At 39.8% G+C, this 121,342-nt stretch overlaps 4 protein-coding genes across 8 annotated transcripts; 1 reads left to right on the forward strand and 3 right to left on the reverse strand.

The window, feature by feature from the left end:
• Nucleotides 1-6,326: 6,326 nt before the first annotated feature.
• OSBPL7 (oxysterol binding protein like 7) lies at nt 6,327-70,202 on the reverse strand. 2 transcript variants are annotated; one of them, XM_070729283.1, is made up of 24 exons: nt 70,064-70,202; nt 54,872-55,070; nt 53,428-53,550; nt 50,560-50,613; nt 50,280-50,393; nt 48,249-48,374; nt 46,648-46,774; nt 45,423-45,526; nt 45,099-45,191; nt 44,631-44,760; nt 43,196-43,344; nt 41,337-41,444; nt 38,834-38,965; nt 35,699-35,792; nt 32,219-32,532; nt 31,810-31,947; nt 28,194-28,257; nt 27,660-27,738; nt 27,406-27,550; nt 26,154-26,298; nt 21,244-21,370; nt 20,825-20,947; nt 8,072-9,246; nt 6,327-7,758 (listed from the first exon to the last, which is right to left on the reverse strand). In XM_070729283.1, exons 2-23 carry the CDS (start codon nt 54,968-54,970, stop codon nt 9,138-9,140), a joined length of 2,697 nt encoding a protein of 898 aa, XP_070585384.1. In that variant the 5' UTR covers nt 54,971-55,070; nt 70,064-70,202; the 3' UTR covers nt 6,327-7,758; nt 8,072-9,137. The 2 variants fall into 2 exon arrangements, with proteins under 2 accessions (XP_070585384.1, XP_070585383.1); XM_070729282.1 differs by lacking the exon at nt 70,064-70,202 and having other exon boundaries at nt 44,631-44,763; nt 54,872-55,059.
• Nucleotides 70,203-77,296: 7,094 nt separating this feature from the next.
• On the reverse strand, nt 77,297-86,367 carry MRPL10 (mitochondrial ribosomal protein L10). The gene is made up of 5 exons (XM_070729223.1): nt 86,251-86,367; nt 84,213-84,382; nt 82,611-82,775; nt 81,481-81,625; nt 77,297-78,524 (listed from the first exon to the last, which is right to left on the reverse strand). The coding sequence occupies exons 1-5, from the start codon at nt 86,291-86,293 to the stop codon at nt 78,295-78,297; spliced, it is 753 nt and encodes a 250-aa protein (XP_070585324.1). The 5' UTR covers nt 86,294-86,367; the 3' UTR covers nt 77,297-78,294.
• Nucleotides 86,368-86,422: 55 nt separating this feature from the next.
• LRRC46 (leucine rich repeat containing 46) lies at nt 86,423-96,851 on the forward strand. The gene is made up of 8 exons (XM_070729222.1): nt 86,423-87,148; nt 88,685-88,784; nt 88,920-89,028; nt 90,303-90,349; nt 93,041-93,150; nt 93,846-93,915; nt 94,359-94,522; nt 96,416-96,851. The coding sequence occupies exons 1-8, from the start codon at nt 87,139-87,141 to the stop codon at nt 96,784-96,786; spliced, it is 981 nt and encodes a 326-aa protein (XP_070585323.1). The 5' UTR covers nt 86,423-87,138; the 3' UTR covers nt 96,787-96,851.
• On the reverse strand, nt 94,306-115,308 carry SCRN2 (secernin 2). 4 transcript variants are annotated; one of them, XM_070729217.1, is made up of 9 exons: nt 114,659-115,308; nt 113,192-113,380; nt 112,594-112,775; nt 106,831-107,030; nt 104,062-104,277; nt 102,392-102,557; nt 100,315-100,495; nt 99,433-99,609; nt 94,306-94,585 (listed from the first exon to the last, which is right to left on the reverse strand). In XM_070729217.1, exons 2-8 carry the CDS (start codon nt 113,363-113,365, stop codon nt 99,451-99,453), a joined length of 1,278 nt encoding a protein of 425 aa, XP_070585318.1. In that variant the 5' UTR covers nt 113,366-113,380; nt 114,659-115,308; the 3' UTR covers nt 94,306-94,585; nt 99,433-99,450. The 4 variants fall into 4 exon arrangements, with proteins under 4 accessions (XP_070585318.1, XP_070585321.1, XP_070585320.1 ...); XM_070729220.1 differs by having other exon boundaries at nt 114,753-114,853; XM_070729219.1 differs by lacking the exon at nt 114,659-115,308 and adding an exon at nt 114,231-114,379.
• Nucleotides 115,309-121,342: the final 6,034 nt, after the last annotated feature.

Consider the following 121,342-nt stretch of genomic DNA (forward strand, 5'->3'; position numbering starts at 1 on the left):
TTGGTGGCAAAACCAATCAACCAGACAGCCCTGAATCAAGAGTAGCTGAACCTGAGAGATGGGTCTTTGTGCACAAGTTTATTCCACTTAATAATCCAGTGCATTAACTCTTTAGTCATGTAAAAAAAAAAGAAATTGAGCCAGTTCTGGGATTTATAACTCAGCTGTAGGACAAAACCTATACAGGTGTGCAAATATGTAATTTCTGCTATGCATACTTGAGCAGTATGGACAATGCTGAAGTTCTTTGGAACTCTAGGACTGTTTAAAACATTAAGTCAAAGAAGAAGATTCCATACTATGACTCCATTCTAAATATCCTAGCACAGGATCCCCAACACCAACTGCAGCCCATTCGGAACCAGGCTACTCAGGAGGCGGGCAAGGACGCATGTGTGCAGCTCCATTCACACAAGCAGCAGGTGCTTGCACTTGCATGTGAGCAGCAGGTGTATGCGCTCCTCTCTCTTACTACCTGCACTGGGCCACCAAGCCAGAAAGTTTGGGGACCACCATCCTAGGAAGCAAAGTATTTCTGCTAAAAAGTCATGCACCATGAATTCCTTTCCAATGGACAGATGTAACACGCCAGAATTCTAAAGGATTGAATAGGTTGTTTGCCGCCCCGAGTCTTAGGAGAGGGGCAGCATACAAATCTAATAAATTGAATTGAAATTGAATTGTTTGTAGGTCTCCTACATTGCAAATCCTTGCTGCCATTTTTGCTTGCTATCTTATGTCCCAGTCCACAGATTTCAACCACAGAGAAGGGCGAAGGCCAGATGTAATCAGCATTCAGGAATAAGTTTCCCAAGGATCCTCCCTAGTCCTCTCCTCTGAAAATTGGTGGTACAGGCAAAGGGAGGGGAAAAAATTACCTCTTGTTGTATGCAAAGTCAGGATTAACCATATCAAACTTTTTTTTTGGGTGGATCTGTAGCATTTGCCATAAATTTCAGGGATATACAACACACACCTTTCAATTTAGAATATTTTCCAAAGCCAAAAAATGTTGTCAACCCTCATGCCATTGTCCTACACATGGTGTCCCCCTCTACTGAATCCTTTTAAATATTGAAAAATATTCCCAGTGGGTTGGCCCACATAAAATAATTAGCTTTACGGACAATGGGCAGAGGAAGAGATAGGTTGTATTTTTATATTTCAACCTGTTCCTTTAGAAAGATTTCCCCTCCCCAACAAATCTTGCTAGTAATTTATAAGCCCTGATCCTGGAAACACTTGATGGGTCGTTTGGTAATTTAATTATATTAGGCAATCAGAAGTGATGCTCCCCCCTTTAAAGTCTTTTGTTGGCCCAATAACTTCTACTGAATCACCTTGGGATGGTGGTGGCAGTCAGTTTCAGCTGTTTACAGGATAACAAAAAAAGATGTAGATGTAAAAGAGAAAATGATCTTTGTGGTGTTTTGAAGTTCTCTTTTCTAATTTTATTTTTCAGGACAACAAAAAATCTTTTATGTTTGCAAATATTTATTGAAAGTGGTGTACAGCCTCTGTGAGATTTGTTTTTGAGCTTAAGAATTTCTTTAAATAAACTGTCGCACATTGGAGTGTGTACCATGTGAACACGTGTGTAAGATTTTCATTCCTTGGGGGTGCCATCACGACAGCAATTATGTACATATAGTGTGTTGGCCATGTCTTCACTGAGGCAGAAGTGATCACAGCAACCCACTTTGCAGGGAAGTGAGGATCAGCAACTAGTTCTGTAGGGCTCTCTGGTAGAATCCTCCCAAAAATTCACAGGTACAAATTTCAGACACACACGTTTGAAAATTCAAAACAATGTTCTTTATAATGAAAATTCACTTAAACCAAGCCCTCTTTTTGTATAGCAAAGAGCACTTGTCTCCAAACAAACTGGTAATTTGTACAAGTCCCTTATCAGTTCTGTGATACTTAGCTTGCAGCTGTGAGGCAATTCACAGTCCTTTTTATTTATACTTTACACAATATGTTTGTTTACAGTAAATAGGGGAGAGGTCATAGAGAATAATGAAGCCATAAACCAATCAAACATTAAACTAAAATGTGGATGCTTGCTCTCTGTTGTATAACATATAAATGGCCCTCAACGAATTAGGCCAGTAGGGGGAAATCCTAAATCAGAATTCTCCCTCAATTAGCTCTGATTCAACATTGTGCCCTATCACCATCCAGTGTTCTCTGTAGGCAAAAATCATAATGGAACAATAATACAGTGGTACCTCTACTTAAGAATGCCTCTTCTTAAGGTCTTTTCTAGATAAGAACCAGGTGTTCAAGATTTTTTTGCCCCTTCTTAAGAATAATTTTCTACTTAAGAACCCAAGCACAGAAAAATTTCCCGGGAAATTTGAGAGCAGCACGAAGGCCTGGCAAGTTTCCTGCCATTCCCTCTTTAATCCTGGCCATTTTGGGCTTTTTTGGGCTGGCAGAGGAGCCTTTCGGTAACGCTTAAGGAGGCATTGGCAGTCCAGAGCAAACAAAGCATTTCCGTTTTTCTGGGCATTTGGAGAGGGAATAAACCTCTGCCAGCGCCCAGAGAAAGGAAACGCTCCCTTCACTCTGGGCAGCCCAGAGCGAAGGGAGCATTTTCCTTTCTCTGGGCACTTGGAGAGGGAATAAACCACTTTGCTATGGTGACTCCCTCGCGCTGCCTCCTACACACCTGGTGTGAGGTTGCCTCCTGGAGCATCTGGGCACGGAAAGGCAAAAGGGGGCAACTCAGCTTCAGCCAAACCGAGAGAGAAGTCACCACAGTGAAGGAAAGGCACTGACTACAAAGCGAGTGAGAGAGAAGAGGGGAGCCCTTCAGCATGGGGAGGAAGAGAAGCAGGTACAGCAGTAGCAGCTGCCGCCTTTCGGTCAACAGAGCGGGAGGTTCCCCTCTTGCCTGCCTGGGTTTTTCTCTCTGGCGCATTATATGGGAGGCAGCCTTGCACCTGGTGTACAGGAGGCGAGTGCTCCTCCTCCCCACCTAGAGTCCCTCTTTTTTTTTAAAGCCTTAAAGTTTTGGATTTTTTTGATTCTCCTCACCGCACCTTCTTCCTCCGGCAGCGACTCTCCTCCTTCTCTTCTTCCTCCTCCTCCTCCCACCCAAATTCCAAGCTTTTATTTCTTTCCTGATGGGTTTGCATGCATTATTTGCTTTTACATTGATTCCTATGGGAAAAATTGCTTCTATTTACAAACTTTTCTACTTAAGAACCTGGTCATGAAACGAATTAAGTTCTTAAGTAGAGGTACCACTGTAATAATAACAACAGTAACAGCAGAGTTGGAAGGGACCTTGGAGGTCTTCTATTCCAACCCCCTGCTCGGACAGGAGACCCTACACTACTTCAGACACATGATTATCCAACATCTTAAAAATTTCCAGTGTTGGAGCATTCACAACTTTGAAGGCAAGTTGTTCCATGATCAATTGTTCTAATTTTATAAGAAATTTCCCCTTAGTTCTAAGTTGCTTCTCTCCTTGATTAGTTTCCACCTGTTGCTTGACCCATCCTCAGATGCTTTGGAAAATAGCGTGACTTCCTCCTCTTTGTTGCAACCTCTGAGATATTGGAACACTGCTATCATGTCTCCCCTTCTTTTCATTAAACTACACATAGCAAGTTCCTGCAACCGTTCTTCATATGTTTTAGCCTCAAGTCCTCTAATCATCTTTGTTGATCTTCTCCGCACTCTTTCTAGAGTCTCAACATCCTTTTTAAGTAATCCATGAAATTAATGAAGGCAGTGGTCTTGGAGTTATAATGCTGGGATTAAATTTAATAATACTGGACAGGATAAGTGGACAGGCATTCCAGCAAAAGTACTTTTTTTGTTTTGGTTCAAACATGAATTCTGGTGGTAGTTTTGCAGTGGCGTACACCATGATTGGGTTTGCACATTACTATATTAAACTGAGTTGAGTGACTCAATACGTTTGAAGAATCCAGCCATAGTCTCACATTATATGAACCAGGCCACCATATTAAGCTATGCTATAGATTGTTGAGCAGAAGAAGGTACTTTCCTGCACGCCCAACTACAGTGATACCTTGTCTTAAAAAACGCCTCATACAAACTTTTTGAGATACAAACCTGGGGTTTAAGATTTCTTTGCCTCTTCTTACAAACTATTTTCACCTTACAAACCCACCGCTGCCGCTGGGATGCCCCGCCTCTGGACTTCCGTTGCCAGTGAAGCACCCGTTTTTGCGCTGCCGGGGCTCAAAAATGGGTGCTTTGCTGGCAACGGAAGTCCGGAGGCGGGGTTTCCTATGGAGGGGAGCCTCAGTGAAATCGCAGCATTGCAAAAACAGAGGTCCGGAGGTGGGGTTTCGAGGACTTCGGTGTTTTTGCAATGCTGCGATTTCACTGATGCTCCCTTCGCTCGGAAACCCCACCTCCGGACTTCCATTACCAGCGAAGCACTCATTTTTGCGATGCTGGGATTCCCCTGCAGCATCGCAAAAACACAGAAGTCCGGAGGTGGGGTTTCCTATGGAGGGGAACCTCAGGGGACTCCCAGCAGCACAAAAACAGGCGCTTCGGCTGGCAAAAGGGGTGAATTTTGGGCTTGCACGCATTAATCGCTTTTCCATTGATTCCTATGGGAAGCATTGTTTCGTCTTACAAACTTTTCACCTTAAGAACCTCGTCCCAGAACCAATTAAGTTTGTAAGACAAGGTATCACTGTACTTGGTTTTTCTAATCTTTGGTAATATTAGTAAATGAAAAGTTTCATAGCAACTAAGAGACTAGGTCACTGATAAGCAAATGCTGGGTTTCACTACAATAACATTAGGGATTCATCAATTTCCTCATGCAAGTTATTTCCCCAGGCCCAGTACATTTCTTATTTCCTGCAACATGAAGATAAAAATATTTTCCTAAACTACTGGGGTAAAATATACAATTATTTTTTAATCTGTCAAAATACATCTAAAGGATACCAGTTGTAATGCTCTGTGTAGGACTATTCCAGTTTAATAGAGGACTTGCCTCCAAAATAGGATTTGTAGTTAAATAATTTCAAGAGCTGCATAAACATCATGCCTAGATATGACAGCTCTGCTCAGAAAAAAATGATACTGAGCCTAAAAGAATACTAAAACAACATATTAAGCACTTTAGATCATTTCTATTACCCTTCTAATGTTGCTGAATTTTAACATTATCCATCTTTTGTAATTAAGCAGAGTGACCAGAGATAAATTGAATGCTTGGAGCAAACTTCCAGCAGACGTGGTTGGTAAATCCACAGTAACTGAATTTAAACATGCCTGGGATAAACATATATCCATCCTAAGATAAAATACAGGAAATAGTATAAGGGAAGACTAGATGGACCATGAGGTCTTTTTCTGCTGTCAATCTTCTATGTTTCTATGAATAACGGAAATTGGAAGAGTTTCATTGCCTCGTTGTTATAAATACTAGGACTGTGAAAAATATTTAAAAGACAATTATGTCTTTTACAAGGCTGACTTATAGAAACTGCTCCTAACTACAGAAACACATACATGTGCGGCTCAGTCAATTGACAGATCATCCTAGTACACACCCACACACAAAAAAAGGAAATTTCAAAGCAGTCAGGAGTCTTGTAAAACTCACAGCCATTTTAACAATCCTCAAAAAAAAAATGCATAGTTTCCAATGTGTTCTGAATCACCTTCTTCAAATGATTTATATAGATAGTCCTCTACTTACAATTGACCACTTAATGAGTCTTTGAAGTTATGATGGACTTGCCAAGTTCCATTTTCTAAATTATAGAAACATAGAAGACTGACGGCAGAAAAACACCTCATGGTCCATCTAGTCTGCCCTTATACTATTTCCTGTATTTTATCTTACAATGGATATATGTTTATCCCAGGCATGTTTAAATGTTTAAACAGTAGTTGCATACACACATGGCCACGCGATTGCATTTTGGGACCTTGGCAGCCAGATCACCTTTATGGCTCTTTGCAGTATTCTACAGTCATGGAACTATGATATGCAATGGTGGTTTTTTTGCCTTTTTCTGGCATTTGCTTGTGTTTTCTGGTCAAAATTACCCATTGGGAAAAATGAATCCACTTAACGATCTTGGTGCTTCTTTAACAATCATCATAAAAATGGCTGTAACTTTGAATCCAGTCATGTGTGGCCTCAATTTATGACTGTAATTCTGGGCTCAACTATAGTTTTAAGTCAAGTTCTTCTACCTGTAAAAGGATAGTACTTATTGTTTTAAATTGATATTCATGAGAAACACGTATCAGAAAGACTTAGAAAATAAGCTTCTCAGGTTTTAAAAATGACTCCCCCACACTAGAACTTTCCAAATTCTTTTTAATTAGACATGCCATTGATTGTTCAAGCTACAGTACAAGGACATAGGCCAATTAATATGAACATAAAAGATGGAGTAGAAACTTAGGACCGGACCTGCCGGAAGAGGTAAATGATAGCAGGTTGACCTGCACTTGGGAAAGACAAAACATTAAAGACACTCAAGCACACAGAGAGAGACAGACTCACACAGAGGACATCTACTCGACTGTGTATGATTGAATTTTTTAAGTGCAGGTCACAGGGAAAACAACATCCTTCCCTGCATGCAGCAGTCATCACATCATTGTATCAAACAGCAAAATAAATGGATCCAAATTGAACCCTACAAGCTAAAAGAGCTTGGCCCCCACCGGAATCATATGGGAATCATATGGAAATAAATTTTTCCAGGTCTTTTCCTATAATCTCAGTGTAAGACTCGGCACAATTTTACCCAAACACACCAATCCACAATATCTCACAGCAAATTTGGAAGTCAAAGTACTTTCCAGGAATCCAGTGAACGATGCCACCCCTTTCAGAAACACATAAATGTTATGCTGGGTTAATAAACAAGCCAAGAGAGGTGTCCTAGGAGAGTTGTAATAGGGGACACTGATCAGCAGTGTTTGATATTGTACAACCCACTGTGCTAGCAACAAAGACTTCCTTCCTAATGATCTGTGATGAAAGACTCAGTTTAACACCAAAAAAGAAACATAAAGCTGTGTAAACTTTTGGCTGTTCTGCCCTGCCCTGCAATTTTCCACTAATGCTGTAGAGAGCAGTACAATGTTGGAGGTATATTTTTTTAATGCTGAGAAAGCTCTGGTAAATACATATAAAGTATAAGGTCACAGAAGATGGTCCTGGGACCACAGTCTGGCACAGATCAAATATATTAGCATCATAAAGATGTGTGATAATTTCCAGCCAACTTTCCCCCCCTATGTTTGGAGTATTTTGGGATAGGGAATGGGGACATAAAACAAAGAATGCCAAAACTAAAGAAATAATTGTGAGAGCCTGAGTAAACTGAGATAAATCCTAAATCTGAATAGTGTCCCATCCATGCCCAATGAACGGTAGAATGTCAAGTATCCAACAATCTCATGTGTATGGCTGCTGGGCTGTTGTTGTATGATGGCTTGAAGGCTGGGTGGGTACAGGCAGAGATCTTTTCCGTCCTCCTTTGATTTATCCATTAGAAATAAAAGCCAGGTGCCCAGAATTCACACCACCCTATACTCTTGCTATGTTTTGCTTTATTTTGCTTCCACGGGAGAAAACCGAAGCACACCTGTTTCCTCTCTAACCATTCTGACAACCAGCCTATACTTGCTTTCAATTTTCATAATCTGCCATGTCTGTCATGCATGGTCTTTCCACACTTCTTCACTCAATACAATCACACCTCTGGCAGACCCTGCCCTGAGCTATTAGATCAGGGGTAGGGAACGTTGGCTCTTCTATGACTTGTGGACTTCAACTCCCAGGATTCCTGAGCCAATCATTCTAGTTCAGAGAATTCTGGGAGTTGAGCCAATCATTCTAGTTCAGAGAATTGTGGACTTCAACTCCCAGGATTCCTGAGCCAATCATTCTAGTTCAGAGAATTCTGGGAGTTGAGCCAATCATTCTAGTTCAGAGAATTGTGGACTTCAACTCCCAGGATTCCTGAGCCAATCATTCTAGTTCAGAGAATTCTGGGAGAAGTCCACAAGTCATAGAAGAGCCAACGTTCCCTACCCCTGTATTAGATGAATCCACACTCTTTCGCTTGAGATTCTCCTCCACAGATCCCCGTTTTAATTATTGCTTCATATGCTAAGGAAACATAGCAGAGCAGAAAAGAAACATATTTTGTGCTAAGGAAAAAGAAAGGACGATAAGCACAAAAGGAAGGAAGGTAAACCACACAAAACAGTGGGATAGATAAGGGGTTCAGGGAAAGCCCCCAAAATGCTTTCTTAAGGCATTCTGCCTACAAAGACCCGGGTTTTGCCCAGAGAGGTACACAAAGACAGCAAAAATCTGGCATTTGAGGATGGAGGAAACATCACTCCAACTGATGTCAAGTTTCCACCAATGCCTTAAGAAGAGCTCTCTTCAGACAGTTGTTGCAAATCCAGAGGCAGAACTGTTCCAGAGGCAGAACTTTTAGCCCAATTGGGCCATACTTCATCAAAGCTACCCTGCTTGAGACAGCATCTAATTCCTTTCAAAGGAATGTGGTGTTCAATTTTTTTTAAAAAGCATGTGAGAACACAATCACCCTAGAAGATCACTGCTAGTAGCCAGAAGACCCAAATCTTCATGCCCCTAACTCCTTTGTGCAAGCAAACAATTGCTCCAATGCCTCCTATCCCAAGATAGTATCCTCCAGCATACGCTGCTGTTACTTGAACAAAAGGCAAGCTTTGAATATAAAATTTATTTATACATGTTTTGGAGCAATCTAAATTGACTAGCCTTATCGCTTCTGCTCTGCTCTTCAAGATCCAAGTGAGATTAAAGTGCTTCCTATTGCCAACTTCACTCATGACAATCCAAAGGTCCACCAATGTCTGCCTAACCAGCAGGCAGCAGTGCAAGCATGGCAGATGGACATGGTTTGTCTTTCTTAAGAGTGCTGCTTTGGAAGTGAATAGCACAACATCTAGGAGACAGTCCCCCCTTTACTTCATAAACTGCTGGTATTCCGGGGTTACATGCCTTGATCACTTTGTGCTTATCCAGCAAGAGACCCTTGCTTTCTATTCACCCACTTTGGGAGATGGTGGGAAGGCACCGCTGCTCTTGCAAATGGTAGCAGCTACCACAAGACCGCACTGTCCATATTGCCGAATCCTGGCTCTGTCCTCAGCTTCCAGTAAGTATTGTTGCTTACCCAAGACTCCTTGCCATTGGCATCCACTTGCCTTCTGTCAAGAAAAAGAAAGAAAGGAAACCCATCAGCAACTAGGCTTGGCAAAAGGAAAATCTTTAATACCACAGACCTCACCTACAAAAAGATATTGACAAAATTGAACGGGTCCAAAGACGGGCTACAAGAATGGTGGAAGGTCTTAAGCATAAAACGTATCAGGAAAGACTTAATGAACTCAATCTGTATAGTCTGGAGGACAGAAGGAAAAGGGGGGACATGATCGAAACATTTAAATATGTTAAAGGGTTAAATAAGGTTCAGGAGGGAAGTGTTTTTAATAGGAAAGTGAACACAAGAACAAGGGGACACAATCTGAAGTTAGTTGGGGGAAAGATCAAAAGCAACGTGAGAAAATATTATTTCACTGAAAGAGTAATAGATCCTTGGAACAAACTTCCAGCAGACGTGGTTGGTAAATCCACAGTAACTGAATTTAAACATGCCTGGGATAAACATATATCCATCCTAAGATAAAATACAGGAAATAGTATAAGGGCAGACTAGATTTTATTTATTATTTGGATTTGTATGCCGCCCCTCTCTGAAGACTCGGACCATGAGGTCTTTTTCTGCCGTCAGTCTTCTATGTTTCTATGTTTCTAATACAGAAATGGGAAATTTTATAAAACCACATCTGCTGCAGAAACATATTGCTAATCTCCAGACAAGAGGTCCAGAGTGAGGAATGCTGTGAATTACAAACCCAGCTACTTCTAAAGGCCACATAGTCTTCATTCCTATTTCTAATTTCTAAATTTTTTTCCCTATTTTTACATCCCACCAGAACTAGAGAACTAGAATGTTAACAAACTTTAACCCACCGTATACATAGCTGAAACTATAATAAAATATAAAAACAAGATTACAACAGGAACTTCTGCTTAACCACAACTTAACAGTTTTTAAGTGCTGATCACATGTTTTAAAACCAATCTTTGCAGTTTTTTTTTTTAAATTTTTTTTTATTATTTTTCATAAAATAGACATACAGACTTACAAACATTAAACATAAAATGGGGATGTATTTCCCCGCTACTTTTGAAAGTATACATTCAAATAGAAAAAAGAATACATAATCAAACATTTGTTAAATGTTAAAAAGTTCTGATAAAAAATTTTCAAATCTTGAATGCAATGTTAGTACGGTATAAGTAAAAATTCTTAATATATTGTTTATAGGTACTATATTCAACTAATCAAACATTTAAACAAATAAAACAAAATTCTTAATATGTTTTCAAATCTTAAATGCAATGTTAGTACGGTATAAGTAAAGATTCTTAATATATCGTTTATAGGTACTATATTCATCTAATCAAACATTTAAACAAATAAAACAAAATTCTTAATATGTTACTTATAAGTAAACTATTATAACAAAATCCTCTACAAATACATTTGAACTAATGGTAATATTGTTATTACCTAAGTAAAAACAAATCTATCTCTTATTTTTTCTTATCTAACCATCTATATACATTATTCCATGTTTCATAAAATTTAGTATCTTCTTGATCGTTTAATCGTCTTGTCATCATATCCATTTCGGCGCAATCTAATATTTTGGCTATAACTTCTTCTTTCTTGGGGATTTCCTCCCCCTTCCAGTTTTGCGCATATATTATTCTAGCCGCAGTTAATATATGTATGATTAAATAAAGAGTTTCTTTCTTATAAGTCTGATTAGTAATTCCTAATAAGTAAAATTCCGGGGTGTTATCTATATCATGCTTTAATATTTCTTTTAATATCTTCTCAATCATCTTCCAATAAGTTTTAGCTTTACCACATGACCATCATTGATGGTAATAAGTTCCTATATCTTTCTTACATTTCCAACATAGTGGGGATGTTTTTGGAAACATTTTTGCTATCCTGTTTGGTGGGAGGTGCCATCTATAAAACATTTTAATTTGGTTTTCTTTTAATGAAACTGACTTGGTCATTTTCCAATTATTGATCCAAACTTTTTCCCAGGTGTCTATATCTATTTCCTTACCTATATTTCTGCACCATCTTATCATAGTATCTTTTAAAGTCAGCTCTATATTTTTGTAAGCGATAAGAAATTTATATATTTTCCCTATCATTTTTGGTGAGTTGGTAATAATTAAATTACTTAGCAAGTTCTTACTTTTATTAAAAATGTAAAGAGTTTTATCCTTCTGGTATCTGGATCGAATCTGGGCATAATGCCACCAGTCTATTATTATTCCTTCTTCTTGTAGTTTATTCCTAGGTTTTAACTTCATCTGGTCGTTTAATAGTTCTTTATATCTATAAAATATTTTCGTGTCTTTTATGGACTTTGGATGTGTTATTGCTTCTAGGGGGGCTATCCATTCTGGAACATTTAAGAAATGATTTTTCTTTATATCTTTCCAAACCTCTAATAAGTACTTCCTTAATGTGTGTCTTTTAAAGTATGAATGGTTTTTTTCCTTATCGTACCATATAAATGCATGCCAACCCAACATGAGATCATGTCCTTCTAGATTTAATATTCTTTTATTCTCTAAAGTTATCCAATCTTTAATCCATGTTAAGGCGGCGGCCTGGTAATATAATTTCCAATTTGGAAGACCAAATCCTCCTCTTTCTTTAATGTCTTCTAAACAGTTTATTTTTATCCTTGCTTTTTTCCCTTGCCATATAAATTTTTTAACTAAATTTGTCATGGTTCTAAAAAAATTTCCTCCTGGATTTATTGGGATTACCTGGAAGAGAAATAAAACCTTAGGCAAAATATTCATCTTAATTGTAGCAATTCTTCCTAAAAATGATATTTTCAGGTTATTCCACGTTTCTAAATCTTTTTTAATTTCTGCTAATAATTTTATGTAATTATCATTTTTTAATGTTATTGTTTTCGCTGTTAAGTTTATTCCTAAGTATTTTACTTTCTTTACAGTTTTTATTCCAGAAATATTTTCTAATTTAGTTTCTTGTATTTTATTCATATTTTTAGTTAAGAAAGAAGTTTTACTTTTATTTATCTTTAAACCTGCTACATTTCCAAATTGTTCGATAGTTTGTAATAAAAAAGGTACTGTTGTTATCGGTTCTTCAATTATAAACGTTAAGTCATCTGCAAAAGCTTGAAGTTTGTAAGTTTCGTCTCCTATTGTTAAACCTTTTATATCAGAATCCGCTCTTATTTTAATTAATAAAGTTTCAAGTGTCATAATAAATAGCAATGGTGATATAGGACATCCCTGACGAACTCCCTTATTTATATCAAGTGTTTGTAGTTGGTTATTATTTAATATTATCTTAGTCGTTTGTTTTGAATATATAGTATCTATTAAATTAACAAATTTTGGGCCAAACCTCATTTTGTTTAATTGCATTTTTATAAATGTCCAGTTAACGTTGTCAAAGGCCTTTTGAGCATCTAAAAACATTAAAGATGCTGTCTTATCTGAATGTTGTTCATAATATTCTAATGTATTTATTACCGTTCTCAAGTTGTTTTTAATTTGTCGCCCTGGTAGGAATCCATTTTGGTCTTGATGTATTATTCCATTTATAATTCTTTTAAGTCTATCTGCATAAATGGCAATAAATATTTTATAATCTACATTTAATAACGATATGGGTCTATAATTTTTGATTTTTACTGGGTCAGTACCGGGTTTATGTATTAAAGTTGTCAACGATTCTGACCAAGATTTCGGAATTTTACCCTCAAGTCTACATAAATTAAAAGTTTCTAACATATGGTTTCTTACTATTTCGTTTTCTATATTATACCATTCTGCCGGTATAGCATCCGGGCCGGTGGCCTTATTGTTCTTCTGTTTTTTAATTGTAGTTAGGAGTTCTTCCATGGTTATTGGTCCATCCAACATAGTCTGTTGGTCTTCTGTTATTTGTGGTAGTTTTGAAGCCTGTAAGTAATTAAAAACTTCATCTTCGCTAACATTGTCTTTGGCATAGAGATCTTTATAAAAATTATAGACAATATCCGCCTTTCCTTCTGTATCGTATTTTATTGTACCATCCTTATCTTCTAATTTTTTTATCAATTTGGATTGGCTCTGCTTTCTAAGTTTATATGCTAACCATCTTCCCGGTTTATTTGCATGTTCAAAATAATGCTGTTTTGCTCTTTTAATTTTTTCAGTTATTTGATTTTGTTCTATAATTCTAATTTTATGTTTAATTACATTTATTTCTGTTTTAAAATCTCTATTCTTGGTGTGTTGCTGCGATGCAAATTCCAGTTGTTTTAATTCATTTATTAATTGTACATACTTTAGTTTATTTTCCTTATTGTATTTTGCTATATAGGATATTGTTAACCCTCTTATATAAGCTTTGAGTGTATCCCATAAATTCTGTGGAGTAGTGTCTGGGGTTTTATTAATTTCAAGAAATATTTTTAATTCCTTTTCAATCCAATCCTTATATTTCTTATCTTTTAATATATTTCTATTCATCCACCAAGTATTCTGCTTATTATTCGTTCTTATATAAACCACTATTGGGTTGTGGTCGGCCCATGTATTAACATCTATCTCTACTTCCCTTATTTGTTCTGCGGCCATTTTTGATGTCCATACCATGTCTATTCTTGTCCAAATTTTGTGGGGATTAGAATAAAACGTAAATTGTCTTTTATGGGGGTGTCTTTCCCTCCATATATCATTTAACAATAATTCTGTTTTCATTTTTTGGAAAGTACTAGGTAGTAAATTTCTTTTTGTTTTTTTCCTTTTACTATTGCTCCCCCCCCCCTGAATGATCTAGTTGCCTATTCACAATAGCATTAAAATCACCTATTATTAATACGTTCTCAATAGCTAACTCTATTATTATTTGGTGTAAATTTTTATAAAATGACATTTGGTCTTCATTGGGAGCATAAATAGAGACAACCACTATAGGTCTAGGTTCAATATCAACTTGTACAATTAGTATTCTACCATCATTGTCTTTGTATATTTGTTTGGAATTTATAGAATTCTCTACATACATCACCACACCTCTTTTTTTTTGATCTGCTAATGCAGCATACATTTTTCCAATTTTAGGATTCAACAATAATTTTTGGTTATCTTTTTTAATATGTACTTCTTGTAATATTGCAATTTGAGCATTTTGACTTCTGATTTTGGAAAAGATTTGTTTCCTTTTCCTTGGTTCATTTAGTCCATTGACATTTACCGAAAAGATCTTTAGGTCTTTAGTTGTTGTCATTTAGTAGGTTTTTTGGTTTCTCGCTGGGGTTGAACTCTTCTAGCACCTTGGTCCTGCTCTATTGCCAGGGCAGTGGCCCCCAAAAGTTCTTCTTGTTGGATTGCTAGTTTCTCCACTGGTTGCTGTTGTGCTGATTGTTGTTGAGCCTCTTGTTGATTATCTGAAAAATCCATGTGGCTGATGCCACTATTTTCGAAAAAGTACCTAGCTTGTTCTACGTTTTCCAGCTTATATCTTGTAGAGCGCCATGTCAGAGAAAGGCCTTGTGGAATTAACCAACGGTAGGTTATATTTTCTTTGATCAAAATTCTGGTAAGAAAATGGTAATCTCTTCTGCTCTCTCTGACGCTTCTTGGAACTTGTTTTAATATTTTTATTTCCACTCCTTGATGTTGAAGTTTGGAGTTTCTTGCCCAGTGGAGTATGTCATCTCGCAAAGTTTTCCTGGTAAATTTGATGTGAATCTCTCTTGGGAGATTGTGGCGACGGATGTAACTATTCGAAGTTCTGAAAACTTCATCGATTTCTTTCACTAGCGCAGCAGGATCCTCCTGGAGTATTCCTCCAATAGTTTCCGCCATAGTCATTTTTAAATCTTCATCTTTTTCCTCTTTCATGTTCTGAAATCGTAGTCCATACGAAGCACGTTGCATCTCCAGCTGAATGATTGATTCATCATGTCTTCTATGTCTTGCATCAGCTCTCCCTTCAAGATAGTCTATTCTTTTTGCATTTTTGTCGGATTTCTCTTCAACTTTTTTCACGCGATCGTCGCTTTCTTGTAGTGTTTGTTGAATCACCTTTATCTGGTCTTTCACCTCGGCCATATCAACTTTCAATTGGGCCATCTCCTTTTTGAATTCTGTCAAGTCTGCCTTTATAGCTTCTCTTTGTTGTGTTGCATCCTCTTTTATAGCCTCTCTTTGTTGAGTAGCATTTTCTTGAGATTTAAACATAAAGTCCTGCATATTGTTTAAAGTTTCTTGTAGTGTTGCAAAGTTGGACTGCATTGTTTTGTCTTTTTCTTTATCCTTGGAAGACATAGCTGACGCCTGGTGCGTCGGGGAAGGACGCGGCGACACTTGTGGAGAAGAGATTGTTGCAGTAGGTTGTTTTTTGACTGTTTTAACAACGGTTGAAAAAGTTGACATTATCAATTTTGAATCCGCTGTTTGAAATTTGAATTAATTTAAATCAATCTAAATTTATATATAGTGAAAAGGAGAAAATTTCTATAAATTCCAAATCTATTCAATCTGTTTTATTAGCGGTTACGCTTAAATTATAACTATTCAATTATCAAGAAAATTCAAAATTCAAAATCCAATATATATTATTATTAATTATTTTAAAAATTTAAAAATTTAAAGCTATAATAACTCAGAAAACAAATGTAAAACTTTTAGGAATAGAAAACCAGTAAAAGTTAAAAATAAATGGTCTAATACAAAGACAAAATAAATGACAGCAAAGAAAGAATAATAACTATTTTAAAAAGGGAGATTTTAAGGAAGTACAGAGAAAAAAAGGGAGAGAAAAAAGACTTAATAAGGCAGCAAGAAGAGGGAGAGAAAGGGAGAGAGAGAAAAGAAATGGGGAATATTTCAATTCAAATAATTAGAATAGAGCAGGAAACCAAGGTTTGCTAACAATGCATAGTCTTCAATTCAAACTTCTTTTAGAAATAGGAATAAAAAGAAGGAAAATCAGAAGGAGAACAAAAAAAGAGTTAATTAATCAAAAAGAAAACACAGTATATATAGTTATGTTCTTCTTATAAATCAGGAAATTATATTAGATGAATAAAGAGTGTGAATCCAAATGTCAGAAAATACAATTGTACTTAATCCCAATTGCAGGTCTCAAGAAAAGAAAAAAAAGTCAAATTAATAATTTTCTTGTAGTTAAAATGGAGTCTATGTTCTTTTCCAAATTCAAGACAAAGGCAAAAAAAATAGATCCCAAGATGGAGTCAGGTTAGAAGTCAGAAGTTCATATGACCAGGCAGATGTGAAAAGGTTCTCAGAAGAAAAAATAATCCCAAGGAAAAAAGGCAGTCAGCGAGTAATCCAAAGTAATCCAAAGTAATTCAAAGGCAATCAGCAAGTAATCCAAATAGGTTAATCCAAAGGTAAATATTCCAAAGGAAAGGTATCAGTTCCTTCTATTTCCCATTTATTTTCAAGTTGTTATATAATGTTATTATGTTGCAAAGACAACAGGATGAGAAAAAAAAAATAAGGCAACAAAGTTATATTCCTCCGCTGTTAAGATGTCAGCCCGGAACACAATGTTTTAACAGACTATAAAAAAGAAATTTTAGTCATCTTTACTAATTTCTTTTAAGCATTGAAATCTTCTAATTAGTCATTTCCAGTTCAAGTTCTTTTATTGAAGCATAGGGTAAAAAAAATGTTTTATAGATTCCAAAATTCAAATACAAGATGGAAACAATGAAAATGAGAGAATTTAGTCTCGGCTGTTATTTGCGGATGAGACTCAGAAAAAAAAAAAAACTTTCACTTTCGCCTCGTTAAAGAAAGCTTTCCCTTGAGGCTTCCGCACGATCAAATCTTCAGATTTTAGTCTTGAAACAAAGAGGAAATTTTTTACCTTGAGTCCTTTATCGGATGTATTCTTTTTCAGTTAGTTAAATGTAGAACTTTCAATTTAGAGCTTTTTCTCAGCTTCCCGCTGGGTGAGGGGAGAAAGCGCTGGCCGGTCCTCTCAGAGAAAGAGGATCGGTTCTCCCGTCTTCGAAGCTGCGGGGCGAACCGCTGCCTCTGGAGTCTCAGCGATGGCTCCTCGGGCAGAGGGGAGCCCCCTGTTCTGGGATCGGGCCATCCGAGCCCGATCCGATCGCAAATGCGACCTTCGGAGGGGGTAGAAGGGATCGCCTGGCAGAGCCCTGCCAAGGATGTCCCGCCGCGATCACCGCCAAACCGGAAGCCTCCAATCTTTGCAGTTTTAAGGATGGGTTTATTTGCTTCTTTTTCACAACGAAAGTTACGGTTTTCTGGATATTGAACTTTCTCCAGTATTCGACTGTGCAAACAGATATTGAGTATGCAGAAGACAAACAATCTTGTGGGTTTCTTGGAATAAAGGTAGCACAAATTTGCTTTAATATTTGGGGTCTTCAGGCTTCAAATCATACCAAGGCACCGATATACAAGGCCTTGATTTCAGGCTGTCTTTGCTTTGTTTATATAGGATTTGATTCTATCTCTAATGCAATCTATTGTGTTTGCTGTCTTTATTTCTAGACAATCATTCCAGCCACACTTCTCTCCCCTACAAATATAATAATTTTTTTTTGTATGCATCTGATGAAGTGAACTACCTGTCTACATTTTCATGCAATTGTAAACGTATTAGTGTTTTAGGTTTCATATACCTCTAATGTTTGCAGAGGAAATTTGCAAACAAACCTTTTAAAGCATTATGTCATAAATATCCTCTCAAAGATGAAAACATGTGGCTTGCCCCTGTCACTTTGGGGGGGGGGGAAGTGGAATGTAAAGTGCTAAACAGATATCTTAAGCTTGCAGATACCTACAGACATCATTTCGTCTCCTCATTTCAAATCTTTCCAGAAAAAGAATTTGGCCAAACCCTCTATGAAACATAACCTTTGATCTGAAACATATAAAGTGGCCTTTGAGTGGATGGACTAAGGAACTGAGCTTATTCCAGCACTAAAGCAACTACATGTAGCCCTCAATTTATGACTGGACATGATGACCATTTGAAACATAGAAACATAGAAGACTGATGGCAGAAAAAGACCTCATGATCCATCTAGTCTGCCCTTATACTATTTTCTGTATTTTATCTTAGGATGGATATATGTTTATCCCAGGCATGTTTAAATTCAGTTACTATGGATTTACCAACCACGTCTGCTGGAAGTTTGTTCCAAGCATCTACTACTCTTTCAGTAAAATAATATTTTCTCATGTTGCTTTTGATCTTTCCCCCAACTAACTTCAGATTGTGTCCCCTTGTTCTTGTGTTCACTTTCCTATTAAAAACACTTCCCTCCTGGACCTTATTTAACCCTTTAACATATTTAAATGTTTCGATCATGTCCCCCCTTTTCCTTCTATCCTCCAGACTATACAGATTGAGTTCATTAAGTCTTTCCTGATACGTTTTATGCTTAAGACCTTCCACCATTCTTGTAGCCCATCTTTGGACCCGTTCAATTTTGTCAATATCTTTTTGTAGGTGAGGTCTCCAGAACTGAACACAGTATTCCAAATGTGGTCTCACCAGCGCTCTATATAGCAGGATCATAATCTCGCTCTTCCTGCTTGTTATACCTCTAGCTATGCATCCAAGCATCCTACTTGCTTTCCCTACCGCCTGTTCACCCATTTTGAACAGTCTTCAGGCTTCAAATCATACCAAGGTACCGATATACAAGGCCTTGATTTCAGGCTGTCTTTGCTTTGTTTATATAGGACTCTCAGAAATCACTACCCCTAAATCCTTCTCTTCTGAAGTTTTTGCTAGCACAGAACTGCCAATACAATACTCAGATTGAGGATTCCTTTTCCCCAAGTGCATTATTTTACATTTGGAAACATTAAACTGCAGTTCTGATGGACCCACCTGAAGATTACTTATGATCCAGAATCAAAGTTCCAACAGTTGCCACTCCCATCCCCAACCCTGTCTGCTGTCACATAATATACTTTAGGCAACTGGGCTGCGGTTATGGCCATTGGTAACTTCCCAGGGTCGTATCACTGCATTTGCTGACTGGACCATTTCTCAACCCTATTGGAGAATCCCATGTTCAGCAAAACTAAGGCCACAGCAAGCCACTGGTTAGCTTAATGGCTGCAGATTCGCTTAATGACCATAATGATTTCCTTAACAACCACTGCAATAAAAGTTATAAAATCATGACTGGTGTTAGTACAGGATACATGTGTATTAGGGTTTGCCACTGTAAACTTGTACTGTCACTTTAAATCAGTGGTCCCCAAACTACGGCCCACGGGCCGCATGCAGCCCACTGAGGCCATTTATCCGGCCCACGGGTGAGTGACAGGAACACAGGATGCCTCTGCATCTTTTGCTTCTGGCCACTGTTCCCTCTAGTGAATAGGGAAGCTGGGAGTTGGAGTTGGGGCGGGGAGTGGCAAGGAATGTGTGGGGAAGCCTTGCACCAGTTTTCTGAATGGGGATTGAATGGGAGTCTAGGGTTGGAGGGTGGAGGCTTGTCGGGTGAGTCCTCCACGGGGAGAGAAGATGGAGGTTGAAAGAGGGAAAAGAGAGAGAGAGAAGTGGAGAGAAAGAAAGAAAAGGGAAAGAGAAGGGAAAGAGAGGGAGGGAAAGAGAAGTGGAGAGGAAGGAGGGAGGAAGAGAAATAGTAAGAGAGAGAGTGAGAAAGAGAGAGAGAGCAAGAGAGAGAAAGAAAGCAAGAGAGAAAGAGAGAGAGAAAGAAAGCAAGAGAGAGAAGAAAGAGAGAGAGAAAGAGTGAGTGAGAGAGAAAGAAAGCAAGAGAGAGAGAGAACCTTGTATAGCCAATCAGATGTTAACAAAAGAAAATTAAAAAGAAAACATAAACATGTATGAATTTCAGACTTCTCCCCCCCCCCTCTAAATAGTACATTCCCATTTTGTTTTTTACTTTAAAATAAGGTATATGCAGTGTGCATAGGAATTTGTTCATAGTTTTTTTAATAGTGTGGCCCTCCAACAGTCCGAGGGACAGTGAACTGGCCCCCTGTGTAAAAAGTTTGGGGACCCCTGCTTTAAATGTTACAGTTGCTACTGTAAAACTTGTACATAAAGAGTTAAATATTTCTAAGCTGGTAGGTCATTAGAGGGCGCCAGTAATCCATCCCTCAAATGAGGCTGTGACTGCACATTTCTGCTCAGTCATTCTCTTTGCCTGAGAGGGGGAGTTGTGTTTATGCTTCGTGCGTACCTTCTTGTATAAGCTTCATGTGCTTATTATCTATATTGTATTTTGCTTTGTGCTTCTAATCTTGTAATTGCTCAGTGCTTATTATCCTGTATTTGCTTCGTGCTTATTCTGAATTGTTTATATTTTGTTTATATGTAAATAATACTTATTTAACTAAGTCTGTGTCTTGGCTTTATCACACATCCACGCTCTGTTAAAATTCTCTGCTCAGTGATGTCGAAGGTTTCATAGCCGAGTTAAACTGAGACAAGCCAACAACTGGCCCTTTTTACAACCATTACTAGTTTTGGTCTTGATGGACAGGCTCTATTATGGTCAAACTTTAAGACTGCTTCTCATCATATTCGGTTTTTCAGAAGAAGAAGAACAAAAAGTAGGTGCTACGCATATGGCCAAGAAACCCAAAATAAAGCAAAGAAGAAAGCACCTGAAAAAGCGTGCCTGGTGGAAAATATTGTTATCATCCATCACACGGCGCCGATCTCGCTGCAGCTGCTCAATCCGTCGCTTTTGAGACTCTGCAGCCTGAACATTTCCCTCTTCCAGATACCTGGAAGAAGCCACCAAATTCAGAACACTGCTTTTAATTCACACAATATGCAGGAGGTCGGGATTATCACACATTATGATGACTTTAAAGTCAGGCAAAGACAGTTTTAATGCTCATTCTTACTTTGTTTGTATATCTATTTTATAACCAATACTGGCAATTCTGTAACGACCAGAAGGTAAATTATCCTTAATATCTTATTAATGGAAAAGTAGGATGATATTAATACATCTTTTATTTAAAAAAAATAATGGAAAAGTTAAATAAAATTTGAATCTATCTCTTCCTGGTCTTACCGTTGGTCAGGCCTCAACCTTGTGTCTGTAGATGGAAGGAGGCGTTTCAGCTCTGGCGTTAGTTCATTCAGCTCCAGCGCAAACTGAGTGAAACCATAACTCTTCTCTTGGTCTCGAGGCATGAGATCTAGAAGGGAGAGGGAGGTCTGTTAACAAACTATCACTGGGTAGGGAAGGAACGTGTTAGGCCTATTTATTCCTTAGAGCAGTGTTTCCCAACCTTGGCAACTTGAAGATATTTGGACTTCAACTTCCAGAATTCCCCAGCTAGCGAATGCTGGCTGGGGAATTCTGGGAGTTGGTCCAAATATCTTCAAGTTGCCGAGGTTGGAAAACACTGCCTTAGAGACACCCCAAAAATTATGAGCTGTGTTAGAAATACGTAGATCTGAAATGAAAGAGAGATTGGCTGGAGTTCAGAGATGAAGTTCAAAACTCATCACCGACTCAAGGTTGACTCAGCCTTCCATCCTTCCGATGTGGGTAAAAGAGGACCCGGATTGTGGGGGCAATATGCTGGCTCTGCTAGTGCTAACATGTTGTAAGCCGCCCTCAGTCTCAGGAGAAGGGCGGCATAAAAAAAATCAAAGAAAGAAAGAAAGAAAGAAAGAAAGAAAGAAAGAAAGAAAGAAAGAAAGAAAGAATCAATAAAATATGTCTTATGATTACAACAGGATCTGAACACCAAAACTTAATTTGACTGTTCCTTCACTTACTATTTTGCTTCTTGCCTACCTAAGGTGTTCAAAATCTCACGCCTTGCCATTACTTGGTATCTAGGGTCATTTTCATTGTCCTCTAGACTCAAGATACAGTTATGCTTAATTTTGATAGTTTTTTTTCAATGCTAGCCATTGACTTAAAATTATAAGTCTGCATCCATGCTGTAAAGTAATTTCTTCCAGCTATTTGGCAACGCTTGGTTTTTTTACTGGTTTCTATGCTGCAGCAAAGTGTTTCATTGTAAGTATAAATCTTTTGCATCTATTCCTTCATCAAACTTCTTCTACAATAAAAATATCACTTTATCCCAAAAAAAATTCCTATGAAGTCTTATTTGCCAGAATGATCCCCTCTCTTTGAATTGGATATGTGAAGTTGTTTATAATGTTTTGCGCATAAATTATCTTATCGGTGGATGAGCAGAAACATGGTCTAAAATAAGGAGAATCTATTGACGGTTGTCTTGCCAAGGTTGTCCTTTCTTCAGGATCATACCATTTCTATAGGAAGCCAAGAATATGATCTGAAGAAAGAAGATGTTCAACTTCTATAAGCAAATTTAATTACAATAAAAGATTTCTATAAATGTTAAAAATCTAGCTCTCTATATAGATTTGCTCCAAAGTTTAAAATCCTGGACCTTTTTTCTTCATCCTTTGCTTTTTATACTAAAGGCCATTTTTTATGCTGGCTCGATAATTTAAATGGGTTTGCACAATATTTACAAACCAGTCTTGTCTCATTCTAGGAACTTTTTTCTTCTTCATGCTACCTCCAGCCCTCACACTGCTATCTTGTTTTCAGGTAATATTTCTAGTTCTTCAATTGAAACTTGTTTAGCTTGTGGTACAAGTTGATTGAAATACCAGTCATAAAAAAAGTGCTGATATAATACTGATAATAATTCTTTCCCCAACATTTTGCTTCCTGAAAAAATTTGGTGATTATGTCAGCCTACTTCAAACTGAATGTAGTAATTTCTGAATAAAAATCTTGAGAAATACAAAATTAATATTTAATGGTCATAATGTATTTATTTGGATGTTTCTGATATGGTGTGTGAATTCAATTGGAATAAAAAGATTTTGCTGCTGATTTTTAAATAAATATTTACGAGTTCAAATACAAACAATTATGAAAAGGGCCACGTTACCTACTTAAATTTGATTTATTTCATTTCTTAATAAATGTGTATTATTCCTCCTTTCTTGAAAGAACTAGAGACCGGTTTAACTAGAATTCTCTCATTTATTCTACAACAGAGCACCAGGCCCTTTGCTACCATCTGTTTATGAGAGATTTCAATTCTAACAACGACATTCCTTTTTTCTCCCCAATTTAAAGAAACCAAAGGTTTACTTTCTCCAACAACCTAGAAACCCAGAAATTTCTAAACTAAATGTTGTTTTATTTATGTTATCTAGTGTGTCATTTTATCTCAGTCATGGCTAACTGGCGCTCCACTTTTTGAACAGTTTGGAAAATATCAATCTATCCATGATCCGTCTCTTTTGTTTATTTTATTTATTTATTTATTCAATTTTTATGCCGCCCTTCTCTTTAGACTCAGGACGGCTTACAACATGTTAGCAATAGCACTTTTTAACAGAGCCAGCCTATTGCCCCCACAATCCGGGTCCTCATTTTACCCACCTCAGAAGGATGGAAGGCTGAGTCAACCTTGAGCCGGTGATGAGATTTGAACCACTGACCTTCAGATCTACAGTCAGCTTCAGTGGCCTGCAGTACAGCACTCTACCTGCTGTGCCACCCTGGCTCTTTTCTTGCCTTGTGATGTTGTACAAATGTATAGAGGAGGCAGAGCTGGCTTCATAATATGCTTTTGTTGTTTCCATGACATACAAGATTGGAAGATCACTCTGCAGTGTTTGTGTACGTACTTATTTAGCAAGTGTGTGAGTGTGTGTGTATGTGTCTGGGCAGCACAATTAATGTTGTGATTCAGCTTGAGGCTCCTCAGGGACCGTCTGGAGCTCTGCCGGATCCATGTCCAGAGGAGGAGGACAGTGACCAGGAGGGGGAGGACCAGGCAGATGGGGGAGAGGAACATCAGGAGGAGGAGGGAGAGCAGCCTGAGGACCCCGGGGGGGGGGGGCTCTCCCCAGCTAGTAGCCTGGATTCATTGGATGAAGACGCACAGGCTATAATAGACATGAGGCAGAGATGTGCAGCTCAAAGAAGGGGCCAATTAGAAAGATATTTCCATCCCTGAATTGGCAACAGCTGGGTTTGGGTGTGGTTCTCCTCAGCAGGGTTGAAAAGGCAGGTCCGCCCTTACAGTCTTGTGGAGAGTTATCAACTGGGAGTCCTGTGACCTTGCTTCGATTCTTGGCGTCTCTGATCTTGGCTTGTGGCCTAGAAGCCTGGAAGACTTGGGGGAGGCGTGGGTTTTATTATCTCCAGAGTTGTTTTTGCCAGCAAGAATCCTGTTTTATTGCCTGGCCTTCGTGAAACCTCTGTGAAACTGCATCGTGTTCCTGTCTGTAAGAACAGTTTTTGTTACCTGTGTTTGCTTTCCAGTATATAAACTGCCTTTGCTTTTTACCAGTGTGTCTGGCTACTCTTTTTGGTTGGTGTTGGCGTCTGGGGGGACCCAGACAGAACAATTAAAATAGAATAAAAACAGTGAAAAAACAAGTACGTGTCTTTTCTATGCTTTAAACATTGCACTGTTTAAAAGCAATTATCTGAAAGTTGCAATTTGGGAGATCTCAGGTTCTAATTCTGTAATGCCAGAACTTCTGCAAACAAATAGTATTTGATTGCCCATCTTAGCTGTTTTATTCTGTCAAATTAATAATCAGACTTATGCTAACATGTTGGTCGCTAGCAACTATCATACCAACTTCTAAAATGTAATTTCAATTATTTTGAATTAATTACTTCCAATTACGTAGCCGTGAAATCTATTCTCAGTTTTTGGCACATGATATATTACTTATCTCAATGGAAAACCATTTTTCTGGAAAAACTGTAAGTTGAAGATATGCTATGCCCAAAGCAAGCTAGTTTAGTAGGGGCAGATCAACAGTTGACTATTTTTTTTTTGCAATTTAAGGCATTAATATCTCCTGGCAAAAGTTTATATCAGTCCTTATGGATTTAAAGACTGTTTTTGATACCTTCCCAAAGGGAATTTCATGACCTAAATTTAGCACTGTTTCCACTGATACAGAGATTAAGAGATTTAATCTCTCTTCATCTACAGTCTACTTTAGAGTGTGATGTCAAAAAAGAATATAATTTGACTAATCCCATGCTCATCACAGAAGGGTTTGCAGGACTACCTTCTTGCTCCAAATCTGTTTAATTTGTATTTAAATGATTTGTTGGAGATTTGTTCATCCAATTTTCAATTATGCCCCACTGATGACATTGACATGTCAGTGACAGCTATATACAGTTGATGTCACTTTTTAAAAATTACACTGACCAATGAGGGAGTAGAAAAATATCCCACACAGGATGTATTGTATGCTGTGTAAAAGGGTGTGTGTGTGTGTAAGGATGAAACACTCGTAACATGAGTATATCAAATGATATAACACCGGTACTTATCTGAGACATAGGTAGAAAGATGGATAGTAAATACCATTTTAAAATGGACTTTATTTCTCTAACTGATATGTTTAAAACAGGCTTCTTCAAGCTAGTGCACAGCATCCAAACTAGAATAATGGGGTGGGTGTCTCACTCAAAGCATATGCCAAGCAGTACATTAGGGAAAAGAAAACCACAACATATTTAACAAATGCCCACCCCCCTGTTTAGCATTTCCCAACAAAGAAATGCCACACACTTCCAAACAATTGCAAAGGTAAGCACACACAAATGCACCAATGTGAATATTCGATTTTAAGGTTATTTAAAAGATATATATTGTACATCTGATTATATTAAATGTAATTCATGTTTTTGCCATTCCGTTAATTTGATTTATAAGATTACTAACACGTCAAAGATCACCTTCCCTTTGTTCAGAGGGGCTGAAATGGCACATGTCTCAGAAATTGTCACCTATAAAATCTGTGGATTCTGGAAACTGTTGGTGAAACAGATCTAGAGCTTGCTAAGTTAGGTGAAACCCAATCTACAAATACTCAAACAGTCCCATAAAAGCAACTGATTACTTCCCCACAGCTCAGCAAATTCAATTGATTTCTTACTGGACTTCCAGAGGCACTTTCCAACAGGAGGCACACCACGATACAATCCTTCGTGCCACTTCCCGAAAAGCCGATGGATAACCTTGCCATTATGGTTGTGAATGGCACCCTGCACCTCATTGACACCTGAGCCCCAGTAGCGTGCCTGCCAAAAAGAAGTTATGGTAGGTAGGCTTCCCACCAGTTTTTTGTTCATCCGGTGGAAAGCCAAGGAGATGTCTGAGAAAATACAATGACGATGAAAAGAAAGGGACAAACTTGAGGCTCAAAAGGAGAGAAATCAAATACAAAAAGGAAAAGGATGAAGCTTTTGATGAAGAATGACTCCAAAAAAGAACATGACATGAGATGAGTATGGATCCCCTTATATAGAGCGCTGGTGAGACCTCATTTGGAATACTGTGTTCAGTTCTGGAGACCTCACCTACAAAAAGATATTGACAAAATTGAATGGGTCCAAAGACGGGCTACAAGAATGGTGGAAGGTCTTAAGCATAAAACATATCAGGAAAGACTTAATGAACTCATCTGTATAGTCTGGAGGACAGAAGGAAAAGGGGGGACATGATCGAAACATTTAAATATGTTAAAGGGTTAAATAAGGTTCAGGAGGGAAGTGTTTTTAATAGGAAAGTGAACACAAGAACAAGGGGACACAATCTGAAGTTAGTTGGGGGAAAGATCAAAGGCAACATGAGAAAATATTATTTTACTGAAAGAGTAGTAGATCCTTGGAACAAAATTCCAGCAGACGTGGTTGGTAAAGCCACAGTAACTGAATTTAAACATGCCTGGGATAAACATATATCCATTGTAAGATAAAATACAGGAAATAGTATAAGGGCAGACTAGATGGACCATGAGGTCTTTTTCTGCTGTCAGTCTTCTATGTTTCTATGAATGAAAAGCATTATCGTATTGATTAAGAGTACCAGTCAAATTCTACATCAGAAGGAACAGGCCATAGCTCATTGGCAGTGCACCTGTTTTGTATCTAAGGGGGTCCAGGTTTAATTCACTTCCAGATGGATCAATCTGAGGTTCCAGGGAACTAGTACTTCAGTGACGCCGAAGACAATATTCAGCCAGATGGAACAACAATCTACTATAGTTGATATTCAATAACCTCAGGGTTGATATTCCTGAATTTTTAAAAATAAGGATGAAGAACAGGAAAGAGGAAAGAGAAAGAGACTAAAGAAAAACATGACATGACAGGAGTGAGACAGATCAGATCCATATTAGAACTCACTTTGCAGAAAGTAAGCTTGCAGTGGTATCTGCTGTCTTTCGTGTTTCGAATCAACACTTCACCATAATGCTCAATCCAACGCTGGCCACTCAAGATATTGTGAATGCAAGAAGTCACCTTGTTCCATTCATAATGATCCCCAAACCTTTTGAAGGGAGAATAAAAACGATAAAAGGGTGGCAGAAGTGAGAGTATTGGTGGTGGTGGTGGTGGGGTCACTGAAAGGGATGGAACAAATAGACTTTGTGACTCACCTAGGAATCTGGACATTCACTGTACCAACTGGAATTATCTCAAGGGATTTACCCCAGAATTTATTTTTCCACTTCATATCTAAACAAAACAAAAGAAAATTCAAGGAAAAAGAAAGGAAGTGTTAAGTCACTATTACTTTAGGATTTACATCAAATTAAATTGAGGTATTTTGATTATTGCAATTGGACCTACAACTGAAGTTCACTGAACATGCTGGGACTAACAATCCAAAAATTCCCAATCAATTGTGGTTCCAATAAATCAGTTTCATACAGCAGTGTGATCAATGTGACATTATTCTGATATTTTGGGTTACAACTCCCATCATATCTAATTAATCATGGAGATAAACTCTAGGTGGATGTTATTTCTTACAACATTAATCTTTTGGACTTTGTATAGATCTGGTTCTAGGAAAGAACCTGACAAGTAATACTATTCTTCGCTTTTATCAATAGAGCAGTCAATACTGTTTTCATTAGAACATATTCCATTTCCCCCAGTTTCCAATCACAAATAGCATTTTGCCTCACCTTGCCAGAAAATGAAATTTTCAGACTCTGCGTGGCAGGCAGAGATAGGGGGATGATGGCTCACCTACAATTGGGATGGGACAGACAAAAGAGGACAAAAAAGTCTAAATCATTGTGGCTATCTGAACAATTTTGATGTTGATCATAAAGATATTTCAAATTTTGCTTATAATTGAAAATATTGAACAATTCTAAAACGTTGAATTTTTAAAATATCGAATGATTCTAAAATATTGAAATTCACAGAGAATCACCAAGAGTCACAAAATAGGTTGCTTGGAAGGAAGATTCTTGCTTTTTCTCAAAACCACTTCTATACTTCCCATGGATAGACATAAAAGACTAATTTGTTAGAAAGCAAATTGTTCGCCACTTCCCATTTAATTTTTTCTTTCTTTCTAAGATTCTAGAAATAGTAACAGACGTGTCAAGGGACGGAGATGTGAGTTTGTTGGCATACTGGCATACATCCTTGTGCCCTGTTTCTAATCTGCATTCCAAGTTGTCAGGAAAAAATAGACAAGTAGATTTCATGCACTTTTTATCACTGCAGCAGTCTTCAGAAATAACAATGTAACTTCCCTGACAACATGAGGATTTGAAGATAATGGAAGGATTTGTTACAATTGTTTTCTTTTATTGCATTTGTTCCCTCCATTTTCACACGAGGATTCAAGACAGCGTACATATCTATCTATCTATCTATCTATCTATCTATCTATCTATCTATCTATCTATCTATCTATCTATCTATCTATCTAGTCTATCTGTGTATCTGTGTATCTATCTATCTATCTATCATCTATCTATCTATCTATCTATCTATCTATCTATCTATCTATCTAACTTACTATCTACCTAGTCTATGTATGTATCTATGAATGTATCTATGTATGTATCTATGTATGTATGTATGTATGTATCTATCTATCTATCTATCTATCTATCTATCTATCTATCTATCTATCTATCTATCTATCTATCTATCTATCTAGTCCAGTCCATCTATGTATCTGTGTATCTGTGTATCTGTGTGTGTATCTATCTATCTATCTATCTATCTATCTATCTATCTATCTATCTATCTATCTATCTATCTATCTATCTATCTATCTAACTATCTACCTAGTCTATCTATGTATCTATCTATGTATCTATCTATGTATCTATCTATGTATCTATGTATCTATCTGTCTGTCTGTCTGTCTGTCTGTCTATCTATCTATGTATCTATGTATCTATGTATCTATCTATCTATCTATCTATCAACTATCTATCTATCAACTATCTATCTATCATCTATCTATCTATCTATCTATCTATCATCTATCTATCTATCTATCTATCTATCATCTATCTATCTATCTATCTATCTATCTATCTATCTATCTATCTATCTATCATCCATCCACTCACTCATTCACTCTATAACATAATGGCAAATCTATTTCAGCTCGGGTTCCAAACGGATACACGCATGCTCGATAGTACGCATGCACATGCCCATACCCATAATTCAATGCCCGCTCCCATTCATGTGCACAACCACCACACTGCCCCCCACGCATGTGCACAGGCCTCACTGAAGTCTCTGGACTTCTGGTAGGCCCGTTGAACGGTTTTTCGCCATCCCCATGGTTCAGGAAAGCCGCCTGGAGCCTGGAGACAGTGAAAAATGGCCCAATGGGGCATCCAAAGTTCCAGTTGGGCCATTTTTCGGCATCCCAGGCTTTAGGAGACTTTCCTAAAGCCTGGGGAGAGTGAAAATGGCCAAAAAGAAAGTCGAAAATCTATAATATCTATATATGTTCTATAATATCTTCATCAAAGATGACTAGAAAATGCAGAAGCCCATAAAGGTGAGACCTTGAAATATTCCAAAAGTATTACTGTATTCCATTTGAAAACTAAATCACCAAAGATAAAATCTTAAGCATGGTATGTTAAATACCTTCTACATAGAAAAAAGTGATCAGAGAAAGGTAGCAGTGTATTACCACTGAGATTAACCATTCAGGATCACTGTTAGAAAAGATGGCATGATCCAAATTATTATTTCTCATCAAACGATTTCTCATGATGAACAAATGATAAGATTTTCGGAAAAGGCAGAAATCCAAGAGATTGAAGATGGAGCTGTGGATATCTGCTACCGTTCTGGGGGTTCAGACAAACTGATTCATTATGGTTCATTTTCAATGTAATGGCATCTGTTATCTGAGGCAGCAAGCAGGGTAGAAATGATTAATGGCTTGTTAATTTTTGTTCTGGCTCAGTTCAGTTCTCAAAGAGATAGGAGAAGAGCTCAACAGATGTACAATTTTCTCCATAGCCACTTTGCTCCCAGTAAGATACCACAACCTGCAAATTTGTGTCTCTTAGGAAAATATTCCTCTTTGGAAAAGGGGCCTTTCTTTCTCCTGTGAATCAGCCATTCCTTCAGATAATGCCAAGTTCCCGGCTATTCTGACTCAGTGATTGGAAATAAAATGACCTTCAAGTTCACCCGCACTCAACCATATTCCTATTAGTCCTGATTTTAAAAGCTGTAATCTTCCATTGCCATTCTATTCCTCATCCTACTCTACTCTAGAGAGGGAGGAAAACAAGTATCAGCTGGGGTAGATGAGGAATAAGAATCTCTTTGTCCATTTTATACAATACTGTATTTTCCAGATGCTTGAGCTGGTATATCTAATATCAAAAACTGGGACCATAAAGGTAATTATCTCTGACCAAAGATGGTATAAAATAGCAGATCTTCCAACCAAGAGTAGGAAGTTTCTTCTAATGCACTGAGAAATTTCCAAGTGTGGAATATATACTATATCCACCCTCCTGCCTCCAAATTACCCATGACTGCCAAACTCTCACCTTGAGAATTCAGCACAGAGAAGAATTCAGCACAGAGATAATGCCAGATTATCTCAGGGATTGCCTTCTGCTGCACGAATCCCAGCGACCGGGGCCCGTCAACTAAACAATGTCGGTTGGCGGGGCCCAGGGGAAGAGCCTTCTCTGTGGCGGCCCCGGCCCTCTGGAACCAACTCCTCCCCGAGATTAGAATAGCCCCCAGCCTCCTTGCCTTTTGTAAGCTCCTCAAAACCCACCTCTGCCATCAGGCACGGGGGAACTAAGATAATCTTTCCCCCTAGGCTTCTACAATTTATGCATGGTATGTTTGTATGTATGATTGGTTTTATAACAAGGATTTTTAGCTGTTTTAGTATTGGATTTTTACATTCTGTTTTTGTCACTGTTGTTAGCCGCCCCGAGTCCACGGAGAGGGGCGGCATACAAACAAACAAACAAATAAATAAATAAATAAATAAATAAACAAACAAACAAACAAATAAAATTATCAGATAATCATGCATGAAATTTCAACCATCTTTAATTTCAACCAATTATTTTATATTCATTAATGGGAGTCAGAAGTACCATATTACCAATCTTTTGGAAATGTTCAGCTGAATCTGCTTTCCTGTAAATTTCCATCTGTTGGCTGTAAACATTTTCACTGGAAGAAAATCCTGATCCACCTTATACAAACAGTTGTAAAAGTCTTTGGAAAATTTTGAGATCCTGTTTGCGACAACTGCTTAAGGCCAGTTACCTGTTCACTTAGGAAACGAAACCCCTTGTCGGGACGGACACACTCATAGGTTTCTCCCAACACAGGGTTGAATGGCTTGCTGCCAGCACGGTAGTAGGTAGAGGCATAGGCAGATACAGCAAAGGCAGCTATGCAAAGCTGTTAGAAAGAAGCAAGAAGGAGGCGGGGAGAAAGAACCAGAGTCAGCTATGAATGTACTTGGAGGTAAGAGAGAGCCCTAGGAGTTTATTTTTCTGCAGATAACATCACAGAGGTTGATTTTCCAAACATTCTTAAGACACATTCTATATGTCTAAAACTGCCCTTCCAAAGCCCAGATCTGCCCACCTACTGTATGTGACAAACTTAGATGCAGCCCTTGGCTGCCCAAGATGGCCCATCCCTCCTGACAGATGGAGAAGCGTATTACCAATCTTTCACAAGGGTCCAAAGTGCAGCTGGCTGCATCCAGCAGGGCAGTGTACTCCAATTCTTCGCAAAGGCGTTGCAGCATGTTGAGTGGCTCATTCAACTGCACCGGCATGGAGACTTTGGAGAGATCTTTGCCAATGTTGTTACGAAGGATGTTCCAGAGGCTGATGTCATTGGCATGGTTGTGGGAAGCTGGTAGGCAGTTCCTCCGGATTATCCCAGGCCCCGGCCCAGGAAGATACAAAGGAAGAGGCACTGGCATATCTAAGCTCATCTCGGAAGCGTTCCCAATACATTGCATAGGACCTGAACCTAGTGGGGAGGTAGAAAAAGGCAATTGTATGCTGGATCCCTATACAGTGTTTCCTCGATTTTCGCGGGTTCGAACTTCGCGAAAAGTCTATACCATGGTTTTTCAAAAATATTAATTAAAAAATACTTCGCGGTTTCCCCCCTTATACCATGGTTTTTCCCGCCCGATGACGTCATGTGCCATCGCCAAACTTTCGTCCGCCTTTATTTTTTTAAATAAACTTTAATAAATAAAGATGGTGAGTAATAATCTGAATGGTTGCTAAGGGAATGGGAAATGGTAATTTAGGGGTTTAAAGTGTTAAGGGAAGACTTGTGATACTGTTCATAGCCAAAAATAGTGTATTTACTTCCGCATCTCTACTTCGCAGAAATTCGACTTTCGCGGGCGGTCACGGAACGCATCCCCCGCGAAAGTCGAGGGAACACTGTATATCAACTTGGATACCCATTAGATGCCATAACCCACCTAACTTAAAGGAAACATTTCTTTAAATTAAAAAAAACAACAATATCTAAATAAACAGGCGTTTCTCAGTATTAAACCCCAATTTTCCGTGGTGGTACAAATTGTCTCAAACTTTACAAGTATTCTGATTAGCTTTTTGACCATGTGAATTAATTAATTTTCCTTTACCTTTGATTTTTATTACATAGGGTTTTTTTTTTAAGACGGAGGGATTGTTGTATTGTTAGCATTGAGGTGAGCTACTGTATCATGCCTAAAGAAATATGGTAATTTTTAAAAAAGTAATGCTTGTTGATTCCAAAAAGACTTCTGGCATGGTAGTGAGCATTTAGTGAATCTTCAATTCACTTTCTGGTAAATGGGTATTTCAAATCTGACATGAGCAACACAACAGACATTTCTTTAATTGGTCTACCTACCTTGGCAGATAGGAATGTTCCCCAAATTCCATATAGTATATGATATTGGACTAAAATATGCCTTTGATATTTATTCCATTTACATGCTGCTAAAGTACCGTATATTCTTAATACAAGGATAATAATTTGACTAGTATACAATCATAAAGCATAAACTTATTTCACTAACTTAATGGTTGTTTTCCCACATCATGCTCACCTAAAAGCAAATAAATCACCTGATATATGACACCAACCACTAAAGTTTTAAAATATTTAAAGTTTTAAATCTGGCTTTAAGATTCGAGGCCTAAATTCTGTTTTCTTGAACCAGAAACAATAGTCAAAAATCTTGGCCACAAAAACATATTCTGCCAATTTTTATGTTTCCAAATATCCCTGTCAAAAAGCTCCTCAATTAAATCAAAGAATCCTCCTCCTGATCTTATTCCCATTGGTGAAGAAACCATTTTGCTCCAATGTTTATCAGAGCACCTGGTATTCTGCCATTATGGAAGTACCATCACTAATTAACAACAGGGTACCTCAAGGTTTGTTTTGGGCCCAGTGCTCTTCAATATCTCCATAAATGATCTAAATTAGGGGATAAAAAAGGAACTCATCAAATTTGCAGACTTCACCAAACTGGGGGGAATTGCCAACACTTTGGAAGACAGACTCAAGATTCAGAAAGACGTCAAAAGACCTGGAGATTGTGCCCTAACTAACAAAATGCAATTCAGTGGTGAGAAAAGTAGGATACTATAGTTAGGTAGGAAAAACAAAAAATATAGGACAGAATAAGCAGCCCTAGCTTGACAGTGATAACTGTGAGAGGATCTTAAGTGTCCCAATGGACCATTACTTTAAGTATGAGCCAGCAGTGTGCTGCAGCTGCCAAAAAAGCCAATGCCGTCCCAGGTTGCATCAACAGAGGGATAGCATCAAGATCATAAGAAGTGACAGCATCATTCTACATTGCATTCATGAGGCCCGTACTTACAACCACTTAAGGGCGCCACAATACAAAACAACAACACTGAGACTCTAGAAAAAAATGCAGAGAACAGCCACAGTCATGATAAGGGTCCTAAACCATATATAGTTATAGTTAAGGGACTTAACTATATGTCTAGCCCAACAAAGAGAAGGATAGGTGACACGGTAGCTGTTTAGGGGCTGGCACAGGAAGGGAAAAGTCCACTTATTCTCCAAAGCACCTGAAGACAGGAGAAGAAGCAACCAGTAGAAGCTTTTAAAAAGAGATCCAATGAGGAACAAAGGAGAAATTTCCTGACAGTAAGAATAATCAGTGGAACAGCTTGCCTCCTGGAGTTGTGGTGCTCCATTGTTGGAGGTCTTCAAGAAAAATTAGACAGCCATATGTTCAGGATGCAACAAAGTCCCTCGTCTTGAAAAGGAGGATTGAACTAGAAGATCTCCACGGTCCCTTATAATTCTATGAACTTGTGTTATAGTGGATAAATGCATAGACTAAAACTAGTGAACTCTGAATTTTACTCTGCCTAGACATGAACTCGCCTGGGTGTATAGTCACTCTCTCTTAGAACTAGGAAGAAGACAGTGGCAACTATTTCTGAAAATGTTGTCAAGAAAACTATACAGATTCATTCAGGCAATGACCAGAAGTCAAGATTTAGTCAAAGGCGCATGTACATATGTATGTGTACATGTACACACAGACACACAAATTACCACCCTATAGATAGAAATCAATTGTCATCTAAGAATCTGCCCAGTCAAGCCACACTCATATAACATAGCTTCTTCACTATATCTAACCATAGTAAATTCTGCACATCACTAATTATGGCAGGACAGAATATATATGAAGACCCTTTCCATTCTACATTTCTAATTCACCTTCCATACATCTTGACAAATGTATCTTTTTCTTTTATGTACGCTGAGAGCATATGCACGAAGACAAATTCCTTGTGGGTCCAATCACACTTGGCCAATAAAATTCTATTCTATTCTATTCAGTGTTTGTTTTTAACCAACCTGATCTTATTTTTGGAATCAAAATTTCAGCACTTCGTGTGGAGTCAGGTTACAGAAAAATAACCTTTATCCAACCTTCCATAATCTGACATGTTGGAATGACGACTCAAAAAATATCCAGCCAGCATGGCTAATGGACTGTTATTTCTGAAAGCTGAAATCCCAGTATTATTGGAAAGCATGATAATTCCCCTTCTCTTATCTTTCAATCCCGGCTCCCTACGGACGTTTTCCCCCTATAGGCATACACCTGCCCATTCCTTGGATCAAGTACCTTTGTGATAACGGTCAGAACTTCCTGGCATATCCACCATCTCCTCTGAGATACTGTTGGTGACTTCACTGACACTGGATTCATCATCCGTGGCCTGGAGGAGCAACAGGAGATTACACAGACCACAGCAAGTAGCGGGCTACCAGGGAAGAGCAAAAATGGGCAAGAAGAAAGGAAGGAAGGAAGGAAGGAAGGAGCAAGGCGCTATGTCGGGAAACTGAGGCAGGACCATAAAGGGAGAGGATACTAAAGGATGGAACTCCTATGGATCCATTCTTTAATAAGTTTATGATGAGGAAAATATTGCCTAGGTGAGGCAGATACTATCCTGCCTATAGCCTCCAATTACAGTAGGAATCTTATAAACACAAGTTTTAAGCTCTAAAGAATGATACATACAGAGCAGGATATATAAAAAGTGAAAGAGTAGGAGGACTATTCATAACCATAAAATGCTCACCGTAAAAGCTGAAGTCAGTGCTAAGTAAGATTGCTTCTGGTTGATACAAATTTAAATAGAGCATATGTTGAATTTTACCTAGGCATTTGGGTCAGGCAGTTAGATGAGGACTGCTAATGGTTTTTCCTATGCCTGAATTTGCTTATTTATTTATTAATTAAGTTTATTTGGCTCCCTATCCCACAAAAAGTGATTCTGGGCAGCCTACAACAATACAGTAAAAACAGTCAATAAGTAAAACAACTATTACAGTAGTTAACACAATTAAAAAGAATTAAAAATTATAAAAGCAAAGCTAAAACAGGTAAGAATAATGGATGAAGAGATACTAATAAGAGAAATACTTCATCAGTTATTGTTTATCCTCAGAACTGAGGATATTTTGTCAATATTATGTGTTTTTAACCTTGAAAATCATCTAGACTAACTTGTGAGGGATGGGTGACTGTAGGAAAAATCATACAAACAAATAAATAATAAATGGGCAGCTCATAGCCAAAGAACTTTGAAAGAACAAGTCATTGTTTAAAGATAAGGAACTATAAGGGAGAATACGGGCCTTAAAACTGCCAAAATATAAAATTTAAATGGCAAACAGATGATAGTTTCAGTTCTCTCTCTGTTCAATCCAAAGTGGACATGTAGAGTATTTCCATTTAAATTATGATAATTGGTATCAAATTTGGAGCTATAAACATACACTAAAACATTTACAAGTATTTACGTAACCTTATGCTTCTTATATTCTTTTATATGAAATCCTGGCTGTTTTGAGGACTTACAGATTGAAGGGAAGGAAGAGAGCAATAATAACAACAACAACAAAATACTCAGAATCCCCAGCTCCATATTACAGGGACATTAATAGCAATAGCATTTAGACTTATATACCGCTTCATAGTGCTTTACAGCCCTCTCTAAGTGGTTTATAGATAGTAAGTATATTGCCCCCCCAAAATCTGGGTCCTCATTTTACTGACCTTGGAAGGATGGAAGGCTGACTCAACCTTGAGCCTGCTGAGATTTGATCTGCCAAATTGCTGGCAGACAATGATCAGCAGAAGTAGCCTGAAGTACTAAACTCTAACCACTGCACCACCGAGGCTCTTAAAGCAAGCTTAGCAATGTAAAGATATGTGGACCAATTCCTCGAATTCCCCCCAGCTAGCATGGCTAGCTGGAGAATCCTGAGAGTTGGTCCATACATAATAAAATAGCCAAGATTGAGAAACACTACAGTGGAGCTGTCTGAGAGACAGGGCAGTACAGTCAAATTGAGAGGCCTTTGAAAGGGCAAAAAAGGCCCTTTTGTGTGTTTTGGGCAAGCATGTCCCAGAGACATAGGAATTGGTCTTAACTTTATTTTTATTATTATTTTATTTATTTTATTTATTGGATTTGTATGCCGCCCCTCTCCGCAGACTCGGGGTGGCTAACAACAATGATTAAAAAAAACAGCATGTAACAATCCAATTAACAAAACAACTAAAAACCCTTATAGTAAAACCAAACATACACACAAACATACCATGCATAACTTGTAATGGCCTAGGGGGAAAGAATATCTTAACTCCCCCATGCCTGGCGATAAAGGTGGGTCTTGAGTAATTTGCGAAAGACAAGGAGGGTGGGGGCCATTCTAATCTCTGGGGGGAGTGGATTCCAGAGGGCCGGGGCCGCCACAGAGAAGGCTCTTCCCCTGGCGCCCGCCAAACGACATTGTCTACATTTATTTCCAAACGGGAAAAGATGGTAATGGCAGGAAAGTCCAAGCTGAAAAAGCAAAAATATCTGGATTCTGCTAAACTGACATTTTCCAGCCAAAAAAGGGAACCGGGAGAGGCAAGTACTGAAAACAACAGGTAGGGTTTGGGGTATGTGGTGCTAGCTGGAGAATGGAGTGGGAAGGTCAGCTGCTAGGGGGAAGTGGGCAGTGGCTTGGCTCTCGACTAATTGACAAAAGGAAGAAAGAGAAATGAAAAGAAAAATAGAGAGAAGTGATGATCACATTAATCTAAAAAAACAGAATACAATGATATGTTATAAGGAAACATGAAACCATCCCTTTGGCCTTACATTAAAGCTAACTTGACCAATCGATCATTTCTAATGAATAATAAAACAAGCAGGTAAACTATAGCTGAGATGTCCTGCATACGAAATAAACTGTGCGTGTTCAAATTGCTAAGCATAACTGCAATTTGGGTATATCTAATGGTTATTTCTTAGCTGTCAGCAGATGGGGCAAATGATTCACTGAAAACCTGTCCTTGTTATTGCCCTGAGCTGACCCTAAGCTCTTGCAGCTGGGTATATTATAACAAATTCAGCAAGAATTGTGCAAATAATTGCACCTCAATTTTCAACTTTCAGAAATAGAAGTGTACTTAAGATGACAGCTCCCTTACATGGCCTCTGAAAACACAGCTATTGCTGTCCAGCCACTTTCCCACCTGTTGCTAGGACCTCCCATAAAGATTGGGCATCATCTCTTCACTATGAATGTAACCTCATCAAGTTGATTTATATAATGAATTTTCATAGGTCTGTTCAGAGCGGCCCAAAAACAGATGTGCCCCTCCCAACAAGGGAGAGAAGCATGAAAATTCTTAGCAAGGTGTCTCCCAAAAAAAGACTTCCTGAAATGCAAACTTTTCACAGCTACTGTCACTAACCTCATTCTCAGATGAGCTGGCTGATAGAAATACCTCACAGGCATCGAAGAACTCGGTATGTGAATCCGAAAGAGAGACAATGCTGCAATTTGAGAGCTGTTGCTTCTGGCCTTTAACCAACAGAGCGTCTGGCTGAAAGAAGGAATACAAAAAAAAATCTTCTTCTTTCGGTTATTATTACAAAATGTTCGATGTTAATAATAAAGAGGTCAATCCAAATGTTGCCTTCAAATGGGTGGCAAGTTATTATTATTATTATTATTATTATTATTATTATTATTATTATTATTATTATTATTATTATTAATTAGATTTGTATGCCGCCCCTCTCCGTAGACTCGGGGAGGCTTACAGCAACAATAAAAACAATATATAATGACAAATCTAATAGTTAGAATCTAAAATAACAATAATACATTTAAAAACAAGAAACCCCAATATATGAAAACATACTTACAGTCATATCATACACAAAAAACTACATAGGCAGGGGGAGATGTTTCAGTTCCCCCACGCTTGATGACAGAGGTGGGTTTTAAGGAGTTTACAAAAGGCAAGGAGGGTGGGGGCAGTTCTAATCTCTGGAGGGAACTGATTCCAGAGGGTTGGAGCCGCCACAGAGAAGGCTCTTCCCCTGGGTCCCGACAAACGACATTGTTTAGTTGAAGTGTAAACTGAGATATAATCTAAATCGGTGTTTGTCAAACTCAGCAATTTTAAGATGTGTGGGCCTTTAATATGTTGACCCCAACTTCCATAATTTTCCAATCAGCCTGGCAGGCTAGAGAATTATGGGATCTGAAATCCACATATCTTAAAGTTTCCAATGTTGAATAATACTTATCCAACCTTCTTTGCTCTAGCACAGTGTTTCCCAACCTTGGCAACCTGAAGATATCTGGACTTCAACTCCCAGAATTCCCAGCCAGCATTCGCTGGCTGGGGAATTCTGGGAGTTGAAGTCCAAATATCTTCAAGTTGCCAAGGTTGGGAAACACTGCTCTAGGACACAGGTGTCAAACTTGATCATGTCATATGACATATTGTAACATATCACAATTATTTTTGCCTTTATGGAGATGAGGGGAGGCTGGCCTGTATACAACATATCCAGCCCACAGGTTGCCAGTTTGGATTGGTATACATTTCATTTTTCATTTATTTTTAAAATTAATACATTTTCTCCTCCATTTCTAGGAAAACAAATTAAAGCTGCAAAAACAATTTGATTTGGTAGAATCCAACCGTTAGAAACTGTCCTATCAGGAAATAAGTGGAGGAAGAGAGACAGTGGAATTGAATGAAACCCTAACTTGGCAACTTGTGGACTTCAACTTCCAGAATTCTCCAGCCAGCATAGCTGGGCATTCCAAAGATGGCAGTCTCTCTGTCAAGTGGCCAAGGCTCAAAGGGACAAACTTGGGGGAGGAAGGGAACAGCTGCTGTCAGATTATGATGATGCCCAAAGAGGCAACTATGATGAAAGTGTTGCAGCATTTCTCAAAAATTTAAAATAAGGTGTTAAAAACTGTTTCAAAGAAACATCTTTCTGCAGAGCACCAGGGTTTTTTATGTTTCTGAATTTTATCTATTATTATTATTATTATTATTATTATTATTATTATTATTATTATTATTATTTTATCTATTAAGACTTCACATATGCCTTTTCCTGTTCAGCAGTCTCTTTGGAAAAAATGTGCTCTTTTCTTCTATATTTTCACCACCTTCTTTTTATCAAACTTCTCACCTTCCTAAAGATTTGTCACATAATTTAGGCCAAGACAAAAATAATATTTCAAGAACTGTTAACAAAAAAAATCCCATCTGCTCCTGCTTCCTTAATATTATATACATTTCTCCCATATAGTGTTTTTAATCTGATTCCCAGATTGGGTATGCATATCATTCAGAGTCAATTTTAAAACTGGAGTAACACAAAAGACTAATAAACAACAGTAATAATTTATTCAGCCTTTTCAATTGTTCTTTTAAATATTGTTTTTATTTGTTGTAAGCCACTCAGTCCTTGAGGAGCTGGGCAGCATATAAATCAATCAATCAATCAATTAATTAATTATATTTGTATCAATAGTTACAGAGGATGATCCTAACATTAACAAAACAAAACTCCTTCCATAGGATTGCATTTGACAAAATTAAAGCAGAAGATTTCATGGTTTCCTTCACCACTTTTCAGACAAGAAAATACCCAATTCCAACAGCAACAGGGAACATCTATTTATTTTTTAATTTTATTAAAATTATATAGCCACTTATCTCACTGCTGGGCAGTTACAATAATTGTCAGATGCCACAAAACAGAAGAGAAACTGTTTCGCCTTGTGATAATTTTCTTAGCTGTTCACCATACATTTTTCATGCAGCCTAAGGAAGGATTTGTAAGTTAATGCACAACGATTATGCTAGAAATACATTAACTGTCCTGTGATTTCTGGCCATAGATCAGTTCAAGTTACTTTTCATTTAGGGAAAGGTTTACCTCATCAGCACCAAATGAGGCAAAAGAATCCAGAGTGGTATCTGAGGAGATGGAGAGAGAATGAAAGCGGCGTATACATTCAGGATTGTCAAGACTTGGAAGAGAAGCCTGGAAGGGGTAAAAAAAAAAAGATTATTATTTTGGCACAGGGAAAATGAGGAAGTGAGTGTTAAAGATTGTAAATTAAAACTGGACACTATTCATTTCCTAAACTGTGAAGAAACTGAGCTCTGATTTAAAGCACTCAAACACCTGCAGGGGACTAAATACATTTTCCATGATGTAGAGCAGTGGTTCTCAACCTTTCTAATGCTGTGACCGCTTAACTCGGCTGTGGTGAGGAGGGTGTTTGCCCAGGTTCGCCTGGTGCACCAGTTGCAGCCCTATTTGGATAGGGAGTCATTGCTCACGGTCACTCATGCCTTCATCACCTCAAGGTTCGATTACTGCAACGCTCTCTACATGGGGCTACCTTTGAAAAGTGTTCGGAAACTTCAGATCATGCAGAACGCATCCGCGAGAGCTATTGTGGGGCTTCCAAGATTCGCCCATGTTTCCTCAACACTCTGTGGCTTGCATTGGCTGCCGATCAGTTTCCGGTCACAATTCAAAGTGTTGGTCATGACCTTTAAAGACCTACATGGCTTTGGACCAGACTACCTCAGGAACCGCCTGCTACCACATGAATCCCAGCGACCAATAAGGTCCCACAGAGTTGGCCTTCTCCGGGTCCTGTTGACTAAACAATGTCGTTTGGCGGGCCCCAGGGGAAGAGCCTTCTCTGTAGCGGCCCCGGCCCTCTGGAACCAACTCCCCCCGGAGATTAGAATTGCCTCCACCCTCCCTGTCTTTCGTAAACTACTCAAGACTGATTTATACCACCAGGCATGGGGGAGTTGAGATATTCCTTCCCCCTAGGCCATTACAAGTTATGCATGGTATGTCTGTGTGTATGTTTGGTTTTATAATAAGGGGTTTTAGTTGTTTTATTATTGGATTGTCACATGCTGTTTTTATCATTGTTGTTAGCCGCCCCGAGTCTACGGAGAGGGGCGGCATACAAATCCAATAAATAATAATAATAGTAATAGTAATAGTAATAGTAATAATAATAATAATAATAATTATTATTATTATTATTATTATTATTATTATTATTATTATTATTATTAACATAGTTCTTCATGTTGTGGTGACCCCCAACCATAGGTCTAGCACTAATTCCCCCAACAGAGCTTTATGCTGATTGGCAGGAAGGTCAGAGGGACACCCCCACTGTAAACACGTGATTGGTCAGACTGTAAAAATATTTTCCAAGGCGACAGAATAGAAGCTTTAGTTCCTAACACCATGGGGAATTTGTCGTTTCCCATGGTCTTAGGTGACCCCTGTAAAACGGTCATTCGACCCCCAAAGGGGTCCCGACCCCCAGGTTGAGAACCACTGATGTTTACCAGTTTGGTGCCAGTTAACCTCACCCATCCTTAGTTAAGGGGGTGGACTAAAAGAGGCACTGAGTTCTAGTCCCTCTGTAAGCATGAAGGCCAGGGGATGACTGTGGGACAGGTGATTTCTCTCTGACACAGAGTTTTCTTGTGGGAAAAACAGGAGGTAGGAGCGTTAAGTATGCCACCCTGAGTATTACAGAAAAAAAAAAGCTGGAATTTCTTCAGTATTTCTTCTTCATCTTTGCAAGAAATACTTCTTTCAAATACAGAATGTAAGATGGTAGTGATGTGGTGGGAAGATCCTTGCTTGATTTGGGCTTGATTTGGGGTGGCAGGTGGGGATATAGGAATTTCTCAGCAAAGCCTTAAACCAACACTTAACAATTCCTTCAAAGCATCATGACCCCTTACACCAGCCGTAGTAGAGTTGATGCCGTCCCCAAGGTCATCCTGTGCAGAAGACAGTGTGTCACGTTGTAGATCTAGCATCTGCTGCAATTCTTGGAGACGGTCACGCTCAGAGGTCAGCACAGCCAGCACACTGCTGAGAGAACCATGAACTGGCAATGAAAAAGAAAAAAATGCAGACCGCATTATATTCCATTAGTGCAGAGGATTCGGTTGTCAGGAAAAGATTCTGGGATCCTTAGAATGTTAACTTTCTTGAAGAACCTCAAATTTTATAGACAGCAATGATCAAAGTGGGATTAATACGTGCACAAATAGACAAGATGGTGCCTGCAGGCATTATGAACTTCCACATAATAATAATAATAATTCAATATGCGGCCCTCCCGAGCTCCGTTTTCATTGGCCGAGGGTTACAGGAGGCCATCGCGGCCAAAAACAGAGCTTGGCAAAGCACTCAGGCTGTCACAAGCACCCCTGGCATGAATGATATTGAGCTGGCCACACAAACCTCCAGCCACGCCATCCCTCCAAGGTTAAACACAACCCTGATGCACCCCTCAATGAAATCGACTTTGACACCCCTGCCATAAAACAATGGCTTCATTCTTCTCCACAGTCCAAAATGGAAATCAGTGTCTCCCACTACACTGTAGTAAAAATAAGAGAGTTATCCATGAGTAGTGTTGGGTGAACCGAACTTGCAAAGTTCGGGCTTGTACCGAAATTTATTTTTTATTTTTTTATTTATTAGATTTGTATGCCACCCCTCTCCGAAGACTCGGGGCAGCTCACAACAATGCCGAACCCGAACCCGAACCCAAACTTTTTAAAAAGTTTGGGTTCGGATTCGGCGTTCGCTCGAACACCGCGGTGGGTGGGAGGGGGAGTTGGGAGGGCTCTAACTCAGTGAGAAGAGGAGGAGCTGGGTGAGAAGAGGAGGAAGGTGAACGCCGGGGAGCTGTTGGCTGGTCGGGAGGCGCAAAAGGAGGCAGGGAATCCCACGATGGGATTCCAGGGATGGAGCTTTGAGGTCATGGAGACTCCTTCCTGGCTGGCAGAAACGGGGAGTCTCCGTGACGTCAAAACCCCGCCCCCGGAATCCCATCGTGGGATTCCCCGCTTCCTTTTGCTTGCAGCACCATTCCCAAAGCAGGGTAATTATTTATTTATCCTTTTATTTTTATGGAAAAGGATCGGACGCCGCAGCCCCACCTCGGGAATGGCGCTGCAAGCAAAAGGAGGTAGGGAATCCCACGATGGGATTCCGGGGGCGGGGTTTTGACATCACAGAGAAGTGTTCAGTTTCGGGTTCGGCGAACTTACCCGAACTCCGCTGCCAAGTTCCGGTAAGTTTGCCGAACCCGAACTTCGTTGGGTTCGCCCAACACTATCCATGAGCTTTGGATATAACGATTAATACCTGCACTGAGCTCACCTTTCTGAGCTAAGATCCAGAAACTTCTTTGGAGTTGGCTATACTCTGGAGGTACGCTAAACATGGTCTGGTTCTGACAGGAGTCAAAATATCTTGAGAGATTGGGAACGGAGCCGTGCAAGCGTCCCACCTGCTAGAAGAAAAACCAATTGGTTTTAGGCACCCACAAAAAACTTCCCTATCACAAATTCTTTCCTTTAAAATCCCTTGATGATTCTTTTCTCGATCCCAGAAAAGTACCTCATCTCCATAACCAAATGTGGCCCTTCCTAACTTTGGAATGCAGTCAATGGTCCACTATTGATCACACCGATTGGTAGTGACTCTTTGGGCCCTTCATCCAGCCCTCTCTGGAGATCTGAAATTGGGATCTTTTACAGAGCAAAAAAGTCTCTCCATTGCTGATTTCACTCTATATTTCCTACCTTTGTGCCAAACACTATCTACCCCAATCCCAAACCATCTCACCCTGCCTATGGTGTCATCCTTTGCAAAGCTCTGAGTGCACCAGATCCGCGTCGATCTCTTTGCCTTTCTGGGTCTTTCTGTTCCTGTTGAGGTCTGTAAAATCAAGATGCAATCTCAAACCATCAAAGATCAATTCCAAAATCAAAAAATGCTAATTATAATCTAATCTCAGGAGTGCTCCGATTTGTAACTGTTATTACAGCAGTGACTCGTAACTGCCCTGAGTAGTGTGAAAGTAACCTTTGACCAAATATGTTCCCTAATTATTTCTTTTAATGTAAAACTTTGCAGAAAAGGAATGCTACTAACACACCTGTACCTTACCTGACTGCTTGAGATTAGAGGGGCAGAGGGAATACGGTGGAGAGATTCCAAACTTTGTAGCATATGGCTGAGCTCTTGAAGCTTTCCCTGACATTCTGAGAGTTCTGGGAAAAAATAGAAAAAAATAGGAAAAAGTAGAGTAGGATATAGTATGGCAGCACTGCCTGTTCTCTCAGAATATCAAAACACCAGACAATCATCTGTTGGAAAAGAACACCCACTGGGGGAAATTTGCAAAGGAAATAATAAATTGATGACCTACATTGAAAACATATTTCACTGGCTAAATTCCCATGAACTTACAGTATTCAATGACCAAAACCTAAGGAAAATTGATTAAGAAGAACTTGCCCACAAGATCTATCTGTAACAGAAGGTACTATATTAAAAGTAGGTAACTGGTCAATCTCTTCATCAGGTATCTACTTACTGTGATTAGAATCTTGCTGATTCTAATTTTCTTATCTCTGAAGATGAAAGTTGGCTTAGAAATAGCCAAGGCTTAAATATTGTGACTACCAGCTAAGAAAAATCTTATTTATTATTTTATTTATTTTATTTATTGGATTTGTATGCCGCCCCTCTCCGCAGACTCGGGGCGGCTAACAACAGTAATAAAAACAGCATTTAAATCCAATACTAAAACAGCTAAAAGCCCTTATTTGTAAAACCAAACATACATACAAACAAGCATGCGTAAATTGTAAAGGCCTAGGGAGAAAGAATATCTCAGTTCCCCCATGCCTGACGGCAGAGGTGGGTTTTAAGGAGCTTACGAAAGGCGAGGAGGGTGGGGGCAATTCTAATCTCCGGGGGGAGTTGGTTCCAGAGGGCCGGGGCCGCCACAGAGAAGGCTCTTCCCCTGGGCCCCACCAAACGACATTGTTTTGTTGACGGGATCCAGAGAAGGCCCACTCTGTGGGACCTAACCGGTCGCTGGGATTCGTGCGGCAGGAGGCGGTCTCGTAGATACCCTGGTCCGGTGCCATGAAGGGCTTTATAGGTGATGACCAACACTTTGAATTGTGACCGGAAATTGATCGGCAACCAATGCAGACTGCGGAGTGTTGGTGTTACATGGGCATTTTTGGGGAAGCCCATGATTGCTCTCGCAGCTGCATTCTGCATGATCTGAAGTTTCTGAACACTTTTCAAAGGTAGCCCCATGTAGAGAGCATTGCAGTAGTCGAGCCTCGAGGTGATGAGAAGAAGGTTTCATTCTTACCTGCTGAGCACCTGTCCAGTCCCTTGCTGTCACTGAGCCAAGAATTCACCTTTTTGGGGGGACTGTCCAGTGAAGATAAGGCAGGAGCGCTTTCTGATATCAGTAGGTGGCGCCGTGAGCGGTAAGCCTACAAGAATAAAACAAGACAATATAGGAAGAATGGAAACTAGAACCAAAAAGGAGATGGATAATTCACTTCATTTCAGACTTTAGGGTGGATCTTCAGCCTGTGAAATTCTGACCAATCTGTAAAAAAATTATCACAAAATGGATACCATAGAGAACATTCCCAACTACATAAGAAACTTGCCTGAGAAATGGAGTACAAAGGAGAGTTTGAATACTACCCTCAGGCTCATACTGACTTTCATAAAATACAATAGTAGCAACATGCTTAATTCCAACTTGTCTTCCGAGGACTATGTGGAATTTTCCATGTCATTTTCTTAACAATAGTTTGGAAGTGGTTTGCTATGACTTTGCTGGGATTTTTTTTTAACTTGTTGCTTTGATGTTTGATTTCCTGGTGGATGTTGAATTACCACATCTGAAACTGCTTATAATAATAATAATAATAATAATAATAATAATAATAATAATAATAATAATAATAATTTATTATATTTGTATGCCGCCCCTCTCCCAGGGTTTGGAGCGGCTTAGTTTTCATTGTCAACCAAATTTGCCTAGGTCCTGCCACCCAGCTGGCAGAATCATTTAAAAAAATATTCATTTCCAAGATGAATCTTGCTGATGCTCAGAAAAATCCATACGGACACTTAGATCAAAACGCACACCTGGTATTTCACTTTGCCTCTTCTAAATATCACCCAATTTACTCGGCAACAAGATAATTTTTTTCTCCTTCAACTCCTACCGTCAAAACGTCGCTACAGAGCACTGCACACTAAGACAACTAGACACAAGAACAGTTTTTTGCCGAACGCCATCACTCTACTAAACAAATAATTTCCTCAACACTGTCAGACTTTCTACTAAATCTGCACTTCTGTTCTACTAGTTTTTCTCATCATTCCTATCACCCATTTCCTCCCATGTTGACTGCATGACTGTAACTTGTTGCTTATATCCTAAGATTTTTATTAATATTGCTTCTTCACTGCTTATTTGACCCCTATGACAATCATTAAGTGTCGTACCACATGATTCTTGACAAATGTATATTTTATTTTATGTATGCTGAGAGGATATGCACCAAGACAAATTCCTTGTGTGTCCAATCACACTTGGCCAATAAAATTCTATTCTATTCTATGTGCTGGCTTTCTCAGCAAAATAGAAGCAGCAGCTTTCACCCAATTTACTTTTTCATTTTCTAGCTTCTAAGTCCACGAAGAGCTCAAAAGCATTCTAGGGAGAAAACTGGAGCGGCCAGGAAGGAGAGGAGAATTATTCACTGGAATAATCTATACAACTTCAACCCATGTTGCAAAAAGTAATTCTTTGGAAAGATGCTATACAATTTCCCTCTTTGCATACAATCTGCAAAAAACAGTGAAGGAGGCTTAAGATGTTTCATTATCACATTTCAGAAGACATGCTTGCTATCAAGCAAGAAGGATTCATTTTATTGTACTCACTTGTGTGGGATGAGATGCTCTGCCACCACTTGTTATGAACGGTCTTCGGGATACATGTGATTTCTCTGCTTGCCGGTGCAAGCACAGCTTTGCAACCCAATTATTGAATAGCTCTGGGGACTTTATCTAAAATAAGTGAGGCCGAGACAGGACAGCAAAATGTTAAAAGCATTTGTCCAAAACATTGTGATTTTGAGCTGCAGCAGCAAATGACATCTTTTGCTGAAACTAATGTTTATATGGCAGTAAAAAAATCATAAATGTTTCATTTCCCCTCTCTGACAGCAACAATCTGTTCCTTCTTCCGATACCCCAAATTAGTAACAGCAGGTAGCGTCTTCATTCATCTAAAGGTATGGCCAACTCTGCTTAGTGGAAATTGTACCTCGAATCAAATGAGGGTAAAAGATCACGATTGAAATCTGAGGCACAAAACTGATTTCTAGGCCTTTATTTGAGAGTTGGCATGAATTTATGAGCCTTATCTCCGAGAGCGCCTGCTGCCGCACGAATCCCAGTGACCAATTAGATCCCACAGAGTGGGCCTTCTCCGGGTCCCGTCAACTAAACAATGTTGGTTGGCGGGCCCCAGGGGAAGAGCCTTCTCTGTGGTGGCCCCGGCCCTCTGGAACCAACTCCCCCCGGAGATTAGAACTGCCCCTACTCTCCTTGCCTTTCGTAAGCTCCTTAAGACCCACCTGTGTCGTCAGGCATGGGGGAACTGAGACATCTCCCCCGGGCATATACAATTTATGAATGGTATGTGTGTATGTATGTGTGTTTAGAAAATGGGTTTTTTTAAATGTTTTTAGTAGAAATTTAGATTTGTTGTAAATTGTTTTTTCACTTTGTTGTGAGCCGCCCCGAGTCTGCGGAGAGGGGCGGCATACAAATCTAAATAAACTAAACTAGACTAACTAAACTTATCTTAACATGACTCCTTGGCAAGACTTTGTGATTTTTTTTCCTGATTTTTTCTGACTGACAATAACTTGCTATGGCTAGGGTAGAGAAAACAGTTGCCATTAAGTATTTATTTGACTTAGAAGATTTAAAAACTGCCTCATTTCAGAAACTCTGCTAAAGGAAGCTTCAGACACCTAATCATAACAAATAAAAATGTGCAAGCATCGATTCATACAGGATCAACCAGCTACATTATTTGAAAAGTGCAAGAAAATGTAACTTAGAAGCTAAATCCTGCTTTTAGCAATGGATGAATACAACCAGACTTCAAGATGCCATAATTGCATGCATATGCACAAGTGAACGGGCCTTAATTACTCAATTAGGATTTGAATTCTATCTTCACAAAGGAGAACAAGTGGACTCTTTATCCTTTACCAGAGATCCAGACAAAAAAATGGGGAAAAAATGCTCGGTGTGGATACTCGGTGATAATTTTTCTGTGCAGCCAACACAATAACTTTGCAAAAACAAGTTTTCAGGTGTAACTTGTCAGTTTAAGCCAGTGGCTCTCAACCTTTCTAATGCCGCGACCCTATAATTCAGTTCCTCATGTTGTGGTGACCCCCAATCATAAGTCTAGCCCCAATTCTACCAATAGAGCTTTAAGCTGATTGGCAGGAAGGTCAGAGGCAAACCCCCACTGTAAACGCCTGATTGGTCGGATTGTAAAAATATGTTCCAAGGTGCCAGAATAGAAGCTTTCATTCTTAACTCCATGGGAAATTTGTCTTTTCCCATGGTCTTAGGCGACCCCTGGGAAATGGTCGTTCAACCCCCAAAGGGGTCCTGACCCCCAGGTTGAGAACCACTGGTTTAACCCTTCCTCCATCACATATATTCTCAAATATTCAAATACATATATTCTCCGATGTTCTCAGTTCTCAGATTTTGAACAATGCAGAAAGAACAGCTTAGCATTTGTTAACAAAAACAAATTCATTGTGTGTCCAATCACACTTGGCCAATAAATAATTCTTCTAAGCCAAAGCTTAGGGATGAATTGGCATACGATTGCAGAATTCCACTGGTCTTTTCTTTCATCCTGTATCATTCCACGTGTACCTTAAGATGATAAATATTGTCTTCCGTGTCCAAGTCCACACGTTGGGCCTTCTTATTAACTGACATGACTGACAAACAAACATCTATGGAGCCATGTAACTTCCCCTTCAAGACCTAGAGAAAATATCACAAATGTAGAGTTACACAGAGAAATTATATCAGTCCTTTTCTTAAAAACATTTCTCAGTAAATGAACTGCCCCCCTTTGTCCCCATCATGATTCCTGTAAATATTGGTGCATGACACTCAGTTATTCTCAATTCCACTATTTTATACTCACATCTTGGCGTGTTGTGGCATATTTCAGAATGCCATCTTCCAAAACAAAATAACGCTTAGAGAGAAAAAGAAAGAAAAGGGGGGGGGGAGGAATAAGTCAATAGTACTGGACTTGATTGAATAAAATTAATAAGCTATATCAAATGATATTCCTTAAAAGAGTAGGACAATATCATTTCAAATTGCTTTGATCATACTCAGTGGTTTCTAGACTAGTCTTTTCCAACTCAATTAATGACTATGCCAGCTGAGAATTTTAGAAGTTGTAGTCCATCAACTGGAAAAAATTGTTTTAGATTGTTTACTAAAAATGGAACTCATAAGCATGCCCCACAAAATAAACAGAATTACTATTTATTTAGTGTTCAGTATTTCCAATCAAAATTATAAACACCCATCGTGCCCTTGTTCAGAATGTATATTCTACTCCTCCAGCAGTCAGCATTTGATCTAGTAATTTATTCATTCATTCATTCATTCATTCATTCGATTTTTATGCCGCCCTTCTCCTTAGACTCAGGGCGGCTTACAACATGTTAGCAATAGTACTTTTTTTAACAGAGCTAGGCTATTGCCCCCACAATCCGGGTCCTCATTTTACCCACCTCGGAAGGGTGGAAGGCTGAGTCAACCTTGAGCAGGTGATGAGATATTGAACCGCTGACCTTCAGATCTACAAGTCAGCTTCAGTGGCCTGCAGTACAGCACTCTACCTGCTGCGCCACCCCGGCTCATTAAGGCATTAAGGCACCAGGCTAGAAACCAGAAGATTTGCGAATGCTAGGTACTTCCTTAGACATCAAAATTAGCTGGGTAACTTTGGGCTAGTTACTCTCTCTCAGCAAAATCCAAGTCACAGGATTGTTGTGAGGAAAATAGAATGCAGAAGTATTGTGTAGGCTCTTTGAATTATTTATAAAAAACATTAAAGGTGAAATAACACTTAGACTTATACATCACTTCAAAGTGCTTTACAACCCTTTCTAAGCATATTTAGAGTCAGCATATTTCCCCCAACAATCTGGGTCCTCATTTTACCAACCTCAGAAGGATAGAAAATTGAGTCAACTTTGAGCTAGTGAGAATTAAACTGCTGAATTACTGGCAGCCAGTAGTCAGCAGAAGTAACCTGCAGTACTGCATTTTAACCACTCGCCACCACAGAATATAAATAAAGTAAATAAATACTTTAAAAGTAAATAAATATCCTTTGGCTATTAAACACAGGGTTTTGTCCTGATTAGATATCTTTTCCCTGAAAATTAATTTCTCTCTTGAGTTTAGCCAACATCATCCTCCGATTCTTACTGCTTACACAGATGTTCACTATTTAGGTGATTGTTCTGAGACAATTGTTGTTCAATATCTTTTAAATATTCCAAATAAAAAATTATCCACACTTTGAACTCTTTTTCTTTGTTAAATAAAGCAGGCCAGATTTATTATAATTTATTTTCACAGATATGAATTCCTTAACAAATGAAACAAGAAAGGTAATAAAATGGGGCACAATTCACTTTACAAATATCTCACTTAATAACAGAAACCTTGGGCTCAATTATAGTTGTAAGTCGAGGACTATCTATATGGCTAGTATTTGTGATTGTGATTGTGATCTATGACCATTCCCGCTGGATTTTGATAAGCAAAGTCAATAGGGAAGCTGGCAAGAAGTCGCAAGGTATAGTCACATGAAGTCCTCACATAACAACGTGTGTAATCCTTGTTTAATAATAGCAATATGGCTTGCTGGACATGCCATTACTTACAACTATGTCATATAAGGATAGAAGTCCTGGTGTTCTTAAGTGATGAAAACTTTGTATTTTGTTAGAATAATCTCAATCAATTGCAGCAGACTTTAATCCTTAGTATGGCATCTTGGAAATATTTGGAATTTGCAATACATGGAAATTAAACCCATTAACTTCCATTCACAGCTAAATATGCCTAAAATTGTATCCCCAAAGCATCCAAAACAATTCATACATATTATGGCAACAATCCTTGTAAGAACTCTTGAAAGAACAACCTGTCATTTATCAGTCTCCTGATAGACTGAAGTGCAACTCCTGGAATTCACAGAAGCAGCCAGCAAATATTTGGGAGATCAACATTTTACTTATCTCAGGAGAGCCAGAGTGGCTTGGAATTGGAGGTGTTAATTTGGTGCTATAGTTACTTAATTCAGATCACTGGGAATAGCAAGACAAGTGCATAAGGGGCGTGCATAAGTTCACTAGTGTGCCTTCTGTCCTCTGTCCTATTGTCTCTCCTATATCTCCTATATTTTATTTCTGTTCCTATATCTTTTTTTCTATTCTTTCATTCATATATTTTATTCCTATATCTTTTCTTCTATTCTTTCTCTGATATATTTTACTACAAGTATATCCTCTATAACAGTGGTTCTCAACCCGGAGGTTGAGATCCCTTTGGGGGTCGAACGATCGTTTCACAGGGGTCGCCTAAGACCATGGGAAAAGACAAATTTCTCATGGTGTTAGGAACTAAAGCTTCTATTCTGGTGCCTTGCGAGTGGGACATATTTTTACAACCCGACCAATCAGGTGTTTACAGTAGGGTTGTCCCTCTGACCTTCCTGCCAATCAGCTTAAAGCTCTGTTGGGGGAATTGGTGCTACACTTATGGCTGGGGGTCATCACAACGTGAGGAATTGTATTAAGGGGTCGCGGCATTAGAAAGGTTGAGAACCACTGCTCTATAACCTTCATTGTAAATAAATAAATAAAATAAACAAGTAGGGACAACTCAGGATAACAAAGAGCAAAACTGCAGTTCATGCCCCCCTCCCCCCATTAAATCATAGAAAGGAAATAGGAATCCTGCCACTTTATTGACACCATACCTTGTGCCAGCCTTTCAAGGGCCATTTTCGCTTCTTTAGCAGGTAACCCTCCTGCCTTTCTGGCTGTGGGATGACCCCACTATGGATATGCAAATCATCTATCACTTCCCAGCTCTCAGAACTCTATGTAAAAAAAGGGGGAGGGGGGTGTTTCAGAAACATGGGAGCTTTCATTCAAAGTGAAATAGTTGATAATAATAATAATAATAATAATAATAATAATAATAATAATTTATTAGATGTGTATGCCGCCCCTCTCCGAAGACTCGGGGCGGCTGACAGTAATAATAAAAACAATGTTATAGCGAAACAAATCTAATATTAAAAAAAAAAGCATATAAAACCCTATCATACTTAAAAAACCAAACAACACATATATACCAAACATAAAATATAAAAGCCTGGGGGAAGGTGTCTTAACTCCCCCATGCCTGAGGATAAAGGTGGGTCTTGAGTAGTTTGCAAAAGACAAGGAGGGTGGGGGCCGTTCTAATCTCTGGGGGGAGTTGATTCAGAGGGCCAGGGCCGCCACAGAGAAGGCTCTTCCCCTGGGGCTCGCCAAACGACATTGTTTGGTCGACAGGACTCGGAGAAGGCCAACTCTGTGGGACCTTATTGGGATTCATGCGGTAGCAAGCGTTCCGGAGGTACTCTGGTCCAATGCCATGTAGGGCTTTAAAGGTCATAACCAACACTTTGAATTGTGACCAGAAACTGATTGGCAGCCAATGCAGGCCACGGAGTGTTATAGAAACATGGGCGAGTCTGGGAAGCCCCATGATGGCTCTCGCGGCCACGTTCTGCACGATCTGAAGTTTCCGAACACTTTTCAAAGGTAGCCCCATGTAGAGAGCGTTGCAGTAATCAAACCTCGAGGTGGTGAGGGCAATGACTCCCTGTCCAAATAGGGTAATGACTTGGGTTATAATTATCCAAGCATCACTCACTATCCTGCAGTCCCTTATCACTGCCAGCTAGAATCCAAGACCAAGTGCTTTGCCTGTATTGCAATCTGGAGTGGACAGACCCCTGAACACAACTGAACTACCACTTTCAACAGTCTCACAAAATACAAACAACACAGGCAATATTAGGAATTGCTATTTACTAGCATTTAGAACAGAGAGGAGCAATTAATTTTCTCAAGGAGCCACATGAAAAACGTGGACTCTGGTGGAGGGTCAACTTTGCTGCCCTGCATCCCCACTGCTGCACCCCCCATGTCCTGCCAAGGCCACGGTGCTGATGCCCGAACTCTGACAGGGACAACCAAAGGGTCAGATGGGGCCCATGGGCCATAAAATACCTAGCCCAGCTTCCCACCCAACATGTCCATTAACCCAACCAATGTAAATAGATATATCTGGTCATACATTTGATCTCCCCCAATCCCAGGGACATGTAGGGATCAGTTTTGCAGATAATCAATTAAAAGGATCCACACCTGCCAAGTGATGCTGTGTTTGGAAGATACAGTGCTATTCGACCGGGAAGGGGGTAATGCCCTTTTAGGAGATGATACTTCTTTTTCATGGTTACCCATCCCTGGGAAGAGTATCTTCTCTTGCCATGAACAAAGGGAGCATCAGCAATACACTTTTTTGGGACTGTATCTTCATCTGCAAATCATCAATTTCAGAGGGCTGTGGCCATGAGAAAAGGAGGGAAAAAAATAGACAAATTAGTACTCAGACATCCTGATTAAAATAACTCCCAAAGAAATTGTATCACCCATATAGTGTAGTGATCAAAGCATTTCCGTTATGTGGAGGGGTAGTATTCTATTTCCTTATCAGATGGTATCTGTATTTCTTAATCACAACTAATGTCTTTTTGCTTTGCTTCTTTATTCCACAAATTATGCCCTTTTTTCACAAATAATTCCTTGCCCAGAACTCAGGTTTTTAAAGTATCCCTTCAATGATTCTAGACAAAAATTGGAATATAGATTTTTTTTAAATCCTCTTTTGAAATTCATGTTGCAAAATCGGAATGTGACAGGCTTTTCCACCTCTTTCAAAGCACAACCTGATGGAGGCTTATTAAAAAATTATTCTTATGTCCAATTGTACTGTCTCACACAACAGGATACACAGTTGTCTTCATTTCCAGGATCTGTTATGAAGGGAACAAATAATTAACAAAAGGATCCAGAATCAAGGAAAAATTCCAGATTGTGACCTTTGTTTTGCTGTATAGCCATGTCTGTGAGGATTTATCCAGAGTATTAGCCTCAATCATGATTTCCTCTTTGGCTAACGTTTGAAAAAGATACCACAAAACCTTACCCCCTATCATGCTGAATTACTCTTAGTTTTGTCTTACATTGCAGTCCCCTCTTAAGAGATCTCAGCCTCCTAATTTCTGATATCCTAAAAACAAGTCTGTGATTTCATGATCCTTAAGAGATATTGGATAACCATGCTTTCAACCTCTGCACAGCAATATGTAGAAACTGAATGAGCCTTGCTTTCTCTCTCTCTCATGCACAAACATTGATCCATTTCCCCCACTCTTGAGCCTTGTTTCTACTTTCATTTTTTCCTCCATCCTTATCCAAAGCACAAATGGTGAACAGCAGCCTCACATGCACTAAGCTTGGTTTTATCTCTTGCAGAGCTTGTTCTGACTGCAAAATGTAGATTCCTCTGTTTTTGTCTTCCTGCTGCAAAATTTAGCATATAAGCATAAGGTGTGTTTCCCTCCTAGTGAAGAGAGAACAATTAGCATTTAACAATAGGAAGAAACCACCCTGGTATTGCTATGACTGAGTCACCTAATCCTCCTGGGGATAGAGGCTCAGGTGCTCCTCTTAAACAAACCTGAACCCCATTTCTACACCTGGCCCTCTGACCAGTCTCACCTGTACAATTGTCAACACTTTTCTGGTTCTGTTACAGCAGCTATTCAGTTACACCCATTATGCATCAATCCTCCCTTAGCAAACAGGTTCTCAGTGTGTCACCTGATCTTATGTGTATTTACCCAGATGTAAAGTGCCCTGAATTCAATTGGAACAGTCATGTAGAACTCTGCAGCTTTAATGTCTCAGTCCCTCTCTGTTTTTTGCTAGAGACAGAAACAAAGGGGAGAAAGGGAATACATCTTGCATAAATTCTTGTGTTTTTTTTTTAAAGGTCAGTTGAGTTCCCTGAAATAGAAAAGGGAATCTTACAAAGGGAGGCACTGGATGTAATTTCACATAAACAGTAAATTATGGCTCCCTTTACGGAAATGAGCTTTAGGTGAGCTCAGTCATAGATCCACTGCAACAACATTGCAAAAAAAAAAAAAGCTTCAAGAATTGTTAAACTAATCCTATGCAGCTTCTTCTCCGGTAACATCACTCTACTAACCAAAGCATACAAAACTTTTGCCAGACCAATCCTTGAATACAGTTCATCTGTCTGGAACCCGCACTGCATTTCAGACATAAATACATTAGAAAGCTTCCAGAAATACTTTACGAGAAGTATCCTCCACTCCTCTACTTGCAATAGAATACCATACGCAACAAGACTTGAAATCCTAGGCCTAGAAAGCTTGGAGCTTCATCACCTTAAACATGACCTAAGCATAGCCCATAAAATTATCTGCTACAACATTCTTCCTGTCAATGACTACTTCAGTTTCAACCAGAACAATACACAAGCACATAACAGATACAAACTCAAAGTAAGCCGCTCTAAACTCGACTGTAGAAAATATGACTTTGGCAACTGAGTTGTTAATGCATGGAACCCACTACCAGACTCTGTTGTTTCATCACCAAACTCCCAAAACTTTACCCTTAGACTATCCACTGTTGACCTCACCCAATTCCTAAGAGGTCAGTAAAGGGCGTGCATAAGCGCACCAGAGTGCCTACCATCCCTGTCCTAGGTACCAATATCATGTATATAAACAGTGTTAGTTTTTTTATACTACCAACAAATAAATAAAATAAATAAATAAATCCTGAAGCATGACACAAGATAGGAGACTGTTTAACCAGACGACATTGTTTTGTCGTCGGGACCCAGAGAAGGCCAACTCTGTGGGATCTAACCAGTTGATGGGATTTGTGCGGCAGAAGGCAGTCCCGGAGATATTCTGGTCCGATGCCATGAAGGGCTTTATAGGTCATAACCAACACTTTGAATTGTGACCGGAAACTGATCGGCAACCAATGCAGACTGCGGAGTGTTGGTGTGACATGGGCATACTTAGGGAAGCCCATGATTGCTCTCGCAGCTGCATTCTGCACGATCTGAAGTTTCCGAACACTCTTCAAAGGTAGCCCCATGTAGAGAGCATTACAATAGTCGAACCTCGAGGTGATGAGGGCATGAGTGACTGCGAGCAGTGACTCCCGGTCCAGGTAGGGCCGCAACTGGTGCACCAGGCAAACCTGGGCAAACGCCCCCCTCGCCACAGCTGAAAGATGGTTCTCTAATGTAAGCTGTGGATCGAGGAGGACCCCCAAGTTGCGGACCCTCTCTGAGGGGGTCAGTAATCCCCCCCAGGGTGATGGATGGACAGATGGAAGTGTCCTTGGGAGGCAAAACCCACAGCCACTTCATCTTATCATGGTTGAGTTTGAGTCTGTTGACACTCATCCAGACCCTAACAGTCTCCAGGCACCAGTACATCACTTCCACTGCTTTGTTGAATGGACATGGGGTCGAAATGTACAGCTGGGTATCATCAATGTACTGATCATACCTAACCCCTGTCCCTGGATGATATTATGATGTAACCACTTGCTTTAGTAGGAGCATACATTTTATCTACAGATGGAGTCAAGGGTTTTTCTTTCCTAAATGCCTAAACTGGCTCAGGTCTGACAAATTATTCCGTCCAGATTTTGAGTAAAATCATTGTCAGCATTGGTTTATATAGCTAGTTTGCCTTAATGAGCCACTACGTGCTCAGATGAAATAGTGATGCCCCATGTTTGAATGCAAACAAAACTGAAAACTTTTAATCTTTCTATGGGGATACTAAGGATGGAAAATATTGAATCCTAAAGTTTGCTTGAGTACATTCCTTCAAAGACCTTTTCTATGTAAGCTGCCAAGGTATGTGTATGTGTGTGTTTAATTGTGGCAGCTTAGAGTTAATTTTAAATAAAAAAAATCTGCTTTTCTTCATGGCCAGCCAGATTTCTCCATCACTTTTTCTCTGTTTAATCGTGGGGTTTTTAAAAATATTTTTCTCTGGTTTGAATAGACTGCAAGTGTAATTACCTCTTCCTATAAATGCTTTTGATAATTGAACAAAGGCCTTGCTCATAAAATAAACAAAGTCACAAGTATTAACTCATGTTTCAATTACTGTGTAATAACTCTGAAACATTTATGCATAACATTTCTGTCATGTCCAATAAAATTTATGGCACAAGATTGCTTTCTGTCAAATCGGAAAGTTAGAATCCAAGGTTCCTAAGATACCTCAAAGATCAGAAGCAAATAATCAATGAATTCCTCTCATGCTTTTAAAACTCTCTTGCTTCAAATTATTTTGAATAAGAAGCATGAAAGAAGTCCATCCCTACCCTGTTTCCCCGAAAATAAGTCACCCCCAAAAGTAAGACATAGGAGAGGTTTCGTAGAATTGCCTAATATAAAGCATCCCCCGAAAGTAAGACGTAGGAGACGTTTCATTTTGCAACATTCCCGAACAGAACGTATCTAACACTGCTGTCCATAAAGTGTATCCCAAAACGCTAAATCAAACAGATTTAAAATACATCCAACATGCATCCAACATGTGGCTGCTTGTTTGGATGCATTTTTGCTGCAGCAGGATGCAGGATACAATTCATTGGAAAAAAATAAGACATCCCATGAAAATAAAACATAGCACATCTTTGGGAGCAAAAATTAATATAAGAGGCTGTCTTATTTTCGGGGAAACACGGTAGTTGGAGCCTAGCAATGACTAGTGTGGATTTCTAAGGAGTAATTTATGACATTAAATACAAATAGTCTTTGCTTATCAACCTATTAGCCTATCAGTTTGAGGTTATGATGGACTTCCCCAATGCTACTGATAGATTTGATGTTGAAGAACAGGTGCCGGCACCCTTTCCCAAGGTCATTGTGACTGCATTTTGGTAACCGGCTTGCACCTATGGCTGTTCAAATTATCTTGTGATCACATGCTTTTTGTGCGGTTTATGGTTTTCTGTTGTTTTATTTCTTATTCCCAGAAAAAAAAAAACAGGCATTGGGGAAAACATGTTCTTTTAACAACCACTGCATTTGCTTAATGACTGCCCCCCCAAAAGGTACATTATGGCATAACTAACTGATGACCTGCTTTAATGTACCCCAAAAGGTACATTAAGGCATGACTAACTGATGACTAGTCACTGCAGAATTACACTGTATTTCCAGGCTCAATTATATTCACAGGTCAAGAATTGCTATGTGCATTTCTTAATGATTAACTACAGGTGGTCTTCAACTACTTGTCTAGTGACATTTGAAAGTTACAAAGGCACTTAAAAAAGTAACTTATGAGTGATTTTCCCATTTCACACTTACAACCACTGCAGCATTGCACAATCTCAAAATTTTAACTTTTCTAATGATTGTTCTGGTGCATGATCAACCAAGGGTGTGGAAAGGTATAACCTAAAGTTTTGCACATTGGATTTCAATCTTTGTCAGTTGTAAGCCATGGTTTATAGCTTTATGTGACATTTGAACTTTAGTTGTTTTCTTTATCTTGTTCAGTGAACCACAGCTAAGTAACACAGTTTAAGTTCAGTGTGTGAACTTAGTCACTATACTGCTATTTGCACAGCAGGTTCCCATCACCATTTTGACACATAAATTATGTTTCCTGAAGTGAATAAATTAAGATGGATGGAATATTAGGAAATGTGTGTTTTTCTGCCTTAATTAACTAATGAAGCTAACTAAAATTATTCACTTTTGTCACTTACTCTGCTTTCCTTTTTCTTCCTGTTAGAATAACATACTTCTTCCAAGTCTTCAATTTCCACAAAGTAATAAACACCCACATATACTAAGATACAAGCAATTATCTGAATTTTAACAAACAATTCATGAAAAACTGATGTAAATGAACCTAGTTTGTAAATACATTACAATAATTTGAATAATTACATTTACATGAAGAAATAAAAGTTTTGTTTGCACAAAATTTGCAGGTTTTTAATGTGAGTAACAATCAAAGAAATCAGAAGTGAACTGACAATTTTTAAAATAATCCATGCATTCAGAAAGAAAACCTAAGTTGAAAAGATAATGGTAATGACTTTTATAATACCTTCTTCTAGAAGGATTTGATATACAACTTGTTCAACCAGTTAATCCTAGGCATTTTACTAAGAAGACAAAACCATCTGCCCTTCCATTTTTGTGTGTGTTAAGGCCTGTCTATTTTATGCATGGGTTCTTTTAAGATTTAAATACCCATGACTTGAATCAGAAAAAAGAACATCATGCATCCTTAACATTTTATTTATGATTTTTCAGTGTGCTTCTTTCTTTCTTTCTTTTTACAATTCTGTGTAATATTATTTGGTACCAAATGAAACCATGCAGTAGGATCTGCCATAATGATGACATGGCAATAGTTATTTTATATTTTCCACTTTTCTCCCTGAAATTAATAGAACAAAGCTTTTGTACTGTAGTGACTTGGGTGTAACTGCCTCAAATTTTAATGAAGATTACACAATAATGTTCCTTCTGTGTAAAGATATAATTAATGAGCCATGGATCAAATGGCTGATATACTGAGTACTATAAATCAGAATATTCTATTTGATTCCATTCCTTCTTCTGATGACTTTTGCCCCTAATAAAACTTTATGCCAGTGTTTATCAATCTTGGAAACCTTTAAGGTATGTGAACCAACTCCCCAAATTCCCCAATTAGTCATGCTGGACTTGGAATTCTGGGAAATGAAGTTCATATACTGTACTTTAAAATCACTAAAGATGAGAACTACTATTCTATGCATTTCTGCTAACTCCACAATTTCTCCAATTTTTCTGATACTGCCTGCTTATGCTTCACTATGTTCATGAATTTAAGGACACATCAATGACTTTGAGCACCTTTCGGAATATGATTTTAAAAATATCCAATTATTATAAAGAATTGCATAACCCCCCCCCCCCCCCAACAAAAAATATCCAAAAAAATAATGACCCTTCAAAAGTCCAAAACATTATACAGGTTTTAAGGGCTTGGTATGGTACCACATGATTCTGATGACTTAAACAGCAAGGCACTGAATGTGATATCTACCTAAAACAGATTTGGAGCTTATCTATAATTTATAAATGTCAAGGAACCCAGCATCTGTGCAAGAACAACCCTATACAGAAGACTGACACTTTAAACACTTCCAAGCTGCTGACAATCTGTTAATTCAAAATGCACTGTGTCACCTGCCTTGGGAATTAACAATAGGTTTGGGATTATCATATACTAGACTTGTATTGTTCCAAAAATGTGTCTGGATACAGCAAAACAACATATTTCTCCAAAGCAGAGCATACAAATTGTTGCACCAAACCAGTCTCTCTCTCTCTCTCTCTTTACTATCTTAATGTATTTCATATTTCTTTCAATGGGCTTAGCCTTAGGACAAAGCGTCACTTCCTGGCTTCCTTCTCTGGAGTTTAGCCTACAACAACTTTATAATGTAAGTTAGACTAAAAGGTAAACAATTGGATTTGTTGCTAAGTAGGATATTAATGCTAGATCTTTTCAATACCAGTTTGGAAATTCTAAACACAACACTGGGTTTTTTAATGGTAGATCTGACAGGCAGAAAATCCCAAAAGTTATAGATTAGATTTGGAACCCAATATGCAGACAAATCAAGATTTATAAAGAAAAAGACTCAGAGTTTGCTTAGGAAGCATAGAACAAAAAATCTTACAGATCCCTTGCTAACTTTGCTACGCATGCTGTTGCTGAATACAATGCATCCTCCATTCCTATCCCTAGCAGCACATCTATCCAGTTTTTCAGGCAGAGTGGCTCCAAGCATTATTTGGCTATGTTCTGCCTTTAGTGAAGCTTAAGAATATTTTTCTATGGATTTAACTATACAAGGTAAACAGAAGTTGCTTACGGCAACCATGGCCTTTGCCTAGTGAGTGCAGGATGTGCATTGTTAATGGCTGAAAGATAAGATTGTTGGAGCTGGCAGGTGTTCAAGGGAAAGGCAACTGCTCAGGTACATTCCAGATAAGTGAAGTACTATCAAGTGTCATAAAACAAGCAAATTATAGCTATCTAATTATATTCTCAGGTTGAAGACATTAACAAACCTGAATTATGCACTTTACCTCCCTGAGATACAACTGTCTTCTGGTTGCTAACTTTCTTTCCCAACTTGAGCCCTTCCCTGCCTTTACTTCTTAAAATTCTCAGCAATAGCCTAACCCTAGATACTTAGAGAATCCTAGGAGTTAAAACCATACATTCTCAGGATGCTTATCTGGGCTGGATATTCCAGATATCATATTCATAACATATCTGAAAGACACCACATTGGGAAAAGGTGATATTTGTAAACATGGAATAACAGAACCAGCCATTCAGTCCCGTTAATATAAACAGATGTATTCCACTGTTTACAAGAATTAGTATATCAAATATCCTCCAATACAATTGACTTCCAGGGTGTAGTGGCTCCACCCTTTGGCATTATATTCATTTCCAGCAATGCTCTAGGATATCATAAGGGCCCTCCTACCAGTCATGCATAAGACCTTGAAAGTTTGAGAAATAACTACTTTGCTTTGCCGCTCCGAGTCTTCAGACAGGGGCGGCATACAAATCTAATAAATAAATAAATAAAATAAAATTTTATGACAGTTTCATGTTTTGCTATCTCCATTAAAGTAGAGGCAGTCCTTAATGCACAACTATTCATTTAGCAACTATGAAGTTACAATGGCACAGAAAAAGTGACTTATGGTTGTCATACTTATGACTGTCACATCATCCCCACAGTCAATTTATCAAAAGTTGGGCACTTCGTAACTAGCAAGTATTCACAATCCCAGGATCATTGATCACCATTTGTGACCTTCCCAGCAAGCTTCTGACAAACAAAGTTAAGGGGAATAAGATGAATTCATTTAACAACCATATAGTCTACTTAACAACTGCAGTAATTTGCTTTACTGTGGCAAAAAGAAAAAGGCTGTAAACCTGGGTGCAATTCACTTAACATCGGCCTTGCTTATCCACAGAAATCATGGTCCCATTTATGGTTATAAATTGAGGACTATCTACCCTGTTTCTCCAAAAATAAGATCCCTTGATAATAAGCCCAATGGGCTTACAAGTGTATGGCAATAAGGCCAAGCACTTATTTAGGGTTCAAAAAAAACCAAGACAGAATCTTATTTTCGGGGAAACACTGTATAATCAAATTGAAAGTATGTCTCATGTATGTTCTCAAAATTCCACGATGTCATATTTTTTTCATCAGTGCCTTTTTAATAGTTTACAATATAAAAATACAAAAGCAAACAATAGGAAAGGTAGGGGAGGAAAAAGGAAAGCAAAAAAGTGTAGGGAAGAAAAAAAGAAAGAAAAGGCATTGATTTCTGACTCCCTTGTTGCAGTAGAATGAGTAACATCAAACTTCAAGGTTTTACTTTTTATGTGCTTTTAACCCAAAAAGACTGCTGATCCCTGCACAAATTTCAACTAGTTGGTGTGATTGTTTTTTTTAGCAATATCCTTGGCTGTTAAATTAAGGACAGTTGTTATTTAGAAATCTGAATAGCTGTTGGCATTTCTCTGGTGCAGTTCTATAAGATTATTTAATTGAAATCGATATATACTATTCCCATAATTGTGAAGATAGATAAAATATACAGAACATAGTTTCTAGAATACTTTTCAACCTCCTTGCCAGCAATAATTATACAGTATATTTATCCAAACATGTGCTTTGTTCTTGGTAGAGAGGCTGGAAGGATAAAAGAATAGGAATATCCATCCTAAGATAAAATACTAGATCAGTGATGGCGAACCTATGACACGCGTGTCAGCACTGACACGCGTAGCCATTTTTGGTGACACGCGGCCGCCGGAGAAACGGAGCTTTAGGGAGTGCAATTGCCTCCCAGCTGGGTGCGCCTGCGCAGAGCGCAGGCTTGCCCACACACTGGCCCACACGCTGCCTTTGGCAGCACAAGCATGCCTGTCCGGCCGGGGAAGAATCGCCCCGGCCCAACATCAGTTTCAGCTGGGGGGGCGGGGCGCCGCCTCCCAGCTGATTGGCGTGGCGCCAAGCGTCGGAGCCCACCACGAATGGTGGTTGGCTCGCAGGGACCGCTGGGAGCGAGGGGAGGGGTTGCAGGCCTATTTCAGGCCTCCTCCCTCCCCCCTGCCCAGGAAAGAGTTGTAAGAAAGCAGTGCATTTGAAAAGCACGCTGCTTTCTCGGAAAGCCAGCTTTCCTGGCCGGCACAGGGCTTTCCCGCCGCTCCCTCCCCCCAAAAACACAACGGAGGTCCACAGTGAAGCCGAGTGGAGCAACGGGAGGCTCAGGCTGGTGGCGGCAGACCTCCGGGGTTTTTTCGGTGGGGGGGGGGGGGCAGGAGGACCTTCCTGGCTTTCCGGGGCAGCTGGCTTGAGACTTGTGCCGGTCAGCAAAGCCAGCTGCACGCCGGAGATGTGGAGAGAAAGAAGGGAAAGAGAGGGAGGGAAAGAGGAGAGGACAGAAGGAGGGAGGGAAGGAAGGGAGAGAAAAGTGAATGAGAGGGAGAGAGAAAGGGAGGAAGAGATAAATATAAAGAGGGAGAGGGAGGGAAATAGGGGAAGGAAGGAAAAGAGAAAAAAGTGGAAGGAAGAGAGAAGGAAAGAAAGGAAGGGAGAGAGAGAGAGAGAGAATATAGGAAGGAAGAGAGAGTGAGAGAGAGCAAGAAAGAAAGAGGAAAAGAGTGAGAAAGGCAGGGAGAAATGCAGCGTGTGGGGTGTGTGTGCGCGCGTGTGTGTGCCGCTGATGGTCCGGGAGCTGCAGCGTGTGCGTGGAGAGATGAAGGGAAAGAGGGAGAAACGCAGAGTGTGTGGGGTGTGTACGCGTGTGCTGCCAGCGTGTGCGTGGAGAAATGAAGGAAAAGAGGGAGAAACGCAGCATGTGGGGGGGGTGCCGCTGATGGTCCGGCAGCTGCAGCGTGTGGGGGGGGGGGCGATGCTAAGGCAGTCCGTCCGTGGTAGGGCTGCAGGGCAGGCACAGCAGCCCAGGGAGAAAGAGGGAATTGAGATAAAGAGAGAGGGAGAGATGAAGGGAAAGAGGGAGAAAGGCAGGGACAGAAAGATAGAAAGGAAAGAGGGAGAGAAAGATAGAAAGGAAGAGGGAGAGAATGGGGGAAAGGGAAGAAGGAGGATGAGATAGACAGGAGGGAGAGGGGGAAGTAGGATAGAGAGAGGGAAAAGGAAGGGCTTGGAGAAAGGCAGGGGGAGAGAAAGATAGAAAGGAAAGAGGGAGGGAGAGATAGAAAGGAAAGAGGGAGGGAGACATAGAAAGGATAGAATTATGGATGCAAGAACTCACTCATGTGTGATAGCGCACGCCCACACTTACTTTATTTATTTATTTATTTATACATACATACATACATACATACATACATACATACATACATACATACTTATATGCCCCCCAGTCCCAAAGGGACTGCCGCTCGGACACTGTACTTTTCCGCCCACCCCGAAAAAAAATTATAGGGAACACTGCCCTCGCCCCTCTGCTCCCTGCTCGCCTACCAGAACGGTGTTACAGGAGACGGTGCTAAGGTAAACCCTTTCCGGGTTATTAATTTGTAACAAAAAAAATCATGCCGGGCTCGCAAAAAAGAGAGTCTGAAAAAAAAAAACCTGCGTGGACGTCACACCATTTGCTTCCTCCTTTGGTGGCTCATAACTAGATTTTTACAACCCCCCACCCCCCTTGATAAGCTTTTTCTTGAATCTGAACAGTTTGGGGGTTCGCCAAAGAGAGAAAAGTGAACGAGAGGGAGAGAGAAAGGGAGGAAGAGAGAAAAGTGAACGAGAGGGAGAGAGAAAGGGAGGAAGAGAGGAAGGAAGGAAGAGATAAATATAAAGGGAGAGAGGGAGAAAGAGAGGGAGGGGAAGAGGGGAAGGAAGGAAAAGAGAGAGAGAAAGAGAAAAAAGTGGAAGGAAGGGAGAAGGAAAGAAAGGAAGGGAGAGAGAGAGAGTGTGTGAGAGAGAAGATAGGAAGAGAGAGGGAGAGAAATGATAGAATAAAGGGGAGGAAAAAAAGAGAAATGAGAAAATGATTGAGGCAGAGAATGACAGGAAAGAGAGAGAAAGATAATTATGCATATTTGTTATTTAAACTATAAATATCACAAAATTATGTTTTTTTCTCAAGGTGACACACCACCTGAGTTATGCTCAGTTTTTTGGCGAATTTTGACACACCAAGCTCAAAAGGTTGCCCATCACTGTACTAGATGGACCATGAGGTCTTTTTCTGCCGTCAATCTTTTATGTTTCTATGTTTCTAATTTGAGAAGCAGTAGTTATCAACATTCCAATATGCTATCCAATTATCTCTCCCATAAGAATATATTTTGGGTTTTGTCTCCACATCCCCATTTCTGATCCACCTCATTTTCAAATTTAATATTTTACCAACTGTTCCAAGCACATCAAATCTGACTTGATTCCATTCCATTCCATTTACAAAGAGTTATCCTACTGATAGACAAGAGTTCCCAGGCCCCTATACTGTAGATAATTTATTTCCAACATTCATTTTAATGGAATTATAAACAAACACCATATTTATCAATTTCCAAAATAAAACAGTGACAGTGATCATAACAATCAATAGATAAATCAATCAATAGAATCTGATATACTTTTGATAACCTGTAAATATAAAAAATATTTTTATTTCTTTAAATGACTAACATGGAGAGACACAATATCCTATGAAAGTCAAGCAAAGTTTCAGTTCTAGATTCTGGTTCTGTGCTAAAATTGGAGCTTCTTTTAGGTCCTACTAACCTAAAGTATAACATCCAGACTCTAGGACTGAAATACAATTACTGTACTTAGTAACTGGCAACTTTCCACTGAGAATAATAGCACAGTCCGTTCTAAGTGTCACTGTTCTGGAAAGACGAGAAAATATTGGACAGACTTCAGAAAGAAGGTACAAGCAATAAAAGGGATTGAAATAGCAAATGGTATATGAAAAACTAAAGCATGAACTAGGCCTAATTAAATTATGCAAAATTCAGTATTAAATGTAATTTGCCCTTTTAAGTGAATAAATCTGTGATAATGTACCAGTTCTTTCTTTCTATCTACTTAATTAGTTACACAGGTATAAAACATTCAGTTCAATGCAACAATAAACTTTAAAGTCATGTTCTGCCTTCCAAAAAGAGTTGGACCAAAAGAAAAAGTAGGTGAAATCACCAAAAACCAGGCTGATTATATTGTCAATTTTAATTAAATTTAAATTAAATTATTTAAATATGAGTGTGCTTAAGGCTTTTATCATATTAAAAACTAAAATTCAGGGGCAACATTTACATATGATCTCCTCAAAGCTTGGAAATAGACAACTAACTGACAAATACTTTAAATAAGTATTAAGTTTTTATGGGTGTGAATGGATTCCACACAGAAAAAAACTCAAACTTTTTACTTTTGACTACCATGGAAATTCTATCTGAGGAACTGGAGCCTATATATATATGCACCCAAATCACTCCTGAGGATGCAATTTTTGAACATATGGGTGAACAATTCCAAATATATACCTTGCATGTAAATTTCAAAGTATCACTTCTTTAAGGAAAGATGTCCAGATAAAAGCCCTATTTTCCTCTTATCCTAGTTATGGGAGCTGCTATACTTTAACTTCCTAGAAAAATTAGGGCTATCTACCCAAACTGCAAACTTGCAGATAGAAATTCTTTGCTGCCATCTAGTGGTTATCCTGTTTTTTCCTGCAGCCCAGATATGGCAGCTCTAGATAAACTAGGGACTTTAATCAGGGACTTCACATAAAAGCATAATTAGTTGTCTTACAATATTTCTTTATACAACCACTATATGTCACATAGCCATATACTTTCCACATATTGTATGTCACATAGCAGAACTCAAATGACCACCCTCCTTTTTTTTCTTCAACATCTCTCACTCTAAACTCCTGGCTCCCAACATAGGGCTCATGCCCCACGGGGGGGGGGATTTGATTTTTAATAGGGACAATTGGAGCATAGAAACATAGAAGATTGACGGCAGAAAAAGACCCCATCTAGTCTGCCCTTATACTAATTTCCTGTGTTTTATCCTAGGATGGATATATGTTTATCCCAGGCATGTTTAGATTCAGTTACGGTGGATTTACCAACCACGTCTGCTGGAAATTTGTTCCAAGCATTTACTACTCTTTCAGTAAAATAATATTTTTTTCACATTGCTTCTGCTCTTTCCTCCAAGTAACCTCAGATTGTGCCTCCTTGTTCTTGTGTTTCATTTATATTACTACCACTATTACAACTACTACAACTACTACTACTACAAATAATAATAATAATAATAATAATAATAATAATAATAATAATAATAATAATAATAGATGCTTAGGTGGGGCATGGGCAAAAAAAGATTGGGAACCACTGCTCTAAACCCACATCCTCTTTTATTCTTAAAAGGCGAAAGTCCATCACTCATCTATCTCTGACTCAGAAGTCTAGTACATTCTCATCTTCTTAACAGAGCAAAATCCTTCCGATAACATTTCAGTTATCTTACAGAGACATCAGAATCAGCCAACCTTTCTTATCAGCCAGCTTTTCTTATTGCCTATTAAGAATCAAAATCCACCATTTCTGATAGATCATCTCATTTAACCCCCTGGAAAGCATTATTAAATTTTTCTTCCACAGGTCTCCTTTTTAATAAATGAAAAATCCTTCCATAGACATATATCAACACCAGTTTTTTGTTGGAGATTTTTTTTTTGCAAGAAAAGATACACCACCTGAGTAACTGAAAGTCATGCTCCCCTTACAATATCATGTCACACAATCCTCACATCTACACGGTATTTTCTAAAATAGTTGCTTGGAACAAACTTCCAGCAGACGTGGTTGGTAAATCCGCAGTAACTGAATTTAAACATGCCTGGGATAAACATATATCCGATAAAATTCAAGAAATAGTATAAAGGCAGACAAATGGACCATGAGGTCTTTTTCTGCCGTCAGTCTTCTATGATTTTAAAATTCATATCTATTCATCAAAGAACTACTATAACTATTGTCGAGTTTTCCTTAGAACCTCCATCAACTTTTTGCCCCTGGGGACAACATTCTCTAAATTTTCTTTTATCTACCATTCCAGGGCAGACTGGAATTCCACAATCTCACCCGAATGTTCCTATTCGTTTGTTTCTTCAAGTTAACACAATCACCCACATTAAAAAAAAGAAAAGAAAGCAGACCGGGGCAAGCCCAGCGACCGGGCAAGCTCGCCACAAAGTCACTCTTCTTGCCCTCCTCCCCCTTTCCGAAACAAGGTGCAGACAAATACGTCCCAACCCCAACTGAAAGCAGGATGAGGAAAAGGCAGAGGTTGTTGTTTTTTTACCTGCACGCATCTGCGAGGCTTGCTTCATACGCTCTTCCGTTTGAGCTTCTTACAGCAACGGCCAGTTATTGCCGCCGCAAACCGGAACCAGGAAGCAGCTGCCGAGAAAAGCCGAAAGAAATCCACTTCTGCCGGTTCCTCCCGCTGGCTAACTCTTGTTAATTTATCTTTTCTGCTCTTCGCTCTCCTCTGCCACCCTGCCTCTTGGAGGACTGGCTCATTTTAAAACCCTGGGCAAAATTCTTGCTTGGAGAGAGAAAAACTGCAAGACAGCCTTGTGGTTCCATGGAAATATACACTGCTCAAAAAAATAAAGGGAACACGTCCTAGATCTGAATGAATGAAATATTCTCATTGAATATTCTCATTGTAAGTGTCATCCCCAAACCCCCAACACTTTACCCTTAGATTATCTACGGTTGACCTATCCAGATTCCTAAGAGGTCAGTAAGGGGCGAGTACAAGTGCACTAGAGTGCCTTCCGTCCCCTGTCCTATTGCTCTCCTATATCTCCTATACCTTTCTTCTATTCCTATATCTCTTCTTCTATTCTTTCATTGATATGTTCTATTACTATATCTTCTTTTCTATTCTTTCATAGATATATTTTACTATGAGTATCTCCTCTATAACCTTCATCATATATTTTACTATGTGTATATATGTATGTATGTATGTATGTATGTATGTATGTATGTATGTATGTATGTATGTATGTATACCCATTAAAACTCTCATTGTGTATTGGACAAAATAAATACTTTCTTCTATACAAAGTTGAATGCGCTGACAACAAAATGACATTGATTGTCCAACAGTGTTGCTTCCTAAGTGGACAGTTTGATTTCAAAGAATTTTGATTTACTTGGAGTTATATTGTGTTGTTTAAGCGTTCCCCCTTTTTTTTTTTGGAGCAGTATATATATATAGTCCAAAATATATATGATCCATGGAAATATATATGGTCCAAAATATATATGGTCCAATAGCTTTTATTTTAGGAAAACTGAGAACATATGCACCTATGACAGATTCTTTGTGTCCAATCACATTTGGCCAATAAAGAATTCTATGATCAGTCAGAATTTTGTAATTCAAGTACAGGAGCCCAGACTTCTTCATCAAGCGAAGTGGTGCTGGAAAGTTTGCAAGCAGTTTAGTGACAGTGACATATTGATATTAGAAGTTGTACAATATTTTGGTATCCTTTCAATCATAAGGTTTTCATTCTTTCATCGCCAGGTACTTTCATTTATTATATGTACCAGAAAATTTCTAAATTTTCTAAAGTACAATAAAACCAAACTTATTCAATAAATTTAACAATCAAATTATCATCCCTAGGGCTGTGCAGAATAATTTGTTGAAGCCATCAGATAAAACGGATTAGATTAATTCCTGCTTAGAACCCTTGGCTGTTTGTTATGAGATGCCCAATAATTTAGGAACAGCTTGTCCCTGTTTGTCCTAAGGAAGTGGACAGGGTCCTATATTCTCTCAATGTAACTACTAGTCAATTAGATCTTTGATCCTCGTAGCTGGTGAAAGCCTCCAGGAGAGTGACTACCAAGTGGGTTTATGCATTCTTCACTAGAAACAGAATACCCTACGAGACTAGACTTTCAATCCTGGGATTAGAAAGCTTAGACCTAAGAGGCCTTAAACATGATCTAAGTATTGCCCACAAGATCATATGCTGCAATGTCCTGCCTGTCAGCGACTACTTCAGCTTCAACCACAACAACACAAGAGTACACAACAGATTTAACTTAATATTAACCGCTCCAAACTTGACTGTAAAAAATTCAACTTCAGTAACTGAGTTGTCGAAGCGTGGAACTCATTACCGGACTCCATAGTGTCATCCCCAAGCCTCCAACACTTTACCCTTAGATTATCCACGGTTCACCTATCCAGATTCCTAAGAGGTCAGTAAGGGGCATGCATAAGTGCACTAGAGTGCCTTCCATCCCATCCTATTGCTCTCCTATATCTCCTATACCTTTCTTCTATTCCTATATCTTCTATTCTTTCTTAGATATATTTTACTATGAGTATATCCTCTATAACCTTCATTATGTATTTAACTGTGTATACCCACTAAAACCCTCATTGTGTATTGGGCAAAATCAATCAATCAATTAGATAGATAGGTACATTCATGGGACCTTTTAAAAGGCCCTGGTTTGTCCTCTCTTTTAAAAAGTCACTCAATACCTCCAGTCTGGACAAGTTTCATGCAATCTCCCATCTTCTCTTTTTATGGCTGCTGATCAGCTTCACAGAGTCCTGGATGAAACAGATTTCATGGATCCTTTTCAGTCGGAATTCAAACCTGGCTCTAGAACAGCTCTGGATGCACTAAACCAGTGGTCCCCAACCTTTTTTCCACCAGGGACCAGTTTCAGCAAGACAATTTTTCTATGGCCCGGTGGGGGCGGAAAGGGGGTTTAGCTTATCGTTCCATTGTCTCTCTCCCCCCCCCTTTTTAATTTTGCGGGGGAGTTGAGGTGACAGAGGGAAAAGGGTAGGAGGGGGCGGTTTCCTGTCTCTTTCCCCTCCTGTTCACTCGGGACCGCCGTTTGCCTTCCAGCAGTTCCAGAGGACATCCCCCCCCCCCCGTTCCGGCTGGGATTGCAGCAAGGAATCCCAGAGCAGGGGGAGGTGCCTCCACGGACACAGTCACCTTCCTTTGTGATCGCTGCCTGCTTGGAGCGCCCACCACTGCCAGGTCTGGTAATTTTCTTGCAGCAAGGAATCCTTCCAAAAGAAAATTACCGGAGCTGGTGGTGGGGGTTTCATGGTCACACACACACCCCTGGCTTCGCTCCCACCCAGGACCCCGGGAATAGGGTGGGGGAGCCTAGCAAAAAAAGAGCTGCACAATGCCAAAGCCTTTTCGTTTGAGCTGCAGGCAGAGCGAGGGCTTTGCAAAGGCTTCGCAAGGAGGAAATAGACCACTTTCGACGAGAGAAGAAAGACAGGAAGAAAGCAAGCAAGCAAAGGTTTTCTCAGCCCGCGGCAAATGGCGGTCCCAAGTGAACGTGAGGGAAAAGAGACAGGAAACAGCTTGGCACTCGCCGGCTCCACAGCAGCTGCTGACTCCGCGGACCGGTGCAACATGCCTTGCGGCCTGGTACTGGTCCACGGACCAGCGGTTGGGGACCCCTGCACTAAACAGTAATCTCTAGTGGGAGTGGAATGTTGATAGTGCAAGCATTGCTACCAGTGAAGGGCTACCAACATTTTTATCACCACACTGTGGGCGTGGCTTATGCAGGAGGCCCTGCATTGTCTTTCAACATCTTTCAGTTCAAACTGGGTGCTCTGGGGTGGAGCTCCATTTTTGCTACCCCACTGTGTGTCCCCCCCCCTGTCCGTGCAGTAGCCCACCCGATTCCTGCTTTCCTTCACCTCTTAGCGGTCTTTGATACTATCAATTCTAGTATCCTTTTAGGTCAGCTACACAAGCTGAGGCTGGTGAACTGTTTTGTGCCAGTTCAGTTATTTCTTCAAAGGTCAAGCTCAGTAAGTGTTAATAGGATGCAGCACCTGGCTGCTCCCACAGGACACTCCACTCTGTCCTTTTTTATTACCTATGTGAAGCTATTAGATGAGATCATCAGTCACCATTGGTTGAGATATTATCAATTTGTTGATTGTACTCAGTTCTACATCTCTACACATACAGCAGTGTTTCCCAACCTTGGCAACTTGAAGATATCTGGACTTCAAGAATTCCCGAATTCTGGGAGTTGAAGTCCAGATATCTTCAAGCTGCCAAGGTTGGGAAACACTGACATAGAGAGCCAAGTGATGATGTCTCTGCCCTATCATGATGCGTGGAGGCTGTAAAGAGCTGGATAGAGAAGAATAGACTGACCAAACTCTGGAAAGACTGGGTGGCTTTGGCTGCCTAGTTTCATGATTCAAGTTTTTGTCATCCTTAGTTATGGACATGGTTACATTACCTCATTCAGATCCAATTTGCAACTTAGAAGTTTTCCTCGACTCATGTCTCCAGTTTGATGAGCAGGTGGTAGGTGTGACAAGGAGTGTTTTGCATAACTCTTGTTTGTGTTCCAGCTGTGAACTTTCCTGTGTTCATTTCTCAAGCCTTAGTCATCTCCCATGTGGATTAATGCAACAGCCCTATATGGGACTGTCCTTGAAATCTATTTGGAAGTTTTAGCTGATACAAAGTGTGGCAGTGAGAGTAGTCTTTTGGGGGCTCTAAGATGGGTAGGTAGAGAACAGAAGGTAGGGGAACAAAATACATATTACATCTCTGCTTCGTGAACTTCTGTGGCTACCAGTCTGCTTCCAAGTACAGTTCAAGGTGTTGGTTATAACCTTTAAAACCCTTAATGGCCTAAATCCAAGCTACCTGAAGTGTATCATCCCTGCTTGGACAAGCCCATCCTGTTTGTGCTGACAGAGAAGTCCTATTACAGACCCTGTTGATAAAAAAAACTCCAACTACTGGGATCCAGAAGAGCCTTCTTTTTGGCTATGCCTGCCCTTTGGAATATCCTACCCACTAAGGCAAGTTCTGTTCCCACCTTTCTACCCTTCTGCAAGAACCTGAAGACTTGGCTCTGCCAGTTGGCCATGGGACCAAATGAAGGAGTTCCATCTTGGAAGTGGCTGCTGGATGTAGGGCACACTACACCTCCCCACATGCCCTCTGTTCTCCATCCATCCATCTTTTTGTTATTGTTTCTTTATCAGGGAGCAAAGTGAAAGTATCTGCTGAAAACTCTGGCTAGGTTCAGGAAAGGCATCTGGCCAGCAAATGCTCAGTCGCCAACCTCACCCCGAAACAAGGAATAAAGAGTCATAAAAAGAAAAATTGATGTATTTCCATTATTCTTTTTCATTGTTTATTTTATTGTTCTGTTAATTTACTTCTGTTTTCTTTACACTCTTTTCATTTCTTCCTTTTTATTTTTGAAAGTAATACAGATTAGCTCCTTGGCAAGATAGGCAGCAAATAAATTTAACAATATATACAAATTAAGCCAGTTTTCGCAGCTGAGATAAAAGAATGGGTTTTAATGTCATTATTTTATATAATTAAGTAATTACTTATAAATAAAATAAATTCATTTTTACTGAAAAAAGAGGAAAAATGGAGGGAGAAGACTGAATCAACCGTTGAACTTACCTTTATCTGAACGGTGATTCTCTCATATAGGAGAGTCCACAGTCGGTGGGTTGACCTCCGTCTGTCAACCAATCATGACTGAGCCCATACTATAGAAGCTAAGTTCTGTCAATCAATCCGCTTTTTTTCGAAGTTCAAAGCTTGGGCTCAGTGTGGTCAACGTGCATAACGATTGACAGACAGACAATTAAACAATAGTAAATAGTACAAGCATAGAAATTGTAAACTCTCCTAGGTAAGAGGAGAAATCAGAAAGAAATAGATCACTAGACTCTCAAGAAAAAGAGAAGGGAGGGCCCGACTGTGGACTCTCCTATATGAGAGAATCACCGTTCAGATAAAAGTAAGTTCAACGGTTGATTCTCCAGCCTATAGGAGAGTCCACAGTCGGTGGGACCTGCCAAAGCCTGAGTCCCTCAGGAGGGAAAATCTAGGTATCCAGTGTTGAAGCCGGTATAACCTGCTGGAGAACCCTACCAAAGGCTGCATCAGAAGAGGCAAAGGTGTCTATCCTAGTGTTTTATGAAGGTAGTAGGAGCAGACCAGGTGGCTGCTCTACAAATCTCCTTTAGGGAAGCCTGCTTGGACCAGGCAGCCGAGACGGCTGCACTCCTGGTAGAGTGGGCAGTAATGCCCCTGGGGCGAGAAATTGCAGATATATCATAGGCCTTAGCTATGACCGCCCTTATCCATCTACCTATGGTGTTGGAATTGACCTTTCTCCCCAGAGGCTGGTAGGTATGAAATGAAAAGGGCCTTGGATTTCCTCCATGCTGCCATGCGTTTTAAATAAATGCATAGAGCCCGCCTGACATCCAAGGTGTGCCACTTTCATTCCAGTGGATGTACTGGTTTGGAATAAAAGGAGGGCAGGGAGAGTTCCTGAGATCTGTGGAAAGAAGAATTTACTTTAGGGAGAAAGGACGGGTCAAGGCATAGGACTACCTTGTTGGGCAGAAAGAGGCAGAGGTCTTTATGCATAGATAAGGCTGCTAATTCAGAGATACTCCTGGCTGAGGTGATAGCGACAATAAAAGCCACTTTTTGAGTAAGATGGCGAGTGGAAGCGTCCCGGAGTGGCTCATATGGGAATTTCGTCAGAGAGTCCAGCACCTTGGTCAGGTTCCAGGCTGGGAAGCGATGAGTGACCGGAGGACTACGTAAAGAGGCACCCCTCAGAAGGCTTTTAATCAGTGGGTGTTGGGATAAAGGAGAAAAATCCGCACAGGCCAATACTGAGGACAAGGCCGAAACCTGGCGTTTTAAGGTGTTGGGGGCCAATCCTTTGGCAAAACCGTCACTCAGGAATCCCAGCATCTTACCTACCGTTAGGTCAGTTGGTGAGCATTGTGCTTCCTTGCACCACTTGCAGACGATGCGCCAGGTGGAGGCATAAATTCATTGTGTAGAGGACCGTCTGCTATTGATGATCAAATCCATTGCTCCAGAAGGCACTTGGCGATTGACTAACGTGAGCCGCTCAAGTGCCAGGCAGTCAGTTTCATCCACTTGGGGTCTGGGTGGCATACTGACCCCTGCTGTAATGGGTTGGTTCGCACTGGGAGGCGCAAAGGAGGGGATACAGACAAGGTCACAAGGTCTGCAAATCATGCCCTGCATGGCCAGGAAGGAGTCAACAGTTTGCATATCACCCTGGGGATTAGGGCAAGAGGAGGGAAGGCGTAGAGGAGTCCCTCCGGCCATGGGGAATGAAGAGCATCCGTGCCCTCTGCCCCCCAACAGCAGAACCTGGTGAAGAACCGAGGAAGGTGAGTGTTCGTGCTGGTAGCGAAAATGTCCACTTGAGGCTGACCGAATCGAGAGCAGATCTGCTTGAAGATGCTGGGATGCAGCCACCATCCGTCTGATCAATTGTGGAGCGGCTGAGCCAGTCCGCTGTGGTATTGACCTCCCGTGTGATGTAGTCTGCCCTGATAGAAAGTAGGTGGTTCTCGGCCAGGAGCAAAGAATCCTGGCCTCTTCCATAAGTGCAGGGGACTTGGTTCCCCCCATTTGTTTATACATGCTTAATTTAAGCTAAACTCACTACATACAACTACTATGAATTCATATTTATGTAGCATTTTAATACCTATTTAACCAAATAAGAACATTTATCGTACACAAGCACATTTAAAGGTGAAAAGCAATGAATAATTTCCATCCTAATATATTTTGTACTATAACAAAAAATATGTATCTTTTTTCTGTTCTTTCTTATATATTCAACATGTTCATGTCAAAAAGGATTCTCATTTAGCAATTTATTTCAATATTTTTTTAAAAAAAATCTAACTCAATTTTCTAATCCTACTTGACTGTACAATTTAATTGAACCCAACAATTAGAATTTCAATCCAAACAACTAAACTTTGAAAGTGATACAAAATAACCTATTTCTAATTAGAACTTTGTAATTTATATTCATTTGTCATATTAATAGTGGACCATAAGTGCGAAAGACATTGTCCTTTTAAGAACAGCTGGTTGGCATCACAGAATAAATAAATGTATTATTCATCCTAGGTTCTTAAAAACACTGATAAAAATTATATGCTGTTTGGTACCAGACTAAATATTTTGTTGTTATTTTACACGTTTTCAATATGATTTCATCTTGGATCTGTTGAATGTTTGTTCTTATTTTGTTATTAATTCAGTTCTTAAAACTTAACTTACTTTGTCAAAATAATCTATAAGTTATGATATATAAACAGTCTAAAATAAATTTTAAAGACTGTTTCTTGCCCAACCTAAAGCAGAAAATTATGCAAATTATTAAAATTTTATTCATACTTAAATAATGTACTGCATCTGAACATATTTAATTTAAATGATAACACCTATGGTCCACCACACACAGTAAAATTTGACAAATATGTAGTATCATATAAGCACACGGTCAATAAGATTTCTTATTCATAGTCTAGTTCTGCAGCATTTTTGTGGTCTAACAGATAGCCAGAACTTTATCAATCATATTAATTAACCCTTCCACTAACCCATGGGCATGCAATAAGGTAAACATGAAAATTTTACACTGAAGAATTAAATTGCTTCCAGTTTAGCTGATGTTCCTATCCGCTTTTCCTTCAACTTTTTCATTTTCCTGTTGAACATATTGGTCCAGCAATGAACTCAGATGAACAGAGCCACGCTGCAGAAGTCTGCTAGTGTTGGATGTCATGAGTGAGAATACACCTGCAGTTTCTGCCTGGGCAGTTACTATAGATGGCAGCTGAGAATAATTTACAAAGCCTTGCTTGCTTAGGATGACATCGTCAATACAAGCTCCTGGGGGGAAAAGAAACAAAAATATTCAAGTTAGGATAGAAATCTCTATATTAGTAAAACACTTTTTTTTAATAACCATTAACTGGGCAAAACTATAGGGCAAAATTTTTTGAATCAAGGCATTTTAAATGGTCTAACTTACAAAAATGTCCAAAATCCAGAATCCATGTCTCCTGTGGAACTGAAATTTGGCAAACTTTGTAAGACATTTTTCATGTACATTGCAGCATCCTATGTAAATTTTCATGTAATTGTTCATAAAAAAATTTATGACAAAATACAAAATGCCATCAAAGATATTCTCTGCTAATGTTTCACTATAACAATACAATTCAACATGGGATAACTTCAAGGCAGATGCAGAATGTATCTCAACTTTTCCAGTGAAGGCTGTACATTTGAAGCTCTGTCAATCAATCAATCAATCAATCAATCAATCAGAATAGAGCTGGAAACGACCTTGGAGGTCTTTTAGTCCAACTCTCTACTCAAGCAGGAGACCCTATACCCTCTCAGACAAATTACTGTCCGGTCTCTTCTTAAAAACCTTCAATTATGAAGCACCCACAACTTCTTATGGCAAGTTGTCATGTTTGAAGAAATTGAAAAATCTGGTAAGGAAATATCTCTGAAAGGATGACACAAGGGATCACAAATGCCTGTTTGCTTTAAATATTGTAGAATTTAAATTTAACATTTTTTCCAAACAAATGCAGAATTATAAAAAGACAGACTCAGGGGGTGACTGAATGTAACCAGAAAAAAACAAAATGCACCAAAAGTTTTACCTAATAGTCTAGTAACATATTAAATGAATAAAATTGCTCACACAATTGCACTTGCCTAAAATAGGCAATTAGTTTTCCATTGCGCAGCACTATGAACATCTACATACTCAGTAAAAAGGCATTCTGTTACAGTTTTCAAATTGAAATACTTGAAAGGTTCCATTGGTACCTTAATTCCACAGGATTAAGAGAAAAACAACAAAACCCCTCTTCACAAGAGATCAAAGGTGGTGGTGGGGAAGAGACTCTGTAGGTAACAAATTAATATTTCCTCCCTAATTCCTTGTGAGAAGGTTATACTACAGACAACAAAGGATAATTTTTCACCCTTAGTTTCTGCATTCAACTTTATCTTAGGCACTAAGGGGGGGGGGAGGCTTAGTTCTTTATGGACAGGTTATTTTCCCCTTAGTCATTAAGATACACAAAAAAGGTAGGTTTTCTCAACAACCTCCACCCTTCTAGATCAGGAGTTCTGATGATAATTTTAAAATAAACTGCTTTCACCAGCTGAATTTTTTTTAAAGAATCATGTCCTCTGGCTATACAATAAGTTGTGAACCATGTTTCTTCCAGATAATTCAACTATACTTAACTAATCTTCTTCTTCTACAGCTTCTTTTCTAGTTACCGTATTTTCCAGTGTATAAGACGCACCTTTTTACTTCAAAAATGTGCATCAAAAACTGGGTGCGTCTTATACATGGAATGCTGCGGATGGGCAGTTGGGTAGCGGTCAGCAGCGGCAGCCTTCTTGTGGTTTGCCAGCTGTTCTCAAGGCTGTGCAGCAGCCCTTGGCTGCTGGCCGGCCTCGCTTCCTTCCCCATGGGAGACCAGGGGGGGGGGGAGAATTCCTTTGCTTCCCTCCTCATGGGAGACGGGGGGGGGATTCCCTTGCTTCCCTCCCCGCAGGTGACCGGGGGGGATTCCCTTGCTTCCCTCCCCGCGGGAGACCTGCAGGCATTGGCCAAGGAGTCCTCCTGGCAGGCCGAAAAGCGGCTCAGGCGAGCGGCTGTGGCTGGGCAGGGGCGCCTCTCCCTCGCTGAGGAATTCCCTGTGTCCTTCGCTTCAGCATCAGGAAGGACACAAGCGGCATCTGCGCCACTTTCAAAGCCTCCTGCATGATCGATTCTCTCTCTGGGAGCCCTGCCCCCCGCCCTGCACGCCCCGTTTCAGCCTGCACTCCAAAAGCACTTAGGACTGGCGCTCTTCTCTTGGGGTGGGGAGAATGGAGCCACAAGTGCTGCCTTCAAGCTCCATGCAGGGCAGCCACAGGCGCTTCTGGTATTCGGCCAGGCAAAAGACGCGGCGGCGGAGGTTCTCAAGCATCCTCCACTGCCGCTGCGTCTTTGTGCCTGGCCGAAAAATGCATCTTTTTGGATGATAGACATATTGTTCTAAGGGCAGAAACATACAAACAGTGCTTCTTTTCCTTTCTTTAATTTCTTAGGCTTACTACTTTCTTTCTCTGCTTTGTGGGACATTGTTTAGAATAGAATAAATAGAATAGAATAGAATAGAATTCTTTTATTGGCTAAGTGTGCTTGGACACACAAGGAATTTTTCTTTGGTGCATATGCTCTCAAGTGTACATAAAAGAAAAAATACACTTGTCAAGAATCATGAGGTACAACACTTAATTATTGTCATAGAGGCCAAATAAGCTGGGTTTGGGTGAAACCTGACTTTGGTCTTCAAACTTGGCAAGTTTAAGGCTTGTGGACTTCAACTCCCATTCATAAGGTAGCATGGCTGGTGGAGGAATTCTGGGAGCTGAAGTCCACAATTCTTGAAGCTGTCAAGTTTGAAGTTTATAAAAAGTATTCTGCTACACTGATATTTTATTAAACAATATAATACTACACCATTTGGTTCAGAATACTTTTTTCCTTGTTTTCCTCCTCTAAAATCTGGGTGTGCCTTATACACTGAAAAATACAGTAGTTATCTAACTCCATCATAGGAACTTTCTCCACCTTGGATACTTCCAGAAATCTACACTGCAAACATTGGTGAGAACTCTGAGAGTTAAAGTCCACAAACACGAGAAATGTCTAGATTGGAGAAGGATGCTTATCCTACCCATCCCCCTATTGATTGCTAATCTTTTTGTTAATCTCAGTAAAAAAGATGAAGCATCAAGTATCTCTGCAAACCTCATCCCTTACCTAACATATTAATCTGTGGCACACGCTTCAGGAGTTGAAGTGCTTCCCGAGCCTTTGTTTCCATACTGACAAGTAGAAGGTTGCGTTCTACAAAAAGAGGGAGGAGATTCTTGTATTTCGATTCTGAAAGAAAGGGAATCATGATCTGGAAAAGTGGAGAAAAGAATTATATTACACTTGGCTTTACATTGAAAAATATAATAATTGCAGAGGTTACAGCAAAGCAGGAAGGGGTCATATTTCCCCCAGAGATCCACAAATACGTTTTCCTATTATATTAAAGTATCTTACTTTGTGGACAAGATTGGGGGAGAATTGAAGGAACAAAGAAGAAATAAGCAAAGCCTCTCTCTATTCCACTCTGCTAGATCAAATAACATCACCACATAAAATTTCATAATGGTATCATGAAATTATAACAAAACTCTACTTTTCATTCACAGAAGTAAAACATACTGAAACTATAACTGTTCTGCCTTTGCATGTGAACTTTTAAATGGCAAATAGGACCTCTTATCAATAAAATCATACTAACTTTCAAGAGAAAGAAAAATTTAGTCAAGATGAGAAAGGCACCAAGGACAACAAAGCATCAAGAATTAAGAGATAAAATTGTACAACCACATAATCTGACTGTACTAGCTATTGATCAATTAAATTATCGTCTAATAAGTCATGGATAATGTTTTAGGCAAGGAAGAGGATATTTTCTCTTGGGACATTTTTTCTATAAAAACGTCTTAGAACTCATTGCCTGATCCTTCTACAAAATGTACTGCTCAAAAAAATAAAGGGAACACTCAAATAACACATCCTAGATCTGAATGAATGAAATATTCTCATTGAATACTTTGTTCTGTACGAAGTTGAATGTGCACAACAGCATGTGAAATTGATTGTCAATCAGTGTTGCTTTCTAAGTGGACAGTGTTGCTTTCTAAGTGGGCAGTTTGATTTACTTGAAGTCATATGCCCTTTATTTTTTTGAGCAGTGTATTTAAGTCCAAACAGATTTTATTTTTAAAAATTAAAGGGAGAAGCAGAAAAAACCCCCCTTTACTACACAGCACTATTACAACACTATATTTTTAAATGTCTATTAATACAGAACTATTAATACAAAACTGTACCTTATTAGGGAAAAATTTGACATGGATATTATGCTTTCGCAGCCGATGCCTGAGTAATACCAAATCATTTCCAGGAATATAATTGTATTGGCACACAACAATCATTTTATTCTCAAGAAATATTTGTTTTACTTGGCGTAATAACAGTCTTTCATAGCCATTCTCCTGCATGAGAGAAAAATGGATTTGCAATCTTGAAAATACAGACAATAAAAACTCTAAAAGATTACGGTATATTTCATAGCTACAAAATATCAGTGGATTTCAGAAACAAAAATTCTGATTTATTCATCAATCTAAAATGGTTACTCTCTCTCAGCCTAACTCATCATACAATGTTGTTGTTGTGGGGAAGATTAGAGGAAGAGTTTGTGTTGAACAGGTTTGCTGACTTAAGTTATTTGTAAAAATAATAAATGCAGGAGACCAATAAAAAAAATGTTCCTCTAATTATAACAATCATTCATACTTTTTAAGAAGCAAATTAGAATCTTTATTTTACAATTAATTAGCTTTTTCTCTTTGTGGTATAAGTTACAATAAACCTATCAGCTTACTTAGGTGTACATTACTTCAAATTCTATCCAAACTTAGCAAAGCTTGCAAGCTTGATTTAAAACAAGTTCCACTGGAATTATTGCCATTTGAAAATTAAATAAACACCGTATACAAGAACATTCTACCACTATTTTGGCAGTGGGAAAATTCAAACTTTGTGTAATCATGTAAGATTAAACCAAACAAATACAAATCAAGTTGCTCAAATCAGTATGAATTCATCTGTCATTCCATCATAAAGGAAAGCAGAATTTCTATCAGGATGGTAATATGATAAGTAGATGCTTTAGTTGTTGAGCAAAACAAATTCAGTCTTTCTTCCAAAGTCAAAATACAAGTAAAATTGAGATGTTCAGTTTACTGAATTCTGCTTTACAATGCTAGTATAATTTAGCTGTTAGCCAAAGAGTTGTATAACTTTATAATTGTTCAAAAATGAGTATCTTTTATGAGTCATTAGCACAAGTTAGCGCCAGCAAATTATCTGAATTCCAATAGTGCCATTGGCTTTATAGAGTTATTTCTATTATTCATCTCTTATTCACAATTCTAGTTACTGAATATCTTAAATGATAAAGCCAAGTATGACAAGGTCCAATTTTATATAAATGAAAAATTCCATAAAACAAATCGAATAAGCACAGAGAAAGCAAACAGTGATCTATTCAACTAATTCTTATGTGCAAATGCTTTCCTGAACATAATAAGAGAGGTAGCTAAAATATAGATGATCTAGGATGAGGAAAGTATTCAAATTCAGATAACTGAGTAGAATAGCTGATTTCTGATTTTAGTGGAGTATAACCAAGGATATGGGGAAGGGAAGTTTTTATACCTTTACAGTTGAAGAGCAGCAAAAAATTAATTATCTCCCAAAAGTCAGGAGGGGGCATAGCATTAAATCATTATTAGAACAATGTGGCCCTAGAACAGAAATGATATGAACTCTTCTACAATTGGCAGACCTATAAATTACAAAGAATTTTAATCACAAATGAGTATTTATATCACTCCAATCATCCCAAAATAGAACAATGTTATTACTTCTTTAGGAATAATGACACGGGGTTTCATACAAATCTCTGAATCCAGGGGTTTCGGTGGGATGTACTCAGTCACTGCCATCAGCTTTTGCCTCATAATGTGCATTGGTTTCCAGTGACGTGTGACAGATCTGGAGCCATGACGAATAAGTTGCAAGGTGGGCAGCCAGCCTAGACCAATGGAGCAACAGGAGAACTAAGACTTCAGTACAAATTCCAAATATAATCAAGTGACCATCATTTTCAAGACAACAACTTGGGTCAAAGGATCCTACTAGTACAGAGAAACAAGAGTCCAGCAATGTACAGATCAATTTAAGAACATTTTAAATCATAAAGCCAACAAGAATATTCTTGAAAATCCGCACATTGAAGCCTTCTGTAAGATATTTAGAGGCTTAGTAGTGATTAAGTATCATGTGTATTAAATTTTGGATTGATTAATAGTACTGGTTAATATTTGCCTATAAAATCCATCTAAAAGATACATCCATATTTGGCTTTTGTTAACCTGAAATTTCCTCAATAAAGGAAACTTTCAGGAATTATTTATACAAAGAATAACAACTATCGTAATAAGTCCGTCATGATTTTAGATATATCACTTGTATTTCCCTTTTAAGGTACTGTATATAGTTGTTTTGGAAAATAAACACAGATAATTCTCAACTTATGATCACAATTGTGCTCAAAATTTCTGTTATTAATTGAGCCATATGTTAAGTGAATTTTGCACCAATTTACAATTTTTTTGCCAGTTTTTAAATGAAACATGCAATTGTTTAATTAATAACACAGTTATTAAGTGAATGTGGCTTCCCCATTGACTTTGCTTGTTTGAAGGTCACAAAAAGTGGTCACATGACCCTAAGACATATGTGTCAGTTGACAAGTATCTGAATTTTGATCACATGACCATGGGGAATGCTGCAAAGGTCATAAGTGTCATATGTGGTCATAAGTCACTTTTTTCAGTGCCGCTGTAACTTTGAACAGTCACTAAATAAAGTGTTGTATGTTGAAAACTACTGTACATAAAAGACATAAACATGATTTAAAACTCTGTTCAATCTAAAGCAGATATGTATACAATATTTATACAGTTTAGATTGTTTAGCTTAGAAAGTAAATACGAAAATAGGATATAAGTAGCATTTATAAAGTTCTATGTGGGAATAAAACACAACTTTTAAAAAAATCAACAAATACCAAAGAAATTGCTCTGAATGCCTCCATCAATTCAGACTCCCACAAATTTCATTTTCAGTAGGACAATTAAATAACACTTATAATTAAGAAATCATTGGAGAACAGTAGTTGTTTTATATTTGGGGGAAGAGAATACTAATCCTTGTTAGTACACAGATAAAATATTAAAAGTCTGGAATTTATAAATCAATGGACAATTTTTTGAAAGGAGCAAAACTCGTAACAATTGCTTATGTTAGGTATTGACTATCATAAAAGAAAGTTCAAAGTACCTTTTACTAAATAAAAAAACCTTTATTTTGGATACTTTGTCCATAACTAGTACACCATACAGCATTATACATGTTTTAATATCAATACTATACGTCTTGTTCTTTTTGGTTGTGAGCCTCCCAGAGTCCTTAGTGAGTTGGGCGGCATGCAAACTGAACATATACGTAATAATTTTTTTCCAATATTAAAACTTGTTTGTGAGGAAAAAAACGACACCCGCCCCTCAAAAAGACTGAAGCTTTTTTTTAATCAATTAAGGAGGACATGCCAATATCGAAAACTCCTTGTTACCCCATCCCCTCTGCTTTACCGAGGTATAAATAGTTGAATAGACCGAAATTAGGTTTATAAAATTTATAAAAAGTTAGGATTTTTGCGATGTCGGCAAAACAATGATTCAAGCTGAATTTCAACAGGGAGAGCTGTAGTGATTAGCCGCTAGATTTCTCGCCGACACTGAAGAGCATTCATCGCATACCAGATAAAGTGATTTACAATAACGGATAAATAATTTCCACTGGCGGAAAAAAACCTCCGATGTTTCATTTTTCCCTTACCGGTTTTACAGATCCTTTTACCCCAACCGCCCACAGCAGCCATTTCCGAAAAACGTGGATGTCAGAATAGAGCATCACGGGAATGGAGGTTTAAAGGGGAAGGAGACCTTTTCTCTCAGCCCTACCTACCCTTCAAAAAGAAAAAAAAAGACTCTTGTCTCCTAGCAACGAAGGCTTGAGAAGTCTCGTGATCAACCCTTCCTCACGTTTTTCTCACTCTGCGTACTTGGAAAGAGATACAGGCAGATCGCATCTCTTTGCTTTCTGCAGATACGATTGCTAGGGAGGGGCATCCGTAGAAGAAAAGCAGAGGTTTAGCACTTTAGTTTTACAACAGTTCGTTCGTTTTTTTTAAAAATGTGATAGCTCGTTTCACCCTAGATCGATTTTTTAAAACCTCAGCCACTTTAACATCTTAAAATTGGCAGAGGGTTACTGTGGACTACAACTCCTAGAGTACCTCAGACTCTGGGAGTTGAAGGGTGGTTGAAGAATTCTGGGACCTAAAGTCCATATATCTTTAAAATGGCCGTGGTTGAGAAATAGTGCCATAGACGTTGCCAAGGTCACACCACTCGGGTGGATATTCACATTGTCCTACCAAGCTGCTGCTACCGTATAAGCAACTGAATTTACCTTACTAAGGGTTTTTTGGGGGGTGGGGTGGGGGAGGGACACAAAGACTTTTGAACGCTGCTATGGCTGCATTCTCTTTGGTTGCTAAGTAAATTCAAGCGATTGTTATAGTAATTCTTGCCACCTCCCTTTACTAACTGTAAACCGTTTCCAAGAAGATTCTGAAACTATAAGCTGTTGCGGACAAGCTTCCCCCGTCTCCTTTATAAGAGGTAGATATTCATTTTGGGGCATCAAGAGGATTCATCAATCATGCCAGGGGGTAAGTCCTCCAATTCTGGTTATGTTAAAAATTCAAGATAATTAAATTTAGAGAACTGAACTACTATGTCGCCATTTGTTTATTTAGTTATCAATCCAATTCGCGTGGCCACCCATCTCACGAAAAATGACTGTCAACAGCAATCCAATAAAACAGTAAAATAAATAAAAGTTAACGTTTCACTGTTGTAGAGGAGCAAAAGGGTCACTTTTAGGCAGAAAGGAATGAGAAGCAAGGGAGATAAGATGTGCCAATTAGAGAAATCAGGCTATTCTTATTAAGAAAAAAAATGTATTAAGAAAATAAAATTCTAAGAATTTTAGAATTAGTCATGTGCAAATTGATTGTTTATATTTATAGTGACCGTATTTCTTTGAGAGGGGGGACTAACTTGAAAAGGGAACAAATTGTTTTTTAAATGACAAGGATTAAAAAATTAACTGTGTATAACTGTTTCACAAAAGAAAATTCAAGTGCCAAACCAAACAAATAAATCTATTTTATGACCTTTCTTGCCACAGTTGTTATGTGAATCTCTACAGTTGTTAATATAGTAACACAATTCACAAAGTGTATCTGGCTTTCCCCTTGCTTTTGTTTGTCAATCACAAAAGAGGATAATATGACATTGCAACTGTCATAAATATGAGTCAGTTGCCAAGCATCTTAATTTTTATCATGTCACCATCTTTTTAGTGCAACTTTGAACAGTCACTAAATGAACCGCTTTAAGTTGAGGACTACATTCAGGTGGGTTCTAACTTACGTCACTGCCGGTTTGTGCACACACAGTAACAAAAAGAAAATCCCCACCCCAAAAAAGCAGAAAACAAGATGGCAACACATGCGCAGTGCCGGAAACTCAGTTTCTGCACATGTGCAGAAGGAAAAAAATCCCAATACCCCCCCCCCCCAATTTTTAAAAAGATGGCGGCCTCCACAGATGGCACTGATTGATCCTGTTCCGTGATGTCATTGTGACATCACCAGTGGGTTGCTGTTTCAGGCGAACCAGTCTGAACCAGGAGAAACCCACCACTGGACTACATACTGCTTTTGAAAATAATTTTATTGTTTGGTACATAAATTATTCATTCATTATATATTTATTCTCTTAATATGGACTGATTGAAATCAGTGGGATTTATATTAATCACAGTTGCTTTGCCCCATTCATTTCAAAGGTTTTACTTTAAGTATGATTAAATCTGATTAACTCTTATTAAAAGTAATCAAGTCTCAGGTAGTTTTTTCCATTAGTAGGAATAACAAAATTTTGGCAAATAAACTATATAATACGATCTATAAGTAGAGATATGGCCAGGAAACAATATTCTATGTAAAATTAAGTATCTTATTCTTTTTCCTGGTATATTCTGGAAATATATTATCTTTTATTTTATTTCAGAGTTCTTTTTTCTAGAATCTTCCTTATGAACCTTCACAAGGTTTGCTTTTATCATGACACAGTTGTGTAGCTGGTATGCTGATTTAAACCTAAACAAAACCCAGAACCCTTTGTTTACTTGTTTTCAGCAAATTTACAACCCTCTACTGAAGGAGTGTTCTTGACAAAATCTCTTATTGTTCAGAGGAACATGCCAGGACCAGTGAAGGAAGAGGACCCAGAGGAGATGTGAGTATTCCAGTTATCGTTTAAATTGATACAAAACTTTCTTTCAAGGGCTGGTAATACTTTGGCAGGGAGGAGGATGGTGGAAAGGCGAAGAGGTATAATGTTTGTGACTGAAAAACATATTTCCAATTCCAGATCTGAAGCCTTGACTTCTATACAGGTCCTACGGCTAGATAGGGAGAGAATTAGCTGCATTGCCAACCTGCCAGAATTAAAACATGTCCACAGCATCTATTTACAACAGGTAACATACTCTGCCATGTTCTTTCTTACTGAATGCAGCACTATCTTTAAAGGGCATTTTTTTTTCTTTCTTTCTTTCTTGGCATTTGAAGCATGTACCTTAACTTCTACTATGTACCACTAGCTGCATCCCAACTCTTTTGAAGAAAATTTGGAATGATAGCAATTGTCTATCATATTTGGAGCACTGAATTAGAGAAGCCTATTTAAAAATATTTCAGATTTCAAGATTTCAGGGTCTGAAAGTGTATCACAACACATGCACACACACGCACACACACAAAATCCTGGAAATATTATAAATAAGATCACTTATAAAAATATACTAAAATATTTGAAATAATGGTCAATAAAACAATGGAGACTGATATGAGAAGAATAATGGTGGTTTAGGAAAACTATACATGAATGATAAATTAAGATTACAGTAATAAAAGGTGAATAAACAAATTTGGCTTAATATTAAAAGGCATGAGAAAGAGAAATATGATGAATATTTCTCATAGCGGTTAATTTGGGGGCAAAGTGTTTTGAAATTAATTATTGGACATCTTAGAAGACAAAATGAAATCTATATTTTTCTTTTTTTTACAAGCACAATAATCTTATGAAAATATACCTGAAATCAATTGTTTTATTTATTAAGAATATACACGCAATTGATTTAAAAATGTAAAAGTATTAGCATGTGTTTACAGTAATGTAACATGTAAAGTTATATGGATTAATGTATGGATTGATTGGAAAAAAATAAAACTTGGAAAAAATAATATTTAGCAGAATTCATAAAGAAGGAATCTACATATTTTGACAGGGTGAATTAGAATTTGGTTTGGTGCTAATCCTATTTTTATTTTTTAAAGCAAAGGCTAAATCTGTTATTCTACTGCCACAAAGGGCAAAATATTTTCCTTGGATGCAGATTGGATGTGGTCTTTCCAAAATAAAATAATCTCCCATTCTTAAAAGTATTTTTTACACTGTTTTATAAGGATACAGCAAGAAAATGCATCAGGAAAATAGGCAGTAGAGATGTCCACAAATAGTTGGTCCACACATGACCAACTTTTTACTACAGTCTTTCCGATGTTTGGTTTCAGCCCTGTCGCTTTTGTAGATAAAACAGAATTGCCCAGAAGGTGTCTCGAGGACTCCACAGAGACCTTAATAGCTAGAAAAAAATTCTTTTTCAAAGTCAACACAGTGAATTAATCTTTCCCAGTGCCTTTCCTGTTTTTAATAATATGCTGAGACTTTTCATATTTTCATTTTTAGAATCAAATAAAGAAAATTGAACACTTAAACTGCTTTCCAAACTTGAAGTAAGTATATTTTTAATTTACATGATTTAAACCATTAAAAATGGAGGTTGGAAATATCTTCCTTAGTTTGTATGAGAAATAAACAATTCAGTGTGCATTGAATCTAAGTGACTATGATAAAATTATTATAAAATATATACTGTACATCAAATGATAACAATGGATGAAATGCTTTAAACAAGTCACCTTATTAACTCTGGATAGGGTTACACTCCTCCAGGCAGACCTGGGGCACAACTTGGGGGTCTTCTTAGTCTCATGACTTCTGCTCAAAGAGCAGGCAGCAGTCATAGCTAGGAAGGTCTTTGCACAATTTTGCATTGGGTACCAGTTCTCTTACTCGGATTACTCTTACTGTGCATGGTCAGTCAGGCTCTAATAATTTCTAAGACGGATTACTGCAAGATGCTCTAATGGGACTATCCTTAAAAAACTGCAGCAGGTGCAGAAAGTAATGGCACTTGGAAGCTTCTGGTGCTCACATACAATTATTGTGCGAGCTACATTGGTTACCAGTTTGCTTCTGGAACCAATTCAAGATGTTGGTTGTTACTTTTAAATTCCTATAAGACATGCCTGCCCCACTTGTGCCAATGAAAGAAGCCTGCTATAGATCCCATCTACTAAGATTCAAGCAGGTGGGTTTAAGGAGAATAGTCTTTTCTATCATGACCTAATTTCTGTGGAAGAATCTACCATCATAAGCAAGAATGCTCTTAGCCTTTTGGCTTTCTGGAAAGGTATTATTATTATTATTATTAATTATTCAGACCTGGCTAGAGCATGGAAATTGGACCCAGCCGTATTTAATAACTATCGTCCAGTCTCCAACCTTCCCTTTATGGGGGAGGTTGTTGAGAAGGTGGTGGCGCTCCAGCTCCAGCGGTCCTTGGAAGAAGCTGATTATCTAGGTCCCCAGCAGTCGGGTTTCAGGCCCGGTTACAGCACGGAAACAGCTTTGGTCGCGTTGATGGATGATCTCTGGCGGGCCCGGGACAGGGGTTTATCCTCTGTCCTTGTGCTTCTTGACTTCTCAGTGGCTTTTAATACCATCGATCATGGTATCCTACTGCTGCGACTGGAGGGGTTGGGAGAGGGAGGCACCATTTTACAGTGGTTCTCCTACCTCTCCGGTCGGTCACAATCAGTGTTAGTGGGGGGTGAGAGGTCGACTCCTAGGTCCCTACCTTAATATCTACATGAAACCACTGGGGGAGATCATTCAAGGGCACAGGGTGATTGTGTATTCAGTTGTACATTTCCACCCCGTGTCCACTCAGCGAAGCAGTTGAAATGATGTGCTGGTGCCTGGAGGCTGTCAGGGTCTGGATGGGTGCCAACAGGCTCAAGTTCAATCCAGACAAGACGGAGTGGCTGTGGGTACTGACTTCCAAGGACAATCCCATCTGTCCGTCCATTACCCTGGGGGGGGGGAGGATTACTGCCCCCCTCAGAGAGGGTCTGCAACTTGGGTGTCCTTCTCGATCCACAGCTGATCTTAGAACATCATCTTTCGGCTGTGGCAAGGGGGGCGTTTGCCCAGGTTCACCTGGTGCACCAGTTGTGGCCCTATCTGGACAGGGAGTCTCTGCTCACAATCACTCATGCCCTCATCACCTCGAGGTTCGACTATTGCAATGCTCTCTACATGGGGCTACCTTTGAAAAGTGTTCGGAAACTTCAAATTGTCCAAAATGCAGCCAGGCGAGCGGTATTGGGCATTCCGAGACATGCCGATATATCAAGATCACTCCGCGGACTGCATTGGCTGCCGATCGGTTTCCGGACACAATTCAAAGTGTTGGTTATAACCTATAAAGCCCTACCTGGCATAGGACCAGATTATCTCCGAGACCGCCTTCTGCCACACGAATCCCAGCACCCGGTTAGGTCCCACAGAGTTGGCCTTCTCAGGGTCCCGTCAACCAGACAATGCCGGCTGGTGGGGCCTAGGGGAAGAGCCTTCTCTGTGGGGACTCCGGCCCTCTAGAACTAGCTACCCCCAGAGATTCGCACCGCCCCCACCCTCCTTGCTTTCTGAAAAAGTTTGAAGACTCATCTTTGCTGCCAGGTCTGGGGTCATTAGATCTTTCCCCCCCGACCAATGAATGTGTTTAGGATAAATTGTTGATCGAATGAATGTTAACTGAATCTTTTAATTTTTAGGATGTTTTTAAATTTTTTTAATTATTATTAATTGGATCAAATTGTTTTATTGTGTATTCCTTGTTTGTTGTGAGCCGCCCTGAGTCCATGGAGAGGGGCGGCATACAAATCCAATAAATTAATAAATTACATCTACAGATGGGATCATCCCTAAACTAAAAAGTAGTCAGTATAGAACACTAACTTGGTTATATCTTATTTTGGCTTGCTGATTTTTTACATGAATGAAATATGCTTTTCACTTCAGTGAGAACTAGACCAATTTTAAAATCAGTGGGATTCAGAAATGAGAATAAAAAAACCTGTAGTCGATTCCCAGCCCTGACTTGATAATGAAACACTCACTTGACTTTGAGAGTAGGATAGTAACTCTATCTGGTGATCAGAAATAGATGGCATGTTTTATGACATCATCACCCATTAGTGCATCATAGCTTTAATATATTTTCCTTTTTAGGAAAAGCAGTGTCTTACTATTGTCTCTCTTAAGGAACTTCAGTGTCTTGCCTTCTCTCATACTTCCAGGTTTCTCTCATTATCTGGGAATTACATCAACAAAGTAGAAAACCTCCAACCTCTCCTCAAATTGAAATTTCTGGATCTATCACTGAATTGCATTGACACTTTAGACATAGGTTAGTCTATGTCTATTCTTCTGTTCATCTTTGCCTTCTACATCAACTATCCTCAAACGTGTGTTTTCCTGGTATATTGGAAATATAACTCTTAATAACCATTATTTACCAACCTTCTGAATTATGAGCTATACCCTCTACTAAAGGGGTGGGCGATTAATTCGTGAGAAACTGAGGCTATTGTGGAGAGTACAATGGGCCAATTTTCACAAAAATTGAATGCATGGGTGGGGCTTTGGGGGGGTCCAAAAATGGCTGTATTCAGTGTATAAGACGCACACTAACATTTCCACCCTCTTTTAGGGGGGATAAAAGTGCGTCTACTCCGAAAAATGTAGTAATGTGACATAGGCTAGACAGGGACAGTCAAAAGGCTGAATATTGCTCACGGGCTGTAAAATTGGTTCAAACAATGTTGATAAGTACCTATATTCCACCATGGGTTGTGAAAATATTATATGAACCTATATTATAGAACACTATATTGTTGAAATTCAATCTTTCACTTTGACTTATAATGTTAAACCAGATATGCGAGGTATTTAATAATTGAATAAAATAAGAGTTGCATTTTGAGTTTGATCATATTTCATGAAAACATAAAGCAGCCCACTACATCTCCAAAAATTCTGTATCAATCTGTATCCATTTGCACTCTTACCAGCTTCCTTATTTATACCTTCTGGTTTATATAGATGAGCTGCCTTTGAACCTCGCAATCCTTGACCTGACTGGAAATAAATGCATGAATCAAAAAGGTTACAGGTAAAACCAGGAAAATAAATAATACTGATTCATAACAACTCATCCTATAATTACTTTTTCTAATTTCTTGTCCTTCAAGCTAAATTTGGAACTTCTTTATCCCAGCCAGCATCTACTATCTGGAAGGTATTAAGTTCAGGAAGGTAGCACCCCATCACTAAGACCACTGCAAAATCATATATTAAAGCAAATAGGGAGCTCTGAATCCATCAAGAACATGAGAAATGAGGCAGAGGAGTTGGCTGGGTAATTCTGGGAGTTGAAGTGCCCATTTTGCCAATGTTTAGAAACATGATATAACTCATAGCATCACTTTCATTTAAATTAAAAAAAAAATTAAATGCAAAAGATCTTGCCTCCTACTTTCATTAATTGTCAAAGAACAGAGCAGAGAGATAAAACTTTTATTTTCAACTTCATCAGCCTTGTATTTCCATTTCTAGAGAGTGTGTATTGGCAGCTCTGCCTCATCTGATAGAACTGGATCACAAAGGCATCCCAAAGAAGAAAGTCATACTCCAAAATAATGAAGAGGAGGAAAATAGCTCAGAAGAGAGTGATTATGAGGACTGTCCAGAGCTCTTTCAGCCGCTGAGCACAGAAAAAGGTATTCCAATTGCAGGGATAGATTTTGGGTGTTTCATCAATTTGGAAGCAAATATTTTCAGTTCTGCAATGAAAAAAATACTTCTGAAGATAGGTTATTGTGAATATTGTTAATATTTAAGTCATCAAGAAATAGATTCCCTTGATGTTTCCTAATAATCTTAAGGTCATTCATTTTCAACCTAACTTACCTCACAAGAACAATGAAAAAATAATACAAATGGGAAAATCATGGAAACACTGGTTAAACACTGGCCCCGACCATCTGGAACCAGCTCCCCCCGGAGATTAGAACTGCCCGGCTACAACACAGAAACTGCTTTGGTCGCACTGATGGATGATCTCTGGCGGGCCGGGGACAGGGGTTTATCCTCTGTCCTGGTGGTGCTTGACCTCAGCGGCTTTCGATACCATCAACCATGGTATCCTTTTGAGCCGGCTGGAGGGGCTGGGAGTGGGAGGCACTATTCTACATTAGTTCTCCTTCTACCTCTTCGGTCGGTCGCAGTCGATGTTAGTGGGGCGGACAGAGGTCGACCTCTAGGTCTCTCCCTTGTGTGATACCTCCGGGGCTGATCCTCTCACCCTTGCTATTTAATATCTACATGAAACTGCTGGGTAACATCATCCAAGGGCATGGGGTGAGGTATCATTAGTATGCTGATGATACCCAGTTATACATATCCACCCCATGTCCAGTCAGCGAAGCAGTGGAAGTGATGTGCCGGTTCCTGGAGGCTGTTGGGGTCTGGATGGGTGTCAACAGGCTCAAACTCAACCCTGACAAGACAGAGTGTCTGTGGGTTTTGCCTCCCAAGGACAATTCCATCTGTCCATCCATTTCCCTGGGGGGGGATTATTCACCCCCTCAGAGAGGGTCCGCAACTTGGGCATCCTCCTCGATTCACAGCTAACATTAGAGCACCATCTTTCAGCTGTGGTGAGGGTGTTTGCCCAGGTTTGCCTGGTACACCAGTTGCGGCCCTATTTGGACAGGGAGTCTCTGCTCAGTCGCTCATGCCCTCATCACCTCGAGGTTCAACTACTGCAACGCTCTCTACATGGGGCTACCTCTGAAAAGTGTTCGGAAATTTCAGATCGTGCAGAATGCGGCCACAAGACCTATCATGGGCTTTCCCAGATATGCTCATGTTTCATCAACACTCTGTGGCTTGCATTGGCTGCCAATCAATTTCCGGTCACAATTCAAAGTGTTGGTAATGACCTATAAAGCCCTACATGGCATTGGAGCAGAGTACCTATGAGACCGCCTTCTGCCACACGAATCCCAGCGGCTGATTAGTTCCCACAGAGTTGGCCTTCTCCGGGTCACATCGACAAAACAATGCCGTCTGGCGGGACCCAGGGGAAGAGCCTTCTTTGTGGTGGCCCCCCCGGAATCAACTCCCCCCCAGAGATTCAAACTGCCCCTACCCTCCTCGCTTTCCGTAAAATGTTGAAGATTCACCTTTGCCATTAGGTGTGGGGGGATTAATCTTTCCCCCTCCTTTTTTCGCTAACCTTTATTATGTTTATGTTCAGTCGGACTGAGTGTGTATGATTGTGTAGCAGATAAGTTTTTTATAACAATGTATTTTAAATTAGTTTTTTTAATTTTTTAACATTAGATTTATATTTATATTGTATTGCTGTTATGTTCTTCTTCTTCTTCTTCTTCTTCTTCTTCTTATTATTATTATTATTATTATTATTATTATTATTATTATTATTCTACACCTTGAGCCTGAACCTCTGGTTTCTTTGTATCCATGTTAACCAAAGTAATTTGCATTCCCCAATTCTGCAACTTCTATGCAAACTTGTTGAAAACAGCTAGATAATTCTTTTATGAATGGATTATTGTAACATTATCCTAATTCTCTCTTTTTGTTAGACTTTTTTGTTGATCTCCATAATGAATTCAGTAGCCGCTCAGCCAGGCGGAGGGAGACAGCATTGAGGGAACACGAAGCCCGTCTAGAAGAGCTGAGGCAACGACAGGATCTGAGGCAGCTTGTGTTCAACACCAGTGAAGGTAGAACTGAACTAAGTTTACCAGAATCAAGATCTCTAGTTCAAAATGATTTACCCCAAACTGCAAACCATATGGTTTTGAATCCACCCCAAAGAACAACGAATCCAGCAGTTGATGCAAAGCTGAATATTCCAAAGGAAAAAAATGAAGGAACAACTCAGACCCAGCAGAAAATAAAAGGAAAGATACCTAGTGCAGCTAAGGCTGCAAACAAGAACATTAAAAAATGATATTTTGTTGAATCATTATTTACGTAATTCTTTTATTTAATCAAATAAATCCTTTCATTTTTGAAGCATTGTCTATTTTTTAAAAAAGCAAGATATTATGAACTGTTAGAGAAGGTAGAAGGACTATGATTGCCAGTCAGAAAACCAGAAAAATATAGACAGAAACTTACAAGAAACACTTCTACCAAAAAAGAGAGGCAGGGATATTAATAGCAGGCATCCCACTGAAATTTTCTTTCTAGTGAAATATAATGAGAATTTTTGTGATTCTTAATATTTGTACAATGATAAATACTAATTTATCTTTGAGACATCAAAAGGCCCCAAGAAAAATACTGAATTATAAAATTGCACCTAGAAATCTTTGTTAAGAAATTTTAAATCTACTAGCAAAACTTAGTTAGGAACTATAATTGTTTACATATATCTGAACCCAAATGTGTGTATTTTAGAGGTAAATTAGAGTGCATATAAACCTACAGATAGTCATAAAATCTTTATATTTAACTTGAGATGTCTGGTATGAGATTATGTACTTTAATTGAGAAAGTAACTTTGCTCCAAAGTCTCCATTGAGGAAAAAACTGGAAAATGAGTTTGTAAGTTGAACCAGCAAAAAACTTTAATTCTGTAGAAAGCCACATTTTTTCCTAATTTTTCTAATCAGCTATAGTAATGTAGCATGCTAATAAAGCAGTTTGTCACATTTTGGCATAAATGTTATGTGATCATTGTGGTTTAACATATATTATAATTGACATGCATGTGTAAATAAGACCAAAATATTATTTTGACATTTAATGGATAGTATTTTGAGGCGAGGGGTGGGCGGGAAGGGGGGAGACACCTTTGATTATTTTTTTAAAGGGGATTTTGGTTTTTTCCCCTAGCCTATTCCTTTGCAACATGGCCCCGTCTCCCACAGAATCAGCTATAAGAGCTACAATGACATCACATACATTTTGATGTCATTACACACAAGACAAATAATTTATTTAATGTACATGTTTATGTTGTAATGTATACAATGTCATTCCTCTGCTTGTCTCCTAAAGATTCCAAGGACCTTAGCCTCCCAAAACGATACTGTAGATACTATTCCCATCCTTGATATTTTTAAGTCCCTAGATGTCATATAAATTATTCACAGGAATTCAAAAGACTACTTCAGTTATGTGGACAAACTCCAAGGAAGTGTCACAGAACTAGAACTAAATCCTTCTATTGGTTTATCTGCAGAGATGTTCTTTTTTTTTTAGTTACCTCTCTTGTAATTTTTCCTATCGTAATCCACTTTTTAATTATAAAACAAACCCAAAGTAAAGATACTAAAATCCACTACTACTTTGTAAAAAATGAATAAAACGTATGTTGCAATAAAAGTGTCCTTAAAATTCCCAAATAGTTAAAATTCCCTGCACCAGACAGAAATCTGGTACTCATGCCAATGGCAGTAATCTCCAGAATTTAGTACATAAGTACAATCTAAAGGCATTACCACTATAGTTTTCATCCTTCCATCCCCCAGCAACATAAAGGCAATAAATAACTTTTTCCTTAAATCAACCACATGGTCAAAGGACTGGAAGGTAATCAAATGTGGTGCTAATTCTTAAAAGGAACCCAGGGAGATCCCATAAATTATATGTTTGTCACGTAACAACTGTTCCAAGCAAATTGGTAGACATGTAATTAAAGAAAAACAATTAAGCAATAAATAATTTGACACAGAAAAAAACTTGCTGAAGGAAAATCCGCAGAGATTCCACAGATAAAACCTGTTTCACAAACCTTCTAAAGTTGACAGTTTCAACAACACTTATGAAAAGCTGACTAAATTTAGCAGAGGATCTGTCCTTTTATGGACTGAAAATTAAAGGCAGAAAAAAATGAGTACGAATAAATGGGAGGTGAAATTCTTCAATGATTGTGCTAGTGCTTTTTACCTTGTTTATAAATGAAATACCTTTGACTTAGAGGTAAACATAAACATATTATGTTTAAATAAATGTAAATAAATATAAGCTTATTTGAAATGCTGAGAACAGGAACAAAAGCCAGCTAAAGCTGAAGAGCTGAGAGCTATCTGAAAACATATATTCCTTTCAACAAGGAAACCAATTCAGAAAATAAAGAAATTCTAGCTTTGTTTCAGTTTCATCTATTTATTTATTTATTTATTATTATTTATTTATTATTTGGATTTGTATGCCGCCCCTCTCCGAAGACTCGGGGCGGCTCACAACAAGTGAAACAATCATAATAATCCAATTAATTAAAATATTTAAAGATTTAAGAAAACCCCAAATACTAACAGACACACACACAAGCATACCATGTATAAATTAAACGTGCCCAGGGGAGATGTTTAATTTCCCCATGCCTGATGGCAAAGGTGGGTCTTAAGGAGTTTACGGAAGGCAGGAAGAGTAGGGGCAGTTCTAATCTCCGGGGGGAGTTGGTTCCAGCGGCTACTGAATCTATACAACAACTAAGAGAAGAAATAAATTCAGCTCTTCACTATTGCTGACATGACATTCATAGATCATGATCTGCTGTTTCACTGGCTCAGAACCCTTTATGGAAACCCTAAAAAGAATAAAAATTCAGACAATCTGTCAGCAAAAGGATTTAGACTCAACCCACCTGGCCATTAAGTCTACATCACCTATACAGTTTGAGTTCTGCATCCACAGAATTGCAAAAGAGTCCAGCCAGTTCCTGGGGTTTCATAGTGACAGAGCCTGTTGACACATTTTTCACACTTTGCAGAACTTGCTGCTGAAATGTTTTCATAGCTTCTTGCAGTTTCTGACGTTCAAGCTTCGAATGAAGGAGAGAAAGGGTAGTATATGAACAGATTCATAGGATACTGTTTTTAATTATAGCATTGCTTTGCCTTATGAAAATTGGAGCAGATGAACTCCAAAAGCAAACCCAAAAGCTGGCATAAAATTCTAGGAGATTGCAATGCGCTATAGGAAGTGGGCCCAAATCCTCACCCATACTAATTTAAAATCTCAAGTAAAACAGATTAGAAGGCGAATAAACTAAAAATAGACAATATATGGAAAAGCAATACTAACCAGGGCCAGAAGGCTTTGTTTATGGATTGACTGTTGCAACTAAAATATCCGAATGCTTCTGTCAAACTAAATTTGTTAGTCTCTTAAGGCAACTATAAAGAGGCCCATACATGTTCCACTAGGAATTCCATCTCAATTCTCCAAGCTATTTGAAGCAAATTATTACAAAATATAGATGGGATTGTGAAAGATCATTTGGTACCTCAGTGCTAGTTCTACAAAGCATAATGCAATTAACAGAATGCCAACCCAGTCTCCTGCTTAAATGCACCCAATAGAGGAGCATTCCAAGACCCTCTGTTTCACAACCCATCAGCTCTTACCTTTTCTTTTTAGCTAATATTTGAATTCCTGCCAGTTCCATCTATAGTGCCTTCTAGGAGAGGTAAAGCCTGATGGTTTAAAACTGTGATGAGGCTGCGCAAAATAAGTGGAAGTTTACCTGATTACAATCAGTGACCTCCAAGGCTAGCTGATGTTGCTCATAGAGGTTGTGTCTACGGTCCACTCGTCTTTGAAATCTTGGAGTTTCCCTAATGGGGTCTTTTTCACCAAAACTTGGTGACTTCACCTGAGGGGAGGGAGTAACATTGGGAACAAAGACAAAGGGTTTGAAGATAGACCTGCCAAGAAGAGAAAAATGAAAGCATTAGTGTGATATTAAAAAATCAGGCTCACCTAGTGATTTAATTAAAAAATTTAAAATCCCTAAAAGCAAGATCGGGGGAAAGACTTAACACAGCAGTCCGGTCCAGGAAGTCCTCAGATTACAGTGTATGTCTAGAGTTATATAACCTATATGCAGCCTACAATCTGAAGTACAGAAAAATGGCTTAAGGCTAGAAAAGATGAGCAGCATCTGCTCCTATATTTGCCTGACTCCTTTCAACTGCAGCCAGAAGTAATAGAGAACATGCTGCTCAAACATATTCAGATATACTTTGCATCTATTGAGCAGTCTGAAAAGCTGAGGTTGTCAAGAGGCTTAGGTTCATTCTCATGTTACTGGGAAAACTGTTTAACACAGTAAAGCACATCATTGTGCTTACTGTCCCTGTCATACTGTCCTTTTTTATCATTACTTTTTACTTATGTTTATACAAACTACTGTACTATCCTATACATGTTTGACAAATAAATAAATAAAATTAAAATAAATAAATAAAATAATAATAAGATTAGCAAAATTTTCAAAACAATCCATGGGTGCATCAAGAGGCTGGCATCTTTTCACTGCATCACAACAGCACAAGAAAGAAAAAATGGACACTAGCTGTTTTAAATTGCCTTTGGAAATATGTCTCATTTGGAAGTAAAAATACTTCCTCAATTTCATGTGACGTCACATTTCCCCCCCTAAGAAATCTTACAAATCTGAGCTCAGAGGTATTCATTTCTTAGATGCATTGTTTCCAGTCCTAATTGCTATGAGATGTCTGACATGAACAAACACACAAACATGTCCCAGTAGCAAGTTTTATATAACATGCTGACATTGTGTCATCTTCAGCTCACCATGGAGGCTGATAAATGTCCCAATTATAAAGTAGCATTCTTCTCTTCTCCTGGTACAATTTTGTGCATTCTGTTGATAGTGTGATTCAAGATAGAAGACTGGGATCTGCTCATCTTCTGGCTACTTCAGATTATTGGCCTCTAGCCCTCTCCAGTTTTGGGGCACTGCCTTCTATGGATAACAGGACTTGCCTATGTATTTTCTGACCAGCATTTTCCAAAACAGTTGCTGGGCTTTATACATCTTCATAACATACACAGGTTTAGCACTATCGGGAACTGTTTTTAAAACATGGATTTAAAAAACGAAGGGCTAACTCTCTTAAGAGCTCTTAAGAGAGAATGCAAGTTCCAAAGAACAACAATTTTTTTGGTAAAAAGAATACAAAAAATACAATACAAAAACAAAACCTGGAATCTTCCAGCTGCGCATTACTGGTTTTGTTACCAATAAGTCCATTATAGGATTTTGGCTGCCTCTATCAATAAAGTGCTGCTTATTCCTGCCACATCTGGTGTTCATGGATGAAATCTGTCAGCCAGCTATTTTTGGACACAAGCTTAATGCTTATTCAGAAGACTATAAGTCTAATACTACAAATAGCCAGATAAATAATAGGTACAGAACATCTCCATATCTACAATCTCTAACTTGGGCAAACTGACTGATGGCCACACTAGCTATTCTAAGTACATGGCTATTCTCACTTATCTCCAGCTTACCCCATGCTAAACAGGAGGATTGTGGTTTCCCCTGGCTGGTGACATGAGTTGGAAGGAAACAAAGGCTTCAGAATCCACCAATCACTTTCCTTAATTTGCATCACATTAAAACAGAAGGAAAAGCTTAACTTGTTAGCTTTCCTACCAAGGCGGAAGATTAATCTGCAATAATGGCAACAAAGTTTATGGTGGCCGACTGTTTTACATCTTGTGGATGGAAGAAAGTCTGGCTTTGCCGTATGTGTGCAGTTGAAGACTCATTAAACAAAACTGCTACTCACCTAGAAGGATCTGGAGTGGCAGTGAAAAGATGGACACAAGGTAGAAGGGGATCTTGAGGGAGGATGGATACCATACTTCCTGTGGTACAGAAACCTTCAGAATCAACACAGATCCCACTGGCTTTGTCACTTAAAATGGACATAATTGTCTCAGCAGTAATCTGTCCTACAATAATAAAGAATGTTACATGAAATCCAAAGGAGAAAGAACATCAGCTGTCCCATCATTTTAATTTTTAAAATATTTCTTACATTTGTTAGAAGTCATAGATACCCTAAAAAGAAGATACCATTGGTAAAGGAAACATGAAAGATTTGGAGAACAATTCATGGAGGCATTGAAGAAATCAGACAGATGATATGGGTGGGACATTATTTGCAAAAAAAAACCTCGTCCAACTGCAATGGACTTCAAATTATGTCCAAATAGGAAAGATTTCAACTCCTAGGATTACCATTCATAGTAGCCAATATTGGAATTGGAAGCTGGAAGGAACAAATTAGAAAAAAATGCTCTGCACTATTTAGCTGAACTGGGATTGAATGTAGTGTCCATAAAATGTGTTCGACTTCAACTTCCAGAATTGGTTATGCTGGGAATTCTTTGAATTGAAATTTCACACACATGGAGAACCACCTAGACCTCTGATGGCGAACCTATGGCATAGGTGACACATGGAGCCATATCTGCCGGCATGTGGGCTGTTGTCCTAGCTCAGCTCCATCGTGCATATGTGTGCCAACCAGCTGATTTTTGGCTGACATGGAGGCTCTGGGAGGGTGTTTTCAGCCTCTGGAGGACTTGAGGGGCAGGGAAAGCCTCTGGAGCCTGGGGAGAGTGAAAAGTGGGCCTACCAGGCCCACCAGAAATCAGTAAACGGGAGTAGGAGGTCATGAATGCATGTCGGGGGGCAGAGGGGGAGCAAGGTAGCAGGAGGTGGGATACTGGGGCATTGAATTATGGTTGTGGGCATGTGCACATGTGCACAATAGCACGTGCACACCTTGGCACTTAAGGGAAGAAAGGTCCACCATCACTGACCTAGACTGATGCAATCAGCATTCTTGATTGAAACCACCCTCCTTGCCTTCCATAAACTACTGAAAACCCACCTATGTCACTAGGCTTGGGGAAATTAATTACCCCCGCTGTCCCGCTTTATGTACGGTATGTTGAGTTGTGCGATTGTTCTTAATAAGGGTTTCTTAATTGTTCTGCTTTTTAGCATTGGATTTGTAGACTGTATTGCTTGTTCGTAATCAGCTCCTCCTGGAGATTAGGACTGCCCCCACCCTCCTTGCCTTTCGCAAACTTTTGAAAACTCATCTATGTCGCCAGGCATGGAGGAATTGATATATCCTTAGCTGCCTTGACTTTATGTATGGTATGTTTGGGTTGTATGACTGTTTTTAATAGGGGTCTTTTAAAACTCTTTTTAACATTGGGTTTGTATATGATGTTTTTATTTGTTGTGAGCCACTCCAAGTCCTCGGAGAGGGGCGGCATACAAATCCAATAATAAATAAATAAATTCTAGGAGTTGAAACATTGAAGGACAAGCTTAAGAAAGGTTATTTGAAGGAATTTCTAAGTATTCAGATCTTTTAGATCTCCATTTCCATATGAGTGACTTTCAATGTCTTTCTTTTCATATATTTGGAAAGCCCACCTGAGTTTTGATGCAGCAACTTCTGGCCAGCACAATACCGAGCTTTGGCTGCCTCCATGCGAACAGGCTGATGAATGAGCGAAAACACTTCTGTGAAATTGAACTCTCCTTGACCATTCCACCATCCTTGCTCTTGAGCATGTTGCCTCAGACCTTTATGTTCACTGGTAATGTCAGTACCAATAGTTAACTGGTTTGAAATGTTTCGGGCACCTTCTGTGTGATTGAAGGAAAGACAATACTGTTTATTAAACTGCTAGAATTTGCTCTACTGCTGGCATAGTCTTTTTTTATATGTTTTGGTAATCTTTTTTAGAAATAGAAGTATAGATCTATACTTCTTTTATAAATAAAAGAAATAGAAATAGCATTATATACCACCAGGGTGTTTTTCAGCCCTCTCTAGGCGGTTTAGAGTCAGCATATTGTCCCAACAATTGGAGTCCTCATTTTATCGACCTCAGAAGAATGGAAGGCTGAGTCAACCTTAAGCTGGTGAGAATCGAACTGCTAGCAGTCAGCAGAATTAGCCTGCAAACTGCATTCTAATCATGCGTCACCACTCCTCTCTCACAGCTAGAAATATCTCTTCTACAGTGGATCTCTGACATCATTATAAGTATTGGGACCTCTACTTACGAACTTAATTTGTTCCGTGACCAGGTTCGTAAGTAGAAAAGTTGGTAAGTAGAAACAATTTTCCCCATAGGAATCAATGTTAAAGCAAATAATGCATGCAAACCCGTCCCAAAAGTCACCCTTTTGCCTTGCGCTGCTGGGAATCCTTGCCTCTGGACTTTGGTTGCCACCCGAAGCGCCCTTTCCTGTGCTGCTGGGATTCCCCTGAGCCTTCCCTCACTGGAAATCCCTGCCTCCGTACTTTCGTTGCAACCCGAAGTGTCCGTTCTTGCGCTTGAGCCTCAGGGGAATCGTTGCAGCACAAGAACGGGCGCTTCAGGTGGCAATGGAAGTCTGGAGGTGGGGCATCCCAGTGGTGGCGGCTTGGGTTCATAAGTAAAAAATGGTTTGGAAGTAGAGGCAAAATAATCTTAAACACTGGGTTCATATCTCAAAAAGTTCATCAGTAGAGGCATTTGTAAGTAGATGTACCACTGTACTTGCATCATTAAAGATCTCCCTGAAAATTTCTAAGGAAGAGCTGTTTTGACTCTCCTCCTAACTATCTAAATCAGGGGGTCAAACTAGTGGCCTGCAGGCCAGATGTGTCATGCTTTGGCCACGCCAAATGGGGAAAACATCACAAATGTCGCATGACAGCAATATGACATGGTGAGTTTAACACGCATAATCTAAACTTCACTGTTTCTTGCTCCTCTGGAATGCAGCCCCTCCCTGGGAATCTGAACTACCTTCCACAACACCCCAGTGGAAAGATTGAAAATCGGCATTGCACAATTGCAACCATTTTAAATGTGGATAGATTGTCAAGCACCCAAATTGCAACCAAGTAATCATGGGGGATGGGATCTGACAGCCATAATTTTGAAGTCAGATCACTTTTTTGTGAGGCCATTGTAACCGCAAACTGTTTTCAACAAATGATCATAGGTCAAAGGTTACCTATAAATGTCATTCCCTGATTTTCTAGATCAGCAATCTGTAAAACTAATGAGAGCTGGACTCCAGTAACATTTTGGTTTAAGCCTGGAGAAATGTCTAAGCAGCTTATATGGATAAGAAATGCTGTTTTCTCTTATATTCTACCAGAAATCCACATTGAAATCTCAAGTACAAGTAGCAGAGATGCCCAAAAGAGAGCAGAAAAATATTTATGAAGGATATAAATCAATCAATGCTAATTCTTGAAAGAGCATTCTTATAAAACATTGGAATCTCCCAGGGAAGATTCAACACAATCCTTTATAATCAAAGGAGGAAGTAACTGACAAAAGAGACAAGGATCTTAATTTATCTTCATGGTAGTTTGCCAGGAAGTTCATACAAACATGTTTTCAACTGAGGTTAACATTTTACTGGTGGGATACAAAAGTAAACATTGGAGGGGATCAAAGTAGAACAAAGATAAGAAATAGATAGATGACATCTCATTTATGGGAAAAGATGATTTTTTTTTTGTTTTCATCTCTGTATGAAGGCGTATTTGGATTTCCCCTCAAATTTTAAATCTTAAATCATTTTTCTTTTTGAAATGCAGGAAGTCACAGTACAAATTTGGCAACTATGCTGAGGAATGTTTGCAATTCTGTCAGATTGAGCCTTGGGACTGCATAAACTGGGTTCTGCAAGATTCTCAATTTCCAACCAGCTTGCTAAAGATTTAAAAAGCCCCCTGACCCGGGAAGAACATTTTAATCTAGGAAATGAATATCAAATTACAGCTGAAAAAGCCTGTTTTGGCAAAGAGCAGGCAAAAATTTTACAACCTAAATTTTTGCATGGTTCCTTAGAAATAAGGCCACCGAATGAAGTAGAACTTTCTCTCACATAAGCAAGAAGTTTAGAGTCAAAATAGCTTTTCTTTGATATCATTATTAAATTTATATTTGTTTCAGGTCAAATAAGTTGGTGGATGGAGTTTGCACACTCTGCTTTCTAACCTTACTGGAAATGTTTTACATTTAAAACATCTATAATTCAAGGCAGGCAAAATTTTTACAACTTAAGTATATGCATCTCTGATGAGATTGAAATACTGCATTTTAAACTCAAAATTATTTGTACCTTTTTAATATGTCATAGTACGTTCTTTATTTTTTTTAAAAAAAATCAAGTAAACCAAATACCCACCTTGGATCCTCTGAGCCACCCAAAACCGTCCTGCTGTTTCCAACACCCAGGCTTCAGTGCGGTCCGCCAGGAGGAAGGTATTATGGTAGACAAAAGGCTTTGGTTCCTCCTTGCAGTTGCCTCCTTGGCCATATCTTTCCAGAAGAGCTGTTATGACTCGGACTGCTTCACAGGCATTACTGCCCCTCTCCAGACCCAGTCTGAAATATAATTGTCATTGCTATTAACATTTCAAGTGTACCTAAATATCATTAACTGATATTTCTAAAAAGCAATCTGTTATTTCCATGTATAAGGTAAACAGGTAAAGGGGCTTTTAAGGGGGAGGAAGAAGATAGGATGAGGATATACCGTAATGCAGGGGTCGACAAAGTTGTTCAGAATCTAGGAGCCAGCCAAAAAATTTAGGAGCCAGAATTTTTTTTAAGCAAACTTGGTTTTTTGCCGAGTCTCCACCTGACATCGCTTTCACCCCCTCCCCCCCGGCGCAGGCCTGGCTCCGCCGAGCCGGCTCTGCTGTACTCCCGTCGGGATCCGAGGGGAGACCGTTAGTCAGAAACCGAAACAGAGAAGAAGGAAAGGGAGACCGGGCCGGGGACGCGGGGGAGGGGGGGAGGGGGGAGGAGGGGTTACTGGTCGGAAGTCACCGCGCACGCGGCCGGAGGAGGAATGAACAAAACCTCACGCCGGGAGGGGAGGGGCTTCCGCTTCTCTCCGAAGGCGGGTGAGCGGCCAAGATCGGAGCGTCTGTGTGCGGTGGGGGGGAGTGAAGGGGTTCGAGTAGGAGGCGGAATGGAGGCAAGGGGGGGAGGGAGAGACGCACGCAAGCGCAGGGGACGCTGGGAAAGCAGCTCGCTCCGAGGTTGATGGGCGGAGCTACGGAAGCCAAGATGTACCATTTCTGGGCGTAAACACAAGGCGGGAAAAATATACTGTATACCAATGATTTTCAACCTTTTTTGAGCCGCGGCACACTTTTTATATTTACAAAATCCTGGGGCACACCACCAACCAAAATGACACAAATCTAATAAATAAATAAATAAATAATAAATAAATAAATAAATACATACATACATACATACATAAATAACCCCCTCATATATACAATCCCATGTAACATCCCCTTATAAATACAGTCAATCATCAATCATCCCTCCTGAAATTTATACCACTGTCTCATTTATGGGTACTTCTCCTGTCTTTCCCCCTTTTCTCTCTCATGTTTCTCATTTCTCTCTCTTCCTCCCTTTTTCCCTCATTCCTTCTCCCTCTCACTTCTCCTCTTTTTCCATCCCTGTCTCTCTCCCCCCCTTATGTGTGTGTATGTATACACACTCCAACCATTTCCAAAACCAGTTGAGGGCTGGGGTTTTTTTCTCTTTTATCCTTTTCAAAAACAGGTGTGGGCTGGGGGGGGGGGTTTCTTATTATTTGGATGCTTTTTACCATATGCTTCAAGAATCACCTCTCTCTCTCTCTCTCTTTTGTTTCTCTCTCCTCTCATTCTCTGCCTCAATCATTTTATCATTTCTCCTTTTTTCTCCCCTTTTTGTTCTCATTTCTCTCACTCTCCTTTCCTCTCCCTATCTGTCTTGCTTTCTCTCTCTCTTGCTATTTTTCTCTCTCTTGTTCTCTTATTTTCTCTCTCTCTCTCTTGTTCTTTCTCTCTCTCATGCTTTCTCTCTCTTGTTCTTTCTCTCTCTGTTGCTCTCTCTCTTATTTTCTCTCTCTCTCTCTCTTTCCTTTCTCTCATTCCCTCTTTCTCTCTATCCTTTCTATCTCTCACTCTTTCCTTCTCTCCCTCCCTTTCTCTCTCTTTCCATTCCCTCTTTCTCTCTATCCTTTCTATCTCTCACTCTTTCCTTCTCCCCCTCTCTTTCTCTCTCTTTCCTTTCTCTCATTCCCTTTCTCTCTATCCTTTCTATCTCTCACTTTTTCTTTCTCTCCCTCCCTTTCTCTCTCTTTCCTTTCTCTCATTCCATCTTTGTCTCCTGGGGCTGACTGCGCCTGCCCTGCACCCCCCACCACGGAGGGAAAGCATTTGGCATCGGCACCGCCAAACCCCCCCCCCCTCCACAAGCAGCAAAAGCCTCTGCGACTGAGCCGGAAGGCAAACGGTGCACCCCGCCGCTTAGGCTTTTGCTGCTCCTGGGGGGGGGGGGAGGATTTTCTCCTCCCCCCCCCCGGCAGCCAAACGTCGCTGGTGCAGGAAAGCAGCGTGTTAAAAGGCGCGCTGCTTTCACGGAAAACAAACCCGGCTTTCCTGGCAACGGAGGATGACAAGCAGGAAGAAGCGGGGTGGAGCAACGCCAGGCTCAAGCAGGCAGCTTCCGCGCGTTTCTTTCAGCGGAAGAGGAGGAGAGGGAGCGGATCGGGTGGGCGGGGGCAGCGCCTTCTACTGCCGGCGCCTCCCCGCCCCCGCCTCCGCCCCCCCCAGGCAGGCAGGGGAATGGGAACTGCGCGCCCATGGAAAAGGGCACGCAGGGGGGTATTTTGGGGTGTGCAGGTAGCGGCGGCGGGCAATAGCCGGGGGGCGGCTTCTGCAAGTGGGAGCTCCAGGGCTGAAGCCTCAGCCCTGGAGCTCCCACTTGCAGGAGCCACCTCGCGGCACACCGGTTGAAAAACACTGCTGTATACACATACAGTACAGCAGGCAACATTTTCTAGGCGCCAGACAACATTTTCTAGGCGCCACTGGCGACCAGGCGCCTGGGTTTGTCGAACCTTGCCGTAATGTTAGTTTTTGCTTGTTTTTGTAGCTCTTTTTGTCCTGGTTCTGATCCATTCTACTGCTTTGGAGGATTCTTTAACTTCTTTAGTTCCTCCTTTCCTTTCCTCTTCTTCAGATTCCTGTCGCTCTTCTTGACCAACCAGCTCCAATCACTCTTCACTTTTTCATTCTTCTTCCAACCCTATTAATTGATCATATATTTCTTGGGCTTTATCTAAATTGTCCACTTTAATTTTCCTGCCCTCCCAGGTGATTATCATCCCTCTGGGATGATCCGCCTGAATAATATTTTTGTTTGTTTGTTTGTTTAACAAGGATGCCAACTGAACAAAGTAAACAAGAATCTTTCACTGGATATAAGGGGAAAAATGAATGAGGTTCTAAAAATTAAGAAGGAAATAAAAAATGCTAATTCAAAAGAGTAATTTAAATGTCTTGCTTGCTGGACTTCTTAAAGAGGTTTATTAAAGTTTTGAAGGCATTTAAGAGAAATGTCAATAATCATTTGAATAGATTAAGGAACATGGTAAGTTTTATGAAAAAGGAAGGAACATAAAGTTATTTTATTTGATCAGAGTTTAAATAGGACATGGTAATTTGGGGGTTCTTTCTGGATTTCTGACATCTAAATTGGTAAAGATGCTAAGATTTCAGATTTTCAGATTTATTAGATTTGTATGCCGCCCCTCTCCGAAGACTCGGGGCGGCTAGGCATTGGATTTGTTTACAGTTAAGAGTATGGAATGATGAGTTTTATATTTGTTAAATAATGTGATTATTTCAGATCAAAATATCCTTCAAAATATAATTGAAGGATTGCCTTCAAATATATTTGACAAGCAAAAATAATAGAAGGCAATCCTGAAAATAACCTGATTTTGTGACATGTAAGTTTTACAGATGAAACTTCACACCTTGAATTGCACCTGGAAACCTACAGCAAGGACTGACAAATACCCTGTTTCCCCGATAGTAAGACACCCCCGATTGTAAGACGTATCGGGGTTTTCAGGGGGGTCAGCTAATATAAGCCGTACCCCGAAAGTAAGACATATGTCTTACTTTCGGGGAAACACGGGGTACAGTAGAACCTCGACATACGTCCCCCCCGCCGTCGTCCCCCCCCCCCGCCGCCGCCTGCAAGCGCTCTGCCAGGCGGCTCTCCCCGCTCCGCGCCTCCTTTATCTCTGGGTCTGCGGAGGGAGGGAGGGTTCCGGCCTTCCGAAGCGGCGCTGGGTGAAAGGGGGCGGGCGGGGCAGCGGCGGAAGGTGAGAGGTGCCTCTTCGATATGCCGGAGAGCCGGAGAAGGGGGCGTCCGGACCCCCCCCCCCCAGCAGAAGCCAAGGACCCCCAGAGTGGGGTGGCAGGTGAGGCGCCCGCCTCTCCGCTCGCTAAATGCCGCGGGGAAGTGCCGCTCACCAAGTGCGCCTATTCGCGCGCTCGATCTGCCAGAGAGCCGGAGAAGGAGGCACCTCTCACCTTCTGCTGCTGGCCGCCCGCCCTCTTTCGCCCAGCGCCGCTTGAAAGGACCCCCCCCCCCTTTCCACCCCTTGTCGCCCGAGACGAGGTCGGGGCACTTCCTTCCCATTGCCGCTCTCTTCAGATCCTCCTCCCCTCGCTCTGGGTGAGCAGCGCGGCATGGCGGCGGTGATGGAGGAGGAGGAAGAGGAGGAGAACGAGGGCGGCTGTCGCCCTTGAGGAGGCTGCCCTGGAGCCCTGAGGTTGAACTTGGAAAAGGGCTCATGAGGCTCCTGTCCCGCGTCTGCCCTTCTGGACTCTGGGGAGATGCCGCCTTCGACAATTTTTTTCCAATATAAGACATACCCCGAAAGTAAGACATAGTGGGGCTTTTGGGGATAAAAAGAAAGTAAGACACTGTCTTACTTTCGGGGAAACACGGTAGTGATATTACATGGATATACTCAACTGCATCCACAACTATCTACACCCTGCATTCTGGGCCAAGTGCAGCTTCCAGATGAAAAGCCATGTGGCAACAATTTAACCAGGGTGTGACTAAAGCATGAGTGATGTCAAACAAAGCCTCTCAATCCAGAAAGACATGGAGATGTTTCTGCTGGGCATAAAGTTAAAGAAAATTCATATATTTTAAAATCAAATTTAGGGAAGGGAAGGAATCAGCCAAATGTTATAGTCCCATGATGGTAAACCTGTGGCACCAAGCACCCTCTACGTGACCACATGAGCAGGTGCCCCAGTTTAGCGTGGCTTCCTGCCAGCCAGCCACCTTGCCTTTGGGTCTCTGCTGTGCATGAACAGGTGGGGGGCATGTGCAGGGGGGAAGGGCACATGTTGGTGCACATGTGGGGGACCCATTCGTGCATGCGTGGGAGCAGGTGCATGCATGGGCAGAACACATATTGCATTTTGGGGGATTGGACACACATGTGCACGTGGGTGCATGCTTTGACCACTTGCCATCACTGTTATAGTCTGTTCCGATGCTTTGAAGAAAACCTCAATTCTTAAGGAAGCAAAAGGCATATCTTGAGATATGCAAATATATAGTTGACGATCATAAATTCACTGCTAGCCTGTTACTCCCCCCCATGCCCCAGTCTTTTAGCGGTAGTGCACACATTTCACATTTTGAGAAAATTTCACAGTATGGCTATTAAGAGGATGTAGCTACTTAAAAATACTTATTCTATTGAAAGGCCAAGTGGCAAAACTAGAAAATAAATAATTTGCCTGAAGGAGAAGCAAAGATGGGAAATTGACCCCCAAATACAAACTTACTCTTCTGAACTTACAGTTCAAATTCTTGGTTTGAACATCATGGTTAATGTATGAATGTGGCCTTTGCCTGAGCCTTTTTTTCCTATCAGATCAGTAATAAAGCAATTCAAGTTCTGATGTTGACTTCATAGGAGGCCAGAAGTAAAGGTAACATTACTACATAATGTTCAGTGATCAAGAGGCTAAACCTCACAGTTATAAAGAGGCAGAAAATATGAAGATATTGAGTGCGGGTTCTATGAGTTACACAACATCACATTGCTTCGTACCTGACAAGATCCATGCCCAGCAAGGCTTCCTCCTCCCCAACTGGCTCTCGACTCCACACACCTTCATTGCCAATGCAGACACCATGTTCATTGGCACCCATTTCAGCTCCCCACAGCCAGGCAGGACGACTTAGAATCACTGCATGTGTCTTTTCTACCTGGTCCACTTCAATATATGTGCACTGTGAAGAAAGACATCAGAATTTTAGAGGTTTAATTCTTGCTGTATTCCCAAGCCGGATTTGCCACAACATTTTGCAACAGAGTTTTTTTACACACATTGCACTCATTGAGTACCGAGGCTCCGGCCTGATTAAAAGTTTTGTTGGCTTGACAGTTCCTGTGCAGGCTTGCTTCAGTTCTACCCAGGTCTGGCCTCAAACCTTTGAGACACATTTGCAACGTGCTGTATTTTTACCTCATCTTTGAGATTTTATGCCTCAAACTTGACAAGCCTGTCAATCTATGGTGAATTAACTAATTATTCAGAAGGTGGTCAGTAACCTGTGCTTTTATTTGGATCCCTGTACTTAAGAGGCAATGAGGCCTAAACCACCCTTCCAACTAACCTTCTCCCCAACAACTGACTTTAACTCACCTGAACCTTTGTCCCTTTGACATGACATCCAGCTGGAAAATAGACAACCTCCTGAACTTCATCTTTTGGCCGATCTGAATTCTTGCCAAAAATGACTTCTTTGGCTAAAGAGGCTGGGGGAAGTGAGACAAAGCAATCGCAGGAGGATGGTACAGGCGGGTGAAAGCTGGCCATTGTATCTGCCTAAAGCTACAGAGAGAAAGTTAAACATTCATTTAATTTCATTTTCTGGGTTTTTTAAAAAAATGAAAATGATTTTTTTTCAACATGGGGGACCATCTCTTCTTCCACAACCAATAAAAATTTACTCAAAACTGATCGATTGGCTCAGATTTTTACATACCATGTTTCGTTTGGAAGAAGGAAACCATCACTATCAAAACAGGACAACTGACAATGGCCTCTGGACTACATGTCACTCAGAAATAGTAAAATACTTTTATATCACAGTAGGGAGAACTCTGGCTAGTTTATTGCCACTTATTCTACACTTAGAACAGCTACATATCCATGCAGAGCCTTCTCAATAGTGACTCAATTCTTGAAGTTCTTGAAGTCATGAATTAATTGGCCCCAATTGTCTTTAACCTAACATGTCCCAGACTGCATTGTGAGGAAACTTTTCTGTATGGAAGGATTTTAACATATTACTGAGTTGTGTTGTCTGTACGACATGGTTTTCATTACATTCCTTGAGCTTTAAACTGAAAGACATAGACAAAGAAATTATATAAATAGATTAGGCAGTACTGTATCTCTTTCCGAACACTCTTCAAAACCATCTTTCTGAATAGGGATTGGCCCAATTTCTTCCTTTAGTGCCAGGAATAAATTATATATTTGTCTCGAGCCTCGATGTTTCTTCTTAACCTTTCTTCACTTTCCTGTCAGTACCTCCTTTCTTAGACTTTGTGCATTGCATCAAACAGCAACAACCGCTTTGAGATGCCTAAATCCACTGTTGGCATTGCTTTCCCTCTATTGTTTATCCTTTCCTTGTGGAGAATATGACTGGATATTCTTTTGCAACGCGACGCACCTGCTTTGTTCAGCAGATCCCATTTAAGATCTCTTCTTAAAGTTACGATAACCCAGCCTTGCTTTGACATTTTGCGGCTGCCAAGCCGCCTTCGCACCATAAACAAAGTGACTAGCCAGCCAACCAACGAGAGTTTAGCCTACTGTCTTGCGCGAACTCGGGTCACGTGGTTATTTTACGGTCCGGAGTCCCGCGAGAACAGAGTGAATTGAACTTTAAAGTGGATTACAGTAATTACTGTAATCTCAAGCGTGTCAATTCTGCAAGCATGTTTTTTGGATTTACAAGTCTCCCCCCCCTTTTTGCAACTAATGAAAACTCCGCTCCATTCATCTATTTTTTTTAAAAAAATAACGGTTTCTTCTTTATTAGGAGAGTTCCCCCTCTCCATTCCACAGACTGCTGAGATAAGGCAAACAAAACATTACAAAAGTCGTTTCACGTCTGCTTGGCCTCACGCCCTTTTCCACGGCACCCGCGGCTCCTCGACTGCTTTTTCTCCCAGCAGCGCTTTCCACGCACCGAAGGTCCTTTCAACTCTGGGATTCTAAGTTTTCCTCAGGGTTTCTGGATCTACCACGGTCACGGCAACAGGTGAAGGAAATACTTGGCTACGTTGACCCTCAAGCCGAATTGCCTTGGGACCTGGCCGGAAGTTGCAAAAGCTTTTTTTGTTTTAATGAGATAGTCGGTGAGAGCAACACAAGGTGGCGCCGGCAGACTATATTCAGTGCCAAACCTTCCCAAACTGGTCAGGCGATACTAAGTACTCTGGTTTCTTGATTAAAAGAAAAATTATTAGTGAAAGAAAATTATGCTTGCAGATATCAGACACTCATCAGGCTCAGAGAGTCTGGCGCTGCAGCTTAAATTGCTCTTGATGTTTGCAAATCTCTTAAGCAGCTCCGCGGCAAACCAAGTTCTCTTTGGAGTTGATTCCCGTTCCGTTGTCTATGGGCAAGAGAATTTGTGCTCGTTGTAGCATATGGACCACCGTTTTGCCCTTCACATCTTTCACCACCCTGTCGCTTCAAGGAGATAATATATGTAAATCTAATCATACGTAGCTTCTGCTCTGGCAATCTCACACTACTTACCAGAGCTTACAAAACTTTTGCCAGACCCATCCTCGAATATCACATCTCAGACATTAACACCCTTGAAAATGTCCAAAGATACTTCACCAGAAGAGCCCTTCACCCCTCCACTCGAAATAGAATACCCTATGAGACTAGACTTTCAATCCTGGGCCTAGAAAGTTTAGAACTAAGATGCCTTAAACAAGATCTAAGTATTGCCCACAAGATCATATGCTGCAAAGTCCTGCCTATTCCTATATCTCTTCTTCTATTCTTTCATTGATATGTTCTATTACTATACCTTCTTTTCTATTATTTCTTAGATATATTTTACTATGAGTATCTCCTCTATAACCTTCATCATGTATTTTACTATGTGTATATAGATATACTGTATACCCACTAAAACCCTCATTGTGTATTGGACAAAATAAAATAAAATAAAATAAAATAAATATTGCTTAGCAGTGGGAAACAGCTGGCTGCATTGCTGGCCCCTGTTTTACCTTGGGGGTGAAACGTACATAAGTGCACCAGAATGCCTAGCGTCCCCTGTCCTATTGTCTCTCCTATATCTTCTCTTCTATTCCTATATCTTTTTCTGCTATTCTCTCATAGTTATATTTCACTCCTTTATTTTCTCCTCTATTCCACCTTTAATACATTCTACCTGATTATATCCTCTATAACCCTCATTGTGTATTAAATTTTTATTTATTAAACAAATAAATAAAAAATAAAATAAAATAATAAATCAAAGGGTTCTATCTCTCTTGGAAATAGTAGGAGAAAGACTATTCCCCTCCATGACGTGAATGTCAAGCAACATGAATTTCTGTCCTGAAACAGGTTATAACGCAGTGTTTCTCAGCCATGGACACTTGAAGATTTGGGTTGGGGAATTCTGGGAGTTGAAGCCCACATATTCAAGTAGATCAGATTGAGGAATATTGTTAAAAAGCCTCATAACAGAATGTGCTGATTTACTCCAAAGAGTCTCCATGAGGTAATCATAAGTCTCCTCGCCCCGTTTTGGGGGGCTAAGCTATGTTTGCATAAAGCTCACATATACAGATAATTCTAAATATAAAAACCATTTGTTTAATAACCTTGGTAAGGCCACACTTGGAGTACTGCATTCAGTTTTGGTCGCCACAATGCAAAAAGGATATTGAGACTCTAGAAATAGTGCAGAGAAGAGCGACAAAGATAATTAGGGGCAGGGGTGGGCTACTGCCTGGATAGAGGGGGGGGGGATCCAGTGGGGTAGCAAAAATGGAGCTCTACCCCAGAACACCCAATTTACATTGAAAGATGTTTAAAGAAAATGCAGGGCGTCCTGCATAAGCCACGTCCGTAGTGTAAAAAATGTGGTAGCCTTTCACTGATTAGGGGACTGGAGGCTAAAACATATGAAGAACGATTGCAGGAACTGGGCATGGCTAGTTTAATGAAAAGAAGGACCAGGGGAGACATGATAGCAGTGTTCCAATATCTCGGGTTGCCACAAAGAAGAAGGAGTCAACCTATTCTCCAAAGCACCTGAAGATAGAACAAGAAGCAATGGGTGGAAACTAAACAAGGAGAGAAGTAACTTAGAACTAAGGAGAAATTTTCTGACAGTCAGAATGGTTGATCAGTGGAATAGCTTGCCTCCAAAAGTTGTGAATGCTCCAACACTGGAAGTTTTTAAGCAGATTTTGGATAACCACATTTTTCAGTACCATTGAAACTTCGGTAACAACAACAACAACAACAACAACAACAACAACAACAACAACAGAGTTGGAAGGGACCTTGGATGTCTTCTAGTCCAACCCCCTGCTTAGGCAGAAAACCCTATACTACTTCAGATCTGTTGTTGTTATTGTTGTTGTTGTTATTGTTCTTACCGAAGTTTCAATGGTACTGAAAAAAAAAAGGACTTATGATCAGTTTTCACACTTACAACCATTGCAGTCTCCCCATGGTCATGTGATCAAAAATTTGCGCTTGGAAACTAATATCTTTGACAGTTACGCTCTCCTATTATCACCATCTGTAACCTTCCCAGTCAGTTTCTGACAAGCAAAGCCAATGGGAGAAGCCAGATTTGCTTAGCAACCATATAATTTGCTTAACAACTGAAGTGATTCACCTAACAACTTTTGGGGTGGGGAGTTATAAAATGGGACAAAGCTCAGTTAATAACTGTCTTGCTTAGGAATGGAAAGTTTGGGCTCAATTGTGATTTTAAGTCCAGGACTTCCTGTACTATACAAAGTTTAACTCCCAACTCTTTATCCTGGCAGCTGAAAAGCTGCTTTCAAACCAGTTCCTCTATACCAGTGTTTCCCAACCTTGGCAACTTGAAGATATTTGGACTTCAACTCCCAGAATTCCCCAGCCAGCATTTGCTGGCTGGGGAATTCTGGGAGTTGAAGTCCAAATATCTTCAAGTTGCCAAGGTTGGGAAACACTGCTCTATACACTGCCATGGCTTCCATCCCTGGGCTTAAATGTTGCAATGCTTCAGCCAGAAGTGCCTTGTATCTTGTAACCATGTCTGCAAGTCTTTTTGGAAGGCTCTCAAGAGTGCCAAAGCTAGGAGGGGCTGTTGTACAGCAAGGATGCTGCTTTTCTGTACAATATTGCTGACCTCTGCTCTTTTGGTACCAGGTTAAATTGACCCAGCAATCTTCCGGTAGACTTCTGAAGTCATGTTTATAATAGCCCTCTGGCTTTAGCGCTCTTGTGTCAAAGCTGCAAGGGATTGTTTGTGACATATGATTACAAAGTTTCCAAGAAAAGCACCTGACAGGTGTTAGTGACATGTGTCCAGTGGCCTTCAAAAGAACACTGGGCCTATGTTGAAATCACACCCCTGGGGCTTAGACACTGCAATGCGTAAGCTCTGGGGGTATTGTTCAGTGTCTACAGAAGGAAAAGTGGAGAAAATGGCTCTTTAGTCCTTCTGTCTGTGAATTAGATCTTGGAGGAGCAGGTCAACAAGGACCCTAAAGCCCCATTCCCCGGTCTACCATTTAAAAGTTTATCAGAGAAATAAGAGAGAGAGTTTGGTCAGAGTAAGACAATATACAGTGAACCCTCGAGTTTCGCATCCTCAAGGATCGCGAAAGGGCTATTTCGCGAGTTTTCAACCCGGAAGTAAACTCCACCATCTGCGCATGCGTGCCCTTCCACGCATGCGTAGATGGTGGAGTTTCCCCGCCGGGCAGAGGCTTCCCTGGGTCTTCCCCCTCTTGCCCCCGTAAGACCCCAGCGGCGGCGCGAGCAACGGCGTGGGCGGGCGGGCGGCACGCGCGGGGACACCCCAGCTCGGCTCCCCAGCTGGGAAGCGGCCCCAGCAACAGCGTGGGCGGGCGGGCGGTGCCCGCGCGCTTGGGGACATCGCAGCTCCGCTCCCCAGCTGGGGAGCCGAGCTAGGGGAGTCCCCACCGCGCGCGCGTTGCTGGGGGAAAGCGCGCGCGCTTGGGGAATCCCTAGCTCCGCTCCCCAGCTGGGAAGCGGAGCTAGGGATTCCCCAAGCGCGCGCGCTTTCCCCAGCAACGCGCGCGCGGTGGGGACTCCCTAGCTCGGCTCCCCAGCTGGGAAGCGGCCCCAGCAACAGCGTGAGCAACGGGGTGGGCGGGCGCGAGCAACGGGGTGGGCGGGCGAAGGGCGGGCGGCAGTGGAAGCAAAAACACCATCTGCGCACGCGCAGATGGTGTTTTTACTTCCGCACCGCTACTTCGCTAAAAATCGATCATCGCGTGGGGTCCTGGAACGGAACCCTCGCGATGATCGAGGGTTCACTGTACTGCAAAAGGGGAAAAGCCTGAAAATGAAGGGCCGGGCGCTGTGGCAGGACATACCTATTCTAGCTTCAAATGGTCAATAAAAGCAGAGCAGGCCATCACCCCTAAACCTCCCTTAACATGATTTCACACGGTCAGAAAGCACCACTTCCACTATGCTAGTTAAGGAATCTGGAGGTTGTAATTCCAACATACCACAAAGCCAGTGGTGGGTTTTAAATAATTTTGCTACTGGTTCGTGTGCGCTCTTGTACACATCCTGGGTATGTAGGAGGAGCCTCCCACCACTGGCACTACCGGTTCTAAGAATCGGTCCAAACCAGGAGCAACCCATTGCTGTACCTGACACCAGGAGAGTGACACCTGTGCTATGCCATTTTTGATAATTTGTTTCAGTCAGGTTTACAAAGAAGGATGGCCCCGTGGCTAGATCTTGATTTTTGTCTTCTTTTATCACAGTTTATCCTCATAACAAGATCTTGGTTAGTGCTTCATTTGTGCCATCCAGAGAGAACTCTGAAGCAAAGGTTCCAGTCCTCAGTCAGCAGAATAGGAGGATCATGAAAAGAAATGTGGCTGCTTTGTATTTTGAAGTAGGAGTTTTTTATTTTTTATTTTTTTATTTATTGGATTTGTATGCCGCCCCTCTCCGGAGACTCGGGGCGGCTAACAACAGTAATAAAACAATGTACAATAATAATCCAATAAATACTAAAAATGATTAAAAAAACCATTAATATAAAAAACCAAACATACAGACAGACATACCACACATGAAATTGTAAAGGCCCAGGGGGAAAGAGCATCTCAATTCCCCCATGCCTGGTGACAGAGGTGGGTTTTAAGGAGCTTACGAAAGGCAAGGAGGGTGGGGGCAATTCTAATCTCTGGGGGGAGTTGGTTCCAGAGGGCCGGGGCCACCACAGAGAAGGCTCTTCTCCTGGGTCCCGCCAAGCGGCATTGTTTAGTTGACGGGACCCGGAGAAGGCTCACTCTGTGGGACCTAACCGATCGCTGGGATTCGTGCAGCAGAAGGCGGTCCCTGAGATAATCTGGTCCGGTGCCACTTTATTGTCTAAAGTAGAACATGTAAAGCATTTTTAATTCAAACCCTTTTAAGATGAGAGCATCCCATTTTATTGATTGATTGATTGTTTTTATTGTACTGTATTTATATGCCGCTCATTCCAAAACGAACTTAGAGCGGCTAAGGAATCTTGATGTTTTGAATAGGAAACATCTGTTTTACATTTGATATGTACTGCTTTGATAATTTTGGAAGTGTTGACTGGTAAACAATGTTTTTAAGCTGGAAATCTTCAAAATGGGATTGAACCAGTTTATTTTCCTGGTCTCATACTTGAAAACAATTATTTGTATTTTTGCGTGTGCGCCTATTGTTTCAAATACCACATTCTGCTGCCTTATTGGAAGCCTCAACATTTGGAAAGAGCTGAAAAAAATTGCAGGACATTGCTAATCATCATGGGAAAAAGGAGGAGGAGACATGGTACACATTTTGCAATGCAGGTAGATCTAATTACACAAAGTTGACAGCAAACGAGCAATCTAACGAGCAGGCAGCCGACTCCTGTAAGTATTCCTATTCCCCTCAAATTCCTCTGTCATATGTGATGCTTTAGAATAGATTTACAAGTCAAGAGATTATAGATCTCTTCAGTGGAAAGAACACACACTCTCTCTCTGACGCAATCTCCTCTGCAGCTGCACAATTAATACAAAGTGAGGGTGTGAATACCAGCCTGATAAACTTAAAGAATGAAAATGTAACTGATTTTCTAACTAGGCAAAATCTGCTGACAGCACAAACTGCTCTATCTTTGACTTGTTGCCCATAGTTAAGATCAAAGTGCACTCCTTAAATATCAAGAACCAGCCAAATGATAACTCTGCTAAAACACAGGTCTTCTACATAAAGTTTGCCAGAAAAGCAGCCAGTAGGGAAGCCACGGGCAACCTTATCTTTACATCTAGGAAAAGGAAAAATAACAATCCAAGAAAGCTGAACACTGTCCTCAGAAAGGGTGAGAAACAAATCTCCAGTGGGCATGTAACTAAAGGAGAGACACGCTTAAATTGTAAATACTATCCATAGTTTAAACAAATCATCTTACAAATATTAAATAATAGAGTATATAGAGACTGATGGAGAACTGAAAGTACAGGTATCTTAAAGCCAATTATTATACTGCTGAGAAGCAGCTGATTGATTTAC

Source organism: Erythrolamprus reginae, chromosome Z (assembly GCF_031021105.1).
Source record: "Erythrolamprus reginae isolate rEryReg1 chromosome Z, rEryReg1.hap1, whole genome shotgun sequence".
NCBI classification, from domain to species: domain Eukaryota; kingdom Metazoa; phylum Chordata; class Lepidosauria; order Squamata; family Dipsadidae; genus Erythrolamprus; species Erythrolamprus reginae.

Excerpts from the sequence above, each read along its gene's own strand:
- LRRC46 (XM_070729222.1), top strand. Across the intron at positions 88,785-88,919 it reads GAAGAGGACCCAGAGGAGAT|ATCTGAAGCCTTGACTTCTA; the intron begins GTGAGTATTCCA and ends TTCCAATTCCAG. Across the intron at positions 89,029-90,302 it reads ACAGCATCTATTTACAACAG|AATCAAATAAAGAAAATTGA; the intron begins GTAACATACTCT and ends TTTCATTTTTAG.
- OSBPL7 (XM_070729282.1), bottom strand. The coding sequence starts at position 54,970 with ATGGGTAACCATGAAAAAGAAGTATCATCTCCTAAAAGGGCATTACCC. Across the intron at positions 32,533-35,698 it reads TTCTGACCGTTATCACAAAG|GTTCAGGTCCTATGCAATGT; the intron begins GTACTTGATCCA and ends CCTCCCCACTAG. Across the intron at positions 31,948-32,218 it reads TGGACCCTTGTGAAAGATTG|CTTTGCATAGCTGCCTTTGC; the intron begins GTAATACGCTTC and ends TCTTTCTAACAG.
- MRPL10 (XM_070729223.1), bottom strand. The coding sequence starts at position 86,293 with ATGGCTGCTGTGGGCGGTTGGGGTAAAAGGATCTGTAAAACCG. Across the intron at positions 81,626-82,610 it reads TCAAATTTTTCCCTAATAAG|ATCATGATTCCCTTTCTTTC; the intron begins GTACAGTTTTGT and ends CCACTTTTCCAG. Across the intron at positions 78,525-81,480 it reads GCCACAGATTAATATGTTAG|GAGCTTGTATTGACGATGTC; the intron begins GTAAGGGATGAG and ends TTTTCCCCCCAG.
- SCRN2 (XM_070729217.1), bottom strand. The coding sequence starts at position 113,365 with ATGGCCAGCTTTCACCCGCCTGTACCATCCTCCTGCGATTGCTTTGTC. Across the intron at positions 107,031-112,593 it reads CTGGGCATGGATCTTGTCAG|ACTGGGTCTGGAGAGGGGCA; the intron begins GTACGAAGCAAT and ends ATTATATTTCAG. Across the intron at positions 99,610-100,314 it reads AGGTCACTGATTGTAATCAG|CTTGAACGTCAGAAACTGCA; the intron begins GTAAACTTCCAC and ends CTTCATTCGAAG.